General features: G+C 42.2%; 4 protein-coding genes across 40 annotated transcripts; 1 reads left to right on the plus strand and 3 right to left on the minus strand.

Annotated features, from left to right (window-relative positions):
• Window positions 1–8,511: 8,511 nt before the first annotated feature.
• On the minus strand, window positions 8,512–12,244 carry LOC134736388 (keratin-associated protein 5-1-like). Of its 2 annotated transcripts, none has more exons than XM_063637761.1 (2): window positions 8,974–12,244; window positions 8,512–8,859 (listed from the first exon to the last, which is right to left on the minus strand). In XM_063637761.1, the coding sequence occupies exons 1-2, from the start codon at window positions 9,415–9,417 to the stop codon at window positions 8,794–8,796; spliced, it is 510 nt and encodes a 169-aa protein (XP_063493831.1). In that variant the 5' UTR covers window positions 9,418–12,244; the 3' UTR covers window positions 8,512–8,793. The 2 variants fall into 2 exon arrangements, with proteins under 2 accessions (XP_063493831.1, XP_063493832.1); XM_063637762.1 differs by having other exon boundaries at window positions 8,512–8,915; window positions 8,946–12,244.
• Window positions 12,245–12,338: 94 nt separating this feature from the next.
• On the minus strand, window positions 12,339–33,015 carry CASP3 (caspase 3). Of its 3 annotated transcripts, XM_055276530.2 has the most exons (8): window positions 32,906–33,015; window positions 32,013–32,141; window positions 23,020–23,087; window positions 19,900–20,024; window positions 16,895–17,023; window positions 16,389–16,564; window positions 15,667–15,787; window positions 12,339–14,143 (listed from the first exon to the last, which is right to left on the minus strand). In XM_055276530.2, the coding sequence occupies exons 3-8, from the start codon at window positions 23,070–23,072 to the stop codon at window positions 13,914–13,916; spliced, it is 834 nt and encodes a 277-aa protein (XP_055132505.1). In that variant the 5' UTR covers window positions 23,073–23,087; window positions 32,013–32,141; window positions 32,906–33,015; the 3' UTR covers window positions 12,339–13,913. The 3 variants fall into 3 exon arrangements, with proteins under 3 accessions (XP_055132505.1, XP_055132504.1, XP_055132506.1); XM_055276529.2 differs by lacking the exon at window positions 32,013–32,141 and having other exon boundaries at window positions 32,906–32,990; XM_055276531.2 differs by lacking the exons at window positions 15,667–15,787; window positions 32,013–32,141; window positions 32,906–33,015 and adding an exon at window positions 28,029–28,055.
• A 46-nt stretch (window positions 33,016–33,061) lies between these two features.
• Window positions 33,062–79,098, plus strand: PRIMPOL (primase and DNA directed polymerase). Of its 32 annotated transcripts, XM_063637702.1 has the most exons (16): window positions 33,062–33,497; window positions 35,628–35,705; window positions 40,505–40,743; window positions 42,415–42,512; window positions 45,134–45,263; window positions 49,287–49,434; window positions 55,816–56,100; window positions 60,997–61,143; window positions 62,064–62,226; window positions 64,892–64,975; window positions 66,085–66,173; window positions 69,235–69,321; window positions 69,399–69,507; window positions 75,607–75,689; window positions 75,774–75,820; window positions 78,672–79,098. In XM_063637702.1, the coding sequence occupies exons 3-16, from the start codon at window positions 40,564–40,566 to the stop codon at window positions 78,927–78,929; spliced, it is 1,908 nt and encodes a 635-aa protein (XP_063493772.1). In that variant the 5' UTR covers window positions 33,062–33,497; window positions 35,628–35,705; window positions 40,505–40,563; the 3' UTR covers window positions 78,930–79,098. The 32 variants fall into 32 exon arrangements, with proteins under 32 accessions (XP_063493772.1, XP_055132511.1, XP_063493773.1 ...); XM_055276536.2 differs by lacking the exon at window positions 64,892–64,975 and having other exon boundaries at window positions 69,232–69,321; XM_063637703.1 differs by lacking the exon at window positions 64,892–64,975.
• CENPU (centromere protein U) lies at window positions 76,226–118,696 on the minus strand. Of its 3 annotated transcripts, none has more exons than XM_055276547.2 (13): window positions 118,371–118,696; window positions 115,305–115,353; window positions 113,305–113,422; window positions 108,996–109,101; window positions 101,197–101,257; window positions 100,466–100,702; window positions 97,013–97,082; window positions 94,143–94,251; window positions 86,185–86,263; window positions 85,911–85,958; window positions 84,651–84,712; window positions 81,501–81,657; window positions 76,226–79,258 (listed from the first exon to the last, which is right to left on the minus strand). In XM_055276547.2, the coding sequence occupies exons 1-13, from the start codon at window positions 118,412–118,414 to the stop codon at window positions 79,145–79,147; spliced, it is 1,254 nt and encodes a 417-aa protein (XP_055132522.1). In that variant the 5' UTR covers window positions 118,415–118,696; the 3' UTR covers window positions 76,226–79,144. The 3 variants fall into 3 exon arrangements, 2 of the variants coding, with proteins under 2 accessions (XP_055132522.1, XP_055132521.1); XM_055276546.2 differs by lacking the exon at window positions 118,371–118,696 and adding an exon at window positions 117,483–117,577; XR_008657346.2 differs by lacking the exon at window positions 84,651–84,712 and having other exon boundaries at window positions 79,008–79,258; window positions 118,371–118,483.
• Between the last annotated feature and the right edge of the window lie 20,378 nt (window positions 118,697–139,074).

Genomic DNA, 139,074 nt, shown 5'->3' on the forward strand with positions numbered 1-139,074 from the left:
CGCCCGGCCGATAACATCACTATTGTAAAACATAAAATCAGTGCTTTGAAATATTTTGCAGACCCTGCACTCAATGGATCAGCTGGCACCACCCAGATCGATAAACTGGTCATCTGATCTTGTGACCCTCATTCAGGAACTGACTTAGCTCAAGACGACAAGCTTCAGCTCCCTATGATTTCATCTCTCACCTGACCAAGCAGCACTGTCTCACTTTCTGACCCCCTACCCACCAAATTATCCCTAAAAACCCTGATCCATGAGTTTTCAAGGAGACTGATTTGAGTAAAAATAAAACTCCGCTCTCCCCCACAACTGGCTCTGTGTGAATTAAACTCTATTGCAATTCCCCTTCCTTGATAAATCAGCTCTGTCTAGTCAGCAGGCAAGGGGACCCCATTAGGGCAGTTGCAGGTTCATGTAATCTCCCAGGCTCGAAGTCAAGAGAGATCACCAGACATAGCAGCAAAGAGAAAGTTTATTTTAGCTTGCGCTCAAGGGAGCCAGCACGGAGAAAGTGCAAAGAATGGGCTGCTCCCGGAGAACAGTGTGTGGGTTAGTTTTAGGGTCTTTGTGAAGCAAAGGGTTACATCAGGGCACACATAGGAGGGGCTTTTCTCCTGCTTGCCAGTGGTTCAACATGCTTCTTCACACATCGTATGTAGCCTTTGCGTTTTAAATCTCCAGCCCTGAGTATGACTTTTGGTATTAAAATGAGGAAGGAGTAATTGCAGGCTGGAGTTTAACTTGACGTGTACGGCTCTGGGGAAGTCCCCAGCTCCCCTGAAATAAGAGCTTGCAGTTAATCTCTCCTTGGGTCTTTTGTTGCTGACTGGCTGAGAGTTAGGTAAGCTAGAGCTTGAGTGGGGGCCTCCTTATGCTTTTCCTCCAGACCATCTTAAAGTAGGGAACCAACCTGCCTGCCAGTCTCAAAACCAATGTATACTTCATATGTATTGGTTTACATCTTTGCCTGTAACTCCTGTCTCCCTAAAATGTATAAAACCAAACTGTAACCTGACCATCTCAGGCACAATTTCTTAGGTCCTCATGAGACCTCCCTGGGCCATGGTCACTCATAATGGCTCAGAATAAACTCCATTAACACTAAGGAATGAATTCCAAGCATAAACCTTTCACCCCAGATCTGTTTCTTTCTACCACTTACTCCACCGTTGTGATAGTTCTTCCTCTCCATACCCTACCACTTTGTAAAAACCCAATGGGGAAATCAGTGTTCCTTCCCAGGGCAAGGTCTAATCCAGGATCCCACATGGGTGTTAAGATCAGTCCCTAAAAAGCTGAGCTATGCTGGCTTAGCTTGGCCTGGTCGCTGTGTAGTCTGTGTGAAGCAGGATATGCCATCTCCTTAAGACCTCCATTCCCCAGGGTGCTTGGGTCCAATTTAATTGAGTTGAACATAGCCCTTACACTGACCTGCCTTGGGATTGACCAGAATTATGTGTATTTTTTTAAGTTCTTGAGTCACCAAGATTTATTATTATTATTATTTTGAATCAAAGTCTCGCTCTGTCGCCCATGCTGGAGGGCAGTGGTGCAATCTCGGCTCACTGCAGCCTCTGCCTCCCAGGTTCAAGCGATTCTCCTGCCTTAGCTTCCAGAGTAGCTGGGATTACAGGCGTGTGCCACCATGCCCAGCTAATTTTTGTATTTATAGTAGAGATGGGGTTTCGCCATATTGGCCAGGCTGGTCTTGAACTCTTGACCTTGTGATCTGCCCACCTGGGCCTCCCAAAGTGCTGGGATTACAGGCGTAAGCCACAGCTCCCAGTGAGTCACCCAGATCTCTTGCTTTGCTTTCTGACAGATAAGTAGGTACAGTTTAGGAGGCTGGCCAATTCATTATCTAGGATAAGGTAGAGGCTAGACTTCTCATGCTCTGGAATTTTCTTGGACTCAGTTTACTCCTGTTGACTTGGAATGAAGAGAAAGCTTCTTACCAGGTTGAGTATGGAAAAACTCAAAAATATTTTTCCTCAGCTTTCCCACAACACAAAATACTTCTGTGCCCAGATGTGTGAGGTTTCTCCACGGACCAAGCAATTCTACAGCAGCCAATAGCAGCTGAGTGTCCTCTAATTCAATTCTGACGTCATCCACCTGGAAACAGTGTCAGATCCCACAGGTCAAGGACTCAGTCCCCAAGACTGTCCCCCACACCCCCACTTCTGATGATAATCAGAAGCCACAGATTGTTTCGCCCGTGCTTCTGACTGACCTCCTACCAGCTGGGGTTTGCACACCCTCTCGCTGGACTCAATTAATTTGCTAGAGTGGCTCACAGGACTCAGGGAAACATCTATATTAACAGATTCATTATAAAGAATATTACAAAGGATACAGGTGAAGATATGCATAGGGTGAGGTATGAGGAAATTGGAAGGCAGCTTCCACACCCTCCCTGGGCACCACCTTACAGGAACCTCCATGTGTTCAGCTATCCAGAAGTTCCTCAAACCCTTTTGGGTTTTTATGGAAGCTTCATTACATAGATACAATTAATTCACCGTTAGCCATTGGTGATCAACTTAACCTCAGCCTCTCTCTCCTCCCGGGAGGTTGGGGGTGGGGCTGAAAGTCCCAACTCTCTAATCCTGCCTTGGTCTTTCTTGTGACCAGCCCCTATACTGAAGCCACCTGGGTGCTGCCAGCCTTCAGTCAACTCATTAGCATACAAAAAGACAGCACTTTGGAGGTTCTAAGGGTTTTAGCTGTATGCCAAGAGACCATGGAAGACCAAATATATATTTTACATGATCATGTAGGTATTCCTTGTTTGTCTCACCAACCATCTGACAGGTTCCTCAAAGGCCTGAGATGAGTCTTTTCGCTCTGTAGTCCCAGCACCTAGCACAATGCCTGGCAAACAAATTGTAAGCACTCTATAAACGTTGAATGGAAACTGTAGATACCCCAGGGACTGTCTGTATGTTTAGGGCTAAACCTGCTAACACAGCTGCCACAGTAACACAGGACATCTCTCTCTAGATGGCTTAGCATGGTGGCTCAGAGCACAGAGTCTACAGTAAGGCTCTTGAGTTCAAATCCCGACCCTGCCATTTCATAATACGCTGTGACCCTGGTCAGGTTACTTCAGTTTTCCCTCAGTGAATTGAGGATATCTCCTAAGGTTGATAAGAGGATTACATGAGTTAATGTTTAGGATCCCGCTTAGCATAGAGGCTGGCACAAAGCTGAGGCTATATCAAGTGTTGATAAGTAAATAGAACAGTTTTCTTAGCCTTACTGACATCTTTAATGGTATCAAACTGTGGGGGATATTTAGAAAAATTTACATGGTTCTATAGTACTTTAACTTGTTAGACATCTTTCCTGCTGTTATCTGTTTAAAAATTCTCATATCACTTCTACTTTGAAGGAAGACTATTAAATGAATTTATGGGAGGCCACTGCTTTGGAGTGAGCTCCTGCACTAGGCCCACCAGACCAGACCAGACCAAACCAGAATGGAGTTCCTCATGCTAGGTGCCACATAATCAAACTGAACTTTGAATGGGCCAGTTTTCAAAAAAACAGGAGACACAGGAACCAATCAGAAGGGGCCTAGTTTACCTGAGCCAGCATGACAAAAAATTCCCTCTGTTTTAACTCTATAAGGAAAGTAACTTTGAAATGACCAATCCACTGTTTGTTCCTTGTTTCAGCTCCTTTTTGCCTATAAAGCTGTAAATGAAAGGTATCTGAGGCAGGTCGCAGTCAATTTAGAAAGTTTATTTTGCCAAGGTTTAGGATGTGTCTGTGGCACAACCTCAGGAGGTCCTGACAACACGTGCTAAAGTGGGTGGGGCACAGCTTGGTTTTATACTTTGGGGAGATATGAGACATCAATCAATACATGTAAGATGTACATTGGTTTGGTCTGGAAAGCTGTGACAACTCCAAGTGGGGGTTTTCAGGTCGCAGGTAGATTTAAAGATTTTCTGATTGGGGATTGGTTGAAAGAGTTATTAAATAGAAAGGATGTCTGGGTTACAATAAGGGGTTGTGGAAACCAAGGTTTTATCAGACAGATGAAGCCTCCAGAGGACATGCTTCAGAGAGAATAGATTGTAAATGTTTCTTATCAGACTTAAAGAGTCTGTTCTATCTGTAACTCCAAAAGGGAGGAAGGTATAATGAAGCATATCTGTTTCCCTCTTCCCATCGTGGCCTGAATTAGTTTTTCAGGTTAACTTTGTAATGCCCTTGCCAAGAGAAGGGGCCTGTTCAGATAGTGGGAGGCTCAGAATTTTATTTTTGGTTTACAAAGCCAATCTCTTCTGCTCAGCCCATCGGAGCACCTGTCTATTTTTACAGAGATGTTATCTAATTCATGAATTGCTAATTAAGCCAATTAGATCTTTAAACTAAATTTGTTGTAATTTCGTCTTTTGACAATATTATTGTTTCTATTTTGGGGAAGCAGAAACTGGAGTTCAGATTGGGCAAGTGGCAGCTAGATAGAGGATCCCAAGCTGTTATTAGCCAAACTACACAAAACACAATGGAGAAAAGGTGGATATGGGAGCTGGGGCAGGGAGGGGAGGATTCTGAGTTGAAATGAACTGTGATGGCAGTTTGTGAAAAATATTTTTTCTTTTTTTTTTTTAATTTTTGAGATGGAGTTTCACTCTTGTCACCCAGGCTGGAGTGCAATGGTGTGATATCCACGATCTCTGCTTACTGCAACCTCTGCCTCCTGGGTTCAAGGGATTCTCCTGCCTCAGCCTCCCGAGTAGCTGGGATTATAGGTGCCTGCCACCATGCCCAGCTAATTTTTGTATTTTTTTTTTTTTTTTTTTTTTACTAGAGATAGGGTTTCACCATGTTGGCCAGACTGGTCTCAAACTCCTGACCTCAGGTGATCCACCTGCCTCGGCCTCCCAAAATTCTGGGATTACAAGCGTGAGCCACCATGCTTGGCCTGTGAAAAATATTTCTTAGTCATAGATTGCCTGTGAGTTTCACATGCTGAAAAACGAGGTGCCCAACAAACTCCAAAGAAAGTTCAGATGTCAACTTTGAATTTTCTGGAATTTACTTGATGCAATTTTCAATTATGCCCCTCTCCACAGAGGTTTCATAGTTAGTATCAGTGCCGTGACATGAGGGACATTTACATCAGGGCTTGAACATAAAGTAGATGGGCCTATGGCTCATAGATAAACGTTCACAACAAGCTTCCATCAGTGACTTGGTTGGCGGTGGTGGGATTTAGGAGAAATTTATGAAGAGAATTGTAGGAGAGCAGTCAGGGTGGTAGGAAAAATTATAGGAAAAGGACGCAAACCTTCTCGGAAGGCTGGGAGTTTACATACCTTCCGAAGAAAGTTTGGCTGAAGGCAGCTGAATTATCTTAAGAGCTTAGGTTAGATAACAAGGGGATGTAAAGAAACTGATCTAGATAAGTTAGTTTACTTAGGCTCAGAACCTGGCCTTTAATCATCTATGTGGGACTACTCTCTCCGGGGAGGGCGACCATGTTAATTACCCACAAGTGTGTTGACTCAAAGCCTTTGTCATTAAATCTGTACTAAATAAATGCCTGCAGCACCAACTTGTCAGGGCCACGGCTGCTGACTCCTTACAGCACCCTCCTCAGGGTCTGTGCACGGCCCAGTCCCCTAGCCCACTCTTTCACTGGATACCAGTGTCTTGAGTGCATTCTTTGATCCGTCGTTTGGCCAGCGTCTGTGGGTTGGACCTGGCAAGCATCCATAGAAATCATGTTAATATTTTAGCAGGATAACTTTAGGGACACAAATGTACTAGAGTAGTCCGGAGTCTAGCCCATCTTTCTTTTTCATGAGCTCATTGAATAAACCAAAATGTTATTAGAAAGGGGTCCCAATCCAGACCCCCAAGAGCGGGTTCTTGGATCTCACGCAAGAAAGAATTTAAGGCGACTCCGTCAAGTTAAGTCAAAACAAGTTTATTAAGAAAGTAAAGGGGCCAGGTGCAGTGGCTTATGCCTGTAATCCCAGCACTTTTGGAGGCCAAGGTGGGCAGATCACAAGGTCAGGAGATTGAGACCATCCTGGCTAACACAGTGAAACCCTGTCTGTATTAAAAATACTTTGTTTGGCCTTTGTTACAAGCCAATTTTGTTTGTTTGTTTTTGTTTTTGGCTGGGGGGATCAAACCACTTTATTGAGGGGAATGGGGTGGCAAAGCAGCAAGGATGATGAGATCTGACGTCCTCGGCTGGGAGCTCCTAGGATCTGCAGGCACTGAAAGCTACAAGCAGGTTTTTTAAAGGCAAAGGGGACAAGCAGTGGGCTGATACAAAGTTGTATGACAGGAAGTCTCATTGGTTTACAGAAATAACATTAATGATTGGCTATACATTGTTAAGCTATAGTGTGTGGGTTATAGTGTCAAGTACATTATTATTAGGTTAATTTATAGCTATTATGGCAACAGCAAGAAGTCTCAGAAGATGAATATATCGCTCAAGAGGGAAGTACAACGTGGTTGCTGGCTCATCTTAATGTCTCTCTGGGCCACATGCAGTGGCTCACGTCTATAATCCCAGCACTTTGGGAGGCTAAGGTGGACGGATCACCTGAGGTCAGGAGTTCGAGACCAGCCTGGCCAACATGGCGAGACCCCATCTCTACTAAAAATACAAAATTTATCCAGGCGTGGTGGCATGCCTGTAATCCCAGCTACTCGGGAGGCTGAGACAGAAGAATCGCTTGCATCCAGGAGGCAGAGGTTGCAGTGAGCCAAGATCGTGCCACTGCACTCCAGCCTGGGTGACAGAGCAAGACTGTCTCAAAAAAAAAGTCTCTCTGGGCCTGATAATTTTAAAGAACTCACCTTCCTTGGATAAAAGCTATTTTCTTTTCTCATTTATAAAGACAAGATTTAAAAACTTTTTTTCAGCCTACCAAGTTGATTAATAAAGTGGCAGGAAGTAAATTAGAAAGAACAAATCTGTCCATTAAAAGCAGATACTTTTTACTTATTTATTTATTTACTTACTTTTTAATTTGAGACAGTCTTGCTCTGAGCCCAGGCTGGCGTGCAGTCAGTTGTGCAATCATAGCTCACTGCAGCCTTCAATTACTGGGCTCAAGGGATCCTCCCACCTCAGCCTCCCAAGCAGCTGGGACTGCAGGCAGCACTTGACTGATTTTTAAAATTTTTTTGTAGAGATAGGGTCTTGCTATGTTGGCCAGGCTGGTCTCAAATTCCTGGACTCAAGCAATCCTCCTGCCTTGGGCTCCCAAAGTGCTGGGATTATAGGTGTGAGTCACTGTGCCCAACAAAAGCAGATTTTAAAATAGTTACATCATTTAATTTTTGTATCAGCCTGGTTTAGGGTAAAGGGATTGTAGGGGCCAAGAGAAAACTTCTCCTTCACCCGCTGAAGGTTCACTGAAAAATCAACTGACAAAAGGCATATTAATAGGAGAAAAGGCATACAAATTTGTTAATATATATGGGAGTCCTACAAAATATAAGAACTCAAAGAAATGGCCAGATGGTTGACCTCTTTATGCCGTCTCGAGGTTATGGGAAGAGTGGGGCCTCAGAGCATGGCTAAAAGCAGGTTGTGGTGGTAAATCAGTTTCTAATGGCAAGACAGGTTATGGGAGGGGGAGAAGAGGAGGCCTGGCCTGCAAAGGTGGTCTTGTTATGTAGATGAAACCTTGCAGGTGGCAACCCTCAGAGAGAATAGATGGGAAATGTTTCTTTCAGCTCTTTAAATATGTCACTCTCAGTTAATCTTTTCTAGATCCAGACAAGGGAGGAACTCTAAGCCTGACTGTATCACTGCTGATTTTCCCTGCAGATGCAAATCTCCCCCACCAGACACCTTTGCAGGGCTGCCCATGCTCACAGGCCCTCTGAGCAGCCATCTCAAAACATGTCAAAGAAGGGTATTTTGGGGTGAAATATTTTGGTTTCTTTCAGGGAGATGAGTTAGACCACAGGTGATGTGCACACGCCAGACAAATCTGGGTTTCTCATTTCAAGGTCTCAAGTTCATCGCAGGGGGCAGGTAGCCATGGGGTGACGGGCAAGAAATGTGGAGGGCAGGTAGGAGCTCAGCAAGGTTTTGGTACTCGCTGCTTCTCTCTCTCACTCCCTGCTGTAACGTAACTAATTCTCGCAGACTTATAAACAATAGAAACTCTCAACAGAAACCACTTGCAAATTTTATTTCTCAGTCCTTTCTGTTTGAACTGCATCAGCAACACTCTGGAGGCAAATGTTCAAAACAGAGACACAGCCGCATTGGCTGGAAACAGGGAACTATTTCTATATGGTGCTTTTGACTATATTATGTTCTGATTATTTGGAAACAAAAAACCTATTTTTAGCTTTTTAGTAGAATAATCAGTTAATTTTGAAAGCCTTAAACATGGGGAAGGACCTTGGAGAACTTAGAGGTCAAAAAATTACATACTATTGTAAACTGAAGTATGATGACATTTATAAATTTGGAAAGGTTGCTATCCGCCCGCCTCAGCCTTCTGAAGTGTTGGGATTACAGGTGTGAGCCACCGCGCCCAGCCACATTATTTTATTACTATGTTCCCACATAGTGAATCTCATTTTAGCATAAAGTCAATGTCCATACAGAAGAGCACACACCCAACATCCTCACTCTGAGTTCCACATCATTTCTATAATGGTCTCTTGCATGCCACTTCATTCTTCTTAGTCCCACCATTTTCATGACCAAATGTGTGCCCCTCCAATTCAACCTGTTTCTTACCACAGCCTCCATCACTGACCTGTTTCCGACCACAGCCTCCATCATTGACCTGTTTGACCACAGCCTCCATCATTGACCTGTTTCCGACCACAGCCTCCATCATTGACCTGTTTGACCACAGCCTCCATCATTGACCTGTTTGACCACAGCCTCCATCACTGACCTGTTTCCGACCACAGCCTCCATCATTGACCTGTTTGACCACAGCCTCCATCATTGACCTGTTTCCGACCACAGCCTCCATCATTGACCTGTTTCCGACCACAGCCTCCATCATTGACCTGTTTCCGACCACAGCCTCCATCATTGACCTGTTTCCGACCACAGCCTCCATCATTGACCTGTTTCTGACCACAGCCTCCATCATTGACCTGTTTCCGACCACAGCCTCCATCATTGACCTGTTTCTGACCACAGCCTCCATCATTGACCTGTTTCTGACCACAGCCTCCATCATTGACCTGTTTCTGACCACAGCCTCCATCATTGACCTGTTTCCGACCACAGCCTCCATCATTGACCTGTTTCTGACCACAGCCTCCATCACTGACCTGTTTCCGACCACAGCCTCCATCATTGACCTGTTTCTGACCACAGCCTCCATCATTTAGTGTTAGTGTTCCACTCCTCCCACAACAGTGGATCTTCACGTCCATCAGGGCCATGGGTCATGGATCACACGTCTTATTCCCTATTAGTCCCTTCTTTTCATTTCTCTGTCTATCTAGCTGAGTCCATGGTTCATCAATTTGGAAAGTCATTTTGCAGTACTCTCAAATCTGTGGCTCCTCTGTCTTTTTAAAATCAATGTGGCCAAAAGCCCAAAGTTGGACAAAGCCAACACATGTGCTATCCATGGCAGTACCCAAGCAACCGAGGGTCATCAGGTAGATTCACACAGCTGCACAGCCTGGAACCACTGCACATTTGTAATCGCTGGTTTCAACTGGGCCCCTACACATGGCCCAGCGACCTTACTAATCTCTGGTCAACTCGCATTCGTGACAATGATTGTTTCAAGCCTGCCTTACTCTTCTAGCCCTCAATTTATCATCTCCCTAACTTTGAACAGAGTTCTTGTCTTCTGCTTCACAGAAAATATAGAAGTTACAGTAAGGGAACTTCCTGCCACAAAACTACAAATGTAGCTTCACACCCGGCCCATTAAAAAAAATAAATAAATAAAGGTTCTTCGCTTCTTCACACCGCACCCCCAGCTAGGCTAGAATTTACTGCTTGGGGTTCTTAGGAACTCTTTACTGTCAGTTACCTTTCCCTCTAGTATTTTCAGTCTTTCTCTTAACTGGATCCCCACCATCAGCATTAAACCTATTCAAATCTCTCTCACTTAAAAACAAAACCCCCAAATCTTTCAACTCACCTTCTCCTCCAGTTCCTTCCCTCTCTCCTGTGTGGAAGCTCCAATGTATCTAACCTGTCTCCTTCACTACCGGGGGAAACCAGCCCCCGATATTTCACGTAGGTTCTTTTCTATTTCTCTAAGTGTCGGCCAGTCTGAGAAGGGAAAGAGTACAAGAGAGAAATTTTAAAGCTGGGTGTCTGGGGGAGACATCACATGTCGGCAGGTTCCGTGATGCCCCCTGAGCCGTAAAATCAGCAAGTGTTTATTAGCAATTTTCAAAGGGGAGGGAGTGTACAAATAAGGTGTGGGTCACAGAGATCACATGCTTCAAGGGCGACGAAAGATCACAAGGCAGAAGGTCAGGGCGGGATCACAAGGTCAGAGCGAAACGGGAATCAGTAATGAACTTCCATGTCCCGCTGTGCTCGCATTGTCATTGATAAACATCTTAACAGGGTTCAAGCGCAGAGAACCAGTCTGACTAGAATTCACCAGGCTGGAATTTCCTAATCCTAGCAAGCCTAGGGGCGCTGCAGGAGGCCAGGGTGTGTTTCATCCCTTATCTGCAACTGCGTAAGGCAGACACCCCCACAGCGGCCATTTTAGAGGCCCCCCACCCGGGAATGCATTCTTCTCCCAGGGCTGTTAATTATTAATATTCCTTATTTTCCTCAACACTTTATATTTTCCAGATTTTCCTCAACACTTTATATTCAGCAATATTTCTCTTATCTGTTTTCGGTAATAAGAGAAATATGGCTCTGTTCCGCCTGGCCCACAGGCAGCCAGACTTTAAGGCTATCTCCTTTGTTCCCTGAAAAATTGCTGTTATCCTATTCCTAAGGTGCTCAGATTTCACACTGTTCAAACACACATGCCCTAAGAACAATCTGTGCAGTTAACGCAATCATCACAGGGTCCTGAGGCAACACACATCCTCAGCTTACGAAGATGATGGGACAAAGAGATCAAAGCAAAGACAGGCATAGGAAATCACAAGAGTATTGACTGGGGAAGTGAGAAATGTCCATGAAATCTTCACAATTTCTGTTCCTCTGTCACGGCCTCAGCAGGTCCCTCCGTTCGGGGTCCCTGACTTCCCATAACACTTCACGGCTGAGTTGCTGCCCTTTTTTAACACCAAAACAACATTGTGATGAAAAGCTTATATATAATTTTGTACACACATAGGTGTATGGATAGGCTGGATTCCAAGAAACGGGACTGCTACTTCAAAGAACAAATAATTTGATAGGTATTGTCAGACTCCCCTCCACAGATAATTTTACCGTATCATACTCCCGTCAATGGGAGAGTATACATTTCTCACATCTTGCCAACAGAATATGTTACCAAACTGGGGTTTTTGCCGGTCTGATAGATGACGGATGATACTTTAATGTGCATTTCTCTTATTATGATGCAGATCAAGCTCTTTATTGAATTTAAGGGACATTTGGGTTTTCTTTTTTCTGTGAACTGTCTGTTCATGTCCTTGGCTTATTTTCCTATTGGGTTGCTGGTCTTTTCCTTTGTATCTGAAACCTCTTTACTTAACAGGGAGACTAGAATAAGCCAGATTATCCTCAACACTTTATAGAACCACCGCTTTCATATGGCCTTAAAGAACTCATTCATGCTACTCTCTACTCCTCAGAAACAGAAGTCCCCTTTTCCTAATTCGGACAATTTTATTTTGTTTCTGATTTAAAAGTAATATATTTTCATTATAGAAATATTGGAAGAAATTTTAAATCACCCACAACCCCACTTTCCTATATTCTTTTTCTAAGCATATGAAGTAAAAAGACAGCAAATTCCTCTGTCAAAATCCCAGCGCCCAGAGGAGGCCATCAGTAAACATCAACAGCTTGTTGTATATTCTCTTAGGTTGTTCTTCCCATTAGACACATTTAAAATTTATCTTGTGGAAAAAGTTTCAAATTCACACATATGGTCACATTTAAGGCCTGAGATCTATGCAAACAAAGTATCTTCTGGCATTGTAGTCATTTTAGGGTCAGGACCTTCTGCGAGGACTTGGGAAGCATAAGCCATCTGTCTGCCCTGTTCAATAACTGCCACCACCTCAAAAAACTAGGCTAGGGTTCTGGTGCTTCCTCTTTGACCCTTCCAAATCAAGCTTCTGATTAAAAACATTTTAACTTCCAATTAGTAGCACAACATCAAAAACAACAGCAACAAAAAACTCGAAGACATTGGTAATTTTAAGTTTGAATGTATATTTTGAAATAAAAATGGAAAATAACAAATTTGTACAAAATTGTCACGCAGGAACACACTTTAAGATACCATTACATGCTATGTGTATTTACAAAAGTTACAGATCTAGTAAGAAAAAAGAAACTGTCATTGACAAATGCGAGCTCATTTTTTGAGCAACAAGAAATCTCCCGTGAAATGCCATACTGACAGCCAGTGAGACTTGGGGCAGTGACGGCTCAGCACCTGCTGAGGCTTGGAGCCTGCCTCCCGGGCTGGGTGCTCAGCTCTGGCCTCCGGCTGGATGTTGTCTAGAGTCCTATATGCCATGGTCTTTTTCTTTCAGTAAACAGTATACAACATTACTATTTTCCTTTGATTGTAAACTTCAACAGAAAATAACATACTTAAGAATTTTGCTACAAAGAGTGCTGTGATTTTTATTGTGACTCACCACCTTTAGAACATTTCCACTTCACAAGTTTCTGATTTGCTTCACTTTCTTACTTGGCAATGGTGCCCTGGCAGCATCATCCACACACACCAGTGTGTATGGAGAAGTGGGCTGTAGGCCCTTCCTGCATGGTCCATGGCTCTGCCTTCATGGAACAGGCTGAGTCATGTCTCTGCTCAGGCTCAAACCATCTGCTCTCAAGTTACAGGCAGCTCAGCCCATCCATTTATTGCTTTCCTTATATTCCACTTTTTATTATTTAAGTTGTACTTTCATATGTTCCTATAGAATTTGTTCACATTACCTGGCTAATAATCAACAGTTTGGGGTTTTTACATAATAGCTCTTCAGATATATTGCTGGTATATGAAGCTCAACTGATATGCATAGGGACAAATCAGAAGGTATTTATGCTGGTAGATCAGCTGCATTGTAGCACCTTACAGTTAAAATTCCACCCCTCTATGAATGTTAAGTTTTAGCCTTAAAAGTCAAGTTAGTTTGCCCACACTTTCTCTCACATAAAATATTAGTTTCTTTCTCAATATTAAACATTATTATTTTTTTTTTACAACAAAAGTGTTCAGGACAAACATCACAAAACCATAATCCCAGATAAATGGTCTAAAAATGCAGTTAAGTCATCTTTGTATATCAATTATAAAATAAAGGTTTGAGCCTTTGACCATGCCCACAGATGCCTAAGTTCTTCCACATCATCATTTCTATAGTTTGACAAAACTAGAATACACAGTCTTAAGTGGGGGGAATATCATAAAAATTCATTACTTCAATGTTTAACTTTTTCACGATTACTTGAAAATTCATAGCACAGCATCACTGTAACTTACTAATCAGGAAAGCTGTAAATTAACAATCATTGCCTCTCATAATGACTGCACCAGTATCCATTTTTATTTATTCCTAATTTAGTTCAATTGCAACTACCTGACTGGAAGTTTGAGGTAGCTTCATAGTGGTTCTACTTGATGGAAGGAGTATGTCTTAAAATACCCTCTGCAGCATGAGAGTAGGTCAAAATGAGAGGGAAATACAGTACCAAATATACCATCTTCTCACTTGGCATACAAACTAAAAAAAACCACCAACCAACCATTTCTTTAGTGATAAAAATAGAGTTCTTTTGTGAGCATGGAAACAATACATGGAATCTGTTTCTTTGCATGAAAAGTAGCATCAAGGGAAAAGGACTCAAATTCTGTTGCCACCTTTCGGTTAACCCGGGTAAGAATGTGCATAAATTCAAGCTTGTCGGCGTACTGTTTCAGCATGGCACAAAGCGACTGGATGAACCAGGAGCCATCCCTTGAATTTCGCCAAGAATAATAACCTAAAAGGCAAAATACAACCAAAATACCACGGATAGCTGATTTTAGTTGATTCTATAAATTATTATGTAGTCACAAAGGCAAAAATAAGCATAAACTTACACAAGTCTTATTAGCCATACAAAGAAAAAAAGAAAGACACCTTTGGTTTCAGAAGAAATGATGATGAAGAAGGAAGAATGTGTGCTGTGCGTACACCCCCTGCTTTCAGCAAAGCTGGCCAGGGACGAGCTTCACGAACACTGAATTATTGAAAGTTTTACTTTCTGGACTCCCCTTTCAATAGGCAAGAATAGCAAACACGCAGAAGGTAAGATGCAAAAGTAAAGACGCATAAAAAGGATCATTATAAGTAGCACAGTGTTCCAATCAGATTTCACCTTATTTTAATACTGACTTAGCCAAGAAATAAATTGCTTTGAGTGTCCTACTTGTCTACAGAGCATCTGAATAAAGTATAATAAACACACTACCGAGTATTCAAAAGGTCCAAAAAGGGAAAATAGTGTATTTATCATACTTTTTTTTCTAGGTTAACTGTTAGATCCATTGCTTTCAACTTAGAGGTTCTTTGCTTGGAAAGATGCCTAGAGGATAAGATAAACCATATTGAGCATATTTTGAAATGCAACACTGCTTAAGAATACATTTACCTTAAATTTCCAAACTCTCTGACACCCTTAGTTGTGTAAGTAAATGGTGGTATAATCAACAAATATTATTTAGATGATGACATGTGCAGCAGAACAGTAAAGACGTGGAGGTTAATGGCATATTCATGTATCATTTTTTACCTTATTTTCTCCCACTCCACATCTATCCTCTTGTAGTCATGTTTATCTTTTTTATTTACTACCTTTCAAATAACTCCTGAGAAACGCACCTCTCTTCTTCTCTAAGATGCAGGGGAAGCTCTGACTTGGCCACTGTTGCCGCATAATATTCAACCCGATATTAAGTCCAATAAATGATATTGTGCTAGTCTACTCTACGTACGCATATTTTCTTTTTTCCTTTTTTTTGAGACGGAGTCTCGCTCTGTCGCCCAGGCTGGAGTGCAGTGGTGCAGTCTTGGCTCACCACAACCTTTGCCTTCCAAGTTCAAGCTATTCTCCTGCCTCAGCCTCCCAAGTAGCTGGGATTACAGGTGTGTGCCACCACGCCCAGCTAATTTTTCTGTATTTTTAGTAGGGACGAGGTTTCACCATGTTGGCCAGGCTGGTTTTGAACTCCTGACCTCAAGTGATCCGCCTGCCTCGGCCTCCCAAAGCGCTAGGATTACAGGTGTGAGTCACTGCTCCCAGCTATGTATGCATATTTTCTAGCCAAACTTTTGGCTAAAGACAACTTTTTGAGACTTCTCGTTGATGAAGGTTCCCTAAAATATAGACAAGTTTTGATATCTTTAGGGATATCAAAATCTTGACAGTCCCTGAAACACACTCTTCATTGCATAACTCTATGATTAGTCACAGTTAATTCATTTAAATCAACATGTAACATTCATTATGAGTAACTTTCTCACCAGGTGCTGTGGAGTATGCATACAAGAAGTCCGCCTCCACTGGTATTTTATGACACGCCATGTCATCATCAACACCACTGTCTGTCTCAATGCCACAGTCCAGTTCTGTACCACGGCAGGCCTGGGTGTTAGAAAATAAATATTTATTTATAAAAATTTGTGTGTGAACATATAACTTATTTCTATAAAATCAAAATGCTATGTAAAAATGGATGTCAATTGGCCAGGTACAGTGGCTCACACCTGTAATCCCAGCACTTTGGGAGGCCAAGGCAGGTGGATCACAAGGTCAGGAGATTGAGACCATCCTGGCTAACATGGTGAAACTCCGTCTCTATTAAAAAAAAAAATACAAAAAATTAGCCAGGCATGGTGGCAGGCGCCTGTAGTCCCAGCTACTTAGGAGGCTGAGGCAGGAGAATGGTGTGAACCCGGGAGGTGGAGCATGCAGTGAGCCGAGATCACGCCACTGCACTCCAGCCTGGGCGACAGACCGAGACTCTGTCTTAAAAAAAAGAAAAAAAAAGGATGTTAATTATGCTGAGCCTTTTTGATATAAGTATAAAATTAAAATTTACTCTGTATCTTTTAAGTGGTAAATAAATGAAAAGTAACAGTAGTTCATTAGCTTCAGGAAAAAAATTATCCTTTGGATAATTTACAATTGAGAAAAGTAACCCCTGCTTAATCGTCAATAACCAAATCACTCAGTTAGACATTACCTGAATAATGAAAAGTTTGGGTTTTCCAGTTAGACTTCTACAACGATCCCCTCTGAAAAAGTTTGTTATTTTTCTCAAGTCAACAGGTCCATTTGTTCCAAAAATTATTCCTTCTTCACCATGGCTCAGAAGCACACAAACAAAACTGCTCCTTTTGCTGTGATCTTCTTTAGAAACTGGAAAGACATTTGGAAATAAAAGGAAAAAAAATCCATGACTTTATTCAACAACTTCAGATATATTGTATAGGAACATGATGAAGAAACTGAGAATAAAACTAAGAGATCATCTTAACCTAACCTGGGGCACGGCAACACATCTCAAACCATTTTAGGAAATTGGCATAAATAACTTTTCTTAAACTTCTTACTAAAGTATGTAAGATTAAGGTTATGTACAGGATAATTCCACAATTCTCATATTTTATTATACATATAATTATTGCTAGACCATAGTATAAAATTAATTGTACAATGAAGTTCATTCTTCTAATTGTTTCTTCTTACCATCACGCATCAATTCCACAATTTCTTCACGTGTAAGATCATTTTTATTCCTGACTTCATATTTCAAGTTTCTGAATGTTTCCCTGAGGTTTGCTGCATCGACATCTGTACCAGACCGAGATGCCATTCCTTGGAACAGAAAGAATTACTTTTAATTGTATTGAAAACAAAGAATAACTACTTTGAAATGAAATTAACTACTCAGCAATTCAAAAATCCACAATAAATTCTTCCTTTTAAATGGTAAGAGAATTCTAACTATTTTGAACATGGTGACACAAAATTTCTTCAATTTTGTAGCTTATACGATACTTCATAATATAACCTTATCAGTGTTATAGCCAAAATGATCTCTTTCACAGCTGTTTAGTAGTGAAAAACACAAACAAATGTCTAACAATAGGGGTCTGGTTAGACAAGCTATACTAACTTATATAATGGGATATACTATGTTGTCATTTTCACAGATAAAATGTTGCCATGGGGAAATCATCATTGTTTAAAAAAATAAAACTAGAAAAAATAGGATCCTATAATACATACACACATCTGTCACACTCAGAGGAACTGCGTTTCTCTGCTTCTAACTTCCCAACAATTTTAAGATAGCATGACAACATTTGGAGTGTCTTCGAGGAACACGCCCAAACATTATTACTGTCCATTACGTATTCTGCTATGGCTAATCTCTAATCCTTTCAATCACCATGAGAGTTGTATTATTACTAGTTTCACTTGTGCAGATGTGGGACATGCAGTAGAGTTAACAAACCAGTCCAAAGTGATAAAGCTATGCTGGGACTGTATCCAGGGCTCCTGGGCTTTCTACCGTTCCTTTAGAGAACCTTCCACATTAATGTACAGATTGACTGCATGATGCACTCAGATTTCAAAATGCTAAATTTTGGTGGGAAACATCCCTCAGAATTGAGCAAATTTGATGGGTATGAAGATTAAATACAGAAAGTCTACACATATCTCCAAAATGTTGTTGATTATCTCAGCTGTGTGACAAGGTCACTGGCTTCTGGTGCTGATGTGTTGGCTGCCTTTTTATTTTTATTTATTTTTATTTTTTAGACAGGATCTTGCTCTGTGGCCCAGGCTAGAGTACAGCAACCACAGCTCACTGCAGCCTCAACCTCCCAGATTCAAGCTATCTTCCCACCTCAGCCTCCCGAGTAGCTGGGACTACAGGTGTGCACCACCACACCCTGCTACCTTTTTTCTATTTTGTAGAGATGGGATTTCCCTACGTTGCCCAGAATGATCTTGAACTTTGGTGCTCAAGGATCCTCCTGCTGTTGAGATTACCTGTGTGAGCCACGGTGCCTGGCCCAACAGCAGCCCGCCAGAGATCTTATGAGAAGCTGACCTTTACATTGCAAAGCAAGAAAGGAGCTCACTGGGCAAAACCCAGACGGCTGGTCTAAACATGTGGGGGGAGGTGCTGGTGGTAGTGGAATGATAAGCTTGTTTTTGGTTTTTTAAACCATAGAGCCAACAGTGCAAAATTCTATAGGAAGGAGGTATCCTAACTAGAAATGTGAGGCAGAATATCTAGAAGTAAATTTTCAAATATGTGTAAAGCAGAAGTAAACAAGGTGTTGTGTTTTTAAGTTAATGGTTGAAGGCTCAACTTATAGCCAAAAGCAATAAAACTGGTGCCATTTAGAGCTCCATTTTCAACTATTCTCTTCTCACTCCTTATAACTAATCTGACACAAACCCTGCTGTCTTCCCATTGTAATCTGGCTTTCTTCCATTTCCACCACCACTCTGATAGGTACTGGCCCACGTTAGATCTACTACAGCTTCTCTAATTAAAAATTAACTCTAATATGATTAATATGCCAATTCAAAGAATTATCACAGCATCAATTTAAAAGGGAAACAGCCATAATGTTCATTCATACAGTAAATTATTCAAATTAAGTGAATGGTAGTTTTGGGGTGCAGTATTATATAATCATTATAACAGATATGAAAATTATGCAGCAATATGAAAAATGCTATTACTTTAAGTGAAACAAGCAGAATACAACATTGCTTATACGTTATGAATAAAATCAAGCTTTAAAAAGAACTGCCAAGAAAAAATAACAATACACCAAATATTAATTAGCTTTTTTGGCATTGTGAAGGATTTTATTACCTGTATTTCTAAAAAAACATTCTCAAATGTAGTACTACATTCAAGTTGTACATAGTACAGAAATCGAGAGGGGGATCTGGTGATAAGGCCATGGTAAATTTAAAGCAAGCAGTTTTAGTAGTAGAGACAGAAAACAGAAAGACTCAAGAAGGAATGGAAACAAATGAAGAGTACAAGCTTAAACTACATGTATTCAAAATTTAAGGAAGAAGGGAAGGAGATAAAATATCAAAGGAATTAAAAGGAACAGAGTAAAAAAAAGGTCTCTCTAAGCTGGGGAGTATTGTAGGGTAAGAGAAGACAGCCAACAGAGCACATGAAGATACAAGGAAGTGAAGCAGAACAGAAGATGGATTCAGAGCTTGGGCTTTGGAGCCACACAGACCTAGCTCTGCCACCATACTGTGTAACTGTGCAAGGTCTTTAACCTTTCAGAATCTTATCGTTACTTTCCAGGTCATAAAATTAAATAAGGCAATGCTTGTGATATGTCTTGCAGTTTCTGGGGAAAAAATAAATACTACCACTTAACTGTTTTTTTGAGAACCTTCCATTGGGATCAAAGAGGGAGTAGAAAGAAGAAAAAGAAGCAAGGGCTACAGAGAAGTCAGGGCAGAAGCAACCAAGCATACAGATAGGAGGCCAGCAAGAGGAGGCTGTGAAGTTGGGCAGAAGAGTAAAGCGTTCACAGTGTATCACAGGACCTATATGTCCTGCCCAATCTCTACTTCACAGCTAGTCTGTGTCACAGTTTACTGTCTAATACCTCAATAATACTGCTTTTAATATTATATCAAACGTAAATGGCACAAATATTTGAAAAGGATTAAAAATTACGTAAGACACATACCAGTGCTTTTATGAAAATTCTTATTATTAATTATTATACATAAACCCATCTCAGGATAATCCATTTTATAACTGTTGTCCAGGGATATTCCAGAGTCCATTGATTTGCTTCCATGTATGATCTTTCTGTTTAGAAATCAAATAGCTTTACAAAGGTAGAAATGACCATGCTTTCTGTTTACATTAGCGCAATTTTTATAACTCACAGTAACAGTTAATACTTGAATGTTATAAACCAGGCTGTCTTCATTTCAATTTCACATCAACAGTTATACAGATGAGAAAATGACCTGACATGAGGCTAAGTAATGTGCTAAAGGTTATGCATATATTGTGTCACAGCCAAGAAGGAAGGAAAGCATCTGTTGGACTTCAAAGTTCAGGCTTTTAACTTCCATGTTTTACATTTTCCTCTAAATTCTTCAAAATTTCATCAAATACCTTTATAATTTAAAAATTACTTATTAACTTTGTGAAATATTTTATCCTTTGAGGTAAGAGTAAAAATCTTAAAAATTACCCTGAAATGATGGGAAATCAACAAAATGCAAATATAACTCAAAGCACAATATTTATCACAATTCATAAATTATTCCTTAAACCCCATGAGCTAAACAAATTAGCAATTTATTAGTATATAAAAGCATTATTGTAAATAATTGAAAATATCTGTCTGGAAGTCACTTATCTAAAAAAAACCTCTGCTATCTAGATTAGGGGTTGGTCAGTAAACTTTTTTTTTAATGGGCTAAATATTAAGTGTTTTAGGCTTGTGGGCCATCTGGTTTCTGTTACAGCTACTCAATTCTATTTTTTTTTTTTTTGAGACATGGTCTGGCTCTGTCACCCAAGCTGGAGTGCAGTGATGCCATCATAGCTCACTGCAGCTTTGAACTCTTGGGCTCCAGTGATACTCCTTCCTCAGCCTCCCGAGTAGCTAGGACTACAGACAGGCATGCCCCACCATACCCAGCTAATTGCTGTATTTTTTTTGTAGAGACAGGATCTCGCTATGTTGCCCAGGCTAGTCTTGAACTCCTGGCCTCAAGTGATCCTCCTGCCTTGGCCTCCAAAAGTGCTGGGATTACAGTTGTGAGCCACTGTGCCCAGCCATAGCTACTCAATTATCCTGGTGAAGCGGGCTTAGGACAATATGTAAGGGAATGGGTGTGCCTATATTCCAACAAAATTTGATAAAAACAGGCCTCAAGCTTGATCCCTGATCTAGACCAAGAGTCAGGCAAAAACAGGTCTAGGAACTGCCAAACACTAACACCTACAGTCCATATACTCATGCACTTAACCTTAAGAGTATCTCACATTATACACAATTCCAAAAATACTGTTGGAAAAAAGATTAAATGTAGTAAATTAAAGGAGTCAAGGTCAGAAAACAGTTATTATTTTTAGCCAGAGGTGAATAGCCTCACATTTACAGTTTAAAGTTAAATCCTGAAAGCGTGACTTGACCTTTGAGTCATACAGATAATGGATCATGGGACTTATGACTCCCAGCTCCCGATGCCCATTCCCCACTTGCTCTGGCTGCCTCCTAAGGAGGTAGGTACTTTACAAGCATATGACAGCTAGTCCAATAGGGGATACTCCTAATAAAAGGCAGAGGCTGTGAAAGCCGGGACTGTGAGGGCAACTTATCACAGGATCAAAACAACCCTAAACCTGTCTGGGGCTCCCGCGCAACTTGTTACTGAAGTGGTGTTCTGCATGACATGAAAAGGTAGGGCCAGGCAGAGTGGTTCACGCCTGTAATCCCAGCACTTTGGGAGGCCGAGGCAGGAGGATCCCTTGAGGCCAGGAATTGGAGACCAGCCTGGGTAACACAGCAAGACCCCCATCTCTACCAAAATAAAAAACAAAAATAACCAGGCATGGTGGCATATGTCTGTAGTCCTAGCTACTCGGGAGGATTACTGGAGCCCAGGAGTGCAGTGAGCCATAATCACATCACTGCACTCTAGCCTGGGTGACAGAGCAAGACCCTGTCTCAAAAAAGAAAGAAAAAAAGAAGTAGTAGGAAAATGTGTAAATCACTTTCAAAGGATTTTTTTAAAGAGATGGGGTCTTACTTCACTGTAACCTCTGGCATGTAGCTAGGACTGACTACAAGCACACACACTATGGTGAACTAATTGTTTTTGTTTTTTTGTAGAGACAGGGTCTCGTTATGTTGCCCAGGCTGGTTTCAAACTCTCCACCTCAAGTGACCCTCCTGCCACAGCTCCCACATAGCTGGGATTACAGGAGCAAACCACTACACTGGCTAAAATGATTTAAATGACAACAACGACTCTCTAAAATGGGACTGCATTTTAAAAGTTTACTTTCTAGAAAAATCCCTTTGCTAAACAAAATTGTGAAATCTTTACTGGTAACTTGTTAATAGTATTTCTGTAATCATATTGTTTAGTAATAAAATTAGTTTGTAATTTTCAGGGCAGCCGAGAATAATAATACTGGGTTTCAGAAATAAACTTTCAGAATTTAAAGTATTACGAGAGATCCCAAATAAATAATAACAGACATGAATTAAAAAGTGAATTTGAGTTTTATCTTTTTCCTTTTTCCATCTGCTAGTTATTGGAAGCATTAATAAGCAGAATATTCCAAAAAGACACGGGAAAGAAAAGGGTAAAATTCATCCATAACTAGGCAATTTGTCCCTGGACTGAAAATTGGCATTGCATTTTAGTCGTAAAAACTCATAAACAAGAGGTCAAAAAACTCCCAAACCTAAACCCTCTAACCCTACAGAGCGATTCGGGAGGGCAGAAAGCACCGGGTCTTGGGAGTCCTGCCTCTTCTGTGGTGTCCTTTTGGTTCCAGGACTAGGTTTCCAGCTATGGGTCACACACCCTACTAGGCCATTCCTTTCATCTTCCCTTCACTTCTGTGAAAGTTTTAGCCCCATGTTAAAGATGAGGTTCAGAGGAGAAAAGTTAGTTTCTGCAAAGCCACACAGCTGTCTGAGGTAGGAAGTCACTTGGTCTCTCTGGCCTGAAAGAGAGACCACTCTCTTTCCTCTTTCCCCACTCCTCGAGGTTTGCTGTATTACACATCCCCATCGTTCTCTGATTATAAAGAATTCAATTTAAATACTCACGGTTCCAAATTTTTAATGGATTTTGAATCCACTGAGTTTTCAGTGTTCTCCATGGATACCTTTATTAACTAGAATACAAAGAAAATAGAAGTTAATATAAAATCAGTCATAAAACCACTGCATTATATTAATTATCCCAGTGATTATTTTTCTAAATTAATACCTCAGTTCCCCCTCTGCTGTTAAAGGTGTATGTGAGTCAGTTCTGGGGATAATGATTTCTTTGCAATGGTACATACAATTTAGCCTCTCTCTTTTTAATTGAGTGATGAATTATATATAGTGAATTACATAAAGCATATAGAAAGTATACAGCTCGATTTTTTATATTTACATACCCTCATCAGATCAAGATATAGATTACAGTTTATTTCTTTTGTAAGACAACACGTCGGGTCATTTCTAAGAACTGCAACTCAACACAGTTAAAACAAAAATGAAAAACTTCCCACCACAATGGTACAACTCACATAACACAATTCTACAATGCTTAGATTCCCAAGATACAGTATCGAGATGTTCCAAATCTCCATTAATCTTTATTCTTTTTTTTTTTGTTTTCTTTTGAGGCAGGGTCTCACTCTGTCACCCAGGCTGGAGGGCAACGGCGCAATCGTGGCTCACTGCAGCTTCGATCTCCTGGACTCAAATTCTCCCGCCTCAGCCTCCCAAGTAGCTGGGATTACAGGCATGCGCCACCATGTCTGGCTAATTTTTGTATTTTTTTGTAGACATAGGGTCTTGCTGTATTGCCCAGGCTGGTCTCAAACTCCTGCGTTCAAGTGATCTGCCCACCTAGGCCTCCTAAAGTGCTGGGATTACAGGCAAGAGCCACTGCACCCGGCCTAGTCTTTACTTTTAAACTGGGTTTTGGAAGCCCAGCTTCTCATTTAGGGTAGTAAAATGGCCCAGGAAACGTAAAAGTAGACACTAAAGTTTCTGCTTTCATTCTTCCATCACACAATTATATCTCACAAGGGGAACCAGTTCTTAGAATCAAAGCAACTATCACTTATTGAGCACTTAATATATACCAGGTACTTTGCAAGGCACTCATTTTTAATCTTTTCAAAATTCTAAAAGTCAGAAAACCCAACTTCTGGTGGTTAAGTGACTTTGTTGACAGTCACAAGCTAAGTGACAGGGCCCTCTTCCCACTCTGCTATGCTGCCTCTGAAGAAGCCAGCTCCTTACTACTTTTCTGGAGTTCTACCAGGCATTTTCTGGCTTTTCAGAAGCAAAGGTACTACCCATGGCAATCCACCTCCCTAAATAGAGGAAAACAAGAACAAAGGCAAAACAAAAAACAAGAACAAAAAATATTGAATGACCTTCTCCACACTCTAGAAACCCTGACAATGTCAAAAATTCCAGTCAAAATACAACTTTAACCTCACTCCTATGATACAATCAGAAATACCAAAATAATACACAATCCTAAAACAGAACTTGCTCACCCTCAAAAGTCCTTCTAGGAAGTCCTAGGTAACTTCCCCCACTTTAAAAAATTTTAATCTTTAAAACTGTGGCAAAATAGACATAAAATTTACCATTTTTAAGTGTACAGTTCAGTGGCATTGAGTACAGTTACATTGTTGGAATCCATCCCAGAACTTTCTTATCTTCCCAAACTGAAACCCTTTACCAAGGTCCCCAATTTTGATCAAGGTCTCTTGGAAAACATCATTTCTTCCCTCCTATTAAGACAAAGCTAAGCTCCTTCCTCCCCTCTCTCCCAGTTTTGTGTGCACCCCTGGTGGGGGAAGGTGCAGTAGTAATATAGAAGACAGCCAGTGCCACCATCTCAATTTAACCACAGGAGAGGGTGATATTTGACCTTCTCAAGAGCCAGTCTATGCTCTGCATTTCTATGAAGACTTTGCTTTTCTACTGTCTTACTTCCTGTAGGCTTTCTGGAAAACCAAGGGAAGATGTGAGTATAATTGGGATAAATCATCTTTTAGTTTGTCAGTAAACAAATACTTTGTGCCAGGTATTATCCTGGGAAATAGGACAGAGTGGAAGACAAGACAAAGTTTCTATCTTCCATTAGATCTTACTTTAGATAGAAGAATAATTATACAGTAGTATATCTACGAGGCAGGGGCAGGGGGTACCTCCCAAGTCCCCCAGTAGATGCTTGAAACCAAATACAGTACTAAACCCTATATGCAGCATGTTTTTTCCTATACATACATACCTAAGAAAAAGTTTAGTTTATAAATTGGGCGCAGAAAGGGATTAACAACAATAACTAATAAGGGTACCTGAACATAAGCATCGCCATACCATGACAGTTGATCTGATAACACAGACAGCTACTAAATGACCTGCCATTAGTCACTCAGTACATATTACACATTAGTATGTCTTCACATATTAACATATTTATTAATAGTGGCTGTCTGGGTGATGACATTACTGACAACTTATTTACTCCTTAACATTCCTCCATATCTTCTAATTTTTCTATGACATCTGCATTTTTTTAAAGTGAGAAAATAGTAACAAATATTATTCTATAAAATAATATCAACAAAGGTCAAGATTGTTCTAGCCAATTTCAACTCTTGGTCCTGTTTCGAGAGTGACAAAAATCAGGGTATTCTCCTATCAAAGTGGCCATCCTTCCTTGCCTCTATCATGCTCAGTACCGTGTTCCCGCCTATCTGCCTTTCTTTTTTTCTTTCATATGTACAATAAACATGTATTAGGTACCAGGAAATCTCGAACTTCCTTGAACCATAAATATCATAAAGACCAACTTGCCCCCCATGCACATCAATTCAAAGCGGACAGACCACAGACAAAATCATTAGCCACCTGTGGTTGAGAAACAAATTGTGGTTAACTTGATTAACTGAGAGAACAGTACAGGGTAGCTAACAAGTCTGGAAACATAGGTGAACACATAATAGTTTACTGATATTGCACTGATATCCATGAGAAAATATCTTTGTTTCAAGACTTTATGGCCAATCTATAGAAAATCTAAAGTGAAAATCCAGTGGGCCTCATCAAAGATACACGGACTGCAAATAATGGGAAATGCTAATTAAAGCAACAATGAGATACCACTACACACCTAGCAGAATGGCCAAAATCCAGAACACCATCAACACCAAATGCTGGTGAGGATGTGAAGCAACAGGGATCCTCAATCACTGCTCGTGGAAATACAAAATGGTACAGCCAACTCTGAAGACAGTTTGGTGGTTTCCTACAAAACTAAACATACTCTTACCATATGATCCAGCCATATGGTAAATACACACTCTTTGGTATTTACCCAAAGGAGTTGAAAACTTATGTTCACACAAAAGCCTGCACACAGATGTTTATAGCAGTTTTATTCATAACTGTCAAAACTAGAAGCAACTAAGAGGTCCTTCAGTCGGTGAATGAATAAATAAACTGTGGTATATCCAGAGAAGAGAATATTATTGAGCACTAAAAAGAAATGAGCTAGCAAGCCATGAAGACATGCAGGACACTTTAAATGCATTATTACTAAGTGAAAGAAGCCAGTTTGAAAAGGCCATATATACCACATGATTCCAACTATCTGACAGTCTGGAAAAGGCAAAACTATGGAGAGAGTAAAAAGATCAGTGGTTGCCAGTGGCTAGGAGGGAGGGAGACAGCACAGAGAATTTTTTTTTTTTTTTGAGATGGAGTTTCACTCTTATTGCCCAGGCTGGAGTGCAGTGGCACGGTCTTGGCTCACCGCAACCTCCGCCTTCAGGTTTCAAGCGATTCTCCTGCCTCAGCCTCCCGAGTAGCTGGGATTACAGGCGCATGCCACGATGCCAAGCTAATTTTTGTATTTTTAGTAGAGATGGGGTTTCACCATGTTGGCCAGGCTGGTCTCAAACTCCTGACCTCATGATCCGCCCGCCTCAGCCTCCCAAAGTGCTGGGATTACAGGCGTGAGCCACCGTGCCCAGCCAGCATGGAGAATTTTTAAGGCAGTGAAACCACTCTGTGTGACACTATAATGGTGGATACAAGTCCTTGTAAATTTGTCCAAACCCATAGGATAAACAGCACCAAGAGTGAACTTGATTGTGAACAATGGAGTTTGGGTGATGATGACGTGTCAGTGTGTGTCAGTGTAGGTTCCTTTCTAAGAATGTACCACTCTGGTGCAGGATGTTGATAATCGGGGAGACTATGCATGTGTTGGGGGGCAGGCAGGATGTCTCTGTACATTCTTCTCAATTTTGGTTTGATTCTAAAACTGCTCTAAAAAATGAAGTCTAATTTAAAAACTGGGAAATAAGACTTAACAATTTTGGAAGCTGAACCTGGAGCTCCTGGCAGTATCCTTTCTAGCCCCCAGTCTGCCTCAAATTGGCTGTCTGAATGCACTTGCCAAATGCAGGGTTCACAGTCTGTGCTCAGGAACCCCTAAATGCTGATCAGGTTCCACAGACAACCAAGGACCTAAAGATCTCTTTGGAACACTTCTGCAAACAGTCTAGTGACTCTTACACTGAAATACTGACTTTTAATAAACTTGTGTCTTTTGCCAACAATAAAACTGTGGGATAAAATTATTCTCTCCTTGTGACTGGTAATGGAAACTTTAGATAGTGACCAGCTTTTCAGAGTACTATAATATTTGCTTCTTGGCTCAGACCAATCTAAGATCTCCTCTAAATATTAGGTGACTTTCCATAAAAGTCATTTTCTTTCTGTACATCAAGTCAATAAAGTTGAAAAATTCAGAAAGACCGATCAATACAATTATAAATTAATCATTTCTAATATTAGACACAACAGATAAATTTTGTTTTAGTAAGAGAGTTGGTGGCTGAAAGAAAAAACAAATTCTTCTACAATAGGATTTAAAATATTGTCTATTTGATAAAGATTTCTCAGGGACAAATACTATAGTGGACTTCATTAACTTCATTATTAGTATCTGAACAACATATGTTGCCTCAGTTATCAGTTTATTTTGATATACTTCTAAAAATTTATATGATGGTAGATGAAATCCTTACAGCATCAGACATGTGCACATTTGCTCTCTACTTGTCATCATCTGCTTTTTCCACGTGAAAGCACCAAATCCACACTCCTGGGAGCAGAGCTTTGGTTCCCGCAAAACTCACTGAAGTGCTGCTTAGCATGACATCACCTCCATTAGCTAGTGCCCAGCGGGGTACAAATTATTCTGAGGATGGTGATCTCATCTTAGAAGGATAAAAAATCATATCCTAAGGGAAACAGTCACTGCCTTAAATGAAAACATTTAAGTGCCAGTCTCTAAAACTGGCAGTCCTAATTTAAATTTTAAATCTCTAAAATTCTTAATCAGCTCATCTGTTATCCGCCATTAGGCTGTTGCTGGCTCCTGTCCTACGGGGAAACTCTGAGGTAAGAAATAAAATCTGGTCTCTGCCCTAAGGGTTTTTAAATCTCAAAGTGAGACCTAAAAAACAACTCTGTTAGTTTCTGAATCACGTCCATGAATGTAAATGCTTTTAAGAAACATTTACTAGTAAAGATTTACCAAAACAGTAGCCAAAGGAAGAACAGTGCTGCATGTGGCATGACAGCTGTGTGCAAAGCGCTGCGTGATGACTGTCCCTCTTACTGCTGGCTCATACAGGCTAGGTACTGAACTCAAAGTACAAGTGTATCTTTCGTGAGTCCTCCCAATGACACTCTGAGGCATAAGGATCCCCACTGCAGAGTTCAGGTGACTGAGGCTAAGAGAAGTTAATGAACTTTAAAGTGGCACAGCCAGGATTCAAACTAGGAACTTCCCAACTCAAGAGGGCAGACTCCCACTATTCTGTAGACAGCTTAGTACTATATAGGAGTGATAACACTTAACTTCAGGGAAGGAAACAAAAATCCATAATCTCCGAAGCTTTAAATAAGACAAAGAACATAAATGATAGAAACTTACTGCAGAGATACCAAAATAACATGATGCACTGAATTCTAATGAATGAAAAAATGGCAAAAATGAGTATGGCATTTCTGATGCAACTAGGTAGTTTACTTTTATTTTTTCTTTCCTTCTTTTTTAAAAAAAATTTTTTTAAAAATTTAACAAACAAACTTCTAAAGTGAAATAGGCCAGACACAGTGGCTCGCGCCTATAATCCCAGCACTTTGGGAGGCCAAGGTGGGAGGACTGCTTGAGATCATGTGTTCAAGACCAGTCTGGGCAACACAGAGAGACCCCATCTCTACAAAAAAGTAAAAACAAGTAGCCTGGCATGGTGGTGCACACCTGTAGTCCCAGCTACTCAGGAGGCTGAGGCAAGAGGATCACTTGAGCATAGGAATTGGAGGCTGCAGTGAGCTCTGATCACACTACTGCACTTGAGCTTGGGTGACACAGCAAGACTCTGTGTCTAAAAATAATAATAATAAAAGTAAAATAACTGGCTTTCTGTTCAGTGTTTGGTATATGTCATTAAAACATATTTCCTGTATCTCTGTGTCCCTCCAAAGGAAAAGTGAAGCCTGTCCAGCAGGACTTCTGGGGAGATTACACTTCTGTCAAACAACTTGAAAAATATCAGGATTATATTTATTATCTGTCAGAGAGGACAAAGTCTCAAAAGCAGCCACATTTCCAGATTTAGCAAATGAAACAGAAAGAACATCTGTCTCACAATAGTTTGGACAAGAAAAGACTTCAGTTGTAATGTACCAGAGATTTCATCAAAATCTTTTCCCATCTGGTCTCTGAATTCATTTTGGTACAAGTAAGAATGATCAAACTGGCTATTGTCACTGGGCCTGGTGAAGTCAATCTTTTAATATTTGTTACGTAATTAAGGTAAGAATATGAGAACAGGAATGTAAAATCAAATACAGAATAAATTGAAATAAGTTCCATTGTACTATACAAACAAACCATCCTTTCCTTTCCCCTGGCATGGGCCACGTGACCAGGAAGACAGTATAGGGCACTCCCCACTATTCAAAGCCTCCGAATTTATGACACAAGTCAGAAAAAATGGCACTTACTATGTGCAAAAGATCTGTCTTCCCTGTGCCAAGTGAAGTCCTAGGATGGTGTTTTTGGACGGACAAAAGGAGAAAATGGGAAAGCTTTCACAGATCTAAACGATTTGTATGATATAAGTGTAAAACGGAGGATCTCGGATGCCTTTTTATAAAAATTACAGATGACTTTACAGCCTCACCACTCCCACCAAGGATGACTACTTTGCAGAATCAGATTCAGGTGTAAAGCCGCTTGAAGAAAGCCTGCTGTCTGGAAGACTGAAACTGCCAAAAGTCAGATTCAGTAGTATTTACTCATTTGATATTTGCACCATAACAATTTACTGAACACCAACTGTGTGCAGAGTACTATACTAGACCCTGAGAGTATCAAGCAGTGGAAGAGACAAACCCTATCGCTATGCAGGGCTTATACCAATGCTCACCGGTATTCAAAAGTGGCTCAACAAAGCAGATGCCAGACGGTGTCCAATACCTATCAGGTAACTTGATTTCCTTAATGTAATGCAAAGAAGCTCTACAGGCAACATGTGAAGGTGAGAACAAAACATGCAGAGAAAGAACATTATATAAATCTAAGAATTCTCACATCTTTTTTTAGGCCCAAACACCAGTGCTTCCTATCTTTGGGGCAAAGCTTAAAGATCTAATAGTAGGCACCAGAAGCAATGTAATATATCATTCATCAAAATAAAGACTGTCTTGTAGGGGGATGAAGCAGTAGGAGATTGTGTTAAATGAGGTTTGAAAACAAAACAGTAAAGAAGCATTATAACTGCCTATATCTTCAGATGGCAAGAGGCAAGGCCTTTATTCAGGATAGCAAAAGCAAATCTGATTTAACTAGGTACAATGTCTAATGTCTCTTACTTTGAACAGGTTTTATTGCCATACTCCAATAAACTGTTTGTCCATTCACTAAAATATTTTTCACTTTCAAAAACCTTCTTTTGCAAAAAGGCAAAGCAAAACCAAAGCCCAAGCATCGGGCTGTGATAGAGATGATTTAAGCTTTACATTTCATTTTAGAGATTATGTAACCACAGCATGCACATTCACAGTGGCTGAGCCCATTCTGATACGGTCTGGTCTAACCACCTTGCCTGGCCCTCTTTCAGCTATCTTGCAGGTTTACATCGTTTCAGTGACTCCATATGTCACCTCTACCATTTCTTTTCTAATTACTATTTGCCAAATAATCCTAAACCAGGTCTACTTTTTCTAAATAGGGCATAAAAGTAAAAATACAATGGATGGGCATTCACTGTGTTGTGCCAGGCCCCGCATTTGGGGCAAGACACTAAGGACACCAAGATAAACCAAGTCCGTCCCTCCTGGAGTTTGCTTGCAAATCTGGCAGGGAAGATAGTAAACAAGCAACTGCAAAGGATATCACACATCTCTCTTAGGGAATGCTGGCTGCAGAAAGAACACAGCATAGGAAGATTTAACCTTGAACTGTTTAATGAAAGAAGAAATTTAAGTAGCAGCTCTTCTAATCAAATGTGATGGCGGGAGAAACGGAATGCAGAGGTGTTGCAGGCAGACACTAGGTATGAAGGTCAGCATTGCTGTGCAGAAAGTGAATCAGTGCTAAAGACAAGGAGGGGTGGGGGCACTCAGGACCCAACACATGCAGGGGTTTGTTAGCCACATTAAGTGCTGGGTTTAACCTAAGGGCAAAGGAGGAGCTTTCTAGACTTTCATTTCATAAAGATCCCTCTGCCTGTGCTGTAAAAAGTGGACTGCAAAGGAGCAGGCGGGTCTGGAAGTGGAGAGACCAGGGAAGAGGCTGCTGTAGTCAGACGGCTGAAATCAGAGATGGAGACACGCGGACAGATCTGGCAGACATTTACGAGGTCGACAAGGCTTGGTGACTAAGCAGGAAAAGAAGTGGGTGGGCGAGAGGGGGCTGAGAACGATGTTTTCCGGTTTCCTGCTTGGGTGCCACTTACTGAGAATGGGGGAAAGAGGCAGGTGCAGGGCACACTCACCGAAAACCAGAGCGCCGAGTGTGAGCAGGGCTCGCTAACTCCTCACGGTCTGGGATTTCAAGGCGACGCCAACGAGCTGTGGCCACGGATACACAGCCACAGGTATGAGCCGCGAGCACTCACGAAACTCTGCAGGGCCGAAAATGAATTGGAGTTTAAACCCTGCAACTAGCTCTCTGGAAGAGATAATCCAGGCCCCAGGCATGGAAGGCAGCAGAGACAGAAGCCTAGTCCAAAATCGGAAGGATCAGCCCCGAGGGCGAGTATCTCACAGTCAGCACCCGGCCGCCCCAGCCCTCCCAGCACCGCTTCCCGGGGACACTCCTCCGCCGGCGGTAGCGTCGTCCGTTTCCCAGCTTGCCGCTGCCTCCCGCCGCCTGACCCGGCCTCCCGGCACCCGGCCCGGCCGCCAGGTCTCCCGCCCTCGGAGCTCGGTGCCCCGTGCCCGACCTCCCGGCCCCGGGCTCGGTTCCCCTAGCCAGGCCTCGCGCTGCCCGGCCTCCCCGGCCCCGGGCTCGGTTCCCCTGGCCAGGCCTCCCGCTGCCCGGCCTCCCCGGTCCCAGCCCAGCCTCCCGCCGCCGGGCCAGGTCTCCCCTCCGATGATCTGAGAGGCCTTTCCTTAGGTTACCCCCAGGTCCCTCTCCCTAAATCAAAAGCCTTAACCCGCTGCCTGGCTGCCCCGGCCCCGGCCCAGGCTCCCGCCCCCGGGCCAAGTCTCTCGCTCCGCGGGCTTCACTGCTCGCCCCCGCCCGGGTGAGGTGGCAAAAGAAACGCTCCGCCGCCCAGACCGGGCAGGTCCCCGGGCGAGCGCCGGGCCTCGGAAGACGCAAGGAGCGGGGGCAGGGCTGATGGCCCGGAGCGAGGGCGGCAGTCACCGCACGGCCTCCTCATACCTTCCACAACCGCCTCACAGTAGCAGCCACCCGCTAGGACCCGCGTCTGCACTGCTTCCGCGGCCGGCCGCCGGGAGATGGGCTCCAGCGCCAGCCCCGCCTCCGGCCCGCCCCTGTCGGCCCCTCGCGCCCCCTCCGCTGGGGCCCGTCCCCTAGCTCCCGCCTGCCGGAGAACCCAGCCCCAGGCTGGGCCCTGGGAGGCGCCCGCCCACTGCAGCACGCCCCGCCCCCGCGCCCCGCGCCCGTCCTCACGCCCCGGTCCCGCCCCGCGCCCGCCCTCGCGCCCCGCGCCCGTCCTCCCGCCCCGGTCCCGCCCCCGCGCCCCGCGCCCCGGTCCCGCCCTCGCGCCCCGCGCCAGTCTTCACGCTTTGGTCCCGCCCCGAGGCCCGGCCTGGCGCCCCCGCCCCGGATTTGAAATCTAGGTCTTCCTGAGAGTTCGCGGGCTTCCGCTCCCAGCGCGGGATTCTGGAGGTAAATTGAGGGAGACTTGGAAACCGCGCCAGGCCCAACGGGTACCTAGAAGGGAGACAAAGCCAGGCCTCCTGTCCAGTTTGAGCTCTGGGAAGAAGAGGAGCAGGCTGGGACGCCCCCGGTAATTTCTGTCTCCTTTGCGATGACCTGAGGCCTTTCTTTGGGTTACCCCCAGGTCCCTCTCCCTAAATCAAAAGCCTTAACCTCCTGTCACCAGGGTGCCAGGCTAGAAATAACCAGGTCCACGCATGCTGTGTTTTCCACCATGTCAGGCTTCTATGGACGCTCTTTCAATCACAAAAGCCACGAGCTGCGTGGAGTTCCCAAGGAGGCAATTCTCAGCACTTGCTGGTCACTGGGTAGTCAGAGCCTGGACACACAGGCTCAAGCCGCTCCACTTATCAGTCAGTCTTGCAAACCGTACATAGTAGTGTACTTAATCCACATATAAATGTTACAAGTTAAGCATCCCACAACAAACAAAGTAGCATTTAACATCATGAGGAAAAAAGATAGGACAAAGAGATTAACGAACCAATCCACAGGGAGTGAAGAAGAGGAAAAGAAGCCTGGTTTGGGCCGAGAGGTCCATCTGCAAAGACAGTGTCAATTAAGCCGGCTGTTTGGAGCTGTCAATTAAGGCCTCATCTTTTATAATCACAGAGTCCTGTGGTGAGAACTGGTAGTGGAAGAGGGTGCTTGTTTGTGTCCTTACCTGGTTGGATGCGGACTATTTTTTTATTTGTTTATTAAAGTATAGTATCCTTGTTGGCAAATGCCCTGTGAAATATAAAAATGGGGTCTTTTCCTAAGATAGAGTTATTAATGGTTACGTCAAGGGTGTGCTATACACTGCCCTACTGATCCCCTTCCTATTTTGGGTCATGAACTCATTTTAGACCCTGAAGCAAACTGAATCGTTTTCGCAGAAGAATTCACCAACACATGTGAGCACGACGTTCTGCATCAGATTTCAAAAGGTTCTTGACATTCAGAAGTCAGATCACGGACCCCATGGCAGATTCTGTTTCTAACACTTGCGCCTATTCGACTATAGGGACTATATTCTGCACAGAAATATACTTAGTTTTTTATATGGTTACCACTTGCTGAGAGTTTATTGCATGCGTTTACATTTTCATAATACATTTGTTTGTTTCATCCTTTCAACAATCCTTTGGGATAGGAATTCCAATTTAAAGAGGATAAGGTTTAAAGAGGTTAAGGCCGCGTTTAAAGAGGTTAAGTCTGGGCGCGGTGGCTCATGCCTGTAATCCCAGGACTTTGGGAGGCCGAGGCAGGTGGATCACGAGGTCAGGAGTTCGAGACCAGCCTGGCCAAGATGGTGAAACCCTGTCTTTACTAAAAATACAAAAAAAAATTAGCCGGATGCAGTGGTGGGCGCCTGTAATCCCAGCTACTTGGGAGGCTGAGGTAGGAGAATCGCTTGAACCCGGGAGGCAGAGGTTGCAGTGAGCCAAGATTGCGCCACTGCACTCTAACCTGGGCAACAGAGCAAGACTCTGTCTCAAAAAAAGAAAAAAAAAGGGGGTTAAGTAGTTTGCTCTTGCTAAAAAGAGAGTCACAGGAGTTAAACTCAGATCCCACAAATAAGACTTAGGCCTTTCTTTATCCCTCCTGAATTGAGTGAACACCAATGTTTGACAGTCCTTTTTGTGCCTCAATAAAACTGAGAAATAGGACCCACTCCCAACCCTAACAGTGGCTCTGCAGAGCAGTAATTTGCAAAGAAGGGAATAGTGTGGTTGAACTAGTCCGTATCCCATTGTGATGCCCACACCCCTTGCTGTGCTAAACTGTCTTGCCAAAATGAGCAAGCATTAGCAGCAGTTTTCTGGTATCCTGTAAATCATGCTAATTTACTTAATCTACGAACTTTTTTTTTTGAGACGTAGTTTTACCCTTGTTTCCCAGGCTGGAGTGCAGTGGTGCAATCTCGGCTCGCTGCAACCTCCGCCTCCTGGGTTCATGTGATTCTCCTGCCTCAGCCTCCCAAGTAGCTGGGATTACAGGTGCCTACCACTACGCCCAGCTAATTTTTGTATTTCTAGTAGAGACGGGGTTTCACCATGTTGGCCAGGCTAACCTCAGGTGATCCACCCACCTCAGCCTCCCAAAGTGCTGGGATTACAGGCATGAGCCACCGCGCCCAGCCACACATTTTAATTATAGCAAAGCAGTAGGCTGGAGGCAGTGTCTTCTGGCTGAAGCCAGTAATTTCTCTTTACAGAGGTATCCCAGAGGTGACAGAACGTGATCTGGGCCCGGAAGGGGAAGAATTCGGGAAAGGCAACGTGGGGCATTCCAGGTAAGAGAAACGTGCCGGGTAGGGAGAGGTTTCTGGAGTGGCTCAGGAGAAAGGAGAGGTCATTATCAATTCATTTGGTAAGATGGTGGAAGTGTAAGAAATGAAATAGGTAAATGATTTAGGGCCAGATTCTGGAGGGGAGTTTAGACTTCATGACGTTAGTTTACCTGTGTGAGTTGAATGTTGCTGTGAATCATTATCCCTGTGAAAAGTGATGAAAATGGTTTTAAGGGTGATTGGTCTGGCAGAGTTATGCTATTTGGATGGGAGATCCTGTGGGGAGGATAGAAAGGAGGAACTGGAAAAAAAAAAAAAAAAGCACAATATGTCGCTGTGTGTTTTCTTACTCCTTAAAGAGGATTTGGGGAAATTTAAATATTAGTTACTTCTGCTCAAGCATAGAAAGGCAAAGTGACTGAAGTAGGAGAAAAAAAGAAAATCCAGTCACTTATACTTAATTTCTTAAGGTGTTACTCATCCAGAAAGTGAACTTATATAATAATATTTTTGTAAATGCTTTTTGATCACATACTTTATAATAAATACTTTAGCAGTGGGAGAAATAGTAAAAATGCATTCCAAGAGGCTAGAAAAGGGATTATAGTAAGAGAATATTATCAAATACCAGGATATTACCAAATCGTAGAACTACAATATTGGCAGAAAACACAAAATACTGATGAATCTAATCTCAGGGCAGAGGGAGAAGTTGGAGTTGGGAAATAGGAATTGACCAGTGATGGGAAAAAAAGAAAAGAAAAGAAAAAAGGGAGGGAGGAAGAAAGGAAAGAAAGGAGGGAGGGAAGGAAGGAAGGAAGGGAGGAAGGAAGGAAGGAAGGAGAGAAAGAGAAAGAAAGAAACTGAGAGAACTAGGCTAGGAAGAACCATAGCCAGGCCAGCTTCAGGTCCCCCCAGAAACCAGTAAATATGAAGCATGTGCCCCCTCCTTCAGCTGCTCCTGGGATCCAGGCCATCAAGTGTCATAGCTGGGCAAGTCTGGGCATAAACGCAGGGAAGCTGGGGCTACTTAGTCATCTGTCCCCTTCCATCCCCACTGCCTCTTCTCCCACTGTAGTTACTCAAAAAGGACTAACATAGCCTTTTTTCTAGCTCCACCATCTTCAGTTGAAAGATTGGTATCGACCATGCTTAAATAATCAAACATGGTTAAACAAACATTCTGTGCAATGTTAAGAAGTAAATAATAGAAACTCTTTGAGCCTAATCTTTTATTTTATTATTTTTTTTAGTAGAGATGGGGTTTCACCATGTTGGCCAGGCTGGTCTCGAACTCCTGACCTTGTGATCTGCCTGCCTGGCCCTCCCAAAGTGCTGGGATTACAGGTGTGAGCCACTGTGCCTGGGCAGAGCCCAATCTTTTAAAATACAATAAACATTTTCCTTTGGAACTTGGAAACTATTACCAAAAATAGTTACAGTCCCTGAATGGAAAGGAGCATTGATACACAATTATGTAAAAGAAAGGCAACGCTCTTTCACCACCGGGAATTAAAAGCATTTCTAATATGGTGACATATTCCCCCAGAGGGGAGGGATGAGGAATGTGATAGTCCCAAACCAGAATGCCAAATGCCTTACTGTTCATTTCCTTTGCTTTTTGTAATTCAACCCTCCTGCTGGACTAGACCAAGCCCCAGTTGTCTTCTGATGCTCACCCCAGCTGTTAAAATTTTCAAGCTGTGCAGACATGAAGGGGGCATGATATATACTGAACTTCTCTTTCTTCTTCTGTTGATGCTCATGGTTTCCCCAGTTCAGTGAGTCTTAAGTTGTTTTTTCATTGTGACTCCATGATATTCATGTATGACATACTCCCATGGTCCTACCAAGATTTTTACAAAATCAAACAATTTTTCATGATAAAATTTCAGTGTCACGAAGTATGAATATCCACATAGTCATTTGTAGTCAGTTATTGGTTAGATACTAGCTAGATTCAGATGTGATTGCATTCTGTATTTATTTTCTTCACTAATAATCAATGGACTTTGTTAAAAGTTAATAAACTTCATGATAGAAAGTTTCTCAGGTTTATCTAAGTGTAGCAGATTTTTAGCTGTATGTGAAGCAGATCAAAGTAACTGAATACTCAGAATCTAGCAATAAGGAGCCATATCACTTTGTATTGACAAGTTAAAGCAGTTTTTTTTTTTTTTTTTTTTTTTGGGACAGAGTCTTGCTCTGTCGCCCAGGCTAGAGTGCAGTGGCACGATCTTGGCTCACTGCAAGCTCCGCCTCCCAGGTTCACGCCATTCTCCTGCCTCAGCCTCCTGAGTAGCTGGGACTACAGGCGCCCACCACCACGCCTGGCTAATTTGTTTTGTATTTTTAGTAGAGACAGGGTTTCACTGTGTTAGCCAGGATGGTCTCGATCTCCTGACCTCGTGATCCGCCTGCCTTGGCCTCCCAAAGTGCTGGGATTACAGGCGTGAGCCACTGCACCTGGCCAAAGCAGTTTTTAAAAAAATTGCTTCATCTCCTCCATCCAGTGAATTGATATTTTCCCTAAGCATACCTGTTATGAAATTTACGTTAGTACCTTTAGAATTATATTTGTTTCCTAGTATATAATTTATATGTGGATTAGGTATAACTCTGAGAGAATAATCTTTCTTAGGTCTGTTATGATTGATGTCAAATTTGAAATCTGCGGATAATATGCCTTTGTTTTTTTTCTAACAAGGTCATGATGTTCTACTCCCTTTTTTTTTTTTTTCTTTTCTTTTGAGATGGAGTAGTCCCAGCTACTCAGGAGGCTAGAGTGCAGTGTCATAATTTCAGCTCACTGCAATCTCTGCCTCCTGGGTTCAAGCAATTTTCCTATCTCAGCCTCCCAAGTATTTGGGACTACAGGTGCCCGCCACGACGCCTAATTTTTGTATTTTTAGTAGAGACGGGGTTTCACCACATTGGTCAGGCTGGTCTCAAACTCCTGACCTCAGGTAATCCGCCTCCTCTGCCTCCCAAAGTGCTGGGATTACAGGCATGAGCCATGGCGCCCGGTCTACCCTCTCGTAGTCTTTTTTTTTTTTTTTTTTTTTTGGGATGGAGTCTTGCCCTGTCACCCAGGCTGGAGTGCAGTGGTGTGATCTCAGCTCACTGGCACCTCCACTCCTGGTTCAAACTGTTCTCTTGCCTCAGCCTCCCGAGTAGCTGGGATTATAGGTGCCCACCACCATGCCTAGCTAATTTTCGTATTTTTAGTAGAGATGGGGTTTCACCATCTCGGTCAGGCTGGTCTTGAACTCCTGACCTCATGATCCACCCGCCTCAGCCTCCCAAAGTGCTGGGAATACAGGCGGGAGCCACCACGCCTGGCCCCCTTTCTTAATCTTTTAGGGAGATTCTGGTTTTCCTTCCAGGAAACATTCATTTGCCAATGAGTTTGTGTTGCTGCAAAGTTTTCTGCTAAAATTCAAGACAATGTTTATCAACTCAATAAGCACAAATGTGTTACCAAAGAAATAGGACTTTACTGTTAAATGATTTAGTACATATTATTTCACTTAAAAAAAGCCCCAATATATCTATTTTCCACATAGGTAAATTATGGCAGAGATGATATTAATGAAGAGAGGAACTCTGTTAATTACCTGTTTCTATGTCAAAGCCAGCCCCAAACTTACTGGCTTAAAAAAGACAAAACAACCAAATTTATTTTTTCTTATAGCTCTGTGGGTTGGCTGAGTAGTTTGGTAGGTCTCTCTGGGACTCAGGCTTACTAATGCGTTGAATTCAGACGATGGCTGGATGTCCGGAATGGCCCAACTCAATATCAGATTGCTTATGCTGGCTGTTGGCTGCAATTCCTTGGTTCTTTTCCATGTGGGCTTTCATTCTCTATGAGGCTCGAGTTATGGCATGGCAATCTCAGGGCGGGACTCTAGGATAACCAGGTCTGCTGCAAAGGCACTCATTAAACCTCTGCTTGCTTCACTTTTGTAAATGTGATGTTGGCCCAAAACAAGTCACATGGCCAAGCTGAGAGTCAGTACGAGAGTGAGTTTAGGTGCCATCTCTTGATGGGAAAAATGGCAAGGGGTTTGTGGCTGATTTGGCTGTTTTTAATCTAGAGTGAAAGTTTTCCCACTCTTCTAAAAACCTATTCTTTTTCTTTTGTAAATGAATTATAATCCCAAATTGGAAAATTATTGCCTGGTCCCCTTACCTAGGCATGGTTGACATGGAAGTATTATATAGAAAGAAAAATCATCCATTACTACAGACGTCCAAAACTAGCCCAACTAAAAGTTGTGTTGAGAGAGGAGACATGGACAGAAACAGGAAAAGGGAACTAAGAGCTGTACATTGGTATCTAGAAATGAATTCTACACTGAGAAATAATAGCACAAGAATGGGTGGACAAGGTCATAGCACGTGATACAATAAAATGGTTATAGTAAAAACCATAATGATACAAAAAAGCACATGTATTTACATGAGGCTTTGTAATTTAGAGAACATTTGCTTATGTCTTATCACATTTATCTTCAAGCTAAGTATATAAAGTACTCAAGATGATATTGATTCCCATTTTTCAGTTGATTAAACTAAGATTCAGGGAGCTTCATTAACCTGTCCAAGGTCATAATACCATTAGATGAAGAACCTGGATCTAAGAATTTCTGATAACCAGCCTTGCTCTCGTTCTGTGGTAAAACTTCATGCAAAGAATAAACAAGAAAATAAGTGTCAGGAAGTGAGTTTTGAAACTTTATCAAACAAAATATATTCTAAACAAAGAAATTAATGGCCTTTTTGTTTGTTGTTTGTTTTAGTCGTAATTGATAGAAATATTACATGGGATAGGATTTATTCTCTCCACACTTCTGAACCAATGAATAGAAAATGGGAAGCAAAACTGAAGCAAATTGAAGAACGAGCATCTCATTATGAGAGGAAACCGTTGTCCTCAGTGTATAGACCAAGATTGTCCAAGCCAGAAGAACCACCCTCCATTTGGAGACTATTTCATCGACAAGCTCAAGCTTTTAATTTTGTTAAAAGCTGTAAAGAGGTAATTTCCTCCTCCTCCTCTTCTTCTACCTCCTCTTCCACTTCCTCTTCTTCTTTTTTCTTCTTCTTCATTATATTTCAATTCTCTAAAAAAAAAAATCTATCATTTGTCTTCATTTCAGGCCATGTATTCTACCAAGAAAATTTAATGGCAATCTTAATGGCACATGATTTAGGAAAAATATTCCTGTGAATCATTAACCATTTAATTTATATTAGTAATGAAAAAGAATGACACATCTAGTATCAATTAGTTCTTAAAAATTGTGATGATATTTAAATGAAGCTTTATGCTTAGAGGGAGGGGAACCATATTTATTTCAACACATTTAGCAAGTGGGAGAAAGAAGTGTTAGCCTTTCAAAGAACACGGTGCTCAAAAATAAAAATAAATCAAGCAACAGATGTGTATTGCATATTCTTTTTTTTTGGGGCACTGTGAGGAATATAAAGAAATATGAAAGAAAAGATAAGATGCTTATATGATAGCATAAATGTGCTGTGAGTCTGATCACTGTTGCTGTATAAAAGCTCCAAGTGCTGGAAGTTTTAGAAGGACCTCTCTCTAGTAAGGATAGGCTTACTCAAATCTCATGAGAATGGTTTAAGAAGTACCTTTCTTAGTCATTTTGGGTAAACCTAATTCAAGCAGCAGAAATTAAAATACTGACAGATTCATTTGAACTTGAATTTTAAAAAGATATAGATAGGGGTATGCTTGTTGGACTTGCTAATCACCAGTCTATAAAGTTTATTTCAAAAAGATTTTTGTTAAGGTTAAGCAACTGAGTCCTGTGATTTTTCACTCATGAAAAGAGAAATAGGCTCACCAGCTACCTTTAGCTAAGAGGAAACAAAAGAATTTGCAGATGTATTCCTCTATTAGAAGAAACTTTATGGCAGGAGGCATGAGCAATTATATTTAAACAACTACCACAGTAATTAACCTTTAAAAAAATGGTTCCAGCTGGGTGCGGTGGCTCACGCCTGTAATCCTAGCACTTTAGGAGGCTGAGGCAGGCAAATCACTTTGAGGTCAGGAGTTCGAGACCAGCCTGGCCAGCATGGTGAAACCTCATCTCTACTAAAAATACAAAAAATTAGTGGGATGTGGTAGTGGGCACCTGTAATCTCAGCTACTTGGGAGGCTGAGGCAGGAGAATCACTTGAACCCGGGAGACAGAGGTTGCAGTGATTCGAGATCACACCACTGCACTCCAGCCTGGGCAACAGAGTAAGACTCTGTTTCAAAAAAAAAATGGCTCCTACATACATTTTTATATGTACTAGGGAATTTACTAATTAATTTTAGCCCAAATCATTTATAATAATAATTAGTTTTGAAAAATAAGTTTAATTTCATAAACTAAGAAATAAAACTATCATAGGAAGTCATACAAGTAATATTTTTAAGAGTGGTTTCTCCTTTTTTCTCTTTGGTCTGCATATTCTAATTGTTTTCACCTTTTATATGAATGATTAAAAAATAGGTATAATTAGATTTTGAATGGCATAAACTTAGTGACTATTTGTCTTGTTTTTAATAATACAAATGTTCAAATTACAGTTTCTGAAAACGAATGAAAAATTCTTTATGAACATTCAATAGCTACAGTTGAGTTTAGGTTTGCATTTTGTGAATTTTTCTGAATTATTTTTTGATTTTATATAGGATGTTCATGTATTTGCTTTGGAATGCAAAGTGGGAGATGGACAACGTATTTACCTTGTGACAACCTATGCTGAATTTTGGTTTTACTATAAATCCAGGTAGGTAGCATGCAGCAGAACCACACATTAAGCTAGAGTTCCATTTCCTTTGCATAGGAATTTTGGTGAAATTAGTTCAGGCTGAATTGGCTTCCACAGTTCGTGACCACACTACTAGTTGCTCTTAGAATTGAATTCTGGAGTTTTCTTGTCATAGCAATGCTTGAGTATCTCACCAGGTGCTGGGAGAAAATAATCATGCACATACACGAATATATGTGTGTACTCAAAGGGAGTTTTGAAATTTCTCTTTTGCAAGCAGGTATTAAATTATACTTTTTTTTTTTTTTTTTTTTTTTTTTTTTTGAGACAGAGTCTCGCTCTTTCACCCAGGCTTGAGTGCAGTGGCGCGATCTCAGCTCACTGCAGGCTCCGCCTCCCGGGGTTCACGCCATTCTCCTGCCTCAGCCTCCCGAGTAGCTGGGACTACAGGCGCCCACCACCTCGCCCGGCTAATTTTTTGTATTTTTAGTAGAGACGGGGTTTCACTGTTAGCCCGGATGGTCTCGATCTCCTGACCTCGGGATCCACCCGCCTCGGCCTCCCAAAGTGCTGGGATTACAGGCGTGAGCCACCGCGCCTGGCCAAATTATACTATTAATCACAAAGGAATATTTATGTTACTTACCTAGTAATATCTGCTTTATCTTGACTTTATTATTACTATTTTAAATTATTTGTTATTAGTTTTAGTTTTAATTTCTTAATTTTTTTGAGATGGAGTTTTACTCTTGTTGCCCAGACTGGAGTGCAGTGCCACGGTCTCGGCTCACTGCAGCCTCTGCCTCCCGAGTGCAAGTGGTTCTTCTGCCTCAGCCTCCTGAGTTGCTGGGATTACAGGCGCCCACCACCATGCCCGGCTCATTTTTATGTTTTTGGTAGAGACGGGGTTTCACCATGTTGACCAGGCTGGTCTCGAACTCCTGACCTCAGGTAATCCACCCACCTTGGCCCCCCAAAGTGTTGGGATTACAGGTGTGAGCCACCGCACCTGGCTTATTAGCTTTATTTTGACTGAGTGATCTATTCAAGTATTTCTTTTTTTTTAATTTTTTTTTTATTTTTTTTGAGACAGAGTTTCGCTGTTGTTGCCCAGGCTGGAGTGCAGTCGTGCAATCTCGGCTCACTGCAACCTCCCTGAGTTCAAGTGATTCTCCTGTCGCAGTCTCCCAAGTAGCTGGGATTACAGGTGCCTGCGACCATGCCTGGCTAGTTTTTGTATTTTTAGTAGAGATGGGATTTCATTATATTGTTCAGGCTGGTCTCGAGCTCCTGACCTCAGATGATCTGCCTGCCTCGGCCTCCCAAAGTGCTGGGATTACCTGCGTGAGCCACCGCACCCAGCCGTATTCAAGTATTTCTCAGACTTGCATAATGTATGGAAAAGGAGAGTAAATTGTTAGCATGCCCTATATTGACTTAGAATACTTTTATTCAAATGTTGCTAAGTAGCTTCAAATATGAAACTGGATTTATTTATGTTTATATACATGCAAAACCAGTTAGAGTTGAACGAAAATCATTAAGATAACGTGACAGATGTTTTGCTGAAACTCAGTCTCATCTTCCCATGTGAATATGGAACTGACTGCTACAGGGTGTGTGTGTGTATGTGTGTGTTGAGTTCCTCCACTACCTATACCACCTGATGATACAATTTTCACATAACTTTTCCCTCTTCCAATTACTACAAGTCCTTCATTTGTAGAGGATGCCATCTGATTATCACTTAGCCCAAATTATCATTTGCAAATTAAGTCAGCGTCGCTCCCTATTTAACCCATGTCAAAGTCATTCCTCTTAATGCCGGAAAGAATGTAACTGCAAACGTGAGCGTTGAGAGCTTATCAAAGTCAGGTGATTCTGAATTTTTTAACCAATTTTTAAAATATGATCTTCCAGTGAAAATACAGAATTTAAAAATTCTCATGGAAAATTAATGGAATCCCAAGAATATGGAATCCTGAAAAGAACATTTTTTTTCAAAGAAAATTTGTTTCGTGGTGACACTAAAAACAAATATAGAGGTATTACACAATATCAAACTCATCTGTGAATAAATAGCACTGTAAGATTGACTGTATTTTCCAGTTAAATAATGTTACAGGATATAACTGTTGCATTTTGCTTGATGGAAACCCTTGATACGATGAGCCATAAACCTATGGTGAACAGTTCATTTTATCATGTTCTTATTTCATAGTTGTATGTAGTGAAAGCATAGTTAACCCAGTACTTGTAATGTAAGATAGACTGCCCTGATTTAAAAGGTATAAGATAGAGGCTGGGCATGGTGGCTCAGGTCTGTAATCCCAGCACTTTGGGAGGCTGAGGCAGGTGGATCACTTGAAGCCAGGAGTTCAAGATCAGCCTGGCCAACATGGCGTAAACCCTGTCTCTACTAAAAATGCAAAAATTAACCAGGCGTGCTGGCGCATGCCTGTAGTCCCAGCTACTCGGGAGGCTGAGGCAGGAGAATCGTTTGAACCCAGGAGGAGGAGGTTGCAGTGAACTGAGATCACACCACTGCAGTCCAGCCTGGGCAACAGAGCTGACTCAGTCTCAATCTATCAATCAAGGTATAAGATATCAATTTAACAATCTTGAATTATTCAATTTAGAAAAAATCTCTTACACTGCTATGAAGTTATTCCTGAAAATGCTGTGTGCAAGCTTTATTTTGATTTGGAATTTAACAAACCTGCCAACCCAGGAGCTGATGGGAAAAAGATGGTTGCATTACTCATTGAGGTAAATGGACAATTCAAGTTTTTCTTATTTCTATCTATTCATCTCTTCATTGGCTTATTCATTCAGTCAATTCAGCCTACATAATATGTAGGTTCTGTATCTCTTCTTTTTCTTGCTACTCTTCCTTTTGACTTTAGGATTTTTTAATATTACTTCTATGAGTAAACTGTGAAAAAGGAAGGAAAGTTCAATTTGTATTCGTATAGTTTGCAATTTTACTGTCTGGTAAAAAAAATGCTTTGAAAAAGATATCAGTTTGGAAATTTTCTATATTTTAAAATTATATATTAATTCTCTGACTTCCATTACAAATAGCTGACTTTGGTAAAAGCCAGGCAAAATAATTTTTACTGTAAAAATTGGGTACTGAGATGAACCTCAAGAACACTGACTACAAATAGTATTAGAATTTTCGAGCTTGCAGGAATTTTGGAAATCATCTTATCTTGTCCCTTTCGAAATGAGGAAATTAAGGCCCAGACGAAACTAATTCCTATTCAAGGCCCTACAGCTAGTAATGGTAAAATCTTGTCTATAAATATAGTTATCACTATTTTTAACTAAGAGAAAAAATATTGTAGTTCTTTATTTTTGATTTAGCTGTGTCAACCAGGAAGTTACTAATAAAAGGAATAGCATGGACTTGTGCAGCTAAGTTCTATTAGGATTATTTCAAAAAAAATTTTCAGATTGTATCACAGGAAGTTGTGTTAAAATTGTATTGACTATTATTCAGCCTAAGTGTAGGTGCTGACACTTATTGACTAGCTATTTTTCTTTTAAATGTTAACTGAATAATAATGTTATAGATTACCCATTTTATAACTTTTAAAATATATCCAAATTAAAATGTTTTTTGATAAAGAATATCTGTTAGTATTCTCTGTTGGACCTCTACATGCTTGATTTTAAATCTTTGTGAAAATGTACGTGAATGCTATTTAAAAAATATATAGAATGTTAGCTTTATCTTGGCTTTGAAGCAGAAGAAATATATATAAAGTCCCCCACCTCTCCCCAAAAAAAACCCCAAATTATGTTTTTCTTCAAATAGCCATTGAACCCCTAAAAATAAATTTAGATGCTTATTTCATTACAGCTGGTAAATTCTGTTTAATTTTAAACCTTAATTATTATTATTATTATTATTATTATTATTATTATTATTATTGAGACAGTCTCGCTCTGTCGCCTAGGCTGGAGTGCAGTGGTGTGATCTCAGCTCATTGCAATCTCCGCCTCCCAGGTTCAAGCAATTCTTCTGCCTCAGCCTCCCGAGTAGCTGGGATTACCAGTGTGTACCACCATACCTGGCTAATTTTTGTATTTTTAGTAGAGATAGGGTTTTGCCATGTTGGCCAGGCTGGTCTTGAACTCCTGGCCTCAAGTGATATACCCATCTCGGCCTCCCAAAGTGCTCGGATTATAGGCGTGAGCCATTGTGCCTGGCCTAATTATGTTTTTAATAATTCATAAGTACTGAATTTCTTCTACAGTCTAAAGTAAGATTTCTCGTGTAGTTTCTCTGTGGGCTACAAGGAACCTCGATTCAGAGATTTTCACTGCCACTTAACATTGCATATTAACAAAGAAGTACCACATTGCATTAGAAACTAGAAATATTTCTAATGAAATGAACACTGGAGCAAATTTCATTTGTAACACATATTAATAGACACTGGTATGTCAAAGACATATAGTTGTTTAGAATTTTTTTCTCCTTATTCTTTATACCACTTTATCCAAATGAGTCTTGAACAGCTAATCTTCTGCATCAGCAAAACTGTTGGAAGAAACTGTAGAAATCTAAGTTCAAAATTATACAGCATTTTTATTTAACATGTTTACCATGTAGATAGAACAGTTCTCATTGGATTACTTAATATAATGCTTTTTATAATGATTACATTGAAATTAATTTCATTTATTGGTTACTTTGTATGCAATAAGTTTATAATCCAGTAAGTACTTTTTCCTTTGAGTCTTACTGTGAGGAGGCATAATTAGGTTAGCTCTTATGTTAATTTAGCAGATGATTAATAATAACTGGTGATAATGTAAAATACCCTTTGGTTCAGTGGCTAAACTGACACATTTCAATAAGCCCCTTCTCCCCAGTTAGAATGAATTCTGGTGCTAATGTATTTTATTAGGACCATGTTTCAGGGCAACATTATCCACTCATATAAGTTTAACTTCTGGATTTTATAATTTAATTATTTAAGTAACTTAAAGTTTTAATTAAAGTTAATCTTGGGAAATAGAACTTAGGAGAATATGATTACTTGTCCTACCTAAAGCGTCACTAAATTTATTCTCTAGCTCCGAAAGTACAGAAGTTGACTTCATTCATCAAACAGTTTTTAGTCTCTACTAAGTGTCAGGCACTGTGCCCAGGCACTAGGATTACCAAGTGGTAAGTCAAAGAGACGTAATTTCTGATGGCAAACACTTTGTAGTCTAATGGAGGATAATAAATTAGGATAGATTTAGCTGCCCTAATAAAGACCCAAAATTAAACTGGCTTAAACAAGACAGAAACCTATTTCTCCCCCAAGTAATATCTAATGTGGCTCTGTACTGTTAGGGACTAGGCTTGTTGCTTTGCTGTCCCTAAGACGTTGCCTTCCTCCATTGTCCAAGATGGCTCATACCACAGTGTCTGCATTCTAGTAAGTACAAATGGAGAAGGGGAGGGCATGCCCTTTGCCTGTTAGAGGATCACTTAGAAGTGGCATACTTTCCTTCTCACATCCCATTGGCCAGACTTAGCAGCCACACCCTGCTGCAGAGGAGCCTGGGAAATGTAGTCTTTGTTCTGGATGGCCTCCAATCTAGCTAAAAATCGGGATTCTGTTTCTACAGAGGGAGAGAACAAATAAGGAGTAAGAGCCCCTGTAATACAGAGGAAACATGTCAAACTAATCACATAAATCAACTGAAAATTGTAGCTGTGTAAGTCTATAAAGAGAAAAAGAGTATACGGGGGAATTTGATGTAGAGAGGGAAATCAAGGAAGCCCTCTCTGAGAAAGAATTTACAGAAGAGTAAAGCCAGAGGGCATGAGGGGAGTGTGGTGTTATAAGAATGCCAAAATATCACTAAAAATACAATTTATTGCCTAACTTTTAGGTATCTAAATTGACGGCAGTTCATAAACATTTTGGCTCATGTCAAGATAATATTGCATGGTAGTTCTTAGTAGCTTCATTTTGCAAATGAGAAAATTGAAGCTTTGGGGACTTGTCCTAAGGCTGCACAACCAAGGCTTTTAAGCAGTTACATGTGCCAGGTGCTGTGCTAAAAATTTCATTTTCTTGTTTATTCCTTACAGCAACTCCAAAAGGCAGCTACTATTATTATTCCTGTTTGGCAGCTGGGAGATGTTAAGGTTTAGATTTGACCAAAGTCATAGAGCTGGCAGATGGCAAAGCCAAAACTGATACTGAGCTGTCTCTGACTCCAGCCCCAGTGCTTGCTGCCTTTCTATTGTGCGTGGGCTTCATGCCCAGTGCCATGTAGTCTCAGAGGCTGTATTCTTAGAGCTGGATTCAGGCTCAATATGAAGTAGACACTTTCTGGTAATTAAAACCATTTGAAAAAATGAATTAATGACATTTTTTTTTTTTTTTGAGATGGAGTCTCTATCACCCAGACTGGAGTGCAGTGGCACCATCTTGGCTGACTGCAACCTCTGCCTCCTGGGTTCAGGTGATCTTCCTACCTTGGCCTCCTGAGTAGCTGGGACTTATAGACACCCGCCACCACGCCTGGCTAATTTTTATGTTTTTAGTAGAGACTGGGTTTTACCATGTTGACTAGGCTGGTCTCAAACTTCTGACTTCAAGTAATCTGCCCGCCTTGGCCTCCCAAAGTGCTGGGATTACAGGCATGAGCCACGGCACCTGATCAGAAATTAATGACCTTTTAATTCATAGATGATATATAAAGAGAGGCTTATTGCTCATAGAAAAATTTTAAAACAAAAAATATAAATTATTTGTATTTTACTTGTGTTTTTAGTATGTGTGTAAAGCACTTCAAGAGTTATACGGTGTTAATTGCTCAGCTGAAGATGTTTTGAACTTGGATTCTAGCACTGATGAAAAATTCAGCCGGCATTTAATATTTCAGCTCCATGATGTGGCATTTAAAGATAATATTCATGTTGGTAAGTACACAGCTTTTTAAAAATCATGGAGTTGTATTCAAAACTCATGTGTTCTTATTCCTCTTAAAATTTTGTGCGTACTTATCAAGTTTTATGGTCATTAACTTATCCTAAAAAATGCGACGTGGGCTGAGTGCAGTGGCTGACACCTGCAATTCCAGCACTTTGGGAGGCCATGGTGGGCGGCTCACTTGAGGCTAGGAGTTTGAGACCAGCCTGGCCAAGCTGGCGAAACCCTGTCTCTACTAATTAGCCGGGCATGGTGGTGCATGCCTGTAGTCCCAGCTACTCAGGATGCTGAGGCACAAGGATTGCTTGAACCCAGGAGGCAGAGGTTGTGGTGAGCCAAGATCACACCACTGCACTCCAGCCTAGGCAACAGAGTGAGACCCTGTCTCAAAAAAAAAAAAATGGCAATGTGCTTCTTCATGTTTTCAAGATCTTCCCTTAGCTTTAGACCTGTCTTTCTGTTCTAGACACATCAATCTATTCAGGACATCTTTGGCATTTGCATCTCTAATCATAGATACTGGGATGGCCATCGATGTCCAGATAGTGGTTTCTGCTCCAACATGATTTATTTCAGTTTCCTGGAAAGTACATGAGAGGCCTTTCCATTTCAAGCCTTATCTGCAGTCTCGTTTCTGGATTTCTGACCTTTGTTTCGGCCTTGTTTTGGCGCTTCGGTCCCAGGTTGTATCAAAGATGGCTTGTTTATTGTTCCAGGCAGAGCCTCAGGGTTGGGATAATTCTAGAAGTATGAGTCTGAAAGTGAAACCAGATTATTTATCTCAGGCCTGGGCCCAGGTGTAAAACAAAGTCAGTCCAAAGAAGAAACACGTAGTTAGAATGGGAACACCATATGAAGGTCTGAATAAAAGCCAAATCCTGAGTGCTTATCAAAGGAGGGGTAGGGCAAGGGTCCAAATAGCAGATGATTGACTGAAGCTCAGGTAACAGGTAATTCGGTTCAGAGCTGCTAGTGTCTTAGATTTTCACGGCCACCTAGAGTAAAAGGCCTGGACATAGTCACTAAAGCACTGGCGTGAAAGCCAGGAACGTGATTTCTGGATTGGGGGAAGGTGGCCACAGAGACCCACCATGCTGTTTTCACAAGGCTCTCGTCACCTGCCTGTTTCCTGGTAGCTCAGCTGGACGTTCCTTCTCAGTCTCTCTCCCTCATCCTGTGAGAAACACAGTCACCCATCCAAACCCAAAGAGTGGACTTAGAGGCATGGAGAACAGTGAAAGTGAGACTTTTTTTTTTTTGAGATGGAGTCTCGCTCTGTCGCCCAGGCTGGAGTGCAGTGGCACGTTCTTGGCTCACTGCAACCTCCTCCTCCCAGTTTCAAGTGATTCTCCTGCCTCAGCCTCCCGAGTAGCTGGGACTACAGGCGTGTGCCACCATGCCCAGCTAAGTTTTTGTATTTTTAGTAGAGGCGGAGTTTCACCATATTAGCCAGGATGGTCTTGATCCCCTGACCTTGTGATCTGCCTGCCTCGGCCTCCCAAAGCGCTGGGATTACAGGCATGAGCCACTGTGCCTGACCGAAAGTGAGACTTTTAATAACGACCTTACAAGATTGGGTGTCTGGTAGACAGGCACATTCAGGGCAGTTACAGCAGGTAATTTATCTCTTAGCACGCAAGTCCCTCCCCCAGTTCCTCATTGGCTGAGTACTTTGGGGTTAACAATCTTCCCAGACATCGCCTAAGTTTCGTTATCCCCCTTATAAGGTTATACCCCAGCCCCTTCCCCACTTGAGTTTTGATTTTCCAATAACAGACTTTCTTCCTTTTTATGGGCTGACCCTCCTACATTCTGTTCACTTATTGTGACTTTCTAGGTGCATGAGCCGTGTTTTTTGTTACATTTGCAGGCTGGTTGCCAGTACTTAGATTTATCATGGCTTGAAAATGAACCATTTAAAATGTTTTCTCATAATCCCTTAGGTATTAGTAATGGTAGAGTCCATCTTTGGCCCTCTTCCCACTCTATCCTCACCCTTGATGATCAGCCACCATCATGGCTTTGATATGCATCTATGCTGATGACTCTGAAATCTTTATCTTCAGCCCAGATTGATGTCAGACCCATCCAGCCAACTGCCTCTAAACACTCCCCACACAGTTCCAACTTGGCGTGTCCTGTGCTGAGCTCCTCATCCTTCCCCAGAGGCACATTTTCTCTGTGATGTGCGTATCAGTGAGTGGTGTCACCGGTTACCCAAATAGACACGTTGGTATCATCCTTGCCCTCTGTGCCTCTCGCCCTACTTAGCCAGTCAGCTGGCTAGAGTGAGCCGATTCTGCCACCTGTGTGCCTCAAACCCTCCAGTGATTATTCGCTGCCTTCAGGCAAAAGTGTGGATGCCTCAGCTTGCAAAGCGAGGCCCGCTGTGCTCCAGCCTCATCTTTTGCCACCCTGCCCTTTGCATTCAGCTCTTATGCTGGGCCACATTTCCTCTAGTCCTTGGGCCTTTGAACTTTTTGATGCCGCTGTCTAAACCGTTGTGCCTCCAGATTCACCTGACCTGTTAGGATTCTGTAGACATCAAGCCATGTGAGAAGCTGTTCCTGTCACATCTCAAACCCTAAGCCTTACTTAGATTAGTGTTCCTCTGGGTTGCAGAGAACCTCCAGGGCTTATTGTGTCAAAGCATTTACCACTTCCTGAGGTCATTTCCTGTTTTCTTTGTCATCTCCTTTATTCTACTTAATGTTTTTCTAGGGCAGGGACTGCTTCTTAACTTTTGTATTTCCAGAGCTTAGCCCATAATAAAAATATCAATAATATTGCTAATATTATTAATATAAGAATAACAACAGCGATTATAAATACAAGTCGGCAGCCTCATCTCCCACCACCCTGCCCTTTTCATTTGGCTCCTATCATGGGCCACATTTTCTGTACTGCTTGGGCCTTTGCACTTGCTGTTGCTGCTGTCTTACACGACGTGGTCTGTTCACCTGGTCCTCCTTAACATTCATGCATTCATTCAGAAGGTGTTAATAAATACCTTTAGGGACTTGTCCTAAGGCTGCACAACCAAGGCTTTTTAAGCAGTTACATGTGCCAGGCACTGTGTTAACTCCTTAATTTCATTTTCTTGTTTACTCCTTACAGCAACTCCAAAAGGTAGGTGCTGTTGTTATTCCTGTTAAGCAGCTGGGGAATGTTAAGGTTTAGACTTGACCAAAGTCACAGAGCTGGCAGGTGGCAAAGCCAAAACAGAAACTGAGCTGTCTCTGACTCCAGCCCCCGTGCTTGCTGCCTTTCTGCAGTGTGTAGCCTTCATGCTCAGTGGTATCTGAATAAATCCCTTCTGAAATGAATGCGTGAATAGTGAGGAGGGACTGCTGTCAGGGTGTGGAGGCAGAGCACCAAACAGGCTATTTGTTTGCTTGCTGTTTACTGGTCATCGTCTGCCCCGTGACTACTAGCCACAGGCCGAAAGCTGAGAATCTCTTGCTCAGGAAGAAGGAGAGAATAGAAATTTGTGAGATACCAGCAGTTTCTGCTACAGGTAGCTTCTGAAAGCCGATGGCATTCATCTGGGCTTTCAGTAAGATTTCGTTGTATAGTCAAAGGTAAGAAAGGCTTTACAGTCCGAACAGCATAAGCAAAACTATAGAGATAAGAGTGCGTGGCTAATTTGGGGACAGTGAATGGTCTAGTGTGGCTAGAGAGATGTGATCAGGCCTTGTCCTGGCCTGTCACCTCAGCCCCTTTCCCCTAGAATTAGGAGCTGCCAGATCCAGAGGTGCAGAGAATATGAAGTAATTCAGAATTTTTCCTTGTTTCTTCCCTTAGTGTGTCTTTTGATGACATTTCTAGTTGCTGTTGTCAGCCTTTCAGAAAAGAGAATTCAGTTAAATGTAAGAGATCATAGATCTTGATCTGCCTAAAAATACTCTTCTGCCAGTTTGCTGTCATACCTGAAATTTCTATGACTGACTAGTCTTTTGAGTTATTTCCAGCAAATAAGATAGTTCCTGTCCTCATGAGGGTTGGGGGCAATAAGATCCTGGAAGGGAAGTAGAAAGCAGTGTGGTTTGCTGGACCAGTGTGTTAGCGTTGATGCTGGTGACAGTCATCATGTCGTGGTCCTGGCCATGGTCGCTCCATGCCAGGGTTCCAAGACCTGTGGCCTTCCCAGCGCTGCCATTGCCACCATTTCTGCAGCCATGCACTCTCTTCTCTTATGTCTGGGGTCAAGTAGCTGCAATGTTAAGTTTTCAGGAAAATTAGCTTTATCAGTTTAGGTTTATATTGCTTTGTTGTCCTTTGATATGTTGTGATTTCTTTTCACTTGGTGTTTACTTTCTCTCCCTCATTCCAGAAGTAATCCATCCTGTACCAGCATATCATTGCAAGGACCAAATGCTTTTGCTTTGATTTTGACATTTAGTGCTTTATAAGAAATTGGATTTGTTTCTTTGAGTAGGGAAGTAATTTTTTTTTTTTTTTTTTTTTTTTTTGTGAGACAAGAGTCTCACTCTGTCACCTAGGCTGGAGTGCAGTGGCATGATCTTGGCTCATTGCAACCTCCGCCTCCCAGGTTCAAGCAATCCTCTTGCCTCAGCCTCCAAGTAGCTGGGATTACAGGTGCCCAGCACCACACCTGGCTAATTTTTGTATTTTTAGTAGAGATGGGGTTTCACCATGTTGGCCAGGCTGGTCTTGAACTCCTGACCTCAAGTAATCCGCCCACCTCAGCCTCCCAAAATGCTTGGGATTACAGGTGTGAGCCACCACACCTGGCTGAGTAGGTAAGTAATTAAATCTAATGTGAAGACAGAAAAATTTGAATTTAGAGCATGCATTTGTTATAATGTAGGGGCCCAAGCCCTTCTGGTAAATGAATCTAAACAATAACAGTTCTACAGATTAAAATTAAATTTTTCTTACAGTATTGCATTTCTTGAGTATTGTTACACATGAAGCAACTTAATAGCCAAATTATTTGATTTCGTGGTGTAAATAATATGTCTGAGTTTGAAGAAGTTCTGGATTTTCTTACCAACTTTTCATGGTACCGATAGTACTGCTGTTACTCCGAGTTCTTAGAATAGATGTTGAAGGGCAGTAAATGTATCGAATTGCTTTTGTTGTGGATATTAGCTCCGAGGCCGTAGTCCACCATGTGCCCAGTTTGAGGCAGAGGTAGGAGTAGCAGCCTAGGGGCTGACGGCCGTGAGAGCCAGGGTTTGCAGGGCGTGTAGTGGCAGGTAAAGGAGAGAAAATAAGCTCTTGAGAAATTTGCCAGCACCCCGAGTCCCCCAGATTTCCTCAGTGCTTCTGTCTGTTAGCTGAGCAGCAGTTTCTTCATATAAACCTTCATTCTTCATTTTTTTTTTTTTTTTTTTGAGACGGAGTCTCGCTCTGTCGCCCAGGCTGGAGTGCAGTGGCGCGAGCTCGGCTCACTGCAAGCTCTGCCTCCCGGGTTCACGCCATTCTCCTGCCTCAGCCTCTCCGAGTAGCTGGGACTACAGGCGCCTGCCACCACACCCAGCTGATTTTTTGTATTTTTAGTAGAGACGGGGTTTCACCGTGGTCTCGATCGCCTGACCTCGTGATCCGCCCGCCTTGGCCTCCCAAAGTGCTGGGATTACAAGCTTGAGCCACTGCGCCCGGCCCATTCTTCATTATTATTATTATTTTTTTTGATCCCTTAAGGGCACGAGAGCCCTTCATTCTTTAATCATTGAATGTGAAGATGAGTCCTCTCAGTGTGTATTAATAAGTAGTGTTTTCTTGATGACAGCCTCTTAGGCTCAGGTCCTACCGGCAGCACTGACGCATCTTCTCAAATGAACTTTCCCTTCTAAGATAATTAGTTTACATCTGACACCAGGCTCCCAAGTCAATGGAATTGAAAAGGTAAAAGATTTCACAAAAGGAAGTCACAGGAGTGGCATATAACAATTTATAGCAACTCGTTTTGTTTTGTTTTTTTTGGTGAGATGGAGTCTCACTCTGTCACCCAGGCTGGAGTGCAGTGGCATGATCTTGGCTCACTGCAAGCTCCGCTTCCTGGGTTCACGTCATTCTCCTGCCTCAGCCTCCCGAGTAGCTGGGACTACAGGCACGCACCACCACACCCGGCTAATTTTTTGTATTTTTAGTAGAGACGGGGTTTCACCATGTTAGCCAGGATGGTCCCGATCTTCTGACCTTGTGATCTGCCCGCCTCGGCCTCCCAAAGTGCTGGGATTACAGGCGTGAGCTGCTGCTCCCGGCAGCAACTCAGTTTTGAAACCAGAAATCAAAAAATGGTTTTCTGTGTAAAATTGTCCTATGTGGATTCCTGGCTAGACCTTAAGATACGATGTGTGGAGAAGAAGAATCAGGTGAATCATAATAGCTTTTTTCCTTAGGTAATTTTTTGAGAAAAATTTTGCAGCCTGCTCTTGACTTGCTTGGCAGTGAAGATGATAGCGCTCCAGAAACAACAGGCCACGGATTTCCCCATTTTTCGGAAGCACCTGCAAGACAAGGATTTTCTTTCGACAAAATGTTCACAGAAGAGGCTACAGAGGAAAGCTGGACATTGAATTCAAAGAAACTGCAGAGGCTGGGATCAGCTGAGCAAAGCAGTCCTGACCTTTCATTTCTAGTTGTGAAGAATAACATGGGAGAGAAGCATCTTTTTGTAGATCTCGGTAAGTAAGATTGACAGCTGTCTCCATCAGACGGCCCTGGTGCTTTCGTGAGAGACGGGTTGGTGCCCACTCGTCACGTGCTCGGGATTCTCGCTTCCTCCACTGCCCAAGTTGCCAGCAGGATGCAACCATCGAGTTCAGGTGCTGGGAATCTGTGAGGTTTTTCTCCAGAGATCTTAGAGGGGTCCAGGCTGGCCTGAGCCCCAGCAGAGGATGGCTGTGGCTGGCTTCTGCTATGCATGTCCAGAGGATTCCTGCTGAGGGAGTTTTACAGGGGACAGTTGGACCAGCTTCCTCCAGGACTGCTGAGAGGTTAAGTCAGAGTACAGAAATTTGAAAAGCAGACTCGGTATAAAAGCAGTCCTCGTGTGGCGCGGTGAGCCTGGGTGTTTTCCTCACCGAAGATCTCAGTGGTAGCGGCAGGGCCCGTTTCATCAGCTTTCTTGCTGTGTTCAAACCAGTGATTTCTCAATCTGGTGTGGCTTTGCTAGGCCCTGGTCTCAGAGCCTGAGGATGTCAGAAGCCCTGGGCTGACAGGACTTGAGCATGATTCAACAACAGGCCAATCGAGACCCTAACACAACAGCTCCCGTTGGTGAACTGCACCTCGTTTTTATACCCAGGCTCTAGCTTGTCATTTCAAAAGCCATGACAGCAGCAGGTTTTTCCTTTTTCTTTTTCTTTTTCTTTTTTTTAAGATGGAGTCTCGCTCTGTCACCAGGGTGGAGTGTAGTGGCGCGATCTCGGCTCACTGCAACCTCTGCCTCCCGGGTTCAAACGATTCTCCTCCCTCAGCCTCCTGAGTAGCTGGGATTACAGGCACCCGCCACCACGCCCGGCTAATTTTTGTATTTTTAGTACAGACGGGGTTTCACCATGTTGGCCAGGGTAGTCTCAAACTCCTGACCTCGTGATCCACCCACCTCAGCCTCCCAAAGTGCTGGGATTACAGGTGTGAGCCACTGCGCCCACCAGACAGCAGCATTTTTGCTGTTGGCTTTGAACACCTCGGAGAGCTCAGTGTGTAAAGGTTGAGGGAAAGTAGATTTAAATTATAGGTCAGATTCCCAGGCCAACAGTGGTACCGAGATGAGGGACGTGTTGCTGCTGGATTGCATGTTTTCTAGCACCTCTGGCAATCAAGCACCAGAACTTGGAAAGAAAGAGGAGTGTGAGGTCAAGCAGCCACACGGGCAGAGGCACCTTCTTCCAAGCCTGACAGGTTTTGCTTTATTAGCAGAATATCGTCTCCGGGTGGGACTAGCCTGCAGTCAGTGAGGGAGAGTGCGTTAACAGGAAGTTGATCCAGGGAGAGCAGCAGTGGCCAGTACCTGTCTCTACTTCTACCCCAGTAGAACACAGTACCCCAGGTCATAGCACACCTAACCTTGAAAGTCAGGCTACCGGACTAGCAAGGAAACCTCCCTGGTACTCTTGATACATATGCCTGGATTTACTTACATATCCAGAGAGGATGGGGAAATCGTTTCCAAATAAGAAACTTTTTTTGTTGAAGTATGTAACATTTATACAGAAAAATACATAATTACAGAATGAACACCCCTTGTCACCACACCACCCAAGACAAGAAATAGATTACTAGGACCCCCAACTTCCTCCATCCTCCTTCCAGTCAGGACCCCTCCCTCTGTCCCAGGGGTAACAACTGTTCTGTCCTCTAACACTATGGGTTAGTTTTGCCTGTATTTTTACTGTGTAATTGGAATCATATACAGTTGACTCTTCAACAGTGCAGGGCTTAGGGGAACCAACTTCTCTCTGCAGATAAAAATCGGTGTATAACTTTTGACTTCCCAAAAACTTAATTACTGATAGCCTACTCTTGACCGGAAGCCTCATTGATAACATAAACAGTTGATTAACCATGTTTTGTATATGTATTGTATACCGGATTCTTACAGTGAAGTAAGCTAAAGAAAAGAAAATGTTGTTAAGAAAATCATAAGGAAGATGGGACATATTTACAGTACTGTACTGTATTTATCGATACTGTAAGTTTAGGTCATCTGTTTACACGATGAATCGTTCATCTGAAACGGTGACAACAGCAGCTGAGACCTCAGTCTATGTACATGTCAAGCAATTCAGCCTTTTCCTGTAAGGTCATGACATTTCTCTGCTTGGGAGCACCTCCAGCATCACGAATCCCCTGGTGTTACTCGAGGTTTACAGTATCGCACTCAACACGATGAAAAATATGCGAGAACTGCAAGGATCACTTTTGACTGTGAAACGCAATTGATTGGTGCGATGACCTGCTCACATGGAGATGATTGGCATCACACTGTGTTGTAAGCAGATACCTGAGCTCACCGCAATAGCAAGAGCAGGCGGCTAAGAAATTATTATGGCAGTGTAGTATGTACTATGGTTAATCTTATGCAGTTATGATTTAATACTCTATCTTTAAAACGGTCGTTTAGATTTTGCTAACTGCGAATGGCATTATGTACAGTCAGCAAGGGTGTGCATATGTTTGGATAAATTTTAACTTTTTATAATAGACTTATGTACATTTTATGACAGTAAATGATAACTTAGACCAGCCATCTACATATATTTTATGCATTCATGACACACTTAACTTTTTCTAATTATTTTTAATTATTTTCTAACATTTTCTAATTTTTTAGGCTATATGGTTCATCTGTGAGTTTTCTCAAATTGTTGTAAGTCCCCCCAAAATTTTCCAATATCCTTATTGAAAAAAATTTGGCTCATGCCTGTAATCCCAACACTTTAGGAGGCCAAGGCAGGTGGATCACTTGAGGTTAGGAGTTCAAGACCAGCCTGACCAACATGGTGAAACCCCATCTGTACTAAAAATACAAAAATTAGCCGGGCATGGTGGTGCATGCCTGTAATCCCACCTACTCAGGAGGCTGAGACATGAGAATCACATGAACCCGGGAGGTAGAGGTTGCAGTGCGCTGAGATTATACCACTGCACTCCAGCCTGGGCAACAGTATCAAAAAAAAAAAAAAAAAAATCACATATAAGTGGTGCCATTTAGCTGAAGCCCTTGTTGTTCAAGGGTAAAGTGTGGTGTGTGTTTGTGGTTGCCTTTGCACCCTTAACTTATGTTTGAGGAACATGAGTCATTGAATAGTAGTAGTAGTCTGATTTTATCAGTATTTTCCTCTGCGGTCAGTGTTTCTTGCATCTTGTTAAAGAAAGTTGGCCTATCCCAAAGTCATGAAGGTATTCTTTTGCTTTTCTTCCTTATCTTCTAAAAACTTATTGTTTTGCCTTTTATGTTTATGTTTAATTTATTATTTTTTAGAGACAAGGTCTCATTCTGTTGCCCAGGCTAAAGTGCAGTGATACGATCCTGCAGCCTTAAACTCCTGGGCTCAAGCAATCCTCCTGCCTCAGCCTCCCCAGTAGCTAGAACTACAAGTGCATATGACAACACTTTTTTTTTTTTTCCCCACAAATAACACTTTTTATTTGCCACTATTTGAAGTCTGAACTTTAAACAGATTCTTGGACTGGTGGTTCATATCCATCAGCTCGTTCAACTTTAGCACCTGTGTCGTCCCCAGTGGCTTTTCCAGCTTTCCCAATTCAAACTTGGGCTTCTTCAGCATTTTTACTTTTCTAACAAAGACATCATGGAGAGGATACATAGATTGGCAAGCCTTTTCTATGTCTTTTCCAATGCTGTCTGGAATCCTCATTTAACCTGCATAAATCCTGTAAGATAAACTATTATTTTCCTTTCACATGTAAAGGATAGATGATCTGAATTACATAGCTAGCTAGTGGCAAACTTAGTAGAGTCTTCTGAGTCCAAGCCTTATGCTTTTTCCATTACACCCTGTTAGCTAACTGTATATTGCATGGACGACAACACTTTTAAATCAATCTTTCTTCCCTCTCCTCTCCTCCCCTCCCTTCTCCTTTCCCTTCCCTTCTCCTTTCCCTTCCCTTCCCTTCCCTTCTCCCTTCCCCCTTCCCCCTTCCCTTCCCCTCCCCTTCCCTTCCCTTTTCCCTTCCCTTCCCCCTTCTCTTCCCTTCCCTTCCCTGTTCACTTCCCTTCCCCTTTTCCTTCCCTTCCCTTTCCCCTTCTCTTCCCTTCCCCCTTCCCTTCCCTTCCCTTCCCCCTTCACTTCCCTTCCCCTTTTCCTTCCCTTCCCTTCCCTTCCCCCTTCCCTTCCCTTCCCCCTTCCCTTCCCTTTCCTTCCCCCTTACCTTCCCTTTCCTTCCCTTTCCTTCCTCCTTCCCTTCCCCTCCCTTTCCTTCCCCCTTCCCTTCCCTTTCCTTCCCCCTTCCCTTCCCTTCCCTTTCCTTCCCCCTTCCCTTCCCTTCCCTTTCCTTCCGCCTTCCCTTCCCTTCCCCCTTCCCTTCCCTTCCCTTCCCTTCCCTTCCCTTCCCTTCCCTTCCCTTCCTTTCCCTTCCCTTCCCCCTTCCCTTCCCTTCTCCCTTCCCTTCCCTTCCCTTCCCCCTTCCCTTCCCTCTTCCCTTCCCTTCCCTCTTCCCTTCCCTTTCCTTCCCCCTTACCTTCCCTTTCCTTCCCCCTTACCTTCCCTTTCCTTCCCCCTTCCCTTCCCTTTCCTTCCCCCTTCCCTTCCCTTTCCTTCCCCCTTCCCTTCCCTTTCTTTCCCTTCCCCCTTCCCTTCCCTTCCCTTCCTCCTTTCCTACCCCATTCCCTACCCCATTCCCTTCCCTTCCTTTCCCCCTTCCACCTTCCCTTCTCTTCCCCCTTCCCCTTCCCTTCCTCTTTCCCCCTTCCCTTCTCCCTTCTCCCTTCCCTTCCCCCTCCCCTTCCCCTTTCCCTTTCCTTTCTCTTCCCCCCCATCTCTTTCTCTCTCTCTCTTTCTTGCTAAGTATCATAGAGCAACACAATTTTTTTATTTGTTTATTTTTTGTAGAGACAGGATCTACTATGTTGCCCAGGCCTCAAGCGATCCTCCTGTCGTGGCCTCCCATAATGCTGAGATTACAGGCACAAGCCACGGCACCTGGCGTGGCTTTTGTGTTTAGATCTACAGTCCACTTGGAAAGGATTTGCTTCTTGGGTGAGGAGGAGTCAAGGTTCATTTTTTCTTGTGTGGAGATCTGCTTGGCTCAGCACTGTTTGTTGGAATGACTGTCCTTTACCCACTGCTCAGCAGCGCTACATTTGCCATAAATCAGTGGCTGCATATATTTTGGTCTATTTCCAAACCCTGTTCTGCTGCATTGTTCTATTGATCTATTCCTGTCTAGTATAGTTTTAGATATTAGATAGGCACCACACGGTCTAATATAGTTTTGTTGTAAGTCTTTAGGAAAAACAATTCCTCCAAATTTGTTCTTTGAAATTTCTTGGATATTCTTGACCTTTCGCACTTCCAGTTAAATTTTAGAGTCAGTTTGCCGGTTTACACAGAAAAAAATCCTGCTAGAATTTTTATTTGGATTGCCTTGAATCTATAGATCAACTTGGGGAGAATTGACATTTTTATAAGATCGAGTCTTCCAATCTATGCACATGGTAGGCCCATCTATTTACTTAGGTATTCTCTACTGTTTCCCTATAATGTTGTATAATTTACTGAATAGAAATCTTATCCGTATTTGTTAGATTTATTCTAGATATTCGTTGGTCTTGGTCCTTCCCTTTTCTCTGGAATTTAGCACCGCACAGCCTCACTGTCTTGGAAGCTCTCTGGTTGTCTCAGACTTTCCAATACCTGCATCGAGCTTTTCCATTTGTTTCAGTTGCAGAATTGCTGGAGAATAATCGAGTTTGCTATTCCAGAATGTGGCATTCCTCCATGCTGACTGCAATTTATTTTAATTTGTATAGTGCTATAGTGCTTTAATTTTATTTTGTTTACAGCTATATATAGAAATTTATTTTTTATTAATGCTATATAAAAATTTAATATTTGCTGACTATAAAACTAATAACAGAAAACATGCTTTCATGTTGTTTTATCAATTTTTGATGTAGGAGTTTATACAAGAAATAGAAACTTTCGGCTATATAAATCATCAAAAATAGGAAAGCGTGTGGCTTTGGAGGTTACTGAAGATAACAGATTTTTTCCTATACAGTCAAAAGATGTTTCTGATGAATATCAGTATTTTCTCTCTTCCTTGGTCAGCAATGTCAGGTATGTAGTAGCAGCATCAAGCCATTTTATATTCATGAATATTTATTAAACAGTGAATAGCATTGTATATTACTGAAATATAAATCATCTAAATTCATTCTACCTTAAGAAAAAGTCAGTTCTTACAGCTCTTTTTTTTTTTTTTTTGATACAGAGTATCGCTCTGTCGCCCAGACTGGAGTGCAGTGGCGCTATCTTGGCTCACTGCAACCTCCGCCTCCCGGGTTCACGCCATTCTCCTGCCTCAGCCTCCCAATTAGCTGGGACTACAGGTGCCCACCACCACACCCGGCTAATTTTTGTATTTTTAGTAAAGTTGGGGTTTCACCACATTAGCCAGGCTTGTCTCGAACTCCTGACCTCAGGTGATCCACCCACCTCGGCCTCCCAGACTGCTGGGATTACAGGCGTGAGCCACTGTGCCCAGCCAGTTCTTACAGTTCTAAGTTAACTTTTCTCTTTTCTCCATTAGCTAAAAGATAATAGTAAAATGTATATTTGAACACTTAATTTTCTCAATGTATCTTTTTAGGATTATATTTATTATATTTTCCAATTTTTCTAAAATGATTATCACTTCTGTAAAGAAGAAAACAGTACTACTGGTATTGCATTTGGAAATATTTTACTATTAAAATGTCTCATTTTCTTTTCATGTATGCACATACATATAATTTGTATAGCTCCTTTAATCAAAAAATATTCTAAGATTATTATTTAAATGATTGTCATTTGTTTTTTTTACTTGATTTTATGAATATTTGTTAAGAATTTGCCAACAATTAATTGTAAATAAAACTTCTAATGCCTATGTAAATTTCCATTATATTGACACTCTGGAATTGTGAGTTCTGTTGTTGAACCTTTAGGTTCCCATGTTTTGATCATTTTTTAAAAGTATTAATGTTGGCTAGGCACAGTAGCACGTGCCTGTAGTCCCAGCTACCCAGGAGGCTGAGGTAGGAGGATCACTTGAGCCCAGGAGTTCAAAGCTGCAGTGAGCTATGAATGCACCACTGCACTCCAGCCTGGGTGACAGGGTGAGACCCCATTGCTAAAAACTAAAATAAATAAATGAATAAAAATAAAATCTGTGAAAGTCATCTTTCAACAGAAATACTATAGTAAGTCTTCATTTGACGTTGATAAGTTGTTGGAAACTGAACTTTAAACAAAGTGATGTATGATGAATCCAGTTGTTTTTCTCATCCATGTTATAAGGCAGTGGTCCCTGAGTCACAGACCAGTGGTCTGTGGTTAGAAAATGGACCCCACAGCAGCAGGTGAGCAGTAGGTGAGTGAGTGAGCAATACCACCTTCCCACCTCAGCTCCACCTCCTGCCAGATCTGCAGTGGCATTAGATTCTTATAGGAGTGCAAACCCTGCTGTGAACTGCACATGGGAGGGATCTAGGTTGCACACTCCTTATGAGAATCTAATGCCTGATGATCTGAGGTGGAACAGTTTCAGCCTGAAACCAGCCCACCTTGCCCCTGCCCCACCCATGTAAAGATTGTCTTCTAGGAAACCGGTCCCTGGTGCCAGAAAGGTTGGGGAGCTGTTATAAGGAAATGATGTTGAACAAAACAACATTATTCAAAGACCTGCTAGATGTCATTTCTCTTAGAGTTGCCGTTTCCAAGAATCTATCCATGGCATTAAGTGAGGACTTACTGTATTTGCCTTCATTCCGTGTTTTTCTAGGCTGGCAACTTTTTCAGCCCAAAACATGGTTAAGCTTCAGGCTAAATTACCATCAACTTGCCATAATTCTTTTCCTTTTGCCTTTCTAAATATAATTTTTTTTTTTGAGACAGTCTTGCTCTGTGGCCCAGGCTGGAGTGCAGTGGTGCAGTCTCAGCTCACTGCAACCTCTGCCTCACAGGTTCAAGCGATTCTCCTGCCTCAGCCTCACAAGTAGCTGGGACTACAGGTGCGTGCCACCATGCCCAGATAATTTTTGTATTTTTAGTAGAGATGGGGTTTCCCCATGTTGGGCAGGCTGGTCTTGAACTCCTGACCTCAAGTGATCTGCCCACCTTGGCCTCCCAAAGTGCTGGGATTACAGGTGTGAGCCACCGTGCCTGGCCACTTAAATATAATTTTAAGGAAAAATTCTCTAGAAATTAATTTTAGTAATTGTCTAAAATACATTGCTGTAGGGATAGTTGTATCAGGTTACACAGTTAACAGCCGTTACCCAGGAGGGTGGAAGATGGATTGGTTTTCTTCATATATATATATATATATATTTGTACTCTGAGTTCTTTTACTAACATGTTTCAGAAGTAAGGTCTGCGTTTCCTACTTTTACATGGAAATGATACTAACACCTATCTTATGGAGTTGTTGAGAGGATTTAAAAAGTTAAAACTGCACATAAAACATGTACAGCTGTGCCCAGCCTGTGACATCTGCTCAGTGAATGTTGTTGGTAGCAGTAGTAGTATCCGAGATTCTGAAAGTGCAAAGTGCCATAGCAGGAGTGTAAAAATTGTATAATTCCTGCCACCCCCTGTTGGCACCAGAATAAGGTCACATTCTTTCTGCCATGTATGGAGAAGCGCGAAAAGCAACATTGTTAGTTCTAGCTCATATGGGAAAAGCAACTACAGCCCAAAGTGCAGGTAATCTCCCGATTACCCAATCTCGTTTCTTTCGCAGTTTAAATATGAATCTTACAGAGGTGGAGGGTTCTTCTACTGAATACGGTCACCTTGTCTTTTGTGTATTCCAAGTAAATACCAGGTATTTTACTTCTTGAAATGAAGGCTAAATCCTTTATGGTTATGAATGTACCTTTTCTTTCCATTAATTTTAATCTGTTTTTCCACTTTGCTCTCACCCCTCCTTCTTTCTTCATTTCTTCCTATAAGTCCCACCTCTAAAATTGTTGTAACAAAAAATTCAAAGGCTCTTTATGTTTGGTGAATAGAGTTATATAGTCGTCTTCTGGTGTCTGTGGGTGATTATTATTCCAAGACCCCTGTGAATACAAAAATCTGCAGATATAAAAGGATTAAATTGTCACATAACCCACATGCATCCTCCGTATATAATACTGTAAATCCTTCTAGATTACCTATACCTAATATAGTGCACATCCTATATAGTTGTTATACTATATTGTTTTTAATTTGTATTATTTTTATTTTTATTTTTATTTTTTTTATTTTTTATTTTCACTTATTTGCTTATTTTTTTGAGATGGAATCACACTCTGTCGCCCAGGCTGGAGTGCAGTGGTGCAATCTCAGCTCACTGCAACCTCCGCCTCCTGGGTTCAAGCAGTTCTTCTGCCTCAGCCTCCCATGTAGCTAGAATTAGAGGCGCTTGCCACTATGCCCGGCTAATCTTTGTATTTTTAGTAGATGGGGTTTCACTATGTTGGCCAGGCTGATCTCAAACTCCTGACCTCAAGTGATCGGCCTGTCTCAGCCTCCCAAAGTCCTGGGATTATAGGCGTGAGCCACTGCGTCTGGCCTACTTTTATTGTTTTTTAAAAAACATACTTTTGATCAGCGGTTGGTTGAATCCGCAGATATGAAACCATGGACACAGGGCCTCAGCAGTCCTAGAGTCCCCTGATCCATTCTGTAATTAAGGATAGTATTGTAAGTAATCACCAACCTACTCTATTAAAAAAATTATTTCCTTTAATTGACAAATCATACTTTTTTATATGTGTAGGGTTTGTGGTTTTGTGGGCAAATGTGGCATAAATGTCCTAGAACAATTATCTGCTGAACAAAGGATTTTAATGAGGAACTCTTAGGAATTCAGTGTCCTTTCTGTAGCCAGGCCTTGTTAGTTCCAGTGTAATGGTGCTTTGTTTCTTTTACCTATTTCTCCTTCAGGTTCTCAGATACTTTACAAATTCTTACATGTGACCCATCTCAGAATAAACAAAAAGGAGTTGGATATTTTAACAGTATCGGCACTTCAGGTAAATGTTTTGATGTTTGTTTTTCTTTTTGAGACAGCATCTCTCTTTGTCACCCAGGCTGGAGTGCAGTGGTGCGATCTTGGCTCACTGCAGCCTCCTCCTCCCAGGCTCAAGCCATCTCCTGTCTCAGCCTCTGGAGTAGTTGGGTTTACAGATGTGCACCACCACGCCCAGCTAATTTTTGCATTTTTAATAGAGATGAGATTTCACCATGTTGCCCAGGCTGGTCTTGAACTCCTGGGCTCAAACGATCTGTCTGCCTCAGCCTCCCAAAATGCTGGGGTTACAGCTGCAAGCCACTGCACCCAGCTACTTCAGGTAATTTTTAAAAAATAATTTCCTATCAAAACGTAAGGATACAGAATCTGTTTTGCCTTTAAAATCTTCAATGTTAAGGATTCATAATCACTGATCTTTCAAAAACTACCTCTAGCCAAGCACAGTGGCTCACACCTGTAATTCCAGCACTTTGGGAGGCTGAGGCGGGAGGATCACTCAAGCCCAGGAGTTAGAGACAATCCTGAGCAACTTAGCAAAACCCTGTCTCTACAAAAAATCCAAAAATTAGCCAGGAATGGTGGTGCACGCCTGTAGTCCCAGCCACTCAGGAGGCTGAGGCAGGAGGATCTCTTGAGGCCAGGAGGTTGAAGCTACAGTGAGTCTTGATGGTGCCATTGCACTCCAGTCTGGGCAGCAGAATCAGACCCTGTCTCAACCAATCAATTAATCAATTAATCAGTAATCTACTTCAGGGTTTCTATCTCAAATGGAAAAAGTATGAGAAAGATGTTGATTAAGAAGTATTATTCACTGGGCGCGGTGGCTCATGCCTCTAATCCCAGCACTTTGGGAGGCCGAGTCGGGCGGATCATCTGAGTTCGGGAGTTTGAGAACAGCCTGGCCAACATGGTGAAACCACTAAAAATATAAAAATTAGCAGGGCGTGGTGGGCACCTGTAATCCCAGCTACTCAGGAGACCGAGGAGGAGAATTGCTTGAACCTGGGAGGCGGAGGTTGCAGTGAGCTGAGATCGTGCCATTGCACTCCAGCATGGGTGACAAGAGTGAGACTCCGTCTCAAAAAAAAAAAAAAAAAAAGTATTATTCACTAATTTTCATTTTATGGTATTTTTCAAAAAAGTACAAAAATAATGTAGGTTAACGAAATGAAAACATAAAGTTCTTTTTCACTCTTCTGTCCATGATCAAAGGCAGGTAACCACTGCAATCATTTGCTGTTTAACCTAGAAGAGCTTTTCCTATATTTCCTATATATAGAGAGAGACCTTCCTCAGTCTTTTAATGGTTGTATAGTTTTTCATGGTACAGCTCTGTCATAACTTACCCATTCCTCTGCTGAAGAACATAGAGTGTTTTTTTCAAAGATTTCTTACATAAACCCTCCAGTAAACATTTTTATACACATATTTTCGTATATTGTTATTTATAATAGCAAAAAACTGGCAGCAATCTAAATGTACAACAAAATTGAATTGGTTATATACTATGAAATCATCTAGCTGTTAAATTTAAATTTGTGAAGCTTTTATAATGTGGAAAACACCCATTTGTGATGTTAAAAGAAAAACTAGTCTCAAATTATGTGTATGGTATGATTACAAGCTTTAAAATATGGATAACATTTTCTTATGTTTATTTTCTTCTGTCTTATTTGTATTTATAGACATTGATTTAGAGTCTGCTTCTCACATTTCCACATTAATATATTTTCCAATATTTCTCCAATTACATATATTATTTTAGTAAGTGAAACATAAACTTCATTTAAAGCAAACTAGATTCTTGTCCTTAAAAATTAAATGATACTGGCTGGGTACGGTGGCTCACGCCTGTAATCCCAGCACTTTGGGAGGCCAAGGCAGGCGGATCATGAGGTCAGGAGTTCGAGACCAGCCTGACCAACGTAGTGAAACCCCATCTCTACTAAAAATACAAAAATCAGCAAGGCGTGGTGTTGCATGCCTGTAATCCAGGCTACTCAGGAGGCTGAGGCAGGAGAATTGCTTGAACCCAGAAGGCCGAGCTTGCAGTGAGCCGAGATCGTGCCACTGCACTCCAGCCTGGGCGACAGAGCGAGACTCCGTCTCAAGAAAAAAAAAAAAAATTAAATGATATTTTAAATCGGTCATTCTAAATTACTACAGTAGCTTTTTAGATAGAAAATATAATTGGATTGTCAGTACCTTCCAGCAAAAGGTCTCAGGGCACACACCTGTAGCAGGTCAGCTGAGTGTATTGCCAGGAGAGCAATGGTGAGCACACACCATGGGCAACTTCCGTAAAGTGGGGCATCTGGGGAAGAGGGGGTTGGAAAGGACTGGGAGGATTGGATTTGGGCTTGGAATGGGTGGTTTGGGGGAGTATACCAGGAAGCTTGGGGTTTGTTCTGCGTTGGGTGTTGTCAGGGACAATTCCAGGACTGGTTTTCTTAGTAAAACTGAAAGGAAATCAGAATAGAAATTAACACTGTAATTTGTTAAAAAAACAAACAAAAAAAACAGCAGTTGCTTATGTTAGCTGGGATCGGGGGTGTCGGTCATTTTTGTGGTTTGGAAGATGTTCCTGTTTTGTCTGTGTTTGAACATGATTACAGAGTGGTTATCTTTGTGCCTTGAGTCCTCATGACCACAGGGGCCTTATCTGTTGCTGAAGTTCTGTGAGATTGCCTGTGTTCACAGGAGAATGCCTGGGCTGCGGTAGGCGTGCCACGCTAGCGCATGGCAACACCAAGGCCGGGCTGATGGAGCTAGGCCTGTCCTGCACGTGAGGGACTGCCTTTCTCTTTGCCAAAATGAAGACAGCAGCTGAAATTACTTCCAATGCTTTTTATGAAAGTAGTTAACATTTGACCTAATTGAGAGGTTTGAGTTTTACCTGCTTCCTTGTAGTGTCACAAACATGAATTGACTGAAATTGCAAAAAGTGAGGGAAGGCTGAGAGATTGCAAAACCCATAATTGTACTCAACAACATTTAATCAAAATTTAACTTCTCAACTTTCAGCTATTGTAATTTATAAACCATTCTCTCTGTTGCAGTAGAAACCATTGAAGGTTTTCAGTGTTCTCCCTATCCTGAAGTTGATCATTTTGTTCTTTCTTTGGTGAATAAAGATGGCATTAAAGGAGGTAAAGTGAATCTCATCCTTTGTTAACTGTTATATGATACAGTGATAGTAGCTTTAGAAACAGTATTTGCATTTTAGGAATTCGGCGTTGGAACTACTTTTTCCCAGAAGAATTACTGGTTTATGATATTTGTAAATATCGGTGGTGTGAAAACATTGGAAGAGCCCATAAGAGTAATAATATAATGTAAGTAATATTAATGATTTGTGTGTATTTAACCAATATTATTAGATTTTAAATGTTTATAACTTTTAAATAAAGTTGAGAATATGAAAACTATTTTGTTTTAAAAATAAATTTAGTTGTATTAAATTTCTTTTTTTTTTCCAAGACGAAATCTTGCTCTGTCGCCCAGGCTGGAGTGCAGTGGCATGATCACGGCTCACTGCAACCTCCGCCTCCTGGGTTCTAGCAATTTTCCTGCCTCAGCCTCCTAAGTAGCCGGGATTACAGGCGCCTGCCACCACCCCCAGCTAATTTTTGTATTTTTAGTAGAGACAAGGTTTCACCATGTTGGCCAGGCTGGTCTCGAACTCCTGACCTTGTGGTCCACCCGCCTCAGCCTCCCAAAGTGCTGGGATTACAGGTGTGAGCCACTGCACTCGGCTGTTGTATTAAATTTCTATTTGTTGTATATGGTTAGCATTACATGATATTTAATTTAAATGTTGTGATTATTGCATTGCTTCTAGCATGTCAGCTTTATGTGTACTTTATTTGCTAAGATAACCTCTTAGTATATCTGGAGAGGACAAAGGTGGGGTTGAGTAGGGCTGGGAGAAGGCCGTGGGCGGGGAGCAGTGAGGGTGGGAAGCATGCCTCTCCTTCCTATTGCCATTGGCCATTGCCACCTTACGGACTCTACGTTGAAAGTGCACAGGTTTGGGCAAGAAGGGATCTCCTCAGTTAGTGTTAAGAGCTGGAGCTAGGATTGTGTTAACTCGTTCAAGACACAGCGTGGTATTGAGGGAACTAGTATTTATTGAATGCTTGCTATATATGCCAGGCCCTGTTTTAGAGATTTTCTTTAAAATGCCCATGGGAAGAGGAGGGAAAGTAAAGGATGAAGTAAAGCCAGAAATAGAACTTTAAAACGTAAAAGGATGTGATTAGAATAGAGATAAATAGATAGCCAGTAGTTATCAGTTATGATGTGAGAAATGTTGCTGTTTTTTATTTCATGTCAAAGCAACTCCTGTATCCTCAAGCATATGCGGCCTGTGTGCTGGACATGGGGAAATGATGGGGAAGCTCTTGCTGGGAAGCTGGAGACACATTGGGTAGCATGGTTCAGTGCCATACTTGATATACTTAGATTAATTCAGTTTAAAAAAAGCTTGCAAAAACTATATGCTCAATACACAAAGCTATAACGCAGAAAACATGAAGGAGATACAGGGCCACAGCCGGGGTGTAACTGCAGCCATCAGTTGATGCATCTTCTGCTCTTTGCTCTGTGCATATTAACTTACCAAAAAATCATTATCACATGGTGATCATAACACCTTGTATTATGTCTCCACAATCTATTCTGTTTTTTCACCGTAGAATATATCATACATACAAAAGTATAGATAACACACTTTTTTTTATTTTCTGAGACGGAATCTCACTCTGTTGCCCAGGCTGGCATGATCTCAGCTCACTGCAACCCCCGCTTCCTTGATTCAAGTGATTCTCCTGCCTTAGCCTCCGAAGTAGCTGGGATTACAAGTGTGTGCTACCATGCCTGGTTAATTTTTGTAATTTTAGTAGAGACGGAGTTTCACCAGTTGGCTGGGCTGGTCTCAAACTCCTGACCTCAAGTGATCTGCCTGCCTTGGCCTCCCAAAGTGCTGGGATTACAGGGGTAAGCCACCGCGCCCAGCCGATAACACACTTTTATATGCACATTTTAAAGACTAAAGTGACCACCTGTCATATCTGCCACCCACCTTAAGAACCAGAACCTGATCAAACCTCAGAAGCACCTGTGGGCCCAACCCCAATTTCTTTCTCTCCCTGGCCCTCAGAGATGGTAGCCAGTATCCCGATTTTGTGTTCATCTTTTCCTTGCTCTTATGATTTCTCCCGTATACATTCATATCTCTAAACAATATACTGTTTTCTTTTTCTTTTCTTTTTTTTTTGAGACAGAGTTGCGCTCTTGTTGCCTAGGCTGGGGTGCAGTCGCACGATCTCAGCTCACTGCAACCTCTGTCTCCCGGGTTCAAGCAATTCTCCTGCCTCAGCCTCCCGAGTAGCTGGGGTTACAGGCATGCACCACCAGGCCCAGCTAATTTTTTGTATTTTTAGTAGAGACGGGGTTTCTGCATGTTGGTCAAGCTGGTCTCCAACTCCCGACCTCAGGTGATCCGCCTGCCTTGGCCTCCCAAAGTGCTGGGATTACAGGCGTGAGCCACCGTGCCCGGCCAGAAACAATACAGTGTTTTCTTTTGCTTGTTTTTGAATTGCATCCTTTCCCTGGCCTTGCGGTAGCATATCTGTGATTTTCACCCATGTCGCAACATGTAGCTGTTGCTTATTTGTGTCATTATTGTGCAGCATGCCATGTATATAAATGTAAATATGCCACAGTTTATCTGTTTTCCCACAGTGGACATTTGGGTTGCTATTATAAACCATGAAGGTGGGAACCTTCTTGTACATATCACCTAGTATACACGTGCTAGAGTTTCTCAAAGTGGACTTGCTGTGTCATGGAATATGTACATAGTTAATTTTACTAGATCATAAATTGTTTTCCCAAATGGATGTGCCAGTTTATAGTCCTGCCAGCAGTGTTTTGAGATTCTTCTACTGTTCCATATTCTCACCAACACTTCAGTATTGTTAGGATTAAAAAATTGGTTTTGCTCATCTGGCAGATATGAAACAATATTGTAGTTTTCTTGGGAATTTCCCCGATTACTAATGAAGTTGAGGATTGGATAATCGAATTACATCCACACAAATCAGAAATCTTGCCCAGTATCAAGCTTTACTAATAATGTAGGAATACAAGGAATGAAAAGGCACAAATGGGGCAGAGCGAGGCCCGGGGCATCTGGCCCGGCTCCCCTGGCCCTTCCTGCTCTTTCTGACTCAGGTGGAAACCCAAGGCAGGAGTGAGCAATCCGTGCACACAGCAGGAAGCACCAAGGTTGTGAATCACCTGCATTTTACACTCAAGTTGCATAGCTGGGTGACATTTCCAGAAAGTGTGCCTCATAATGCATCGATTCCAGACTTATTTACCAAATGCAATTCTAAAGTCAGAAATGTCCTACAAAGAGCATTCTGTAGGTAAGGACTGAACTCCTAGCATTTGGTCCAGAAGTTCCCAGATTTTCTTGATTCATGGTCCCCCTGGTGTCTTTGTTTGTTCACATTTTCTCTGACGCCGAAAGAAATACCCGAGCTGTGGTAATGAATTTCAAACAACTTGGTAAGTGTTTATGTCTGAACAGTTTAGTAGCAGTTTGAATAATAGTATCCATAAACTAAAAAAAAAAAAACAAAAACTTATTTCATTCTTAAATACTATTACTTATTAATGGGATGTATAGTCTCCATTTTTTCATTTTTTTGAGACAGGGTCTCGCCCTGTTGCCCAGGCTTGAGGGTAGTGGCATGGCCCAGGCTTGAGGGCACAGTGCAGCAGCTCACTGCAGCCTCCATCTCCTGGGCTTAAGCGATCTTCCTGCTTCAGCCTCTCGAGTAGTTCAGACTACAGGTGTGCCACCATGGCTGGTTAATTTTTAAATTTTTTGTAGGTAGGGTCTCCCTCTGTTGCCCAGGTTGGCCTCGAACTCCAGCCCTCAAGCTATCCTCCCACCTCAGCCTCCCAAAATGCTGGGATTACAGGTGTGAACCACCTCACCAGGCCTATGTATGCACTGTTAAACCCTGGAATCAGATTAGACACCACCCTGCCCAGCTCATACCTTGTTCTCCATTGATGTTAATGGTGCTTTTTTTTTTTTTTTTGAGATGGAGTCTTGCTCTGTCACCCAGGCTGGAGTGCAGTGGTGCGATCTCGGCTCACTGCAACCTCCGCCTCCTGGGTTCAAGCAATTCTCCTGCCTCAGCCCCCTGAGTAGCTGGGATTACAGGTTCCCCCAACCACGCCTGGCTAATTTTTTTTTGTATTTTTATTAGAGATGGGGTTTCACCATGTTGGCCAGGCTGGTCTTGAACTCCTGACCTTGTGATCCACCCACCTTGGCCTCCCAAAGTGCTAGGATTACAGGCGTGTGCCACCGCGCCTGGCTTGATGTTAATGGTGCTTTTTATTACAACCACACCCCAAAGCCCAGCTCTACAAAGATGGAGCATAAATGAAAGGAATGAAGTGCAATGTCACATTGAACATGTGAACTGCAAGCAAGGAGTTTTCTGATTGCTCCAGAAATGTCAAGTATCACTGTGTTTTCTGGAAATATTTCAATATCCTACAGTGCCTGGGGCACTTTAGTGTACAGTTTGGGAGCCACAGCCTTAGCCCATTAATTGGGAATTCTGTTACTAGAATGTTTAAGGAAAGATTAGACTTAAGTCACCTGCCATTTTTTGCTCCTGGGTGCAGGTCCCTTACCACCTCCCCACCCCACACCTCACCGACTGCCACGGGGAATGTTAACCATCTTGTTTCCTTTTCTGTAAAACGTGGGAAAATTTTAAACTAATCAAATCTTTAAGAATTTTAGTGATTATAGGATTGCTTCGGTTTTCTGTTGCTTTTTAAGTTTGCTTAGTTTATTTTTATATAGTACTTTATTTTACAAAAATTTTCCAAGTTACTGACAAAAGTTGATCACAATATTGTTTTCTTAAAAACATATGATGCATTTAATTTCTAATAACATTTGTGTCTTTGCCTTATTTTTAAATCAATTTTACCCTAATTTCATTTTCTTCAAATATAGGCCTCGTCGATTCTTTTTACTTTTGGCTCTTTATGACTTCCTGCCTTTTACCTCCTGAGTAGCTGGGATTACAGGTGCCCCCCACCACGTGGGCCCAGCTAATTTTTTGTATTCTCAGTAGAGACGGAGTTTCACTATGTTGGCCAGGCTGGTCTCGTATGCCTGACCTCGTGATCCACCTGCCTTGGCGTCCCATAGTGCTGGGATTAAAGGTGTGAACCACCGCACCTGGCCACCTGCCTTTTATTTTATTAGGGTTTATTCAGTTCGTTGTTTTCCATGTTAGTTACTTAATCCATGTATCTTTAGCTATTCTTCTTTCATAACACAAGATTTTAAGACTATAAATTACCCTCTGAAGGTCACTTTAGCTGCATTTCACATATTTTAATATGTACACTTCCAGTCCACTCAGGTCTAAGCATTTTCTAATTTCCATGATTTTTCCTTGAACCATTGGTTGTTTCAAGTTGTTCTTAATTTCCAATTACGGATTTCTATTAGTTACCTTTTATTTCTAAAATTTGCTTTGTGCTCAGATAATGTGTTCTGTATGAAGCGATGATTTTAAATTTGATAAAATTCACTTTATAGCTAGCATGGAATTGGTTTTATAAAGAGCTGCTTCATATTTACCTATTAGATCAAACTTCTTAATTGCTTTTTGTCATTCATTTTTTCTGTATCCTTATTAGACCTTTTTTGTGGTTATTTGATCTATAAATTACTGAGAATATGTTTTTGTTTTGTTTTGTTTTGTTTTTTTGAGACGGAGTCTCGCTCTGTCGCCCAGGCTGGAGTGCAGTGGTGCGATCTCGGCTCACTGCAAGCTCCGCCTCACGGGTTCACGCCATTCTCCTGCCTCAGCCTCTCCGAGTAGCTGGGACTACAGGCACCCGCCACCACGCCCGGCTAATTTTTTTTGTATTTTTAGTAGAGACTAAATCGTGGTCTCGATTTCCTGACCTCGTGATCCGCCCGCCTCGGCCTCCCAAAGTGCTGGGATTACAAGCGAGAGCCACCGCGCCCAGCCGAGAATGTTTTTTAAAAACCTTGATTTATGGTAGATTTATCATTGTGGTCCTGTCCATTTTTGCTCACATATTTTGCAGCTGTATTATTTGGTGAGTACAGGTTGAGAATTGTTATATCTTCCTGGGGGAACTTTCGTCAGTATCTACTTTTTGCCCTGCAGTTCATTTTGTGTGATTTTTGGCAACCACCGTTTTGGTTGGTATATATCTATCTTTATCCTTTTACTTTTTAATTTTTCTCCATCTTCAAGTCTTAGGCATAGTTCTTGGAACAGCATGCAGCTGGATTTTGTTTTCTACCCAGTCTTGCTATTAATACTACTTTTTTTTTTTTAAACATAAAGGATTCTAGTTGATCTGAAAAATGAAGTTTGGTATCAAAAATGTCATGACCCTGTATGTAAAGCAGAAAACTTCAAATCTGACTGTAAGTTACTAATTTTTACATTTACCACAAAGTAAAAATTAGATAGCTATAATATGTAATAGTTTTGCTATCTTTCTGATTCAGGTTTCCCATTACCTGCTGAAGTATGTCTCCTGTTTCTTTTCAAAGAGGTAAGTACAGATTTTGGTGTCTTTCTCCCTACCAGGGAGTTCTTGGTACAGTAGTATACCTGAGCCATGAGTAGTGTCCAAATAGCTTTGAAACCCATTTGGTACCTTGTTTTCACTTATGACTGTATTATAGGAATATATTGTAGTGATTTTCCCATTTCAGCACATATCTGATAATACAAACCTTTTTTTTTTTTTACTGCTGCTTCAGAAGGTGTACAGTTTAATCAGTCCCAGACATTTAAGAAGTTGCCCATATTTTGCTTTTCAAAGTAACAAAATTCCCATGTTTGTGTTTCTTTGAATATCTGTATCTGTAGGATGAATTTCTAGAAGTAGAATTGTGTCAAAGGGCATATTCAGTTTTAATTTTGGTAGGTTAATTACCAGGTTGTCAAACCAACATTTTTCTCTTAAATATTTTTTATTTACCCAAATAATTGACATACATTATAGAATGAATTGAAAATACATAAAATTAGGTCGGGCACAGTGGCTCAGGCCTGTAATCCCAGCACTTCGAGAGGCCGAGGCAGGCAGATCACCTGAGGTCATGAGTTTGAGACCAGCCTGGCCAACATGGAGAAACCCCATCTCTACTAAAAATACAAAAATTAGCCAGGTGTAGTGGCCTATGCCTATAATCCCAGCTACTCAGGAGGCTGAGGCAGGAGAATCCCTTGAACCTGGGAGGTGGAGGTTGCAGTGAGCTGATATCATGCCACTACACTCCAGCCTGGGAGATAGAGTGAGACTCTGCCTCAAAAAAAAAAAAAAAAGAAAAAAAAAAGAAAATACATAAAATTAGGAAATACATAAGAAGCAAAAGAGAAAAGAATCTTCTTTACTCATTTGACCAGAAATAAATGATACAAATGTTTTGGCACGTACCTTCGAGAATTTATATATGCTCATTTTTTTTTTGAAGTGATAGCATACATACTATTTCAGTTTTTTTCTACTTAAAGTATCACAAATATTTTTAGTACCTATTATCAAATTGCTCTCCATAGAAAGTATAGGATATTAGACCTCCACAAATAATTTATGAGAGCACCTATTACCTCACACTTTGCCAGCAGTGCTTGTTTACCTCGAATCACTACCAATCTGGTAGGCAAAATGCAGTACCTCAGTTGTTTTAATTTGCCTTTCTTTAATGAACTTTTTTCAGATTCACTATTAATATTTCTATCATGAAGTGCCTGTACTTGTCCTCCATCCATTTTTCTATAACTTTTTTGTAGTAACTTAAGTACTCTTTTTGACATATTTTACTTTTAAATTTTAGTTCTTGTTTTTGTTTTTTTGGTCACATCTGTCAGCTTTTTCCTTTATAGTGTTATGGTTAGAATAAAAGAAGTTACCTGCTACAAGCAGAACAAGTGATTGGGTTTATATTCTAGAAAACCGAATCTGGTATCTACTCAGTCTTAACACGTCTCTCGAAAAAACTCCATACATTTGAAATGGTGGAAATTCCATTCTTGGTCTGCAAGAGCTGGACATAAAATAACTGACAGCCAGATTCTCTGGCAAAATACCAGGTTAAAATGTGTTTTGAAATAACCAAGAACAAAGTAAATTTTAAAAAATAAACTTTGTCTCCCAGAGGAAGAGGACTGCATCACCCTTGTTGGTCTGGATTGTGATTTCGGTATTTGTGGTTGCAGTGGATTTTTAAGCTACTTTTTCCGCTTATCTATCTAGTAACACCTCAAAAATGCCAAGTTGAAAGTACCATTGGTCAGTATTACCACTACTTGGACATAGCTTTTTAAAGTAAGATATATAATGAACACCCATGTAGCTGTCACTTAGTTTTCAGTTAACATTTTGCCTCTCCTGCTTCATCTTTTGTTTAAAAAAGATATTTTAAATTACCAGTTGGTGTTATTTATACCTGCTTTTCTATTGCACTGATCATCTTATTTCATTGGTCACCTGATTTTAAATTTATTATAAAGGTCTAACCTACAGAAATGTACAATAAGGAACTCTGCTGTCTGTCCTTCATTGAGATTTGCCATTTGTTAGCATTTGGCAACATTCGTTTTCTCCCTCTACTGTATACATATGCATTCTTATTTTTGAGACTCTGAAACTGCAGACATCAAAGCCCTTCATCTAATATTTAAGCACGTAGCTGAAAGAATAAGACATTCTGTAGCTTTTTTAATGAGAGGGGGGTATCATGTTGCCCAGGCTGGTCTCAAACTCCTGGCCTCAAGCAGTTCTCCTGTCTCAGCCTCCTAAGTAGCTGGGATTACAGGCATGTGCCACTGCACTGAATAAGGACATTCTTTACATAAATAATGTATTGGGTGGATCAACTAAATGTTTACACTGAAGACATTCTATGGTAAAATAATTGATACTATACTATTACGTAATATACAATCCAGTCATATTTTGGCAACTGTTTTTAATCTTTTTGCAATCCATGTTTACAATTTGCTAAGTACTTTAAAATTTAAAGCATGGGTACTAAGTCCATTGACAAGATAGCAAATTTATCTTCTGATTTGTCTTCAGCTGGACTGTCCACTTGTTAAAAAAATTAAATCCACCCTTACTCTTCCTCCATCGGGGAATATTGAAAAGTATGTGCACAGAATTGTAGGTAATTTCAAATTTGGAGTTTCAAGTGTGTCTGAGCTTTAGTGCAGCAATGTTTGAATCAGTGCACTCATTCCCACAGTGAGATATCGGAGACAGCATTCCTCCAGCATATTCACTTTAGTATCTGTCACTTAATACCTTACTTCAGTATAGAGTATATGGTTAAATCACATATCCTGAGTAAATATTTTCCTATCCCACTTTCTCTCCCTTCACCACTGAAATGAAGGAAGAAGAGTTTACAAGAGATGAAGCAGATGAAACTAGGAGCAATGAAACCCAGAATCCTCATAAATCATCACCTAGTAGGCTGTCAACAGGTGCATCTGCTGATGCTGTCTGGGATAATGGCATTGATGATGCTTATTTTTTAGAAGCTACTGAAGATGCTGAATTAGCTGAAGCTGCAGAGAACAGTCTTCTCAGTTATAACAGTGAAGTGGATGAAATTCCTGATGAACTAATTATAGAAGTATTACAAGAATAATTCACTATGGACACTTTTGTCACCAGGCTATAATTTGCCTGATGTCTGTGAGATTTGATAAATGTATCATTCAACCTGTTTTTATAAACTAAGTTTTATCACTTTGCTTTCTAGTTTTTGTTTTTTCTGTAAACCAATTTCATTAAAAATTAGCTTTGGTGTACTTAAATTCAGTAGAAATCGCCTTATTAATTAATCAAAATTATGTTCTCTTCTCATCCCTGGTCAAGGAGCTTCTCTAACTGATGGTTGATATTTCGCAGATGGCTTTCGGCTCCCAGAAGTGTTCTTGCTTTAAATAACAGAGCTGGAAGGCTGGATGAATCATACTGTTGAAAGAAAATAATGTATATAATTAGCAATATCAAAAACTCGTAACCTTGTCCTTACATAGCCCAATCTTATGACCAGTGCAAATTCTGATTGAGTTTTCCATTAACTACTACTACTCTCATTTTTAACTAGGACCATTAAGACAACTGGTTTTAATCCATTTCCCCTAGAACATAATTGATCACAAAGTTGCTAGGGAGCTGCTCTGCAAAGCTTGACCTGATCTTCTTATCCCAGAAGACCAGCTGATTCAAAGAACTATATCATCTCTATTACTGAAGACAGGAAATCATGTCTGGGACACGTCAAGGCTTGGTTTGGGCAAGTCTGCTCGTGCTGTGTAGAATGTGCTTGATATCATGTCTATTTTAAAACACAGAAAACTGTAAGATAGGTTTTACTTTAACTGAAAGAACTAATGGAATGAGAACACCAGATCCATAAAAGTTCTTAAGAAAAAAAAAAAAAACCCAAATCTATCATCTCAAGAAATTATTTATTGGTAGAATCAATTAAATGTCTCAACGGTTGCCAATCCAAATGTTCTTAATGATTCAAGTTAAAATTAGAATACAAACCCAACATAAAACACAATATCCAACTCATGATTTTGAAATAATTAAAGTCAAACTTCCAGCTGCAAATTGTATCTAAGGGTGCATGATTAAATTCCTCTTACAGAATTTTATCATACTTTGATAGTTTCTGTTTAATATCGTTTTTAAGATGACAGCAGAAAAGCTGTCATGCTGTGACTACCACACACATGATAATGGAATTGTATACAAATATTTGACAAACTAATGTGTTCAAGCTCCCATGGGCACCTGCTCTAGGGAGGGATAAAGGGGAAGAAGTCACATTTGTCACTAAATGTTTAGAGTAAGACATATGCCCAAATATCTATACTCAATAAGGCAAAAGGGACAGTTACTACAACAGGAGTGCAAGAAGGCACTGAGGTCATGCCAAGAACAGGACGCTCATCCAGTGGTGTGTTCCAGACAAGGCAGAGACACTAAACCTCGCTTTTAACCAAAGTATTATGTTCAAGCTGAATCAATACTACAGATAACTTCCCCAAATTTAGTAACCAAACTCCAAATCATAAGCTTTGGACTAGTTAGGTAATTAAAAAAAATACCTTTAAAAGCATTCTATTTCCAGATCTCTAATATATAAACAAACCTTAGGCTCAGGAAAATTAACTTAGATCAGTGTCAAAACCTTAACATTGAATTTAGAAGTGAATACAAATCTGATCATAAAATATGTATACATTACATATAATTATATATACATATTTTATATAAAATTATATTAGGGGATACAAATACAAATTTCTTTCCTAGAACTTAAACATTTCTATTAATCTGAGGCAGATGGCAAGTCTGCAGTAAAAATCCAGAAGCAACTACAAAATGTATTAAAACAATAAATTTGTTTTCCCATTATATTCCTTTTTAATGTTTAACTTTTTTTTTTTTTTTTTTGAGACAAGGTCTAGCTCTGTCACCCAGGCTGGAGTGCAGTAGTGCGATCACAGCTCAGTGCAGCCTGGACCTCCAGGGCTCAAGCGATCTTCACACCTCAGCCTCCTGAGTAGCTGGGACTACAGGCATGCACCACCACACCTGGCTAGTTTTTGTATTTTTAGTAGAGATGGGGTTTCACCATATCGCCCAAGGCTGGTCTTGAACTCCCGGGCTCAAGGGATCTACTTGCCTCAGCCTCCCGAAGTGCTAGGATTATAGGTGAGAGCTATCACACCTGGCCTATTTCTTAACTTCTGAAATCCTACCTACCACTTATATGGGAAAATAGCTTGTTTTTCATATGCAAAAGATGCTGTGAACATGGGCTAAACAGAAGAGGCTGGTCTTTCAAACATGGCTGAATGGTCTTATATGAATGAAAACTGTAACACAGCAGAGTGTAATTTTTCAATTGAGATTTATACACAGAATAAAAACTTCCCTTGATGAAATTCAGCTGTCTGAGTGAAAATACCTTACACAAATCAGCAATTCTGGACATTACTCCTCCAGCCTTCATTAAGTAGCTAAGAAAAGTGCTGATATAATGAAGTTTCACTGGCTTATAGTGATACTATTTTAGGTGGACTCTGTAATCCTGTATCTGCATTTGTCTTTCCCCAAAGCTTCTGATAACTCTAGCATGAAAAGGCCCTCCCGCAATCATCTTCTGAAGCATGGTAAAAAGTAAAATTGGAGTTACCGTTTCCTTTATGTTTGGTTCTTTTGCTTGAACATCTGAATAATCTTGATAAAGCTGTTTTAAATTAGATAAGAAATATGCCGCATTCCTAAGGGAAGACTTTCTGTCTTTAAGTTCATCATATTTTGTTTGTAGTTGTTTCAGCTGTGGCTCTAACCTAAAACAAAAATAAGTGACATATAATAAAATGTACCAGCCTATCGTGGTGAAACTGAGGTTGTAAGTACGCTGAGCGAGTGTGAAGAACCGGGGCTGGCCAACTAGATGACTTGCTTTGGCTCTGAAACTATGAATATGTAAAAGATTCTGGGTTTCAGTTTAAATGTAGGAAAAAAATCTCTGAAATACAATGCACAATTAATAATTAGCAGTGACATCCACAGAAGAATATTCCTTATAAATGTTGAAATTCATCAAGCCATTCGAGTCTTGGAAACTACTGGATCAAATGTATGCTTGGCTAACATTCAGAGGCCCGCGCCAGAGGACCCAGGCACTACAGTCTAACAGAAACCACGGACAAAAAGCCCTCCCAGTGCTCCTTCCTCTTATCCAATCTTGTCCACTTTCCAAAGTCTAATAAAACCAGTGGAAGACTGTCAGTGCCTGGATGAAAATGTGTGACTTGGGGCAAACTGTTTCATCTCTCAGTGGCTGAGTTTCTTCATCTATAAAATAAAAAGGGATAACTTGGGTTTTATGGACCAACAAAAAAATGAGGGGCAAAGGCGGCAAATTTTGTATTTTGCCAAATAAAGATATAAAACACGATTCTCTAATATAATTTCATAAAAACGTCTTTTTTGTTTGTTTTTTTGAGACAGAGTCTTGCTCTGTCACCCAGGCTGGGAGTGCAGTGGCGTGATCTCGGCTCACTGCAACCTCCACCTCCCGGGTTCAAGCGATTCTCCTGCCTCAGCCTCTCGAGTAGCTGGGATTACAGGCGCCCACCACCACATCCGGCTAAGTTTTGTATTTTTAGTAGAGATGGGGTTTCACCATGTTGGCCAGGCTGGTCTCGAACTGCTGACCTCAGTGATCCACTCGCCCCAGCCTCCCAAAGCGCTGGGATTACAGGAGTGAGCCACGAAGTCTTCTTTAACGATTCTTTACACTGAACAAATGCAGCGCTGGGGAAAACTCACTACTGAACTGGCAGCCATGGTCAGGAGTGCTGGATTTGGAGTCAGTCAGCTGACAGTGAATCCTGGCTCCCTGACTTCCTAGGGCTGCACCCGTGGGCAAGTTACCTCCCTGTGCCTTAGGTTTTCATATGGCAAGTTAAAATAATGATATACCATAGTTTTTCTTATTATGCCTTTTCAAAATACACTTCTCAATTTCTAAATTTATATCTAGAAAAGAAACAAAAGTCAGTCTTTAAAACACGTCTCAGGCTGGGCGCGGTGGCTCACACCTGTAATCCCAGCACTTTGGGAGGCCGAGGTGGGTGAATCATGAGGTCAGGAGATCAAGAGCATCCTGCCTAACATGGTGAAATCCCGTCTCTACTAAAAATACAAAAAAAAGAGCCGGGCGCGGTGGCGGGCGCCTATAGTCCCAGCTATTCGGGAGGCTGAGGCAGGAGAATAGTGCAAACCCAGGAGGCGGAGCTTGCAGTGAGCCAAGATAGCACCACTGCACTCCAGCCTGGGCGACAAAGCAAGACTCTCTCTCAAAAATAAATAAAATAAATAAACATGTCTCAGTAGTCTCACACTGAAGACACGTGTAACCAGGTACGGCCTGACTGTAGCTATAAGCACTTACAGGACTGTGATGATGATGAGTTAGCATAGAAAGCGTTTAGGAAAGTGTCCTGCCACATAGGAAGCTTGTAAATGTTAGCTTATTATATTTACCTTTAGTTTTCTTATTGTGGCCTGGGTCAGTGAAAACCTTACCATAGGCCAGCACCTGTCCAGAGACTCAATTTAGAAACCAACAGATTAGACAACTGCTTTCTCCCGCTTAAACTCCTGTGGCAGTCTCTCTCTTTTTTTTTTTTTTTTGAAACACAGTTTCACTCTGTCACCCAGGCTGGAGTGCACTGGCACAATCTCGGCTCCCTGCAACCTCCGCCTCCCAGGTTCAAGTGATTCTCGTGCCTCAACCTCCCGAGTAGCTTGGATTACAGGCATGCGCCACTACACCTGGCTAATTTTTGTATTTTTGAGATGGGGTTTCACTATGTCGGCCAAGCTGATCTTGAACTCCTGACCTCAAGTGATCTGCCCACCTCGGCCTCCCAAAGTGCTGGGATTACAGGCGTGAGCCACCGTGCCCAGCCTAGCAGACTCTTTTTTAAAACTTAGTTTTGACTGAGTTTTTAAAAGTTTCAACTTTTAATTACACACATTCTTTTCTGATAATATCACTGTCTTTCTCAAGCTATTTGTAAGCTCAGGAGCAGACAGCACATCTAGCACTGTTTTACTACCAAGCCCCTAGCTCTCACGACAGCCCTGGCCTCAAAACACACTTGGGGGCTGACAGCTGATGTGCACTCCAGTCTTCCTAACCAGAAATTGGGGGCAGCCCTGGCCTGCAGGGCCTGGTAAGTTCACCTGGCCCACACTTGGGAGTGGATTCACATGCATGCCACTCCAAGGCATACCCTCCGACAATAACAACATTAACAACCATTGTCAACACTTATACAGCACTTATTGTGTGCGCCTGTCCCTGTGAAGCACTTTCTATATATGTACTCACTGAATTTCTGCAACACTCGATGAAGTATAGGTATGATTATTATTATGCCTATATACAAAAGAGGGAACTGAGACACTGAGACATTAAATAACTTGGTCAAGGTTGCGCAGCCAGTAAGTGGCAGAGCTTGGGTTCAACCCAAGCAGTTCAAGCAGTTTAATGCGTAGATTCTAGAATTCAACCCAGGCAGCTGAATTCTAGAATCTAGGCATTATATCTCTTAAGGCCAGAACTGTGGAGATAGATCAGTGTGGAATTCTCGTTTGCCAAAAGGTGGGGCAACTAAGCAGCATACCTTGCCTTCACTGAGTATCGGAGCTTGAAGATAACCTGGGGCTTTAATACATTACAGCAGCAAGTGTCACTCCCCTAAATGACACACCATAATTACATCCTTTTAGGTAAGTGCTCAAACAGGATTTGACAGTATCTTACCGAAGCAGTTCATCCTGGACTTCAATCATACGCTGCCTTTTCTTTTCGATATCTGAAATAATCTAAGTAACACAATCATTTGTGTTAAAATTAATTTGTAACTGTTTGAGCCCTGCCACATACGCCACCAGGTAATGAACTGCAGTGGAAAACAAGACAGACCCAATTCTTACCATCACAGACTTTGGTCTAATGGGGAAGACAGACATTACATAGAAAGAGTATGTAGTTACAACTTGTGATATGTGGGAAAAGAAGAGAGAACTCTGTAAAAGAAAAGCAGGGGTATCTACTTCAGAAAGACCAGAGGAAGGAAAGCAGGGGCCAGGTCTTTACTGGACCCTGTGACCTGTAAAGTGAGGAGATTTTATCTAGGCACACTAGGAAACTGTCAAAGCAGGGGAGTGTTATGATCCACTCTGTATTTTAAAAGAAATATTTCATATTTTATTATCTCAGCCATTCAGTCACTTTTAGTGACTACTTAATACTCCATTGTTAGACATTCATAATGTTCCCACTCGGTAATAAGCAATGCAAAAATGACCAGTAAGAGATTAAAACTGAAAGAAAAACAAAAACATCCCAGAGCTGGCAATCACTGGAAGGAAAACATATGTATTTCAAGTCCACTTCTATTTTAAATGTAGAGGTGGACTTCCACTCCTGGATTCACCTCTGACGCTCAGAGGTCATTTGGTCCAACCATTTCCAGGTAAGCAAAGGAGACTCTCGTGTTGGATGGCTTGTCACCCACTGCAGACCCAGTGGTATACAGCTTATAGGTGGTATAGCAATGAAGCAGCAGAGCCAGGACTAGACATGAGGTCTCCTGACCCTTAACCCAGTATCCTTCCCAGGCTGTCCTACCTGGGACAGTTCTTTATTCTAAAAGGTTGTGCTTTTCGACATCCCCCAAAGCAATAAATATGTATTAATATTTATCCATATAAGTGGTCATTTTGGACTTGGTAGTCTTTTTAAAGCTAACTTTGTGACATTAATAAAAGGCTTAAATTTGTCTTTAATTATAAAAACAATTATTTTGACACTCGTGCAGCCTTAGAAAACAAGTGACTAGGATCCCCAGTCCTTACCTTGCATTAATAAAACCAACCATATCAACCACAAGATCAACCTGACAAGATTATGAAATCTACTCACACTCTAAAGGCTGTAAACCCAGAGTCAAGTCTTCGCGTAACTCTACATGTTAGTATTGTGTCTGACTCTATGACTCTAATCACATAAATAATTTACCTTAGCATTCTTCCTTTTCAGATTTTTCAACATCTGGCTTTCTTCAAGCTACACAAAACAAAAAATACATATGTACATTATTTTCCAAAAGTAAATGTTAATTAGTTTCACATGTATCACATTTAGTTTAAAAACAGTTATGTGGAATATGAATAGTTCTAATGAGTTTATTACCATACTGCCAGCAAATGCAAGCTTTTCTAAGACAACAATAAGCTGCTACAGGATTAGTGAAAAAAATCTTAGACCAACAAATGTATGTCAGTGAGCTTACCATTTTGATGAGTTGCTCTTTAACATTAGAACAAAATGTGTCGATGGCTGCCTTACAAACTTTAGATTCTATTCTTTGTCTGTAGAGGAATTAAAAAAAAGTCTGAGTACCATGATGGATTTTGAAAGGTGTTTCATTTGCTTAGCATACAAACAAACATACACATACAATTTGGCATATACCTTTTTTTATTTTAAAAATATCTTTAATCTCTTATTTTTAATAATTTCAATTTTTTAGATTAAGGGGTTTGTTATATGGGCATACTGCATGACACTGAAGTTTGGGGTACAACTGACCCCATCACTCAGGTAGCGAGCATAGTACCCAACAGGTTGTTTTTCAGTCCTTGAATCCCTCTGTCTCTCTTCCCTCTAGGAGTCCCCAGTGTCTATTGTTGCCATCTTTATGTCCATGTGTACCCAATGTTTAGCTCCCACTTATAAGCAAGAACACGCGGTATTTGGCTTTCTGTTCCTGCAATAATTCACTTGGGATAATGACCTCCAGCTGCATCCATATTGCTGCAAAGGACATGATTTTGTTCTTTTTTATAGCTATGTAGTATTCCATGGTCTATATGTACAATATTTTCTTTATCCAACCCACAGTTGATGGGCACTTAGGTTGATTCCGTCTTTACTATCATGGATAATGCTGTAATGAACATATGAGAGCACCATTTTAAATAACTAAGATGGCAATGTTCAGCCTGAAAAAAATACTGGAAACATGTATCAGCAAAAGAAAAAGAACAAAGATATTTTTCCCTAAGCCCTCTGGTACAGGGTCATCTTAATTCCCTGATACTGACCAACCTCAAAGGTGATACCAAGTAAGGTAGAAATGCTTATGGATAATCCCAGTCTTTTCCTACCACCTGATAGACCTGGCAGACTTCATTCCCTCCCTCTTTGCCTGTTAGCAAAAGAAGGGGCAAGTGTGTAACACATTTGGACTAGCCAAAAAGTAGCCATAAATCAGGTGTTAGTTCTTCAGAAACTATAAAGCTGACTCAAAGAAACTGCCTCAGGCCTCTGTCACTGGGGAGAAGAGATCTGGTGGCCAGGCTCTGATTCTCCTGGCTTGGCTCACTCGCCCATTATGATGGCTATTATTTAAAAAAACAACCAGTGTTGGTGAGAAAGTACAGAAATAGGAACCCGTGTGTTGCTGGTGGAAACGTAAAATGATATAGTCACTGTGGAAAACAGTATTGGCAGTTCCAAAAAAATAAATTAATTAAATTAAACACAGAATTACCACACGATCTAGCAATTCCTCTTCTAGGTATATACACAAAAGAATTGAAAGCATGGACTCAAATATCAGTTGAACACCAATGTTTGTAGCAGCATTATTCACAATAGCCAAAAGGTGGGAGCAACTCAAGTGTCCATTAATAGATGAATGGATAAAGGAAATGTGTTAAAATCATGACCACATAACAATGTCTCAGTCAACGATGGATGGCATATAGTGGTAGACCCATAAGACAATAATGGAGCTAAAAATTTCTTATCACCTAGTGACACTGTTGCCATCATAATGTCATAGCACAATGCATTATTCACATACTTGTGGCCATGCTGGTGTAAACAAACCTATAGTGTTGCCTAGTTGTGTAAAAGTAGAGCACATACAGTTACGTATACTGCATAATACTAGGTGGTAAATTACTAAGTGCCCCAAACAGGTGTAACGTATTTCATCTTTTTTTGTTTTTGAGATAAGGTCTCACTCTGTCACCCAAGCTGGACTGAGTAGTGTGATCATGGCTTACTGCAGCCTCAAACTCCTTGACTCCAGTGATCCTCCTGCCTCAGCCTCCCGTATAGCTGGGACTACAGGCATATGCCACCACGCCTAATTTTTAACTTTTTTGTAGAAAACGTGTCTCATTATGTTGCCCAGGCTCATTTTTTATCTTTTATACTATATTTTTACTGTACCTTTTCTATGTTTAGATACACAACTTACCATCATGCTACAATTACCTACAGTATTCAATACAGTAACATGCTGTCCAAGTGCGTATCCTGGGAGGAACAGGCAACACATCATATAGCCACAGCATGTACTAGGCTACACCATCTAAGTTGGTGTAAGTACACTCTGTTAACACAATGACAAAACTGCCTAAGGATGCAGTTCTCAGAACACATTCCCATTGTTAAGTGACATGAATGTGTATACCTATGACTGAACATGATTCCACCTTAAAAAGTAAATTCTGACACATGCTATGACATGGGTGAGCCTTGAGGACATTATGCTGAGTGAAATAAGACAGTCACAAAAGGACAAATATTGTGTGATTCCACTCACATGCGGTACCCAGAGCAGTTAGATTTATAGAGACAAAGTAGAATGGTGATTGCTGGGAGAGGGAGGAATGAGGAGTCATTGCTCAAATGGGTACAAAGCTACCGTTTCATAAGGCTTTAGTTCTAGAGATGGGTTGCTTAACAAGGTGTATACAGTTAACACACAATAAAAAGAAAATATTTCTACACTTCACACCTATCACAATGGCTAAAAATTAGTGAGAACACCAAATGCTGGCAAGGATGTACAGAATCTAGATCATAAATAAGATCATACACCGTGGAAAACAGTCTCAGTCCCTTACAAAACTAAACATGCAATTACCATATAACCCAACAACTGCACTCTTGGGCATTTATCCCAGAGAAACAGAAGCTCAGGTTCAAACAAAAAAAATGTATATACAAATGTTCACAGCGCTGTGTGTGTTAACAGCCCCAAAGTGGAAACAACTCAAATTCCTTCAATGGGTGAATGTCAAACAAACCATGGTATAACCATACCATGGAATGTTACCTAGCAATGAAGTGGAATGGAATCATACAACAGCTTGGATGAATCTCCAAGGCATTATGCTGAGTGGAAAAAAGCTAATCCCAAAAGGTTGCACGCTATACAGTTTCATTTATATAACATTCTTGAAATGATAGAAATGGAGAACAGGTTAGTGGTTTCCAGGGCTTGGGGCTGTGGGTGTAGTTATAAAACGGCAACATGAAGACAGAGGGGACACGAGAACACAAGGATCCTGGCGGTGATGCAATACACAAACCTATGCATATGATAAAATCCCTATATTATTCCTTACAACTGCACATGATTCTACAATTATCTCAAAAGAAGACATTTAATTAAAAAAAAGTTGTAACTTGTTATTACACATTGAACTAAACAAAAAAATTCAGGAATAATGAGGTATTTCTATACATCCATGTTCATAGCAACATTATTCACAACAGCCAACAGGTGGAATCACAACCCAAATATCCACTGACGAATGAATGGATCAACAATGAATGGAGGAATGGTTATCTGTATATACACAATACACAGCCTCAACAAAGAAGGAAATTCTGATGCAAGCTATCACACAGATGAGCCTTGAGGACATGCTAAGTGAAATAAGCCAGTCACAAAAAGACAAATACTGGATGGTTCCATTTCTGTGAGGTATTCGAAGTAGTCAAATTCACAGAAACAGAAAGTAGAAGGGTGGTTGCCAAGCACTGGAGATGGGGTGGAGAATAGAAAATTGTGATTTAATGGGTACAGAATGTCAGTTGTGCAAGATACAGAAGTTCTGGAGACTGGTAGCACAACAACGTGAATATACTTAACACTACTGACCTGTGCACTTAAAAACACATAATGGCAAATTTTATGTTATGTGTAATTTTAGCACAATTGAAAATTTACATAAGCCCCACTTAAAAAAAAAGAATTTCTAATGTAATATAATCATTATTTTCAGATGTTGAAATATTTTTAAAATATAGCCAGTCATGGTGGCACATGCCTGTAATCTCAACTACTCTGGAGGCTGATGTGGGAGGATCCCCTGAACCCAGGAGTTGGAGACCAGCCTGTGTTGAGACTCCATCTAAAGAAAGTTTTGTTTTGTTTTTTTAAATAAGAAAAACTGGTCAGGCCTCTCTGCATATGGCTTGTAATGATAAATTGATGGATTCTTTCAACCACAAAGGTGATGGTCTACACAAGACAGCTCTTCCAAATTCTAGCAACTTAAACATCTGGCAAAATTCAATTAATTGAATCAGTTATGGAATATTCTAAGAGTTTGTAATGCTGCATTTCATGGCATACTTCCCTACTTATACATAAACTGCTTATCATCAGTTTATACTGATATAACAGTGAAGCTATTCAGGTGTGAGTGCTAGGTACAGGATATTACAAACAGACCCTTAAACAGTTGTTGACTTAATTTTGAAAGAGTGAAGTGTTTCACGTGGCTGAGAACACCATATTGTCAAGGAAACAAAATGAGATCAGTGATTCACCAGAATTCTTATTTGGTATGACAAAAACACAAGGTTGTACTGCAATGTTATAAGTCTAAGAAAAATACTATGCCTCTTCTAAATCCTTTCTTATATCAAGAACTTACTACCCACTGCAGCAACTCAGACCTCTGTCCCTGTGTCCTTACTACCCACTGGGTGGTAAGTTCTTGATATAAGAAATGATTTAGAAGGGGACAATGCCATTTTCCCTAAAACATCAGTAGCTTCCTGTAAGAGATTTGTGAATAGGTAAAGGATAACACAAGCAAGATGGTCTTGGGTGTGTTAACAGAACTGTGCTAGTTTTAACAGGAAACTGGCTCTGGAATATAAAGAAGAGTAAAACAGGCACTTCTCACAATGATAATGAGTTGGCATGACAGGCTGGCTCCTTTCCCCAAGCTCACCCAGAACTACAGAGGGAATACCACCAAGAAAATGGAGAAAGCTGTGAAAACCCTGAGCGGGAGGTCATGTAGAGAGGATGACTGCTGTGAGGAGTGGCGCTGTGGCCAGGGCAGGAATAGAGAACTGCAGGAAACTGACTCCTGCCTCTTCCCATCACCGCTCTCATCTGCTCAGCCCCGCTCCCCTGCCCCCTGCAGCAACTGACACCTCTGTCCCTGACTGAAACTGGGGTTGGACTTGTGGGGCCTAGAGAAAAACATGGAAGGCTGACTGACTTTGGGCAGCTGTTTCGTCACCCTTCCCCAGCCAAACCCCCATGCTGGAGAATGATGACCCACAGAGTCCATCTTTTCTTCCTGCTGCTCCTCTCTGGAGGGCAAGGAGTGAAGTGCTGACCTGACAGGCTGTTTTGTGAGATGAGTCGCTGAGGCTGCCCACCCTAGGGCTTACCGCACCCCCTGCACTCACGGGCACTAACAGGGACTGGGGTTTGGCCTTCTTCTATACATACTGTCTGACAGAAGCTGAAAGGCCCAGGGGAAAAATAAGCTCAGAGGCTGGAATAACAAGATGCTGGAGGAACCCAACTATTTCAAAAGGAAAACACATATTATATCCGAAACCTTACCAGAAGCAGGTATTTTAGAATATCTGATCCAGTAATTTGAAATTAGCCCAACAAATATTCTAAGGAAGATATTAGCAGCTTAAAACATGAATACAAGACACAAAACAAGCAGCAGAAATAGCTGGGTGTGGTGGCTCACACCTGTAATCCCAGCACTTTGGGAGGCCAAAGTGGGTGGATCACTTGAGGTCAGGAGTTCGAGAGCAGACTGGCCGACATGGTGAAACCCCACCTCTACTAAAAATACAAAAAATTAGCTGGGCGTGGTGGCGCATGCCTGTAATCCCAGCTATTTGGGAGGCTGAGGCAGGTGAATCACGTCAACCTGGGAGGTGGAAGTTGCAGGGACTGAGATTGTGCTACGGCACTCTAGCCTGGGTGACAGAGTGAGACTCCATTTCAAAAAAAAAAAAAAAGCAGAAATATTAATATAAAAGCTAAGTTAAATAAAGAACTCAACAGATGGGACAAATGGCAGAATGGATATTTCTAAGAATAAATCAGCAAATCTAATTTCTTAGATTGAGGAAATCTCCCGGTGAATGAAACAAAGGATAATATGAGAACAAAAAAGAAAATCAGGATAAAAATATTTTAAATTCTTAGAATTAAAAAAAGTAATTTGTTCAGCAGCAATAGAATAAAAAAAAATTAAAAAACCTTGGAATGAAAAGGTCACTCAAGGCCAGGCGTGGTGGCTCACACCTGTAATCCCAGCACTTTGGGAGGCTGAGATCATCCTGGCTAACACGGTGAAACCCCGTCTCTACTAAAAATACAAAAAATTAGCCGGGCAAGATAGCGGGCGCCTGTAGTCCCAGCTACGCAGGAGGCTGAGGCAGGAGAATGGCGTGAACCCCGGGGGGCGGAGCCTGCAGAATGGCGTGAACCCCGGGGGGCGGAGCCTGCAGTGAGCCGAGATCGTGCCACTGCACTCAAGCGTGGGTGAAAGAGCGAGACTCCTTCTCAAAAAAAAAAAAAAAAAAAAAAAAAGGAAAAGGTCACTCAATAAAGTGAAATTTAAGAATATCAAAGAAAAAAATAACAGTTTAGAGAGCTAAAGAACAGATCACATTCAAAGAAATAAGAATTAGATAGACATCAAATTTTCCAAAAGCAACACTTGATCTAAAAGAACACAAAGTTTCCAAAGTATTTAAGAAAATAATTTAGAACCTAAAGTATTATATCCAACTAAGCTGTCATTCAAATTCAAGGGTATAATCAAAATAATCAGAACGTTTAGAAGTTTTGCAACATAAAGAGTCACACTGAGGTGTTGGATGAAATGTTTAAATAAGAGAAAATACTTTTCTACAGGATATTGCAAGAAAATACATGAGATAAAAGTGATCAAATACCTAAGTAAATTTTGTTATTGTCTTAAAAACTGAGACAAACACACACAACAGAAGGGGAAATTCTATCTACCTTAATTTAGAATTAAAGGTGGGGAGTTATAAATACAATTTTTTTAAGTTAAAAAAAATTCAGAACATCAAAAAGTAGAATAAAAAAGTTAAAGAAGTAACAATATATCAACATATTGTTCAAGATATATCGATAATTACAATAAATGTTAATGGACTAAACTCAACAGTTGAAATTCAAAGACTGATACACTGTATTTAAAAAGACTAATAAGGAAATTAAAATTTAAGGTCACAAAAAGGTTGGAAGTAAAAGAAATTAAAAAGAATGTAAAATCTGGCCGGGTGCAGTGGCTCCCGTCTATAATCCCAGCACTTTGGGAGGCTGAGGTGGGCAGATCACGAGGTCAGGAGATCGAGACCATCCTGGCCAACATGGTGAAACCCTGTCTCTACTAAAAATGCAAAAATTAGCTGGGCGTGGTGGCACATGCCTGTAGTCCCAGCTATTTGGGAGGCTGAGGCAGGAGCATTGCTTGAACTCGGGAGGTGGAGGTTTCAGTGAGCCGAGATCTCTCCACTCTACTCCAGCCTGGAGACAGAGAGAGGCTCCATCTCAAAAAAAAAAAAAAAAAAAAATCTGGCAAATGCTAGCAAAAGAAAACTATGATGCATATTAGTATCAGGTAAAATAAATTTTAAGACAAAGTATGTTTAGGAATAGAGTGGGTGACAACTAAAGTGTTCAATCTGCAAGACAGAGCAATTTTAAACATGATTTTCCTAAGTCTCTAAATACATACAGCACAAATGAATAGCAGTACCAAGAAAAAGTGAACATAGATCCAATAATTAGAGATTCTATCTAGATCCAATGATTAGAAATTCCACACAGATCACGTACCGAGTCATGAAGAAAGCCTCAAAATTAAAAAAAAAACAAAAGGTATCACCAGACCATGATCTTTGACCACAACATATCTAAGATAGAAGGTTAATACAAAAATATAAATTTAAAAGTCTACATATTTGGGACATATAAAGACATATGAATTCTTCAAAGAAAAATTATAATAAAATGTAAAAATATCTAAAACAATGACAATGAAAATAGTACATAACAAAAACTGTAGGATGAGCAAAAATGGTGCTTCAAGGGAAATTTATTAGGTAAATATACCGTATCATCAAAAGACTTACTTATGCTCTAGGTGGGTTTTCTCAAATTCAGGCAAAACAATATTCAACTCCTTGATGTCACTAGTTTTCATTCCTTCTGGACACCAAATGTGTACAATGTCAGAAGTATCTAGAATATTAAGGTAAGTTAACATGCTGGTTATTCATATTTTGGCTGTAGGTCCAGGGTTCTGAAAGCCTGACACAAAAATAGTCTCACCAAATTGTAAAAGATAGCTACAGCTGAACAATCAGAGAGGAGGCGCCATACTCCCTTCTTATCCCTGTACACAGTCTCGCAAACCCCTACATACACTTTCACTCTAACTGCTGTCTCGCTGGTTCTCCTATTTCTGCTAAAGCAACCAAAAGCATTGCTGCCTTTTAATCACCTTACTGTATATTTAGTATTGTGCTGTTATTTAACATTACTGGGGATAAGCTCTTCATTGTTAGCTGTATTTTCTGAATTTTAATCTATCTGATAGGCCACTTGTAGGATACAGCAAGATTACTCAGTGTAGTAATTTAAGTAATTGTAGTAATATACAGTAATATACCAGACGGGAATCTGAAGACCTTGGTTCTAGTTTGAGCTTCTTTCTTACTAGTCATAAGATCTCAGGCAAGTCATTTAACCTTCCAGAGGCCGTTTCCTCAATGATAAATGGAATAAAACAATGCTCTCCCTTTTATTGAGACTCAAGCAAGAAAATATCTGTGAATGCATTTACAAAAACTATAAATTACTATACATCTATAAGGTGTTGTTATCAATTTCCAAAGCAGACCCCAATGTTTTTCTTAAAAAAAATTTTTTTTGAGACAGGGTCTCACTCTGTTGCCCAAGCTGCAGTGCAGTAGCACGCTCACCACTCATTACAGCCTCGAAGTCCTAGGCTCAAGTGATCCTCCCACCTTAGCCTCCCAAGCAGCTGAGACTACAGGTGTACGCCACCATGCCTGGCTAGTTTTGAAAATTTTTTGTAAAGGTGGGGTCCCACTATGTTGCCCAGGCTGGTCTTGAACTCCTGGGCTCAAGCAATCTCTCACCTCAGCCTCCCAAAGTGCTGGGATTACAGGTGCACCCACCATGCCCGGCCCCCAATTTTCTGTATGTTAACATAAGCCATTGGCAGGATAGTCTACTCTTCTTCCATAATTAATTCCTTGTTTAGTATCTCCTTTTCCTCTATTTTAGGGGGATTGGTGGACTCACTTTTAAAATTTTGTTTTTAATTGACACATAGTAATTGTACATATTTATGGGTATGGTGTGATGTTTCAATACATATATGTATTCTGTAAAAAAATCAAATGAGGGTATTCAGCATATCCATCACCTCATACATTTATCATTTGTTTGTGGTAAGACGACTAAAAATCATCTCTTCTAGCTGTTTTGAAATGTGTAATATTAACTATAGTCACCCTACTGTGCAACAGAACACCTGAACTTACACCTCCTATCTAATTCTAACTTTGTACCCGCTGACCAGCCTCTCCCTCTCCCCTGCTCCCCACTAGCCTCCCCTAACTATTTTAAATTTATTCACATGAAGTTGTTCATTATATTCTTAGTAACATTTAAACTGTGCATTTAAACATTTAAACTTCTGGTAGGAGTATAAAATTATATTATACAACCACTTTGGGAATGCAGTTTGCAAAGTTTGGCAGTTTCTTGTAAAATTAAACATATGCCTACCCTATGACTCAGCAACTTCACTCCTTTTTATTTACCCAAGTGAAATGAAAACATATGTTCGCAAAAAAATGTGTATAAAAATGTTCACTGGCTGGATGCGGTGGCTCACACCTGTAATCCCAGCACTTTGGGAAGCCAAGGCAGGCAGATTATGAGGTCAGGAGATTGAGATCATCCTAGCCAACATGGTGAAACCCCGTTTCTACTAAAATACAAAAAATTAGCCGGGCATGGCGGCGTGGGCCTGTAGTCTCAGCTACTCAGGAGGCTGAGGCAGGGGATTCGCTTGAACCTGGGAGGCGGAAGTTGCAGTGAGCCGAGATCAAGCCACTGCACTACAGCCTGGCAACAGAGCAAGACTCAGTCTGGAAAAAAAAAAAGTTCACAGCAGCTTTATTCAAATAGCCAAAACCTGAAAACAACTCAGTTGTCCATCAATAAGAGACTGGATCAACTGTGGTGTAATCACACAATGGAATAAGCTCAGTAATAAAAATGACACCAAACAACATAGATGGATTGCAAAAAAACTATGCTGAGTGAAAGAAGCCTTACACAAAAGAGTACACATTATGTGATTCCACCTATACAAAATCCCAGAACAGGCAAAACTAATCCATGGCAGAAAAAGCGTCCCTGAAGTCACTGCCTCTGGAGAAAATGGGGTGGGGACTGACATGAAAGAGGCATGGGGAACTTTCTGGAGTAAAGACTTTACATGTTGACAGTGACTTGAGTTACACATTGTACTGTATGTACATTTTACATTCAAAGAAAAAACTGTAAACACACACTGAACTGGAGTTAATCATGTGCATATTAAAGTATTCCAGAGGAAGTACTGATGTCTACATTATTTTAAAATGCCTTAAAAACTGGATTAATGGATTAATACTTGCTTTACTACCTATCTAATAAAGTAAATAATAAAATGTTAACTGTAAAATCTAAGTAGTGGGTATATGAATATATACTATAAATTTTTTTTCACCTTAGTTGTATGTTGAAAATTTTCATGACAAAACGTTAGAAAAAATGTTACTCCAAAGTCACATATTCCTAATTTTTAAAAGTGGCAATTTTATGTACTTACAATTTACTACTATAACAAATTAAGAATAGGGTCTTCTTTCTCTCATGCAATTCCTGAATGAGTGACAATGTATAAAATATCATTCTCTACCTGAGCCTACGGCTTTACTTCTTGATTTCTTCCTTTTGTCATGAGACATCTTCCCTTTTTTCTGAGTTTTCTACAAAAAAAAAAAAAGCATTAAGTTTTTAAGAAAAGTTTTCTTTCTCTTAAAACATAAGGATTAAGACTGTTACCAAACTGTCATTCAATATTTTAGCTGGGCGCAGTGGCTCATGCCTGTAATCCCAGCACTTTGGGAGGCTGAGGTGGGCAGATCACTTGAGGTCAGGAGTTCCAGACCAGCCTGGCCAACACGGTGAAACCCCATCTCTACTAAAATTACAAAAATTGGCAGGGTGTGGTGGTGCGTGCCTATAGTCCCAGCTACTGGGGAGGCTGAGGCAGGAGAATTGCTTGAACCTGGAGGGAGTCACAGGTTGCAGTGAGCTGAGATTGCGCCACTGCACTCTAGCCTGGGCAAAAGAGCGAGACTCTGTCTCAAGAAGAAAAAAAACTTTAGCTACAATTCTCATTTAGTTCTAAAACAGATTAGTTATATAAATTATCTACATTAATATAAGGAAGCATTGCAAACAAAACTATCACAAAGTAAGAGAAAATAAAACTTTCAGTTGACTTTTAACAATTGTTGCCTTGATGGAAAAGTTGAACTTTTATTACTTAAGATAGCAACACGTGGAATCAGCTCAAATTTCTGTTCCAGCTATGGTGAAGTAACAGCTTCCAAACTAGCTCTCTTGCCATAAACAACCATAAAATGGGGGAAAAGGAGGTGGCAATTTTATTCAGGCACTGGACAACAGGCAACACAAGACTGAGTTCCTGGAGAAAGGGGAAACTTGGAAGGTGACCTCCATGACTACCACCCCCACTCCACACACATACAATTTCTAGATGGGGTACAGTGAGCTGAAGTCTAAGCAGGGCATGACAATCCTACCCAGCTGAGAGGCACTTGGAATAAGCTGCTCAGGAGAGCACAGGTGCCTGTGGGGTGGGGGGGTCCTAAGAGTCCTTGTCTGAGTACTGCCCATGTGCCAGGTGAGACCACAAAAAGCCTACCAGAAAGCGCTATCATGGGGATAACAACATAATCGATAACAAAGGACAAGCAGCACTGGGGGCACAGGACAAGGTAAACGTACATGGGAAACAGACAACTCACGGCTCATCAGAAACCATGGAGACCAGAAGACAACAGAATGGTATAAAGAGCTGGGGAATAAATCTGTCAACTCAGAATTCACAGCCAGTGAAATATCCATCAAAAACAGAGTTGAAATAAAAACACTTCCAGATAAACAAAATCTGAGAGAATTTGTCACCAGCAGACCTGCCATGAAAGAAATGCTAGAAGATATTCTGCAGGCTGATGGAAAAAGATAACAAATGGAAACTAGTATCTACAGGCAGGCAATCAGTGAACTGGAGAGAGGAACAGGTAAAAGACTATAGAGCTGCTGCTTCTCATACTTTTCTTAAAAAAAAAAAAAAAAAAGAACTCTTTCAAGCAGAAATGACAATACTGTAAGGTTAGAATTTGTAACACAGAAGTAAAACATATGACAAAACAGCACAGAGGATGGGGATGGATAAATAGAATTATACATAATATTGGTATGTAATTACATTTATGTAGTGGAAGGTAGTTGTTAAGTAGAATGTATGAAGTGATAACACATTGATTCTAAATAGACTTTGCTAATTTAAGGATGTATATTTTTAACTCAGGAGCAATCACTGAAAAAAATTTAAAAAGGTATAGCTAAGAAGCCAATAGAGAAAATAAAATGGAATATAAAAACAACATTCAACTAATCCAAAATGAGTTCTAAGAGAGACAGAAAATAGGAGCAAATGGAAAACACAGTATGGTAGATGTGAACCTCACCATATTTAAAATTACATCAAAAGTCAATGGACTTTTAGCAGAAGTTAAAAAAATACCACCTCTATGTAACTGATAGATCAAGCAGACCATGCCCCATCACCAAAAACAAAACAGTAAGGAGACCAAATCTCTGAACTACACTATCAATCAACTTGACCTCAACTGACATTTACAGAACACAAGTGCACATGGGATGTTCACCAAGACAGATCAACAACAGAGATCATGGTTTGCTTCAATTTGTGTAAAGACAGGAAAAATAAGAAAATATATTCATATTTGTTTACATGTACAAAAGGAAATTTGAAGGATATATAAGAAACTATAAGGTTACCTGTGTGTACGTTTATCAGGTGGAAAGGTGAAGAAGACAGGGTGGCAGGGACAACTTATTATACTTCAAAAAGTTTTCAAACATGAGCATAATTTACTTATTCAATTAAGCCCAAATGAATTAATCACATATTAAGAACTTGACCAAAAGATATTATATGTCAAGAATTTTAGAACCAATAAGACCCAGAATTCTTTGCTTTTTGAGACAGAGTCTCACTCTGTTGCCCAGTACAGTGGCACGGTCTCAGCTCACTCCAACCTCCGCCTCCCGGGTTCAAGTTGATTCTCCTGCTACAACCTTCTGAGTAGCTGGGATTACAGGCATGTGCCACCACGTCCAGCTAATTTTCGTATTTTTAGTAGAGATGGGGTTTTGCCATGTTGGCCAGGCTGGTCTCGATCTCCTGACCTCAGGTGATCTGCCTGCCTGGGCCTCCCAAAGTGGTAGGATTATAGGCATGAGCCACCGTGCCTGCCTAAGACCTAGAATTCTTATCAGCAGTTTTTTACTAAGGAAATGCTCTAAGGAATGCACAAATATTTAGCTACAACAAAATTCATCAAAGCACTTACAATTTTTTAAATAGCAATTCTTCATTGGTAAGAGATTCACTATGGCATATCCATGAATGGAATGTTATGCATTGTTGAATACTTAATAACAAGTATATGATCTCACTTATGGTAATTAAAGCTCACTGAAAGGACTGAACAGCATAGACCAAAAAACATGCTGGTTATTTTGGGTTATGGAATTATAGGTGATTTTATCTTCTTTTCCATACCTTCTAGTTTTTTTTTTTTTTTTTAAGACCGAGTCTTGCTCTGTCACCCAGGCTGGAGTGCAACAGCGCAATCTCAGCTCACCGCAACCTCCACCTCCCGGGCTCAAGCAATTCTCCTGCCTCAGCCTCCTGAGTAGCTGGGCTTACAGGCATGCGCCACTCCATCCAGCTAATTTTTGTACTTTTAGTAGAGACGGGGTTTCACCATATTGCCCAGGCTGGTCTTGAACTTCTGACCTCAGGTGATCCCCCTGCCTCGGTCTCCCAAAGTGCTGGGATTACAGGCGTGAGCCACCACACCCAACCATACCATCTAGATTTTCTAAAACAAACATTTTTATTACATTAAGGAAAATATAAAATTTATCTCTGAAAAGATCTGAAGGAAAGAGAAAATGCTTCATTTTCTTCCCCAAAATTTTTCAATAAACTTTTTTTGCTCTCCTAGGGGATGGCAGACATTCTTACCGATTGACTTTCTATTGCCAAGTTCTCTTTTTCAACAGAGGGCTGGGCAGTAAGGGGTCCTGTCTTTTTAGAAGTGACCGACTCAGCTGGTTTCTCTGAAAGTTCTGAAGATGCTGTAGTTTGAATAACCTCATGACGTTGTGTACTTATTTTCTCTGCTGATTTAACTTTTCTCCTTGTATCACTTTTTTCAGTGCTTTCAGAGTCATCACTAATGGGCCTGAGCTTTCTTCCTGGCTGTGTGAAAGAAAAAACAGCAGTACTTATTTAGAAAATAGAAATGCTTATAATTCTTACTTAATAGTAGGAAACCATATATATAGTCCACATTTTTCACTTCTAAACTTCAAAATTGAACATAATAGGAAGACAGCAACTTAATTAGTGGATAGGACAGGAAACCTAAATCAAAGGTTACAATAAACACTCCCAACAATTCACTCTGCCTTTTAAAATCACAACCTAACCACAGTACAAGAATGCTATGAAAATTGACAAAGTACATAGAGATGTGAGGCCTCTTTAATGAAAAACACTTCAGATACAAAAACATTTTGCTTTTTACTATAAAAGTATATTCTAAAAATAGAACTTTATGTTGCTACGGAATGTTTTCTCTATTTGCATCCAATCTAAAGAGGAAACGAAATATTTTACAGAACATTTTCTGCATTTGCATCCAATCAAACTATATTACAAATTAAAGTAGAAGAGTGAATACTCCTACATACCTTTTTTGCACTAATTTTTACAGATTCGATTTCACTTGCTTCATTTCCAGAAGTGTCTGAACTGTAAAAAGTACAAGCCATCAATATCTTGTACACATTCCATTTACATTCACATGTCTTCTCTAACTTGCTCATGCAACATGAAAACAGACTCAATTTAATGAGGAAATATCCTATTTGTCACATACAAGCCTGCCACCTTCCCGGGTTTACTGCTGCCTCCCACATCTTCCCATACCCAGGCCATATGAGTTTATCCCAGGCAAGCAAGTAACCTGTTCCATTACTGCAGCACCTGTGGTGATATCTGAGAACTGCACTTTTCTCCAAGTTACCAGTCCCAGGAACATGGGCCATCATTTGTACTAAAAGCTAATCCACTAGGCCCATCCTTAGGTGATAGAAAAGGGAACACCTTTTATCCTTTAAAAAGGAAAAAAATAGCCCTAACTTCTGATGGGAGATGAAAACTCATCTTTTCATTCTGTTCAATACAACAAATTTATTTAACACCAACCTCAAAATGCAAAGTACAGTTAATAAAATTACTTTAAAATTGAGAGGCTTTCCTTCAAAGGGTTCACTATCCTAGTGGGAAGGCCAAAGATAGTGCAGAGTGATGACCTGGCAAGCATCTGACAGAGAAGATGATGTGGAGACACGGCTGGGGTATTAGGAAAAGCATCACAGTTATGTCACTTGGCGCTGACTGGTAAAAAACCTTTTTCAGGAAAACAAGTGTGGAGGAGGATATTTAAAGCAGATGGAAAAGTTAATGTAAAAGCATGGTGGTGTAAAACAGCCCGGCATGTTCAAGAAAGATGCAACAGATCGCAGATAGAACGTATTTTCTAAGAGAAGATAACGAACGCTAGGGAAAAGTCAAAGGCTATGACTGACGGGCTGCAGGGCACCCACATAGGCATGCTGCATGGATCTCCTATAGTCAGCCCCAGCCTCCAGCTGCAGTGCCTTCTGCATCCACTGCAGCATCTGGGCAGAGGCCACAGCTGTGGGCAGTCTCTAGCCAACAAGTAAGCACAGCAAGGGTCTGGGGCCTCGACGTTTCTGCCCAGTACAGGCCAGGCCTCCTTTCAACAGCCTTCATTCCTCCAGAGCTCCGCAGTGGGTTGCTCAGAACCGTAGGCGCTGCAGTGCAGTTTGAGGCCATCTCTGCCCAATCCTGCTTCTTCCAACTTTACCCTTCACAGGTATCCCTAATAAACCTCTTCCATTCCTAACTGCCTCAGTGTCTACTCACCCAAGGATCCAAATGGGCACAGGGGCCCTCTATGCCATGCATACAGGCAAAGGGGAGCCCTAACAGGAGGTGGACATAGGAGTAAGATGAGACTGGGGTTTCAAAAGATCACTCTGGAAGGTGTATGGGAGGGTAGGCCAGAGAGAGCTGGCACAAGAGACAAGGAGACCAGACAGAAAACTACCGCAGGAATGCTGGGAAGAGTGAAGTCCCCAAACCATGGCAGCCACAGGGAGATGGCAGGGGTGTGGAGCGGAAAAACAGATTTTCAAGGCAGTCACAGGCCAGAAAAAGGACTGGCCAGACAGAACATACCAGGACTGATTCCCAGATTGCTGGATTGGTGCAAAAAAAAAGGGGGGGGACTAGGTGAATGGCAAGACTATTAACCTAGAGAATACTAAAAGTTCACTGACACTAGATGAGAAGGAAGAGGATGGAGCTCAGTTTTGCCTTTGTTGAGTGAGGTGCCTGTGGACATCTAGAGAAATATGGCCAATGTGCAAGACATCTTGGAACTCAGGAGAGGGGCTGGACAAGAAACAAACTTGAGAAATGGTGGCACACAGGTAGTTAAAACCATGAGCGTGAACTGGAGTTGGATGAAGAGAGGGCTGAGAGCAGAATCACCTATACATAAAGAAAAAAACAGGAGAGGAAACAGCCAGGAGCAAGATGGCTGAACAAAGGGCTCCGCTGACTGTCCCCTGCAGGAACACCAAGTTTAACAACTATCTACACAAAGGGAGCACCTTCACAGGAAACAAAAGTCAGCTGAGTACTCACAGTGCCTGGTTTTGACTTCCTATTGCTGAAAGAGGCACTGAAGAGGGTAGGAAAGAGTCTACAATCGCTGATGCCACCCCTTCCCCATCTCCCAACAGTGGCTGCGTGGCACCGAGAATCTGTGCTCTTGGGAGGAGAGTGCAGTGATTTGGAAGCTTCTGTTTGAATTCAGTGCTGTCCTGTAACAGTGGAAAGCAGAACCAGGCTGAACTAAACTGATGCCCACACACAGAGGGAGCATTTGGACTAGTCCTGGTGTGAGGGGAATCGCCCATCTTAGCAGTGGGAGCTTGAGCTCTGACAAGCCTTGCCACTATGGGCTAAAGTGCTCTGGGGCCCTAGGTGAGCCTAAGGGGCAGTCTAGGCCACAAGGACGGCAACTCCTAGTGCTGAGCTGGGCTTGGAGCCAGTGGACTGTGGGGGCATATGACCTACTGAGACACCAACCAGTGTGGCTAAGGGTGTACTGGCATCACCCCTCCCCCAGGCCCAGGCAGCACAGCCCATGGCTCCAAAAGAGACCCCTTTCTTCTGCCAGGGGAGAGGAGAGGGAAGAGTGGAGAGGACTTTGTTTTCCATCTTGGATACGAGCTCAACCACAGTAGCATAGGGCACCAGTCAGGGTCATGAGACCCCCCTAATGCAGATCACAACACCTAAGTCCTTTCAAATATCTGGAAAGCCTTCCCAAAAATGATGGATCCAAACAAGCCCAGACTCCAGTGACTACAATAAATACCTGACTCTTCAATGCCCAGACACTGATAAACATCCACAAGCATCAAGACCATCCAGTAAAACATGACCTCATCAAATGAATTAAATAAGGCACCAGGGACCAATCCTGGAGAAACAGGAGATACGTCACCTTCTAGACAGAGAATTCAAAATAGCTGTTTTGAGGAAACTCAAATTCAAGATAACACAGAGAAGGAATTCAGAATTCTATCAGATTAACTTTAACAAAGAATTGAAATAATTTTTAAAAATCAAGCAGAAATTCAGTAGTTGAAAAACGTAACTGACATACTAAAGAATATATCAGAGTCCCTTAATAGCAGAATCTATCAAGCAGAAGAAAGAATTAGTGAGCTTGAAGACAGGCTACTTGAAAATACAGTCAGAGGAAAGAAAAGAAAAAAGAAAAAACAATCGTGAAGCATGCCTATAGGGTCTAGAAAAAAAGCTTCAAAACGGCAAATCAAAGAGTTATTGGCCTTAAAGAAAGGTAGAGAAAAGGGGGTAGAAAGTTTATTCAAAAAGGTAGTAACAGAGAACTTCCTAAACCAGAGAAAGGTATCAATATCCAAGTACAAGAAGGTTATACAACCAACACCAAGTAGCTTTAACCCAAAGAAGACTCCCTCACGGCATTTAATAATCAAACACCCAAAGGTCAATGATAAAGAATCTAAAAGCAGCAAAAGAAAAGAAACAAATAACTTACAATGGAGCTCCAATATGTCTGGCAGCAGACTTTTCAGTGGACACCTGACAGGCCAGGATAGAGTGGCATGACATATTTAAAGTGTTGAAGGAAAAAAACTTTTACCCTAGAATATATCTGGTGAAAATATCCTTCAAACTTGAAAAAGAAATAAAGACTTTCTCAAACAAAAGCTGAGAAATTTTATCAACTCCAGACCTGTCCCAAAAGAAATGCTAAAGGGAGTAATTCAAGCAGAAAGAAAAGCACATTAATGAGCAGTAGAAATCATCTGAAGGGATAAAACTCACTGGTAATATGAAGTACATGGAAAAAGATAACACTGTAGCTGATGTGTGTAAACTACTCTCATTGTAAGTGGAAAGACTGAAAGATGAACCAATCAAAAATAATAACTTTTCAAAACATAAACAGTACAATAAAAGTAAAAACAAAAAGTTAAAAAGTGAGGGAACAATGTAAAAGTGTAGTTTTTATTAGTTTTCTTTTTGCTTGTTCATGCAAGCAGGGTTAAGTTGTTAACGGCATAAAATAATGGGTTATATGGCAGTACCTGCTATATATGTTATATGGTAAACTCATATGTTATATGGTAACCTCAAATAAAAAATACAACAAATACATAAAAAGAGCAAGAAATCACACTGCCAGAGAAAATCACCTTTACTAAAAGGAAGAAAGGAAGAAAAGGAAGAGAGGGCCACAAAACAATCAGAAAACAAATAGTAAAACGGCATGAGTAAGTCCCTGCTTGGCAATAACATTGAATGTAAATGGACTAAATTCTCCAATCAAAAGACACAGAGTGGCTGATTGGGAAAAAAAAAAAAAGACCCAATGATTTGTTGCCTACAAGAAACACATTTCATCTATAAAGATACACACAGACTGAAAACAGAAGTATGGAAAAAGATATTCCATGTCAATGGAAACCAAAAAAAGAACAGAGTAGCTATACTTATTTCAGACAAACTAGATTTTAAGACAGAAACTGTAAGAAGAGACAAAGAAGGTCACTACATAATGACAAAGGGGTCAATTCAGCAAGAGGATATAACAATTTTAAACATACATGCGCCCAACACTGGAACACCCAGATAGATGAAGCTAATATTAGAGCTAAAGGGAGAGACAGACCCCAATACATTAGCTGGAGACTTCAACACCCCACTTTCAGCACTGGAGAGATATTCCAGACAGAAGCTCAATAAAGAAACAGCAGACTTAATCTGCACTGTAGACCAAATGGACCTAACAGATATTTACAGAACATTTCATCCAACAGCTGCAGAATACGCATTCTTTTCCTCAGCACATGGATCATTCTCAAGTACAGACCACGTGATAGGTCACAAAACAAGTCTTAAAATATTTTTTAAAAACTGAAATATCAAGTATCTTCTCTGCGGAATAAAACTAGAAATCAATAACAGGAGGAATTTTGGAAGTTATACAAACACAGGAGATAAAACAACACGTTAATGAAGGACCAGCGGGTCAATTAAGAGATTAAGAAGGAAGCTGAAAATTTTCTTGAGACAAATGATAATGGAAACACAACATACCAAAACCTATGGGATACCACAAAAGCAGTACTAAGAGGGAAGTTTACAGCTATAAGCGCCTACATCAAAAAAGAAAAACTTTAAATAAATAACCTAATGATGCATCTTGAAGAACTAGAAAAGCAAGAACCAAATCCAAAACTAACAGAATAAAGATCAGCTTTTATAAATAAATGTATAAATTTACCTCAACCCAATAAAGATAGTAACTTTGCTTTTAACTTAACAAGTAGTTCTTAAAAGTCATTATTAAAAAATGAGAAAAGCTGCATTTATATATAGAAAAGATCATGGATTTTAATATAAAATAAATCATACAAGTTCTAAAAGAAAACACGAAGGGAGATGTCTTCCTAACTATGACTCAAAATCCCTAAACGCTAAGAGTGATAAATATATCACTGCATCAAATAAAACTAAACATTTTCTGTGTTGAAAAAAAAAAACCACCACCATTAGATGTTTTGTCAAAAGAGAGACGAACCAGTAAAAAAAAAAAAAAAAACTGTAACATAGGGTTAATCTCACTAATGTTTAAATGAAGTCATGAAGAAAATGACCAACATCAACTAGAAAATAGGAAAAAGTATATAAACAGTTTGCAGAAAGAGAAATTCAAGAGCTTTTAAATGATTGCTGCTCAATCATTCCTAAGAATACAAATTAGAACTAGGCTGGGATAGCATTTTTGACCTATCACATTGGCAAAAATCCAAGTTTGATCTCACTTAGGTGGCAATGTGGCAATAACTATAAAAATGACAAACACACATTTCATTTGACTCAGAATTTAACTTTTATGACTATATCCTATAGATACACAGGCACAAGTGTGAAATGGCACTCCCAGTGGCACTGGGAGTGACAGCACAGACTGGAAACAGCCTGACTGCCCATCCATACAGGACTGGATAATCACACTAAGGAACACCCATGCTGTGGAAAGGGTAGAAGAATGAGAAAGCTCCATGTGTATTGATATGTAAAGATCTCTCAGATGTAGTAAGTGAAAAAAGCTAGGTAGCAACCTATGCTGTCTTTTGTACACAAAAAAAGGTTAAAATGTGTATTCATACTTACTTTTAATGCACCAAGAAATTCTGGAAGGACATATGAGAAATTAATAATAAGGGAGAGGGAAAAAGCAGGTTCTAGGAGCTAGGTGGATAGTAGACATGATATGAAGACTTACTGTACACCTTTTTGTATTTTTAAACCATGTGAATGTGTTACCTACTCAAAATATTCCTGTTTAAAAATTACATTCACCACTGTTTAAAGTAGAGCACGTTTTCCAAATGTATGATTTTATTGATTTTCAGTAACATATAAAACTGGAGTCAGCCAGGCACAGTGGCTAACGCCTGTAATCCTAGCACTTTGGGAGGCCAAGACGGGCAGATCACGAGGTCAAGAGATCGAGACCATCCTGGCCAACATGGTGAAACTCCATCTCTACTAAAAAATACAAAAATTAGCTGGGCATGGTGGCACATGCCTGTAGTCCAAGCTACTCGGGAGGGTGAGGCAGGAGAATTGCTTGAACCTGGGAGGCGGAGGTTACAGTGAGCCAAGATGGCGCCACTGCACTCCAGCCTGGTGACAGAGCAAGACTCCATCTCAACCAAAAAAAAAAAACAAAAAACAAACAAAAAAAGCTGGAGTCTCCAAAATAACCAAGTACTATAAAACTTCCCTAGTGTAGACAATCTCAAAATGACTTCTCAGATTTCTGCCCAGCTGGGATATTTGTTTTAAAACTGCAGCTTTGGCCGTGTGCAGCGGCTCACGCCTGTAATCCCGGCACTTTGGGAGGCCGAGGTAGGTGGATCACGAGGTCAGGAGATTGAGACCAGCCTGGGTAACACGGTGAAACCCCGTCTCTACTAAAAATACAAAAAAAATTAGACGGGCGTGGTGGCGGGCGCCTGTAGTACCAGCCACTCGGGAGGCTTAGGCAGGAGAATGGCGTGAACCCAGGAGGCCAAGCTTGCAGTGAGCCTAGATTGCGCCACTGCACTCCAGCGTGGGCGACAGAGCAACACTCCATCTCAAAAAAACAAACAAACAAAAAAACACTGCACTTTTGATACCTGGTAAATACATTTAGTAACTACAACTGACCTATTACCCAACAGAGGTCCCTAGGTCAAAGAGCTGCTCTAGATAATAATTTAAAATGAGTACTAGTTATTGAAGAGTTCTTCTGCATTATATAACTTGCTCCCAAGTTTTCTCTATGAAATCATTTTTATAGAGATTTTCTGGACCTATAGCTTCACATAAATCTGAAAGACTCAAACCAATGCACCTCAGGGACAATGCATCTGAAACAGGCTTTTTATTGCTCTGTAATTACCACCTACCATATACAAGGAAACATCTCATTTGTGATAATTAGAGAATTTGTAAATGAAAGAAACCTCCCAAAAATCACCTAAAATTCTATGCTTGTAAAATCTTTCCCTCTTTTCTTATTTGACTCAAAGCTAAATTATCTTCCCAGGCATGATTTCTAGGATAATCAGGTGTGAATTCTGTCATTTATCACGGCTATTATAATTGTCATAAGTAACTGTCAGTTATTAATAAAGTTTTTATGCCTCAGTTCTCGAGAAAAAGCATAACAAGTTGGCTCAAAGGATCTTAAAACGCTTTTGTTTTATTAGCTTCTATCTTAAAGAGTTTCTCAGAAATCCCATTAACCGTGAATAAACAATTGCTTGAAATACACCAGTACCTTCTTTTTGCTTCTTTTCCTGGAGGAGTTGAAGGGATAGACAGTCCACAGTGTTTGGAGAATTCTTCTTCATCAGCATATATAGCTGTGCTATGTAAAGGAGGATCTTTCAAAAGACAAAAAAGAAGCACAACTTTGAAAGTCTGGCTATTTGGGCAGTACTGAAGTTTATTCCCTTACAATGGAGTACAAAACAATCTTCGTTCAACTAACAAAATCAAAATCAATTACACAGGTCACTTCCCAAATGTTTTCGATCTCACACCTCAACAATAAAAATTTTAAACCCTATCACCAATAAATACGTGAATATTTATGAATAATAAACCTTTATTACTGCACTTATATGGAATTATTTTTGGTTTTTTGAAACAGGGCCTCACTCTGTTGCCCAGGCTGGAGTGCAGTAGTGCGATCTCGGCGCACTGCAGCCTGGAGCACCTGAGCTCAAGCGATCCTCCTGCCTTAGCCTCCCAAATAGCTGGGACTACAGGCACATGCCACCATGCCCAGGTAACTTTTTAATTATTTGTAGAGACAGGGTCTCACTATGTTGCCCAGGTTGGGGAAATTTTAATGAGATAAAAATATAAATCAGCAGTCTAACATTTTCTTTCCTCATCCCTGTCAGGTGTCATACACTCTGCATGAGAGACCACTGCATTAAACTATAAACTCTACAGGCCTAGAGAGGTCACCTCACAAAGTACCCTGCATATAGTGGGCACTCAGTATTTTTTAATGAAAAGCCCTTTGGGGCGATTCCAGGCCTCCCTTACTTCCTCTCTGCTTTACTCTGGGATGCCAGAGCCTTTAGATAGCATAAAAAGATACCCTGAATGAGGAAGAAGATAAAAGAGAAGGAGAGCAAATGAACTTGGTGGAAAGGCACAGAAAGGAGATGCTAAGAGGAGAAAGATGCTCCTAGCGGGTGCTCAGGAAAGAGGAGTAACAGGAGAGACCAGGACTTATCGCAGGGGTAGAGAGCTTGGAGAAGAAGAGGTGGCCAGTAGTGACAGAGCTGAACTGCTGTAAGGGGGCCTGGTAAGAGCCAAGCAACCATTTCTTCATGCTCAAAGTTCAGCATGACAGTGCAAACTTCAGCATTTTTTCAACTAAACAGCTGCTTAAATAATGAACATATCAACTGCACAATTTTTAAGTTAGCAGTATACTTTGTATTGCCCTCAACGAGGCAAAGGGATTTATTTACCCTATTGCTGTGAATAACAAGGGTGGAAAAAAGAAATAGAACAATCCCAAATGTTCACAGATAACCACTCATATAAACTGGATTCTTACAACTTCACGATAAAAAGACAAATAATCCAATTTAAAAACAGGCAAAGGGTGAACAGAAACTTCTTCAAAGAATATACAAATGGCCAATAATCACGTATATGAAGGTCAAAGGGAAAAAAAAAGCAAATGGTCAGCCATAAGCACACTGAAAAGGTGCTGAACACCATTAGTAATTAGGGAAATACAAATCAAAACCACAATGAGATAGTACTTCACACCCTAAGCTTAGGTTAGCTATTATTTAACAAACAAAAACAAACAAACACCCAGAAAATAACAAGTGTAGGCAAGGATGTGGAGAAACTGAAACCCTTGGGCACTGCTGGTGGGAACACAGGCACTGTGGAAATGGTGATTCCTGAAAATATAAAATATATATGATCCAGCAATTCCATTTCTGGGTAAATGCCCAAAAGAGGAGAAAGCAGGGACTCAAACAGATATTGATACACTCATGTTAGTATTAATAGCAGCATTATTCACAGTCAAAAAGCAGAAGTAACCCAAGGGTCCATTAACAGATGAATAGATAAATAAAATGTGGTACATACAGACTGTTCTTCAGCTTAAAAAGGAAATTCTGGCTGGACACAGTGGCTCACGTCTGTAATCCCAGCACTCTGGGAGGCCGAGGCAGGTGGACCACCTGAGATCAGGAGTTCAACACCAGCCTGGCCAATATGGCAAAGCCCCATCTCTACTGAAAAATACAAAAATTAGCCAGGCGTGGTGGTGGTGGTTGTGGGGGGTGGGGGCGGGGGGGCGCCTAGAATCCCAGCCACTCGGGAGGCTGAGGCAGGGAGAATTGCTTGAACCCGGGAGGTGGAGGTTGCGGTGAGCCAAGATTGCGCCACTGCACTTCAGCCTAGGTGACAGAGCAAGACTTTGTCTCCAAAAAAAAAAAAATTCCGACTCAGGCTACAACACAGATAAACCCTGAAGACATTATGCTAAGTGAAATAGGCCAGTTACCAAAGAACCAACTATTCTATGTTTCCTTTTACATCAGATTCCTAGAAAACAGAATGATGGTTGCCAGTTGAGGGGAGGGGAGAACAGGAAGTTGTTTGATAGGTAGAGCATTTCAGTTAGGAAAGATGAAAAAGTTCTGGAGATGGATGGTGATGATGGTTGCACAACAACGTGAATGTATTTATCTGCTACAGAGTTAATAACTTAAAAGAGGTTAATATGGTAAACTATATTTTACCACCCATACCCCCCCCACACACACTCACACTCACAATGAGGTGCTGGGGTGGCTAGAATAAAAAATTCAGTAAGTTTTGGTGAAGGTGTGCAGAAACGGGAACTCTCATATACTGCCATGGAATTGTAAAGTGGTGCAGCTGCTTTGTAAAACAGTTCCTCAAAAAGTTAAAAATAGAATTACCATAGGACTCAGCAATTCTGCTCCCACTATATGCCCAAGAGCAGTGAAAAAAGTCCACACAAAAACTCATACACAAATGTTCACAGCAGCATTATTCACAGCAGCCAAAAAATAGAAACCACCCAAATGTAACTGATAAATGGGTAACAAGCTGTGGTATATCCAAACAATGGAGTATCACTGAGCTATAAAAACTTGTAGGAATGAGGTAGATACACGCTACAACATGGACAAACCCTGAAAACACAAACTAAGTAAAAGAAGCAAGTCACAAAGAACCAGAGTCTAGGATTCCACTGATATGTCCAGAAATGGCAAATCCGTAGAGACAGGAAGGAGATTCATGGCTGCCAGGGGCTTGAAGGAAGGGGGAAGAGGGAGTGACCACTCATGGGTACAGGGTTCTCTACAGGATAACAATTTTCTGGAATTAGATAATGCAGATGGTTGTACAACCTTGTGAATAAACTAAAAACCAATGACATGTACACTTTAAAAGGGTGAATTTTATGGTATGTGAATCCATTTCCATTTTTAATATTATGGGGTTTTAGGTTCAGATCTTTTAGATTTAGATTTTAGACAAATAGGACATTTTTATCAAGTCATAATAAAAGACATTATTCTGGTGAATATTTCACCTTATAAAATGTATAATACTTTCTTTTAACAAAAAATTAAACCAAAGCCTTCAAAATTCTCTTAAAACTTATTCCAGCAGGTCGGGCGCGGTGGCTCACGCCTGTAATCCCAGCACTTTGGGAGGCCGAGGCGGGCGGATCACGAGGTCAGGAGATCAAGACCATCCTGGCTAACACGGTGAAACCCCGTCTCTACTAAAAATACAAAAAAAATTAGCCGGGCGAGGTGGCGGGCGCCTGTAGTCCCAGCTACGCAGGAGGCTGAGGCAGGAGAATGGCGTGAACCCCGCGGGGCGGAGCCTGCAGTGAGCCAAGATTGCGCCACTGCACTCCAGCCTGGGTGAAAGAGCGAGACCCCGTCTCAAAAAAAAAAAAAAAAAAAAAACTTATTCCAGCAAAAACGCCTGACTACTGAAGTTCTAGATGTGGGGGCACATGGCATTTTCTCTGTCATTTCTGGCTTCTGGAGTGCCCAGTGACACAAGCAGCCCACTATGACAACTCATACACTCCTGGCCAGCCAGGTACTGACCTTTTACCTCACACTCCAAGGAACACAGGTGAAGCTCTCCCACTGGCTCTCCCGAAGCATCCCCTGCCTCCATGAGTTTAGCACAAAGGAAAATTACCCATACTCTTCTCCTCCCTAAATTAATGGCTCTATCAAATGGTAGAGTGAAGTGAGAAATGTATTCTATGTTCCTCTTGTTACAGAGTACTATAGTAAGTGTCCTCATGTGACCGGATTGTTAACGAATACTACTAGAAGAGGGCCGCTTTGATAACGTTCCTAGTTTCAATGTACCTATAAGTGAGAAAAATTAATTCAAATTATCAGGTACTCCCCAGAGAACATTACATTTACATGCAGGCAACTAATTTTTATATTTGAAGATACTTCTATTTTTTATTATATCTGGCCTAAATGTTGTTGCTTTAGAGTTATGTTAGGATAAAGATTTAAAGTACTAACCAAAGGTCTCATAAGGTTCTTCATCTTTCTCATTTTCACCCAGCCTGCCAATGCTTGAAACGTCAGAATTATCAGGAAAGTCGAACACGTCAATAGGCTTGCACTTTTGACCAGCTTTCTAAAAGTGAATAAAGTTGAGTCATTGAGTTGGCTCTCACAAAGAACAATAGGTTGATTTATGCAGCAAGAATATTCTTGTAATCACTGCTGCCTAAGGAAGCAATCCTTATACATGGGGTGATGGATTCACTACCTACCCTGATTGGGTCATTATACAACATAGACACATATGGCAAGATCAAATCGTACCCCACAAATGTGTACAATTACAATGTTTCAGTTAAAATAGAAAGAAGCAAGCTAACACTTTTTGGGGACACAGAATCTTTTGATAACCTAAGGCATGGATTGGCAAACTTTTTCTATAAAGGAAGAAAAAGTAAATTATTTTAGGCTTTGCAGGCCATAAGGTTTCTGTTTTGACTACTAACTCAGCCACTGTCACGTGAATGCAGACAGTAACCACACTGAAAAGAATAAGCATGGCTGTGTTCCAATACAATTTGACTTTTGAACACTGCAATTTGAATTTCATATCATGTTCACATGTTATGACATAGTCTTTTCATTTTATTTCAACCATTAAAAAAGGTAAAAACCATTCTTAGCTTGCAGGGATATACAAAAACAGGTGGCAGGCTAGATTTGGCCCATGGGCCAGTTTGCCTAAACCTCTGACCTAGGGAAAGTAATGGGTCCTGTCTCCAGAAATATGCCCATATACCCAAAAGTTCATAAACAGTTTTAAGGGTACACATGGGTAAAAACTCCTGACTAAAGGACACCAGGGTTTATAGTTCAATATACTGATACACCCATGAAGTCTGCTACCCCAAATCTAATGAAACATGAAAACATATATAAAATGAGAAAAACTTTCATGGTAGTTCCGGAAAATGTGGAAGGGTACTATTAACAGATACAAAAATAAGAAAATTCTGGAAGGTATAAAGGAGGTCAAATAAAATTGGCAAACCATACAAAAACTTTACCATTCAGATGCCCCCAGTGAAAGAATCATTCCTGGAGTGCTTGGGGGTGGAATGCAGAGAGAGCTGGCAGGTCTTCCAGCCCCTCCCAAGGCATAGGGGGCCTCCACCACATGTAAGGCACTGCCTTGCAGAGGGAAGGACAGGAAAGCTGAATCCATTCCAGGCACTCTGGGCTTCCAGCTAAGGCTGGAGCTTACAGAAATCCCTCCGAGGCACACTGTACTTTGGCCACCAACGGCAGGGGCAAGGCAGGACAGCTGAGAGAAATCCACCCAAAGAACCCGTGAAGTAATGCTGGGGTGGGAGCAGAGCGCTGAGCAAAACCCTGCAGGGGGATCCCAGGGTTTCCCAGAGGGGAAGAGAGCTATCCTCTGCAGGCTGGGGTTGACTATGCAGGACAGAGAAAGCCCAGGGCAGAACAAGCAGAAGGAACTCCTTCTGGGGTGCCTGGCACTGTCATACACTGTTAATGTGAGATTACAATGTCAATCACACAAGCCACTAGAAAAAAAAAATTGGAATTAGCTATCAAGATAGTTAAAGAAACATACATGCCTTTAACATACATTTATTCTAAGACTCTAAAGAAAAGTAAACCTGTAATGTGAACTAAGTGGAGTATCATGAAATCAAACAATTCTTGAAAAGTACAATGAGGAGAAATGGCTTTAAGTGAAAAAAGCTTACAGCATTGTACAGTTGTTACATGAAGTCAATTATCTAAACGAAAATAAAACCAAACTAGGCTCAGAAATAAAGGAAATTCTAAAACATTAACAAAAGTCACTTTATCCACTACACCGGAAAAAGTGTGAGGAAAATGCACACACTTTTTCACTACAATAAACACTGAACTTGCCAAGTGAAGTCTACAAAACTGAGGTACCCAAAAAATGTTATTTTGTACTGTCAATTTTGAGAAAACCACAACACAAAAAGATAACTTACATCTTTCATGGAATGTGTTCTTTCTAAAGTGTTCTTTGAACGTCTTGTGCTATTAAACAGCAAAAAAACACGAGAGTTAGGAAATAGTTAAAATAACTGAGGAAACACCATAGTTATGACCCTTTCCACGCGTTTTTACCAAAAAAAAAAAAAAAGAACCCATATTCCACAAATTTATTTTTTGTAGGTCAAATTCTATCACCAATGTATAAAATAACATACCTCTCCCCCCTCAGGGACATGGAAAAGTTGGAATCCTGCTGTTAACTTTTTCCCTGAGGCCTTAATCAATCAGCAGTGATTGACATTCTCTGCAGAGCTGAACAAAGGGGAGGTAGGCTAATGTTAAGCCCCCACACCTACTCCATCCTGTGTCTGGTTCTCCTACGTCCTTTTCTCATTTAATTCTAACAGTCCTATAAGGTAGAAGTGAATCCTATGTTACAGATGTACGCTTGCCCACAGCAACACGGAGCCAGGAGGGAGACAAGCCCGCATTAAAATTTACATCAGTTCAAATCCAGGGCCTGCCCTCGACCTTCCTTCACACTCTCTCAGTTGGACCATAGCTTCAAATGATAAAGTTGTATATATATCTTCAACAAGCTTCAAGAAAACAGATGTAACAATGGTGACTACAATAAAAACGGGAAATAACAGTAGCAGGAATTATATATTATTATTACTAATAATAGTGCCAGGAGTCAGTGAATATGTACAGACTATCCTCCACCAACCAGGCATTGTACAAGGCTACGGGGGGATACTCCGGGATAATACAGTACATAATTCGACTTTAAAATATGCCATGCAGATTGCAGCCATATTTTTCTCATTTGTAGATAGCAAAATCGGCTTAGTCTAAATCAATGTTTTAGTATCCTTTTATCTGATATAATTTCAAGCTCACAGAAAAGTTGCAAACATAGTACAAGGACCTTCTGTATGCCCTTTACTCATGTGCTGTGTATGTGAGTGTGTGTGTGTATGTCTGGAGATACTGTGCACTTCCACCCCTAAATACTACAATATGTCTTTCCTAAGAGGGCATTATACTGCATATTCATGGTACAATTTCTAAAATCAAGAAATTTAACACTGATACCATAAGCTAATCTACAGTTCATACCCAAATCACATCAATTGTCCTACAATGTCCTTTAAGATTGCCAAGCCAGCATTTTAAAAAAACAAACAGCAAAAAAGGAAAATATAAAATGAAACATTGCACTGGATATACTATGTTCACAAGCCTTTTGTTTTATGTGTGGATGTGTCCACACATGTACTGTGATGTAAAACAACATTAGTGTGAATCACAGTTAAAAAAAAAAAAAAAAAGTTAGAAAACTGCTCAGAGCAGTGGTTCCCAGAATTGAGTGTCATCAAAATTCTCAGGAGGGCTTGTTAAACAGATTGCTTGGCACCACCCCAGGAGTGTCTGATTCAGTCCCTCTGGGGTGAGATCTGGGATTCTGCATTTCTAACAAGTTCATGATTTATTTATTTAATTCATGAAACCTAAGGAAGCAGGTAAGACAAGTATTGGTTTTATGGCAATTTTATAGATGATGATTCCGGGGTTCAGAAAATTTAAGTGACTTATCAAGGGTCACATAGCCAAGTAACAGAAACACAACTACACACTAGACCACATAAACTTCTTAAACTCTTTGAGCCGTCTTGTCCTTTCTTGGGGGGGAAAAAAAGTCAAGGTTCCTCCTTGCCTTAGGCTGGAGTCGAGGTGGAGCTTCTGAGAGATAGAAACCTCCGTGACAACCCACAGGTAAACCAGGCGCGGTGGCTCATGCCTGTAATCTCAGCGCTTTGGGAACCCAAGGCGGGCGGATCACGAGGTCAGGAAATCGAGACCATCCTGGCCAACATGGTGAAACCCCGTCTTTACTAAAAATACAAAAATTAGCTGGACGTGGTGGCGAGCGCCTGTAATCCCAGCTACTCTGGAGGCTGACGCAGGAGAATCGCTTTAACTTGGGAGGCGGAGATTGCGCCACTGCACTCCAGCCTGGGCGACAGAGTGAGACTCCGTCTCAACAACAAAAAAATTCTGTTGTATGTGCATTAGTGTGTTTTGGGAGGAGGCATGAACAGATTTCATGAGTCTCAAACCCAAAAATGTTAAAAAAAAATAAAAAAAAGACAACAAAAACCGCTAGCCTTTCAGATAAACTCTTTTCAGCTGACATTGAAGGCGGACATTCTTTTCTACTCCTCTTCTGCGCTGGGGGAGTCTTCATTCTCCTCCACTGGCCACAGGAGTCTGGTCTCGGTTTCCCCACCCGCCTGCGGCGTCCCGCTCCAGCTTTTCCACCCTAATCCGCATCCACCCGCACCTCCTTCTCCAGGCAGCCTTCCCAGGCCTGGGGGAACTCCTGTTCTCTTCAGATCGTCTTGGCTATGGTTTTGTGCACCGTCTGCAGCAAGCCGAGACCCTTCCCGCCAGATCCAGGCCGGGCCTCGGATGGCCATTCGCCAACGAATCAGCGACCAGCATTCTAGGGCGCGCTTTACAACCGACCAAACGCTCGCTTGTTTTGTAAACAAAAACTGCTCCACCCATCCCGGAGAACGGCAAGCGGCAGCTTGGTCCCCCAGCCGGATTTGTGCTCCAGTTTACGGTCTGTGGTTTGCAGTACGAAAACACCAGGGTCTTCAAAATAAGAAAACTGATTTCCAGTCAGAGTAAACTCCACTAACATAAAGTCTGGCAAATCGTAGGCAATAAGTATTTGCTGAATATTTTGCTTTCAAGCTAGCACTTTGAGACTCACTACTTTGGACGGCACTCCCCCCCTACAAAACGACACGACACTGGCTAAGGTCTCTCCCACCCGCCAGGCAGTGTAAGGCCCCGATAGGCCCGTGCGGGTGGGATCACCGTTATCCCCACTAGACTGACGAGGAAGCCGGGGACCCGGGCGATTGGCCACTCGGGCGAGCTCCACAGTGGAGCACGAACAGCGCCGGGAGGCGCAAACCGCGGCAGGCGAGGAAGCAGTTCAAGCTGGTCTCCGGCCCCGCGCACCGAGGGTCGGCAGTACTTACCCCTCAGACCTGTGAGGCCGCGCCCGCCGCCGCCGCGGGGCCATGGTGCCGCTCTCCGCTCCCCAGCGACTGGAAGCTCCCGCCAAGCCCCTCGCCGCTCCGAGCAGCCAGTCCGGGCCGAGCACGCGCGCGTGCGCAGGACTTTCTGAGCGGGCCCGGGCTCCTCCCCGGCCTGGAGCGTGAGGGAAAACTGGGCCTGGGTATCACAGCGCACCGGAGCTGGAGTCCATGCCGCACAACCAGTTACCTACGGTCCATATCATGCCAAAGTTTTCCGGGCTTTCCCGCCCACCCGCATCGCCATTTTTTCGGCGCCCGAAAGCCCCGGAGCCACGTGCGACGGCCCCTTGTGGGGTGGGGAAAGGGGAGGAGCTAGAGTCCCGGAGTCCTGGGCAGGGAAGGGGGTGGGCGCAGACCCGTGTTCGCAGCTGTTGCGGCCGAGGCCACAGTCGTCTTGCCAGGCCGACAGGATTTGGCTTCCAGCCCCTGCTGCCTTTATCAGCTGTCTGAGCTTAGCATGTTACTTTACCTCTATCCCAATACCTTCATTTGTAAATGGTCAGGGTTCCTTTTGTTCTTTTATTTTGTTTGTGTTTAAAAACGTGTAATGCAGAAGAATGAAATTGAACCCTTACCTTACACCGCATATAAAAATTAACGCAAAATGGATCAAAGACCTAAATATAAAGGCTAAAATTAAAACAGAAGAAAACAGAGCAAAAGCTTCATAACATTGGACTTGGTATGATTTCTTGGATATGATACCAAAAGCAGTTTGGGATGATGAAGATGTTCTGGAAATAGTGGTGGATGGATGTACAAGGTGAAGGTAGTTAATGCCACAATACTGTAAACTTAAAAACTGTTAAAATGCTAAATTTTGTTATGTAGATTTTACTATGACAAAAATACTACGTTTCACGCATATAAAAGAATCTAACGTGTAATGTAAGGATAAAAACAAACATTCGTGTAACCAGCACTAGATGGGGATATGAATCATTGTTATATACTCTTGGGTACCCCTGTAAATGGCATCCTCCTCCTCCAAAGAATAACCACTCTTCTGATTTTATGTGAATCATTCCTGTGGTTTTCTACCTTGATATGGCCCCAAATAATGTATTGATTATTGTATGTTTCTAAACTTTGTATGATATTTGGTAGGTATTTTGCAAGTGCCCTTACTAAAGATATTGCTTTGCTTTTATTTTTTATTTATTTTTCCATAAATTATTGGGGTGCAGGTGCTATTTGGTTACCTGAGTAAGTTCTTTATTTATTTATTTTTTTTGAGACGGAGTCTTGCTCTGTTGCCCACGCTGGAGTGCAGTGGCCCGATTTTGGCTCACTGCAAGCTCCGCCTCCCAGGTTCATGCCATTCTCCTGCCTCAACCTCCCGAGTAGCTGGGACTACAGGCGCCCGCCACCACACCCGGCTAATTTTTTTGTATTTTTGGTAGAGACGGGGTTTCACCGTGTTAGTCAGGAGGGTCTCGATCTCCTGACCTCGTGATCTGCCCGCCTCAGCCTCCCAAAGTGCTGGGATTACAGGCGTGAGCCACCGCGCTCAGCCTATTTATTTTTATTTTTTATTTTAATTTCTTTTTTTTTTCCAAGATGGAGTCTTGCTCTGTTGCCCAGGCTGGAGTGCAGTGGCACAATCTCGGCAGGGGGGGACTATCTTTTCTGGAATTTTAGGATCTGTCCTCAGACAAGCAGGCCTAACAAAAGCTATTCCTGAAGGTATGATATAGGGAGTCTCAGAAATTGTATCCTTCTTATTCATGTAAGTGAGGACAAAAGGCATCACTCTTCCAACCCTGGACATCCCTTCCCTCCTTCAGGGTATGGCCCTCCACTTCATTTTTGGGGCATAACATCATTATAGGACAGGGGTAAAGTCCCAATATTAACAGGAGAATGCTTAGGACTCTAACAGTTTTTCGAGAATGTGTCGGTAAGGGCCACTAAATCCAATTTTTCTTGGTCCTCCTTGTGGTCTAGGAGGACAGGCAAGGGTGCAGCTTTTCAAGAATAAATTGGTAAGGGCCACTAAATCCGACCTTCCTCGGTCCTCCATGTGGTCTGGGAGGAAAACTAGTGTTTCTGCTGCTGCTGCGTCGGTGAGCGCAACTATTCCAATCATCTGGGTCCAGGGACCCTTGCGGGTTCTTGGGCAGGGGCTGTTTCTGCTGCTGCGTCGGTGAGCACAACTATTCTGATCAGCAGGGTCCAGGGACCCTTGCGGGTTCTTGGGCAGGGGGAGAAACAAAACAAACCAAAACCACGGGCGGTTTTGTCTTTCAGATGGGAAACACTCAGGCATCAACAGGCTCACCCTTGAAATGCATCCTAAGCCATTGGGACTAATTTGACCCACAAACCCTGAAAAAGAGGAGGCTTATTTTTTTCTGCACTATAGCTTGGCCCCAATATTCTCTCTCTGATGGGGAAAAATGGCCACCTGAGGGAAGTACAAATTACAATACTATCCTGCAGCTTGACCTTTTCTGTAAGAGGGAAGGCAAATGGAGTGAAATACCTTATGTTCAAGCTTTCTTTTCATTGAGGGAAAATACACAACTATGCAAAGCTTACAATTTACATCCCACAGGAGGACCTCTTAGCTTACCCCCATATCCTAGCCTCCCTATAGCTCCCCTTCCTATTAATGATAATCCTCCTCTAATCTCGCCTGCCCAGAAGGAAATAAGCAAAGAAATCTCCAAAGGACCACAAAAACCCCCAGGCTATTGGTTATGTCCCCTTCAAGCTGTAGGGGTAGGGGAATTTGGTCCAAACTGGGTACATGTCTCCTTCTCCCTCTCTGATTTAAAACAGGTCAAGGCAGACCTGGGGAAGTTTTCAGATGATCCTGATAGGTACATAGATGTCCTACAGGGTCTAGGGCAAACCTTTGACCTTGCTTGGAGAGATGTCATGCTACTGTTAGATCAAACCCTGGCCTTTAATGAAATGAATGTGGCTTTAGCTGTAGCCCGAGAGTTTGGAGATACCTGGTATCTTAGTAAAGTAAATGATAAAATGACAGCTGAAGAAAGGGACAAATTCCCTACTGGTCAGCAAGCCATCCCCATTATGGATCCCCACTGGGACCTTGACTTAGATCATGGGGACGGGAGTCGTAAACATCTGTTGACCTGTGTTCTAGAAGGACTAAGGAGAATTAGAAAAAAGCCCATGAATTATTCAATGATGTCCACCATAACTCAGGGAAAGAAAATCCTTCTGCCTTCCTCGAGTGGCTACGGGAGGCCTTACGAAAATACACTCCCATGTCACCCAAATCACTCGAGGGTCAATTGATTCTAAAAGATAAGTTTATTACCCAATCAGCCGCAGATATCAGGAGAAAGCTCCAAAAGCAAGCCCTGGGCCCTGAACAAAATCTAGAGGCATTATTAAACCTGGCAACCTCGGTGTTCTATAATAGGGACCAAGAGGAACAGGCCCAAAAGGAAAAGCGAGATCAGAGAAAGGCTGCAGCCTTAGTCACGGCCCTCAGACAAACCAACCTTGGTGGTTCAGAGAGGACAGAAAATGGAGCAGGCCAATCCCCTGGTAGAGCTTATCAGTGTGGTTTACTAGGACACTTTAAAAAAGATTGTCCAATGAGAAACAAGCTGCCCCCTCGTCCATGTCTGCTATGCCAAGGCAATCACTGGAAGGTACACTGCCCCAGAGGACAAAGGTTCCCTGGGTCAGAAGCCCCCAACCAGATGATCCAACAACAGGACTGAGGGTGCCCGGGGCAAGCGCCAGCTCATGTCATCACCCTCACTGAGCCCCGGGTATGTTTAACTATTGAGGGCCAGGAAATTGACTGGTGCAGCCTTCTCAGTGTTAATCTCCTGTCCTGGATGACTGTCCTCAAGGTCCGTTACCATCCGAGGAATCCTGGGACAGCCTGTAACCAGGTATTTCTCCCAACTCCTCAGTTGTAATTGGGAGACTTTGCTCTTTTCACATGCCTTTCTTGTTATGCCTGAAAGTCCACACCCTTATTAGGGAGGGATATATTAGCCAAGGCTGGAGCTATTATCTACATGAATATGGGGGAACAAGTTACCCATTTGTTGTCCCCTACTTGAGGAGGGAATCAACCCTGAAGTCTGGGCATTGGAAGGACAATCTGGAAGGGCAAAAAAATGCCCGCCCAGTCCAAATCAGGTTAAAAGATCCCACCGCTTTTCCTTATCAAAGGCAATATCCCTTAAGGCCCGAAGTTCATAAAAGATTACAGAATATTGTTAAACATTTAAAAGCTCAAGGTTTAGTAAGGAAATGCAGCAGTCCCTGCAACACCCCAATTCTAGGAGTATAAAAACTGAATGGTCAGTGGAGACTAGTGCAAGACCTTAGATTCATCAATGAGGCAGTAATTCCTCTATATCCAGTTGTACCCAACCTACTCTGCTCTTTCAAATACCAGAGGAAGCAGAATCGTTCACGGTTCTGGACCTCAAGGATGCCTTCTTCTGTATTCCCCTGCACTCTGACTCCCAGTTTCTCTTTGCCTTTGAGGATCCCACAGATCACACGTCCCAACTTACATGGACCGTCTTGCCCCAAGGGTTTAGGGATAGCCCTCATCTGTTTGGTCAGGCACTGGCCCAAGATCTATGCCACTTCTCAAGTCCAGGCACTCTGGTCCTTCAGTATGTGGATGGTTTACTTTTGGCTACCAGTTCGGAAGCCTCATGCCAGCAGGCTACTCTAGGTCTCTTAAACTTTCTAGCTAATCAAGGGTACAAGGTGTCTAGGTTGAAGGCCCAGCCTTGCCTACAACAGGTCAAGTATCTAGGCCTAATGTTAGCCAGAGGGACCAGGGCCCTCAGCAAAGAATGAATACAGCCTATACTGGCTTATCCTCACCCTAAGACATGAAAACAGTTGCGGGGGTTCCTTGAAATCACCGGCTTTTGCCAACTATGGATCCCCAGATACAGTGAGATAGCCAGGCCCCTCTATACTCTAATCAAGGAGACCCAGAGGGCAAATACTCATCTAGTAGAATGGGAATCAGAGGCAGAAACAGCCTTCAAAACCTTAAAGCAGGCCCTAGTACAAGCTCCAGCTTTAAGCGTTCCCACAGGACAAAACTTCTCTGTATACGTCACAGAGAGAGCAGGGATAGCTCTTGGAGTCCTTACTCAGACTCGTGGGAAAACCCCACAATCAGTGGCATACCTAAGTAAGGAAACTGATGTAGTAGCAAAAGGCTAGCCTCACTGTTTATGGGTAGTTGCAGCGGTGGCCGTCTTAGCGTCAGAGGCTATCAAAATAATACAAGGAAAGGATCTCACTGTCTGCACTACTCATGATGTAAATGGCATACTAGGTGCCAAAGGAGGTTTATGGCTATCAGACAACCACCTACTTAGATACCAGGCGCTACTCCTTGAGGGACTGGTGCTTCAAATACACACAGGCGTGTCCCTCAACCCTGCCACTTTTCTCCCAGAGGATGGGGAACCAATCGAGCATGACTGCCGACAAATTATAGTCCAGACTTAAGCCACCCGAGATGATCTCTTAGAAGTCCCCTTAGCTAGTCCTGACCTTGACCTACATACCAGTGGAAGTTCATTTGTGGAGAATGGGATACAAAGGGCAGGTTACGCCATAGTGATGTAACCGTACTTGAAAGTAAGCCTCTTCCCCCAGGGACCAGTTCCCAGTTAGTAGAACTAGTGGCACTTACCCGAACCTTAGAACTGGGAAAAGAAAAAAGAATAAATGTGTATACAGATAGCAAGTATGCTTATCTAATCCTACATGCCCATGCTGCAATATGCCCATGCTGGGGGAACCCCCATTAAATACCACAAGGAAATTACAGAGTTATTGCATGCAGTGCAGGAACCCAAGGAGATGGCAGTCTTACACTACCAAAGCCATCAAAAAGGGGAAGAAGAGGGGAGAACAGCAGCATAAGCAGCTGGCAGAGGCAGGGAAAGACCAGTAGAAAGGAAAGAGACAGAAAGAGAGAGAGGAAGAAACAGAGAGACAAAGAGAAGGAGTCAAAGGAAAGAGAGAAAGAGACAGGAAGTCAGAGAGAGAGGAAGAAACAGAGACAAAAAGAAGGAAAGAGAGGAAGAGACAAAGAGGGAGTCAGAGAGAAAGAGAGAGACAAAGAAGTCAGAGAAAGAGAGAGATAGAAATAGTAAAGAAAAAACAGTGTACCCTATTCCTTTAAAAGCCAGGGTAAAGTTCTGTCTACCCAGCCAAGTCATATTCTTCTTATGTGGAACATCGACCTATATCTGCCTCCCCACTAACTGGACCGGCACCTGCACCTTAGTCTTTCTAAGTCCCAACATTAACATTGCCCCAGGAAATCAGACTCTATCAGTACCCCTCAAAGCTCAAGTCCATCAGTGCAGAGCCATACAACTGACACCCCTACTTATAGGGTTAGGAATGGCTACTGCTACAGGAACTGGAATAGCTGGTTTATCTACTTCATTATCCTACTACCACACACTCTCAAAGGATTTCTCAGACAGTTTGCAATAAATAATGAATCTATTCTTACTCTACAATCCCAAATAGACTCTGGCAGCAGTGACTCTCCAAAACCGCCGAGGCCTAGACTTCCTCACTGCTGAGAAAGGAGGACTCTGCACCTTCTTAGGGGAAGAATGTTGTTTTTACACTAACCAGTCAGGGATAGTATGAGATGCCGCCCGGCGTTTACAGGAAAAGGCTTCTGAAATCAGGCAATGCCTCTCAAATTCTTATACCAACCTCTGGAGTTGGGCAACATGGCTTCTCCTCTTTCTAGGTCCTGTGGCAGCCATCTTGCTGTTACTTGCCTTTGGACCCTGTATTTTTAAACTTGTCAAATTTGTTTCCTCTAGAATTGAGGCCGTCAAGCTACAGATGGTCTTACAAATGGAACCCCAAATGAGTTCAACTAACTACTTCTACCGAGGACCCCTGGACCAATCCACTGGCACCTTCACTGGCCTGGAGAGCTCCCCTCTGGAGGACACTACAACTGCAGGGCCCCTTCATCGCCCCTATCCAGCAGGAAGTAGCTAGAACGGTCATCGGCCAAATTCCCAACATCAGTTGGGGTGTCCTGTTTAGAGGGGGGATTGAAAGATGACAGCATGCCAGCAGCCCTCACTCACTCTCAGCACCTCCTCAGCCTCGGCACCCACTCTGGCCATGCTTGAGGAGCCCTTCAGCCCGCTGCTGCACTATGGGACCCCCTCTCTGGGCTGGCCAAGGTCAAAGCCGGCTCCCTCTGCTTGCAGGGAGGTGTGGAGGGAGAGGCACGGGCAGGAACTGGGGCTGCGTGGTGCTCGCGGGCCAATGTGAGTTCCGGGTGGGCATAGGCTCGCTGGGCCCCGCACTCGGAGTGGCCGGCTGGTGCCGCCAGCCCTGGGCAGTGAGGGGCTTAGCACCTGGGCCAGCAGCTGTGGAGGGTGCACCGGGCCCCCCAGTGCACTTGAATTCTTACTGGGCCTCAGCTGCCTCCCTGCAGGGCAGGGCTCGGGACTTGCAGCCCGCCATGCCCAAGCCTTCCCCCAACCGTGGGCTCCTGTGTGGCTGAGCCTCCCTGACAAGCGCCGCCCCCTGCTCCGTGGCGCCCAGTCCCATCGGCCGCCCAAGGGCTGAGGAGTGCGGGCACATGGCGTGGGACTGGCGGGCAGCTCCGCCTGCGGCCCTGGTGTGGGATCCACTAGGTGAAGCCAGCTGGGCTCCCGAGTCTAGTGGGGACTTGCAGAACCCTCATGTCTAGCTAAGGGATTGTAGATACACCAATCAGCACTCTGTGTCTAGCTCAAGGTTTATAAATACACCAATCAGCACCCTGTGTCTAGCTCAAGGTTTGTAAATGCACCAATCAGTGCTCTGTGTCTAGCTAATCTAGTGGGGACTTTGAGAATCTTTATGTCTAGCTAAGGGATTGTAAATACACCAATCAGCACTCTGTGTCTAGCTCAAGGTTTGTAAATACACCAGTCAGCACCCTGTGTCTAGCTCAAGGTTTGTAAATGCACCAATCAGTGCCTGTGTCTGGCTAATCTAGTGGGGACTTGGAGAGCTTTTGTGTCTAGCTCAGGGATTGTAAATGCACTAATCAGCACCCTGTCAAAACGGACCAATCAGCTCTCTGTAAAATGGACCAATCAGCAGGATGTAGGTGGGGCCAGATAAAGGATTAAACGCAGGCTGCCCGAGCCAGCAGTGGCAACCTGTTCAGGTCCCCTTCAACACTGAGGAAGCTTTGTTCTTTCGGTCTTTGCAATAAATCTTGCTGCTGCTCACTCTTTGGGTCCGCACTGTGTTTATGAGCTTTAACACTCACTGCGAAGGTCCGCAGCTTCACTCCTGAGCCAGCGAGACCACGAACCCACCAGAAGGAAGAAACTCCGAACACATCCGAACATCAGAAGGAACAAACTCCGGACACGCCTCCTTTAAGAACTGTAACACTCAGTTACAGTTACAGTGGCTTCATTCTTGAAGTCAGTGAGACCAAGAACCCACCAATTCCAGACACACTGGGAGCCTGGTCCAGAGCTTGAAACCCGGGGCCATTCCATGTCTGTCTGAATTCTACCATTCAGAGAAAGAGACTCCGTATCTCCCAGCCTTCCCAGAAAAAGAGCTGCCACACCTACCTGTATTTGGGCTCTCCAGAAAAGCAGAACCAATGTACATATGGGGATAGCGGGCAGAGATTTTAAGAACTGGCTCATGCGAATGTGGAGGCTGGCAGGTCTGCAATCTCTAGGAACAGGCCCACAGGCTGGAAATTCAGGTAAGAGTTGATTTTGCCATCAGGAGTCCAAAATCCACAAAGCAGGCCCAACAGCCTGGAAACTCAGGCAGAGTGTCTGTGTTGCAGGATTGAAGAGAATTCCTTCTTCAGGAAGCCTCAGTCTTAAGGCCTTCAACAGATTGCAGGAGGCCCACCCACATTATGGAGGGTAATGTGCTTCAGTGAAAGCCTACTGATTTAAATAGTCATCACACCTAAAAAATGCCTTCCTGGCAATACCTAGACTGGTGTTTGACCAAACAACTGGGCACCATAGCATAGCCAAGTTGACACCTAACATCAACCACCACACTGTCCCTGAACCAATCCCCGTGGCCAGGGAAATGGAATACACTCGTTAGCTTCGTAGGACCACCTGGATTCCCGCTGGAACTGGAGTGGTGGGTAGGGGGCTATAAATTGGGAAAGGGGAAAATGCATGCTTCGGAAACAGATAAATCCATGACAGAAACTTGCCCAGGGTTGTAGAGCTATTCATAGGGAAGCTAGATTCCAACCCACTTTGTTCCATGCTGCTTCCGCAGTTAGACTGTCAGCTTAGAGCAATGATTCTCAGCTTGGGTGAGGGGAGGGCAGAGGGAAGAGGGAAAGGAGTCTACCAGGATGCCTGGGGCGGGGTGACCTGATAAAGCCAGTGGATGCTATCATAGGAAGGAGACTCCCGGGGTGCTCTAGGCAGAGGTTGTGTGAGAGCCCTACCTACGATTCTGACCCAGAAGAGCCATCTCAGAGTTTCTGTAGTGATTTGTGTTGTTGGGGATGGAAACCACAGCATCTCTGAGAGCTTCTAGATATGGAAAACCAGGTGGGGAGCCTGGTTTGGGTGGCAGGAAGAGAACACAAAGGCTCATTATAAGCCCTTGATAAAAATGTGGGGGCTGGAGGCTGGCCATAGGGGAGAAGGATCTGTAGAGGGGATAGGAGGTGCCCAGCAGATTCCAACCAATCAGAAAAGAAACTCCCCGCAAGGAGAACGATAGGTTACTTTTTAGGGAAGCCATGGCCAATATTTTCCATTTTAAGATAGTGCCTGTGTTGTGCTGGTCTCTTTCCACCAGTTAACCGTTAGTAAAGTTTGCTAAACTCCACAGCCTTGTGTGTCTAAGGGGCAGTGAGGAAGGAAGGATCGCTACAGTAGGTAGTGAGGCAGACGTGAGCAGGGCAGGAGAGGGCCCCTGCAACCAGGAATGTCAGGCAGCCATCAGGGGATGGCCAGACGGCTGTTAAACTGTTTCTCTATTTTAGACCAATAATAATTGGTCACAGCCGGCACGAGGGAAAGGCAATTTCCCAATAGAAAATATCTGAAGCTGGTGATTAGCACCTTCCGGATAAGATCTCAGGATTTGGGTGAGTGAGCTCAAGCATACACGGTAAGAGGAAAATGATGGTGTTTAATTGGTAGATGGGAGAACGTCTCAACTGCGCATGTGCACAACTTCAGTAAACACACTGCGTTTGTGGCCCCTCCCACGTGCTGGCAGGCCACTGCGCATCAGGACAGCCCACCCCAAGGGAACAATCCAGGGAGAGGTAACACCGCCCCCTCCCTCAAAGCATGCTAACGCATAAGACCCCAAGTCAAAGGCCACACAGCACTTGAATCTCTCATGTCCCTGCTTGGCCCTCTTCCAAGTGTACTTTACTTCCTTTTGTTCCTGCTCTAAAACTTTTAAATGAACTTTCACGTGGCTCTAAAAGTTGCCTCTGTCTCTCACTCTGCCTTATGCCCCTTGGTCAAATTCTTTCCTCTGAGGAAGCAAGAACTGAGGTTGCTGCAGACCTGTGTGGATTCGCTGCCGTTAACGAGATAGTGTTCAGAGTGGGGTGAAGCATGCTTGTTGGAAGGGATGGGCTGAAAACGCAGGAGTGGAGGCAGCGGGGTCAGGAGTCCTAGAGGTGACCTGGAGCAATGTGAGCAACTGCAAGGAACTTCAGGGACACCAGAGGACCAGAGGCTTCAGGACACTGGAGGACACCTAGGTGGCGGGTCCTTAAGTTATATGCTTTCATATTTGGGAAATGGAAAAAAAAAAAAACTATTGCTTTTATTATACAAACTATAGAAAATAATGACAAAACTTTTGGGAGGCTTGGGATAAACTGAGTGCTTGGGCCTGGACACTTCCATGTGGAAATATATCTTCCCTGTGACAGAGGTTGATGTATATATGAGTTCCATGTTTTGGAATTGTTAGTTTGATTTTGATTGATTGGATTGAGACGAGGTCTCACTCTGTTGTCTGGGCTGGAGTGCTGTGGTGACTTCATAGCTCACTACAGTCTCAAATTCCTGGGCTCAAGCGATCCTCCTGCCTCAGCCTCCCAAGTAGCTGGGATTACAGGCACATGCCACCAGGCCTGGCTAATTTTTGTATTTTTCATAGAGACAGGGTTTCGCCATGTTGCCTAGGCTGGTCTCAAACTCCTGGGCTCAGGAGATCCACCCACCTTGGCCTCCCAAAATGCTGGGATGACAGGTGTCTGCCACCGCGCCTGGCCTCATTAGTTTGATTTTAAGTGAGAATATTATTTGCTATCTTACAGGATTCTCATGAAGATAAGAGAAGAATGTAGGCGTCCCTCGATACACAGAAGGGGTGCCATTTCTTATTGGACTCAGCTTTTCTCCAGGGAGCTTTTGTGTTGAATTTTCTTTTCAGCACTGGGTCCACCAGGGGGCAGATGAAGAAAGGCCTGGAGATTGGACGATGTCATCGGAGCACAGAGCTCCTCACTTTCAGACATGGTAAATACTGCTTCAAAGTCAGTTCAAGAAGATGAATAAGGCTAGACATTTTAGCTGCCCTTGCTTAACCCTTTTTCTCTTTCACATAAATGATATTCTTCCACAATTTATCCAATCCATTCCTGTCAATTTCCCATAAGGCAGAGTATGATTCTCTATGACGGAGAGGAAAAGAACTGATGTCTCAAATTTCCCCACTTTCTTATATAACTTCCTACAGCACTTACTAATTATTGAGTACACAGGAACATCTCACTCAACTTGGCAGTTTCATGAGATTGTTATCTGTTTTAAGCAGACACATTATTCAACCTCTGTAACTATGACACTGCAAAACAGACTTAACACATCCCAGGGGGCAGGCATGGGGGAGCAGAGGAGGATACTTTCTCTTGGATGTTCCCTTTAAGAAAAAGAGGAAATAAAATCCAGAAAGGAAGCACTCCTCACCTTTTACAGTTAGAGGGCAGAAAGATTTTTTGTAGCAAACAACCACATTAGATCTCTTCTTATGTCACATGCTTTTCAACATTTCCTGGGTGCTGTTACCCGGCTGCTAAACTTATTTGCTGTGTAACTAACGTTGTTTTACTTTTTCCAGACCTAACTGGCACTGTTCCTAGCCAAGCTGCAATCACACGGCTAAACAGGTCTGGTCAGTACATCATGACCATGCAATGTCTCATGCTTCAGATTCCATTCTCAGCTCCCTGAAGGGCCAGGAGAGTCTGGTGCTGGGATCCTGGCAGGAGCATGCTAGCAAAATTCAGGATTTCTTTAGCCAAGGAATGGCAGACTTCCAACCTGCATAAGCAGTAACTTTATAACTGAAACGGATGTAAAAAACCGAGTGCATAACCTGAGAAAGAGAAAATGGAAGCGCATCCCAGAGAAAAGGTTTTGTTGGTTTTTTTTAAGGAAATAAGGACAGAAAAATAAGAAGTAAAATGTCTACAGCAGAGTCTTGTGTCTATAACTCTCCCTCAAGCTGTGGTTGGAAAAGAACTTTCTGAAAAAGGTTTTCACAACTCTGTAATGAACCTGCTCACTCTGACAGCACTTTTGGTTGACCTGAGAAGACACGCAGCTGTGAGGCTGACCTTGTTTGGCCAGTGTCCTGACCTCAGGAGCCCTTACTGCTCAGGCAGGAATGGACTCAGCAGATGGTACCTGGCAGACGCGCCTCCCAGGTGACGCAGCAACCTTCTTCCTAGAACCTGCTCTAGAACGAAACCTCTGGCTACTCCCCTACACCTCATAGGCCAGCTCTCTCACCCCTTGTCACTGAGCATAAAGATCATTCTCACCCAGGCCACAAACATGCTCTTTGTTTCCTGGGCTTAGAGAATCAGGGAAGGCTTCTAAGGGAAGCGCCATCTCCAATCCTGTACGAGCAGCCAGGCCAGGGTGAGAGTGCTCTGGGGAGGGAGGCCAGCCTGTCCAAAGGCTTTGCAGTGAGCATAAAGCAGGATGCATTTTGGGAGCTGGAATAACTGAGGCATGGCTGGAACAGAGTTGGGGAAGTATCAACAAATGAGGCCAGGGAGGCAAGCAGGGGCCCTTCAGTCCCCTACTCCTCGAAGTGCAGCACAAAGACCGGCAGCACTGGTGTTCCCGGGAAGCTTGTTAGAAATGCAGAATTGCAGATTTATTGAATCAGAATCTTCATGTTAAGATCCCCAGGTGGCTGGGCAAGGTGGCTCATGCCTGTAATCCTAGCACTTTAGGGGGCTGAGGCTGGAGACTCGCTTGAGCTCAGGAGTTTGAGACCAGCCTGGGCAACATGGTGAGAAACAAAAAAATCAACAAATGAGCCAGGTTTGGTGGTGCACGCCTGTGGTCCCAGCTACTTGGGAGGCTGAGGCAGGAGAATCCTTAAGCCTGGGAGGTCAAGGCTGCAATGAGCTGTGATCATACCACATACTCCAGCCTGGGCAACAGAGCAAGACCCTGTCTGAAAAAACAAAAAAACAAAAAAAAAATCGGAGGTGACTGGATGCACAATCAATTTCGAGAAGCCCCTCTCTCACTCCATTAAGCAGTTCCGACTAGGGAACAATAGGAAGCCTCTGGACAATGAAGCAGGAGAATCACATGGTAAGACTTGTGATTTAGAAAAATCTTGCTTGCTGCAGAATGGGTAAAGTGGCAGGGACCAATATAGGCAGCAAGGGGGCCAACTAAGAGGCTGGTGCAACGGTCCTGGCAAGACGTGGCCTCAGCCCTAAGGAGTGGGAATGGGGCATGGAGAGAGGTGGCCAGATTTGGTAGCCAATAGGAGACAGCAGCAGCAGGAACTGGTGGCTGAGGCTGCCTGGAACAGTCCTGGAACTTCTCCCAAATGTGTGGCCCACTGACAGCTGGGCCCGGGTGAGGCCCAGGCGCTGGCAGCAGCACAGCAGGGTGGGGAATGCAGTATCAGTGGGTGTGGGACTCCAAAACCAGAGTCCTTCTGTGTCTGCACATGTCGCCTGGTGCAGAATGTGAGCAAACTGGTTTTCACATATGCTCAGTGTGTGTCCCATTCAATGCGTGGTGCTTCGCTGTCCCTGCAGCTGGGCTCTGGGGTTGGTACCTCTGTTGCTCACTCTCCAATTTGAACAAGCCACATGCAAAGCAGGAAGCCTGCCTGGAGTTCTTGGGGAGAAATACTGCAGCGTTAGTTAGTATCGAGCAAGGACAATTTCGGCCAGAGAAATTTGACAGTCAAACCCACTCCCCTTACCCGATAAAAGTCTCAATAAAAAAGAGTGACTAAGAACTTACATGCAAAATATGTTTATGAAAAAGAAATCCTGTTGCAGGCCAAGAACAGAATCCCTCTGCACCTGAAGAACACTGCGTAGAAGCAAAATTCCTTGAGCAAGACTTCTACCTTTGGAGCAAGTGAACCATGCAAAGGAGTTGACTGAGCCCAAAGGAAAACTCCAGATCGCTGTTTATGCCAAATACATGAATAATAAGATGGGAAAGTTTCCCTAATTACTCTTGCTGAGTAAAGAAGTGAGTTTAATCTGAACCAACACATATCGAGGCATCTACTGCAGGGTACAGTGGTGAAGAGTAGGCCAGGGTAGGACACTGGATCAGGGGTCCCTTTGGCAGACTCCAGACTAAGCTGGAGTGGAGGTTTCTCAGCACTGGGCGCCAACGCTGCTCTGCTGACAAGAGTTGGAAGGATTGTGTCTGTGCTGGGAGCCTGAGCAGAGTTCCCTCCAGGCAGATTCTGGGCTGCAAAACCATTTTCAGAATACAAGAAGAGGGGGCTGGAGGCTGAAGAAGGGGAGGGATGCTGTGGGCCTGACCAGTCTAACTGACCCACGGCCCTTGCGTGTTCTGGCCCTACTGGGACCTTCTGCTCTTTATCCACCTGCTGTGCACCGATGGGGGTCAGAGTGGCAGGTTTCTCTTCTGCGTAGGCTACTGTGAAATGAAACAGCAACTGGAAATATGAAAACATAAAAAGGAAATTCCGGAGTCCCTGGCATTTATCTTCCTTTACTTTATGGCATGACTAACATAGAACTGCAAACAGGTATAATTACAATGGGAAGTTTAGCTGCACCTGAGGATTGGCTGCTTAAGAGAACTTACTCAACAATGATCGGGCACTCAGGGTGCTCAAGTCATTGGGCTTTGCATCAGAGGGGAAGCAACAGCAAAAAGGTGATCCAGGCGCTCAGAGGCCTTGGAGTCAGCAAATCCAGCTCAGCCACTTACTAGGCATCTGAACTTGGACAAAATAGCTGATCCCTCCAAGTCGTTTCTCATCCATAACAAGGAGGTAATACTTAAACAAAAAAACCCAAAAAACAGAAGCACCAGCCAGGCGAGGTGGCTCATGCCTGTAATCCCAGCACTTTGGTGGGCCAAGGCGGGCGGATCACAAGGTCGGGAGTACAAGACCAGCCTGGCCAATATGGTGAAACCCCATCTCTACTAAAAATACAAAAATTAGCGGGGCGTGGTGGTGGACGCCTGTAGTCCCAGCTACTCAGGAGGCTGAGGAAGGAGAATCGCTTGAACCCAGGAGGTGGAGGGTGCTGTGAGCCGAGATTGGGCCACTGCACCCCAGCCTGGGCGGCAGAGTGAGACTCTGTCTCAAAGAAAACAAACAAACAAACAAAGACACAGAAATATTCAGATAGCTCCCTAATCTTTCCACTCCAATCACCATGGGTTTGCCTGACATCTAACCCGCATTGCCAAGTCTTCTCTTGTTGTAATGGAAGAGTCCTATCAATGGCCAGTCTCACCACTATCCTTCAGTTCTAACCCTCCCCACCTCTTGAGGTAGCCCTTTCCTAAATCATTCTCTTTCTCCGCTGGATCACTCCCACCAGCATGCCATTCTATTCCAGTATCTCCCATCTTAGAAACCACCACTACCTGCAAGCAAAAGGGAACCTCTCAACCCCACATCTCTCTGCAGTTATCCATTCATCTCCACTTTCTTCACAGCAAGATAGAGCTATTTACCCTTTGTCCTGACCTCCTGGGAGTTCATTCCTCAATGTGCTCCAGCAGGCTGTCCTCCCTATTCTGCTGGAGCAGTTACTGGCAGGGTCACCACCACTGCTGAATGCAGTGGACTAGCCCCACATTATTCTACCTTAAAAAAAAAATTGTACAGACGGAGGTCTTGCTATGGTTGCCCAGGCTGGCCTCAAACTCCTGGCCTCAAGCAATCCTCCCGCCTTGGCCTCTCAAAAGTGTTGGGATTATAGGCATGAGCCATCGTGCCTGGCAACATATTCCACTTTTAACAGCATATGCCTTAACCAGTGCCCCTTATGCCTTTCTTGCAATGCCTTTCTGCCTTGGCTGCAGGGACACCACTCTTGGTTTTTGGTCGTTCCTGCAAGGCAGGTAATTCTCAATCACCCTTGCAGGCTTCTTCTTTAACCCACTTGTCAGAGGGCCCCAGGACTCTGTCTTGGGTCCTCCTCTACTGCATTTCCTATCTACACATCTTCCCCAGGTTACCTGGTAAGGTCCCACAGCTCTAAATCCCTTCGCTAGCTGATGGCTTTCTGAACTGTTCTCTCCAGCTGGAGCTGTCTCCTGAGTCAGAGCCGCAGACTGGTGTGTTATCTTCAAGTGGTGGTCTGACAGGAGCCTCAAGGGAAAACTTCCAGTCCAAGCTCTTGATCCCCTCCTCCTAAACACATGCCTTGGCATCTTCCCCGCCTCAGTAAGCACAGCCCCACCATCTACCCCAGGATGCTCATACCGCAAGCCCTCTCTGCTCCTGGGTCCTCCCATGCAGTGGTTCTACCTCCAAACTGCTTTCAAATGAATTCCTTCTCCAGCCACTGCCACTCACTTGGCTCAAGCTGCCCTCGCACACTACACTATCTTCACCTGTCTCTGTGCCTCTCCTCTTATCCCTCAGCAGCTGTTCCCAAAAGGGGAATTCAAGGAATGTCACTCCTTGCCCCAAACCCTTTTCTCCTGAACCATGGGAAAACTGAGATTCCCTCCAGGGCGGCAGGGCCTGGTAACCTGCCCCCGCATCACCAACTTCTTTCCAGTCCACTCTTTCCCTTCTTCGTGATGCTTTAGACACATCAGCTTCCTTTCAGTTCCTTGAATAGATCGAGCCCTTTCCCACCCCAGGGCCTTGCACCCACTACTTCTTTTGTTGGAAAACGTTTCTTCCAGAGCTTTGCAAGGCTTTCTGTTCATTCTTTGGCTTATCACCCCAAATGTCACTTCCTCAAAGAGACCTTTTTCTGACCACAACACTTAAAAATGGGCACTATCAATACAACTGCTTTCTTCAAAGCATCCATCACAATCTGCAGTATTCGTTTGTTTTCTTGTCAATTGCCTCCTTCTATTAGGAAGTAAGCCTCCCAAGGGCAAGGATCTCGTCTGCCACACTCACTGCTGCGCCTCCACAGCATACAGGAGCGCCTGGCACTCAGTTGATGGTAAATACATCATCACAGACTGGCCACCCATCTAACAGGGGTTTTGTGAGAATTAAATGAGAGCATAAAGAGCACAGCATAGCATACTGCCCGTTAGCAAATCCACAATACCTATGGCTATTACTATCTCCATGGTTGGTGATTCGTGGAAGTTCTGGGGAATCACATGAACCTGCATATCTGTGACTCATGCATATGTTCTTCCTAATACAGAGTATCTGTTTTGTGTTTTTGAGACACGTTATTGTTCCGTCACCCAGGCGGGAGTGCAGTGGCAGATCATAGCTCACTGTACCCTTGACCACCTGGGCTCAAGGAATCCACCCACCTCAGCCTCCCAAGTAGCTGGGACTACAGGTGAATGCCACCATGCCTGGCTAATTGTTTTATTTTCTGTAGATGAGGTCTCATTGTATTGCCCAGCCTGGTCTCAAATTCCTGAGCTCAAGCAATCCTCCTGCCTCAGCCTCCCAAAGTGCTGGGATTACAGGTGTGTGCCACCACACCTGGTGAGTGGTGTTTCTATCAAGCTTTTGTTCTTGATGGATTTGGGGTTTCATTTTTTGCTAAGTCATAAAACCAGAATAAAACTCTGGGAAGTGGCATTAGCCTCTACTGGGGCAAGGAAAAGTCAATAGATCGGAATAAAAACCATTTGTACTGAAGCTTGGAGGCAGAACTGTTGGCACCAAGCAGTCCAGGTCTTGTCAGGAAGTTCAGTGCCAAAAATACACAAGAAGGAACAGCAATCCACAGCATGAGGTTTAGAGTTCAGTCTCTGGAGGCAGATGGCTAGCTCTAATTCTGTCTGGGGGCATGACACTGACGAAATTATTGGTGTGCTTCCATTTCGTCATCTGTAAACTGGAATAATGGCGGCATTTGGCTCAAAAGTCTGTAAGTATAAAATGGGTAATCTGTGTAAAATATTCCTGGCGTGCAGCAACACAATTATTCCAATAATCTACGAATAGGGAATGGGACAAAAATATTTAACAACCACATGCCAAATAGACTTAAAAATAGATTGCTTTCTGAGTTTAGATGTAAAATGAGGGTATGGCAGAGCTGGGGCCTGGAAGGGGTCCCTGAGGAGCTCCGAGGGCAGCAGGATTGCTCTTGCCAGACCCTCACTTCCCCACTTGGGCCTCCTGACTCAGGCCCTGCTGGAGACTTCAGCTCTCAGGGAAGTTGCGGGAAGAAGTGGTATCAGCATGCCAGGGGCCTGGACGGAAGAAAGCACTGCCACACAGCCAGGCAAACAACCATCTTGGGATCGATCATACTTTTTCTTTTCTGTTCCGGCTGGAGAGAGACCACCGGGCTTTCGAGGTGGTTTTCATTTGAGGGAAGAAGCACCATCACATCTCTAGTGCTGTTGAGGCAGCACGGAACCCAAGCAGGGCAGTGAAAATTAAGAATTAAAACCAGTGTTTAGGGATTAATGTCTAGAACATAGAGAGAACTTCCACAGCTCAATAGCATGAAAACCCCAAGCAACTCACTTTTAAAAATGGACAGAGGATTTGAATAGACGTTTCATCAAGGAAGAGATACCAATGGTAATCAAGCATGTGAAAAGACGCTCAACATGACTGATATCAGGGAAAGGCAAATCAAAACCACAGTGAAACAACACTTCACGCTCATTAGGATGGCTACTTCCAAACTAACAGAAAACAAGTGTTAGTGAGGATGTGGAGAAATTGGAACCCTTGTGCGTTGTTGGTGGAAATGTAAAATGATATAGTTCATATGGAAAACAATATGGCATTTCCTCAAAAAAAAAATTAAACACAGAATTACCATATGATGCAGCAATTCTACTTCAGGGCATATGCACAAAAGAATTGAAAGCAGGGACTCCAACAGAATTGTACACTAGTGTTCACAGCAGCATTATTCACAACAGCCAGAAGGTAAGAACAGTATGAGTGTCTATCGATGGATGAGTGGATAAACAAAACGTGGCCGATACATACAATGGAATATTATTCAGCCTTGCAAAGGAAGAACATTTCTGACACATGCTACAACATGGATGAACCTTGGGGACATTATGCTGAGTGAGATAAGCCAGTCACAAAAGGACAAACACAAACACTGTATGATTCCACTTATATGAGGTACCTAGTCAATTTAATAGAAACAGAAAATAAGTGGTGGCTGCCAGGAGTTTAATGGGAGGGGAGAATGGGGAGTTGTCGTTTTTTTGTTTTTTTTTTTTGTTTTTTGTTTTTTTGAGACAGAGTCTCGCTCTGTCACCCAGGCTGGAGTGCAGTGGCGCAATCTCAGCTCACTGCAAGCTCCGCCTCCCGGGTTCACGCTATTCTCCTGCCTCAGCCTCTCCGAGTAGCTGGGACTACAGGCGCCTGCCACCACGCCCGGCTAATTTTTTTGTATTTTTAGTAGAGACGGGGTTTCACCGTGGTCTCGATCTCCTGACCTCGTGATCCGCCCGCCTCGGCCTCCCAAAGTGCTGGGATTACAAGCGTGAGCCACCGCGCCTGGCCGGAGTTGTCGTTTAATGGGTACAGAGTTTGCCTGGCAAGATGAAGAGCTTAGGCAGCTGGATGGTAGTGATGACAGCACAGCAGTGTGGATGTCCTGAATGCCACGGAACTGTACCCTGAAAAATGGTGACGCTGCTAACTTTGTGTATTTCACCATGATTTTAAAAGAGCCCAGTGTTTATTATCAACTTCATTGCAAGAGGAGCTTTGTTCAAAATTTCAAGTATTTGTTCAAAAGGTTTATTTAATGAACATCTATTAGTTTTTAAGCCCTGTGTTCAGTGCTAAGGGAGAGGGGAGAAAGGAAAGGCCTTAAGAACCTCACACTTCATCAGGAGAGAAGGGGAGGAAGGTAAGCTGAGAAGACATGAAAAGGATCTTCATTAAAAAAAATTCCTGCCGGGTGCAGTGGCTCACGTCTGTAATCCCAGCACTTTGGGATGCCAAGGTGGGCGGATCACCTGAGGTCAGGAGTTCGAGACCAGCTGACCAATATGATGAAACCCTGTCTCTACTAAAAATACAAAAATTAGCCGGGCATGGTGGCATGCGCCTGTAATCCCAGCTACTCGGGAGGCTGAGGCAAGAGAATAGCTTGAACTCGGGAGGCAGAGGTTGCGGAGAGCCGAGATCGTGCCATTGCACTCCAGCCTGGGCAACAAGAGCGAAACTCTGTCTCAAA

Source organism: Symphalangus syndactylus, chromosome 4, assembly GCF_028878055.3.
Source record: "Symphalangus syndactylus isolate Jambi chromosome 4, NHGRI_mSymSyn1-v2.1_pri, whole genome shotgun sequence".
In the NCBI taxonomy this organism is placed as follows: Eukaryota; Metazoa; Chordata; class Mammalia; order Primates; family Hylobatidae; genus Symphalangus; species Symphalangus syndactylus.

Bases quoted from the DNA above. Each gene is read 5' to 3' on its own strand.
- PRIMPOL (XM_063637702.1), top strand. From the start codon at position 40,564: ATGAATAGAAAATGGGAAGCAAAACTGAAGCAAATTGAAGAACGAGCA. The intron at 56,101-60,996 runs GTAAGTAAGATT...TATTTTTTGTAG, and splicing joins GCATCTTTTTGTAGATCTCG to AGACAGGATCTACTATGTTG. The intron at 75,690-75,773 runs GTAAGTTACTAA...TTTCTGATTCAG, and splicing joins AGAAAACTTCAAATCTGACT to GTTTCCCATTACCTGCTGAA.
- CASP3 (XM_055276530.2), bottom strand. From the start codon at position 23,072: ATGGAGAACACTGAAAACTCAGTGGATTCAAAATCCATTAAAAATTTG. The intron at 15,788-16,388 runs GTAATGTCTAAC...TCTAACACCCAG, and splicing joins CCAAACTTTTCATTATTCAG to GCCTGCCGTGGTACAGAACT. The intron at 14,144-15,666 runs GTGAGAAAGTTA...TTTGCCTTTTAG, and splicing joins TGCATACTCCACAGCACCTG to GTTATTATTCTTGGCGAAAT.
- LOC134736388 (XM_063637761.1), bottom strand. From the start codon at position 9,417: ATGGCCCTGATGGACGTGAAGATCCACTGTTGTGGGAGGAGTGGAACA. The intron at 8,860-8,973 runs GTCAATGATGGA...GTGGTCAAACAG, and splicing joins GAGGCTGTGGTCGGAAACAG to GTCAATGATGGAGGCTGTGG.
- CENPU (XM_055276546.2), bottom strand. From the start codon at position 117,562: ATGAAGACTCCCCCAGCGCAGAAGAGGAGTAGAAAAGAATGTCCGCCT. The intron at 94,252-97,012 runs GTAGAGAATGAT...TTAATATTCTAG, and splicing joins AAGTAAAGCCGTAGGCTCAG to ATACTTCTGACATTGTACAC. The intron at 84,713-85,910 runs GTAAATTATTTA...TGTGTTACTTAG, and splicing joins TGAAAAGGAAGAATGCTAAG to ATTATTTCAGATATCGAAAA.